Source organism: Symsagittifera roscoffensis, chromosome 7 (assembly GCF_963678635.1).
Source record: "Symsagittifera roscoffensis chromosome 7, txSymRosc1.1, whole genome shotgun sequence".
Lineage (NCBI taxonomy): Eukaryota > Metazoa > Xenacoelomorpha > Acoela > Convolutidae > Symsagittifera > Symsagittifera roscoffensis.
In genome coordinates, this window is record NC_087068.1 from 19,279,870 (window position 1) to 19,424,048 (window position 144,179).

The window sequence follows — 144,179 nt, forward strand, 5'->3', positions numbered from 1 at the left end:
TTCTAATTATTTTTAATGGTTTACCCTGAACCTCTCATCTATTCTCATAATTAAAAAGAAAATAAATAAATTAATTAATTACAGAAAACGAAGTCAATACCAAACAACATTTATTTACAAAAACGCTTAATCAAAGAGTTGTCGAGCAGCAGAAGAGTTCTGGAGGTTCTCTATAGAACGCAGAGCTGGACGAGGTTCCATTGCTGGTGGTTGTTGTGGAGCCGGATGTCTCATTGTTTCTGAGATACCCTCTTCTTCATCTATCTTGTTGGGGTTTTCGGCTGATCCTGCCTCCTCCCAAGGAAAGAGGAAGTCTTCGACTGGTTGAGCTACAAATCTTGAGTAAGCAATCTCAGGGAGTTCATTCCCACATGATCAGAAACTTCCTCTATCATTTGCATTTCTTCAAGTTGGTTCTCTGTCATGGGTACTTGTGTCATATGATGTTCGTTGAAATCCCTTCGCATCACATCCACCATGTGCCAGACTTGGATTGGGATGTCCATTCGTGTCAGAAAAACTCAAGAGACTGCTTCTCGCACTTGAATTTGTACTAGATCAGGCGAAAATTCCACATAGTACACGAGGTGGCTGTTTTGCACAGAGAAAATCATTTTGAGCATTAAGTTGAGTAAAAGAGTAAAAACAAGAAAGAACTGACAGGGGGGTAGCTGACGGAACATAAGTTGAATTTAAGGTATTTAGAGCTGAGAGAGGAGGTAGTTGACGGTAGTTAAGTTGAAAATAAAATGATTTTTTTTAGGAGTTAGGGATACCTTCAACTCGAATGTGTGGGTTTGGCCATTCGGAATTGGTTTTACTTATTTGGATTGTAGTCGTGTCCTATCAGATTTCAGCTTCCTTTTATGGCATTCTTGGATAAAAGTCGTGTCAAATCAGAAACAAAGCTCCATTTTGAATATTGTCGTTCTAGCTTCCACACAAACTATCGGTTTAGCTTTTCCAGAAAGAATTCGTGAAGTAGAAAACTCAAAATATGAACAACATTTGTTAAAAAGAAGTGACTGTTTTTTTGATGGTAATGCATTTGTAAATAGTGATCAAATTTTTTGATAATCCATCTAATTTCTCTCATTTGTTTACGAAATCACCAAAATTTTTAAGAAAGAAAAAACTCACCGTTACTAAGAAATTGAAAAAGTTTTTCAAACATGTAAGAAAGATGTAATATTTCTTTTGATTTTCAAGAAGTTGCAAAAATGTTTCAAATTTTTTAACAAGTTGCAAAAAGTGTTTCACTTTTTTTTGACAAGATGCAAAAAATGTTTCAACTTTTTCAACAAAATGCGAAAAGTGTTTCAATTTTTCGACAAAATGCGAAAAGTGTTTCACTTTTTTCCTCCAACTACCAAAAGTGTTTCAATTTTTTTGACAAAATGCGAGAAGTGTGTCACTTTTTCCTGCGAAAAGTGTTTTGTTTTTTTTCAGCAAGATGTGACAAGTGTTTCACTTTTTTCTTAAAAAATGTTTCGCTTTTTTGAACAAAATGTGAAAATTGCTTCACTTTTTTCGACAAAATCCGAAAAATGTTTCAGTTTTTTTGACAAAATGCGAAAATTGTTTCATTTTATTTGACAAGATGCGAAAAATATTTCTTAATTTTTTTTGACAAAACGCAAAAAGTGCTTCAATTTTTTTGACAAGTTGCGAAAATTTTTTCCGTTTTTTCGATAAAACAAAAAAAGTATTTCAATTTTTCTTCAAGGTGGCAAGATTGTGTGAGTTTTTTTGACGAGATGCAAAAATCATCAGCTGTTTTTTACTTGTGTACACATTTTCTAGTGTTTTTTTTAATGTATGCAAAAATTAATCCAGTTTCTTAACATGTGTGCGAGTTCGAAGCACTAAATTTATTTCTAATTGTTTTTCAATGATTTACCTTCAACCTCTCATCTATTCTCATAAATAAAGTGAAATTAAAGAAATAAATTAGTTTAAAAATCAAAGTCAATACCAAACAACAAATATTTACAAAAATATTTAATCAAAGAGCTGTCGAGCAGCAGAAGAGTTCTGGAGGTTCTCTATAGAACGCAGAGCTGGACGAGGCACCATCGCTGGTGGTTGTGGTGGAGGGGTGTTTTAAGTGGTCATTGTTTCTGAGAAACCTTCATCTTCATCTATTGTGATGGGGTTTTCGGCTGTTTCTGCTTCCTCCCATAGAAAGAGGAAATCGTCGAATGGTTGAGCCTTAAATGTTGAGTCAGGAATCTCGGGGTAGTTCATTCTCACATGCTCAGAAACTTCCTCCATCATTTCCAATTCTTCAAATTGGTTCTCTGTCATGGGTACTGGTGTCAGATGATGTTCGTTGAAATCCCTTCGCATCACTTCCACATGTGCCAGACTTGGATTGGGATGTCCATTCGTGTCAGAAAAACTCAAAAGACTGCTTCTCGCACTTGAATTTGTACTAGATCAGGCGAAAATTCCACAAAGTACATGAGGTGGCTGTTTTGCACTGAGAAAATCATTTTGAGCATTAAGTTGAGTAAAAGAGTAAAAACAAGAAAGAACTGACAGAGGGGGTAGCTGACGGAACATAAGTTGAATTTAAGGTATTTAGAGCTGAGAGAGGAGGTAGTTGACGGTAGTTTAGTTGAAAACAAAATGATTTTTAGTTAGGAGTTATGGGTATCTTCAACTCGAATGTGTGGGTTTGGCCAATCGGAATTGGTTTTCCTTATTTGGATTGTAGTCGTGTCCTATCAGATTTCAGCTTCCTTTAATGATATTCTTGGATAAAAGTCATGTCCAATCGGAAACAAAGCTCCATTTAGGGTATTGACGTTTCCAATCACAAAATGTTATTTTTTGTTCTAGTTGTCGTATCCAGTCAGAGAAATTTTTAAGGACTGAAATCTTCCAAATAAGTAAAAATATACACAAAAGCAATTGCAAAAATAAATGATCGAAAGTTGTTTGCCTTGAAAATAGGAAATTTTGCTGATATAAATAACAAAAGAATAGCAAACAGGTAGCATCTCTGCAATTTTTTTCTTCAAGATAATTGAATTTTTTGAAAGTAATCAATGTGAAATTGTTGATTTTTCCGTAGATAGTTAAGTTCTTTGATTTTGATGTGAATTTGGGAGGACTACTCAAACTTGATGATTTTTTCAAAGCAAATCTCAGGAAATCTGATTCCAAACCGAATCAAGCAGGATTTTGAACTTTGAAAATCCTCAAAGAAATGAAGGAATAAAGAACTTTGCAGGGAAGTTCTTACAAATTTGGGTATTGGGTAGGGAATAAAAAGACTTTTTGATATATTATCGTATGACTTTTTGATTAGTTTCAAGTTCTCGAGAATAAACAAAATTTCTTTCCTTGTGAGGTAAAATTCAGCTGTAAGTTTGAAGCTTTGACAGGCAATATGTGGACCAAAAATCACAAATAAACTCTGTGACTGAGTAAGTTTCTCTGAAGAGACCTTTACTTAGTCGGAGAACTCTATTTTGGACAACATAAACGTCCAAAAAATTGTGAAAAAAGTAAGATTCAACATCTATTTCATCAATAAGAAAATCAATTGGAATTTTATCTTTTTTCTTGTAAAGTAACTTGAGGAAATTCATATGTTTTTTGATAGACATTTTTCAAATGATGATTATGTTTTTTTTTAATAATAAACAGTTCACTTTTAGAAAATGATTGATTCTAACACGATGATTTCCAACAAACAGTGTTACTACAAAGTGTTCCATTCTGATCGTTTGATTTTGAAATTGTTGAAAAACCCATGAGAAGTAGAATTCAGTTTTGATTGGTTGACATAAACTTTATCGAAAATTCCATGAACATTGAAAGTCGATTTTGATTGGTGATATCAGAAAAGATAAAAATTTCCGTATAATTAATGCTCGATTCTGAATGGTTGATAGCAAAACTTTTGAAAACTCCATGGTTAGATTGGATAAATTTTATGTCAGCTAGGCTAAATAGTAAATCCATTCTGATTTTCTTTCACGTTAAAAGCAATTAGTTAAGAAATTTGCTTTTTTAATTCATTTTAATTCATTTTTTGAGGTTAATCAATTTTTCTTTTCTAAAAATTTGGGACATTCTAAATCTCCCATTTTTATTTTTTCTACTTATTGAGATGCCGTCACTGAATAAAAACGAAAGAATAAAAACGGAAGAGAATACACACGTTGTGGCGTTTTAATGTGTTTCAATTGTAACTTTTATACATATAGCAGCCAGGAACTTAATAATCATATCAAGAAGAAGCATTGTCAACACAATGTTAATTTTTCTGCTCAGCAGTCTCAAAAGACACTCCAAGAGAAGGTAAAATTGATATATTTTTAATAAAAACAAGTAGAAAATACTTTGAAAAATAATTTTTTAATGAATCTGAAAAAACTATACACTAAATTTGAAAACTAAACAGTTTTTTTCAACATTATTCTTGTTTTGTCATATTCAAAGGTTCTGATTGTTGATAAAACCAGCAACAATCGAGCTCAAACTGTCTTGAAACTTTCAATGGAAATCGATCCGAAAATCTTCCACCTACTGTAAGAACTCCATTGGTTGCCAGCTTTCGGGGATTTTGTTGCGATAAATTTGTAGTAAAAGTAAATCACATACGCTAATGAGTGCTTAAGTAATTGTTGAAGTACTACAAAAAACTGGATATTTGTAAAACATTGATTGGTTGAAAGGTTTTACCTAATAACCATTTTAAAGTTTTCCTTGCTTAGTGCTTGTGAAATTAATCATAGAGCAGTGCGTAGCAGATATTGGGGATTGTTTACTAAGAATTATGGTTTTCTTGTGCTTTTTTTCTACAATTCAGAAAAGAAATTCAGAGTTGAAACAGCAACATACAGTCATAGGTCCAGAAATTTTTTTGAAGTTTTCTTAAAAAGGATTTATGGTTATAATTCTGCTTCGGATTAATGGAGGTTCGTTGAAATGATACACTTTTCCCTCTAAAACTCAATTTTCAAATAGAACTTTGTTCAAATTTGATTAAGTTGGAAGATAGTAGATGAAGCAGAAACTGAGCAAAAATCAAATTGAGATAGAAAATCAATTTATTTCAGTAGAAGTTTAGAGATTTTTTTGATTAAAATTTAGCTTATATATTACATCTTGAGAAAAAATCCAACATAAAAAAGTAATGTTTGGAAATTTTTTTATCATTTGATATACTAGGTTAACTTATATGAAAATTCAGATTTTTTGAAAATAATTTTGTTGTGAAGTAAACCCAACTCCAACAACTTTTTGAAAGATGATACATGAAGCATAAATCAAAAAGTTGCTTTCAAGATCTACATTTCATTCTTTTGGATAAAAAAATATGATGTGGAAAGATTTTTAGAGAAAATAATATGGAGTCTGCTGAATAATTCTAAACAAATTAATACTTTAGAAGAACCAGATGTATGATCTCATAATTCTATGAATTTTAACAAGAAAGGTTTCAACTAGACACACAGGGAAAATTTAGTTCCGTTTAGCTTCAATTTTTTTTTCAATTAGAAAATTACGTTGACTTATAGAGTTTTTGCTTAATAAAGTTCGCAAAAATTTTCAAGTGCTACAGTTTGCACCATGATTTTTTTTCCTTAAAAGGCGTTTTTGAGAACAGATCTTTTAGATGTTATAAATGTTGCAGAAATATGGAACTAAATTCGCTTGGGTATTTCTACTTCAAAAGGTTTTGCAGATTATCAACAACAGAACTGCTCTTGATTTATTCTAAGAAATCAACGTAAAAATACACCTTAAAATTCTCAAACTATACATGTGCTTTTGAATGTTTAAAATAGCAGCGATTCTTTCTCACTTCGACATTTTTGAGAAAAATTCCGACAAAAATCAAGAACAAAAAGCAAATTACAACCTATTTTGCAAGAAAAGTTATATTTAATGATTTCAAAAGTTTGGTTTTTGATAAAACAGTTTGCTGTAGAAACAAAACAAGGGTACCTAAAGGAGAACATGTACAAATTAGATGGTAATAGTTAAACGTTATTATTTCTAGTTTTATCTCTGCCAACAAAGTGTTCGTTCAATTGATAATATTTTCTCCTAAATTCCTCAGTTCTGACTAAAATTTCTTGCAAAGTGAGTTCAAGAGCGAAAACATGCCATAAGCAGAAAGCAAGAATAAGCCTAACACGAAGAAAATTTCCACGGAAAAACCATGAAAACTATGTTGTAGAAGCAACAGTGAGATAATCATCAGTTTTGAAGGAGATTTTGTTGAATATCATACAATCTAATATACTGTTAAGAGAATTATACCCCAATTTTAGTCAATTTTAGCGGTAAAATGTTCGATTCTTATCAATGATCTGGAACTTATTTTTAAAAAAGGAAAACTTCGGACAGATTTGATTAACTTTTACTTTCTCGAAAATTACGATTATTTACCTTATTTTCCCGAGAAATTGCAAGTATCAATATTGATTCAGCAAATATGAACTTTATGTGTTCAGAGCATTATATAAACCACTTTTTAGCTTAAAGCAAGGTAAAATTTATCGTATTTGATTATTTGGAAAGAAAATTAAGGAAAAATCCATATTTCCATTCAAAGTTTTGTATCAGTGTCTCAACATGATGCCAATTGAAATACAATTTGAGCTCAATTTTAAACTCTAAACCTATCCATATTTTTTAAAAGTAGATCAGAAGCAACAAAAATTTTGCCAAAACCTTGAGATATCTGCAATTTTTTTCCAAAAACTTGAAACTTTTGCAAATTTTTCCAAAATCTTAAATTTTTTGCAATATTTTCCAAAAACTTGAAATTCTTTAAAAATTGCAGTATGTTTCAGCATAGTTTAAGCTAGATTGAGTACAGTTTCAAAAAAAGGATCATCTTATAAAATAGTTATTAATTCAAATTATATCAAATCTTATCGTGTTTTGAAGTTTTTTGAAAAAATATCATTTTTTTTATAAACATTTCCAAATTTTTGCGCATCTTACCATGGACTTACCATAAACCAGTAAACATAATCTCTTCATTGCAAATTCTACATATAATACTCAAAAATTACATAACGTATGCCGAGGTTTTTGCGAAAAAACTAGACATTTCTACGCAAAATCCAAAAAATACCGTTTTTCTTACCATTTTTTTACCATCACACTGAAACCTTACCATTCCCTATCTTAATACATTGGGAAACCTATTCCCTGTGTTATTACAATTAACTTCTAAACCTTGTAAATAGGGATATCTATAATGTATCCTAATACATGGGAAATCTGAACACTATCCTAAAACTTTTCTGAAACTTACCATCTGAAACCTTACCATCTTAATACATTGGGAAACCTATTCCTTATCTTAATACATAAGAAATCTATAGCCTATCTTAATACATAGGGTGTAGACCGGATACTCTAAAGACTATGTTAATACATGGGGTCTTCCCCCCCCCCCCCCCACTCTCCCTCACCCTTCTACTACTGGCATTGAAAGCGTTGATCTCGCACAATAAACTGAAACTGGGCGGAAAGAGTCTTCAGGTGTATCAATTGCTTGTGCAACATTTTGCTCGAGACAACTCGGGATTAGGCCTAGCGAGGAGAAAAGATGCCACCCGTTTCTTGAGGTGGACTATGTCAGTGATAACTGACACTACTGTACAAATGTGTCATCAAGAAGCGGAGGGAAGTAAAATCATGGAAAGGAGAGTCTTCACTGTTATCCTGAACGTATACCAGAGAACATGATTCAAAAAAAAGAGAGCTCGAGGCAGTCTCTATAGAGCCATGGGAAACTTGATGAAATACGGAGGTTCTACAACAAAAACTTCGAGGAGGGGCATGACGTACATCGTAACTTGGCCCGAGCAGAAGAATATGCGAAACACACAAAACGTGGAGAATATCAATATGTGTCTGGAGTAATGGGAATAGCTTAAAACCCATTCTTGGACTCGGAGGCCCGAAATGCCTACATCAATTTTGAGGTGGCAGTATTGTTGAAGTTCTGGACGCAAAAATTCATCGAGATCGATCCGACGGAGAGGGAAAGGCCAAGCCAAGGTCTGTTACTCGAGAAAATGCCAGAGGTGATCAGCGTGCCGCGCTCGAACAAGAGGTTGGAACTAAAGATGGGAAATGGAAACGACATGTTGGTCACGATTTTGGGGATTGTTTGGAAATTGCTGAGACCCTCTTGGTGCCCTCATCCACAAACGAGTTTGATTGAAGAAATCACGGAGCGAGTGAGACTGTCACCAGCAAAGGATGAAAATTTGGGGAATTTGAACGTGGTGCACAAACTAATCTTACCTCAGCGAAAGGAATCGGAGGAGACGATGGGCAATCAAGAGAAGCTAGTGAAGAAAGTGGAACCAGGTAGTTGTCTGGACCTAGTGTGAAAGTGGAACCAGGTAGTTGTCAGAATACAATCGTTTCAGAAGGAAGACCTAGCCACGTGGTTTAGTGACATCACGGAGAAGGAGAAAAGTGAGATGCAGATATTGGCTGAATGCTATACGAGCACCATGGTGAACATAGCGACGGCGTTGGGGTTCTTCTCGAATATGTGCAGCTTGCAAGCACTGGAGATGCTGGAATCTGAACACCCATTATGGACGGAGTTGAGCGTGGAGTCATGGCCTGGAGTGTTGCAGTTGGTCCAAAAGCATACCAGAGGATGAAAGATCGGTCTTGGGGCGGATTTGGGATTTCCCGTGAGTGAAGCTTACAGTTTGCCAACGAATGCAAAATCTGTAGTGGGATCGGTAATGGCCAATCTGTGTGGAAGCCACTATCCATTACATATGGCAATGGTGGAAGCATCCAGTCAGAGGGTGTTAATTCACAAAGCTTTCTCATTACCCAAGTGTGTACGCCTGGCTCGCATGTCGCATCACTCACACCGACTGCTGAGGAAAATTGGGAGCTGTGCCGGAGGACCAAAGAAAGATTTTGAGCAGGATCAGGGGGGAAGAACTCTTGAGCTTGGAAAACGAAAACACGAGTGATTTCGAGAGACAAAACACGATCGGGAAAGCGATGAGTAGTGCGCCAGTGATGGACGGGAATGACGTAACACATGAGAAGATGATGGAGTTTGAGCCTCTGTTGTAAGCTTCGGGAGAGCGCAACCTCCGGAGTATCAACCTGGCACATGAGGAATGCCCATGCTACCGCCTGGCGCAGACAGTGTGGTATCCAGAGCATTCGAACCTCTGCTTGATATGGGATGTGGAACAAATTCGGTCAGTCGGGTTACCTGACCATCAGCAGTAGGTCAGCCTTTTCGTGGTGAGTTCGATGCTGGCGTTGCGATGGATCGAGGAAAATGTGATAAAATATCGAGAGTCAAGAGCGCCTACAGCGGAATCAATACATGCCAATGACTACAACCGGAGGCTTGAGTTGTTTGAGACTGCGTGCAAAGTATTCTGTATACCTATGGAGGTGAGGCACGTGTAGAGTCGCATAAGATTATTCCCACGGTTTCGAGCGACTTTGACGTCTTGGTTATACACGGTGACGAAGGATCACATGAAGAAACATCAGAAGGAGTATCGACAGTTCCTGGCTGAAAGTGGACCGGAAGCTTTCAAGAGGCCCTCGTTAACCCATCGTAATGCAATAACCACGGGTTGGAAAAGAGTTGGTCGAGTGTTCGCGAGACAATACCAAAGCGAGGGAATCAGTATTGGAGGAAGACTTGGCGAAGAACGTGAGCCTGAATTTGCACAATTCCTTTTGCAGGAATAGGGAATCTAAAGTGAAGGGTCTACCGAATCAGGCGAGAAGACTACAAGAACAAAGGGAGTGGATGGGGTCCTACGAACAGCTTAAGCCATGGTAAGAGATCGTGATCAGTTCCGATAACAAAGAAGAACCAGCAAGGCAGATTACGATGTCGGATGTGTCAGGACCCAGTACCTTGAAGACAAGAAGCACGAACTGAAGAGGGTTTTCAGGGGTTGGTTCCTTCTTGAGTCGTGAGTAGTGCAAAGAAAAACGGACTTGAGTTTGATCTCAGATGAATTCTGAGGGCACGGAAAAGAAGTTTCAATAAAAAAACTATTGGTACTAGTATGTTATAACTACTATATAAATCAAAATGCTGCATGACAATGTTTCTGCATGGGTGAAACAAAAAAAATTTTAATCATAAGCTTACAAAGCGGAAATTCAGTGTGCAGGTGTATGCAGATTTTGATTGCTGTTTAGCGATAATGTGACAATTTTGGATGATTGTGAATTTTGGGGTGTGGATAAAGTTAAATCTGCTGCAAACTTCTGTAACTGACCACTGGCACTGTAACTTGAGACGCACTCAACATTCTGGGGGCTCACTGACAGACGACGACACGCGATGAGGACATCTGGAACTTGATCTAAACTACATTTTATAATTGGATAAATTGGATATTTTACCACTGTAAAATATTTAATATTAACCAATCATAATCCATCTAACTAACAATCCACTTATTTGTAAGTGCTGAAATTACTTGTAATTTCAGCACCAGAGAGATTTGAATTTAGCTTAGAAATTAGTTGCCTCTCCAAGAGAACTTCAGCAGCCGCAATAAACCAGTATACCCTAGATCTATTGAGCCTAGCAGAGACTAGTTAAACACCCTGAGACTAGAAAGTATAAGAGTAAGATTAGGATCGGTATTAGACTAAGAAGTTGCACGAATCTATCCGGCCGAAAACAAGATAGCGTGACGAGCAGACGGTGTACCCTATCCGAAATTACTCTATGAGTTAACCACATCAGTTCTAACTCACATCGATCATGAGTCCGGGGAGTAAGTGCCAGTCGGTCAGATTTGGAAGTTTGACCTCGAGAAAAACGTTTAGTCGTGATTTTGGGGTGAAATGCAATTTTTCAAAAACTCAAATTGAGCATGTCATGCTCAAGTTTCTCGCGACAACTGAAAATATCAGAATAAAAAGATCAGAAGAATCAAACTACAATCGCGAGAAATTAGTCAAAAACAGCAGCGGTAAAATTGCTATTCGCAATTTCAGATATATAAATCGAACGAGAGTAGAGCTGTCTTATTCGTGGCAGGAGACAAAAAACAATCGCGAGCGAAAGGAGAGTGAAATTCAAGTGGACCAAAAGCAAGCTTCGGTGGAAAGGTGGACAACCGATGTCTTCCATTGGTCCACGCCCAAAACTTATTTCTTGAGCTAAAACTAATTCATTACAAACTTCTCGAGTTAAACTTCTTAATTATTAATCAGCTCTAGAGTTGCTTTATAGTTTAGTTACTCAATTCTAGAGGTCGTGTTAGTATGTGAGTACCAAATTTAATTTTTTGAGTGTGTTTTATATTGTTATTCTGAGTTAGGGAGAGTTTTTAGGTTGAGCCATCTGAAATGGATCGAAGGTCCTCTGTCTAAAAAAAATTAACTATACGTAAGGTTCCGACCCTGTTTTTAAGGGCGTTCAAGTATTTTGGGTATTTCCAGACTAAAGTATGGGGGCGTTTTTAATTTTTAGAGTGAGATGGTATTTTGGTAGTGGACTTTAAGCTGTAACAAAGGTTTTAGTCTCATGTCGCAAGTGAACTGAATTGGCTCCAACCGCTTGAGGTGGAAAAACACAAGAGATGGTGTCCCTGACTCTAGAGCCAATGGTTATAGGGCCTATTTTTCTTTAACCTCATCTGTGACCTAAGAAGGCGACTGTTACGCCGAATTGGCTGCGACCGCTTGAAGTAGAAAAACACAAGAGATATTGTCCTTGACTCTTGACCCAATAGTTATAGGGCCTCTTTTTCGTTGTCCTCATATGTGACCTAAGTAGGCGACTTTTACATGGTGGCGACTTTTACATTGTTTTTGTTCAGTAGGCGACTGTTACATTGTTTTTGTTCAGTAGATAAAAATCATGATCTCCATCGAAGATGGATCAACTCTTTCCCTCAACTCCTAGCTTCCCATAATCTGGAAACGAATTGAGATGTTATTAATTCAATTCAGACAAGACCAGTAGCTAAAAGTTCATATAAACGGGAAAGTTACAGTTTCCTCCCGAGACGCCTCCGGATTCTGGAATTCAAAAAAAAAACAGTCTTATTTCTGTGACATTCGACCAGATGGACAAAAATGCAAATGCAGCAGTTTCGAGTTTTTAGCAGAGGACCTTCCGAATTGGCTGTTTTGAAGGAATAGGAGCGTTATTCGGACGATTGGACAAATAGTGAAGGCTGAAGGATTCGGAAATTCCTAAATTTTAAAAATTCGAATGGATGACGTAATAATTCTAAGAAACGTCAAAAACAGCCATTTTGGGAAAAAAACCAAAATATAGACACAACAACATTAGTTGCGACGACGACAACAACGGAACAACTGAGAATCGGAATCAAAGAAAAATAGAAGAAGCAGAGACCGCTCCGAGTTGCAACTTTTTTGCCGCTACAAAAGTTGCAAGGCCGTTGCGAACAACGGTGAAGGGTGTGAGACAGCCTTCCGGAAGGAAAATATAGGTCTTATTTCCCCGGATTCGAGAATCCGGAGGGGTCTCGGGATTTGGACTGAAACTGTTTTACATAAACTTTTAGCTTCCCTATTATGCCCTGAGTTGAATTTAACTAACATCTGAATAAATTTTGCAAGGATGAGAAGCTAGGAGTTGGGGGGAAGGGTTGATCCATCTTCGATGGAGATGATCATTTTTATCTACTGAACAAAAAACAATAGTAATATAATAAGTAGTAGTAACCCTGTTTTTAGGAAGGACCTCGTGGTCTGGGGATACTGAGACCCAGCCATGAGTTCACTATTTCTGCATGTAATTAAGTTATTTTGAGCGTTCTGGTCGAAGACGGAGAACAGTAACGTTTTTGTCGACCCGATGTTGAAAAGACCAACAAAAGAACTGGCTTGGTAGAGACGGTGAAAAGCATGTAGAGCTCTGTTTAGACGTTGGCCAGTCGTCTTAGAACCTAGCTTTATTTTCCGTCGATATGTATCTTCCGGGCGAATGTTACATAGATGTTTTTATGGCGCTCCTGGGTGGGCTTTTTTTAGCATCATGACCGGCAGAACCATTAACGAGCACTCCGCGCCGAGCGGATGCTCACATTAACGCCCTTAATAGGTCAAAACCGCCGGGGCGGAAGGGTAGTTCGGAACGCGGAAGCCTTCCGGATTACCGTGAATAGCTTTTTAACCTAGTTAATACCGAAAATTCACGAACCAGGAAGGGTGGGGGGATTCGCGGTCCTGTCATCTCCTGAGTGGTCCGTGAACAAAAACACTTAAAGATATTTATAAAACCAAACAAAAAGTAGTATAGTACCCAAGAAAAACAAAAAACACAAAAAATAACCGAAAAAACCAAAAACAATAAAAAAAAAGAAGTAAAAAATCAGTAGAAATTATCCCCCCAGACAAGATGTGATCCGACCCTCCCGTTTGCTGTTGATAGATATATTATTGTTACAGGCATTTATATCAATCAAAATTGTAACGATCATTTTTGTAGCCCGTTTGTGAGGCTTGTACTGTAGGGTTGTTTGAGTATTTAAGCACGTTAATGCTAATTTGCGCTCAATCCGGAAGGGTCTGCTGATTTGCGCTCAATCCGGAGGGGTCTTGGGAGAAGACTGATCCGGTAAGCAGTACAACGAGCAACAAGAAGGAGCTCAACGACAACAACAATCGACTGTTGGGTATCGTTAACAAGTTTTGTATCCCTTTTGGTACAAAAATTAAGATAGTAATCTGTGGGGGGCTCGACAGTGCTGCACTGTAGTGACCCTTCACCGAACTGCGAATATCTGAGTTAAGCACCTTAATTCGGATATTGAACAAACCCGGAGGGGTATGGTATACTAATATTATTACTTATTTAGCCCATATTATTACTCCTATATCGTTTTTCAGTGAAAAAACAAAGAAAACAGACCGGTTTTTAGGGTCAAAATAGCGATACTTTGATCCCCCCACAAATCGCGATTTTTGACATATCGATAATTTTTGAAACGGAAAAAAGCGCAAAATTAGTGCGTTACATCGTAATTGCACTACTATAGTTGGTACAACCGGTTAAGTTTAGTTTGGAAGTGGTTGGAACTATTTTGGTACCAAAAACCAAATTTTCGTGATTTTTGAGAAAACGGAACACTATATAATCAGAAAATTTTTTGAAATTTTTTAGTTAGGACAGTAAAAATAGTTGTTAGGACAACGTCCACTAGTGAATCTACAGATTCTAAAACCCGCTTCCCGAAAGCCTTCCGGGTTACAGAGAAATCGAACTTAACGTGTTTGATTAAGTGGATTCATCAATACGGAGGGGTCCAGGTAGCATAGTTTTTCGCAAATTTTTTCAACTGAAGCGTTTTAGATCGGGTCTTTTGCATTGAACTAGAAGAGTATAGGTCTTCTGAGCTCGGATCAATAATTTTTAGGTCGAAAAAAACAGAATTGCGGAAAAAGTTAGGCGGAACCTATAAGAGAGAAAGTTCTTGACTTTAGAAAAAAGACGTTTTGGTTAATAACTTTGGAACTACTGGACAAATCCAGTTGATTTTGGTCCCAATAGATCAGAAATTAGCTGAGCTTGCTAATAGGAACAAAAATTATTCGAAAAAGCAAGCGTGAAATTTTTTTTGAGATTGTTTTCAGCAAATTCACCAAATCGCGAGGGTAGATCCCGAAGGACCACATACCCTTCCTAGTTGATACAAACAGCATAATAGCATCGGAGAACGTATCCGGAGGGGTATAGGTTGAAAATCAAGGAAGTCTCAGAAAAGCTATTTTTACAAAACCGGAGGGGTCAAAATTTTTTTTTTCCTAATTCGGAGGGGTCCCAATCCGAGGGGTCTTGTTTTCACAAAACCGGAGGGGTCCTAATCCGGAGGGGTCCTACATTTGCTAACCAAGAGGGGTCCCAATACGGAGGGGTCTCAATTTTGCCAATCCGGAGGATTACTGTTTTTTTTGTCAACCCGTAGGGGTACTATTCTGTTTAAGGACTTGAGTAAACAGAAGAAAAGATAATAGTGAGGGGTGTTAGGTTATTAAGACACAGGCTAGGAGCCAGTGACTGCACTGGTAACTTGCCTTTTAAGAAAAAGACCAGACCAAGACAAAACAGGTCCAAACTCGGATATTCGCGACACTAAGTCTAAATTAAAAAAGAGTGTAAACTCATTGGTGTGGATTGAAATCCAAAACGTTTTTGAGAAAAGTGACTGCCCTGAGGATTTTAGTAGGTCTAGCTCGGGCAGTCCGAAGGCAAATAGGTAACACAATAATCGGTGGGTGCAATAGACGCCCACTTGAGAAAATTACAGCCTTCAAGTTTTGTCTGTTTGGTGCAGTACCAAGCAGGGAAAGCTCTTTCTTTATAAAACAAGTTCGACTATTGTACTGCGACTGACTAAAAGTACAATACACATACGTTTTTCATAAAATTATTCTTCTTTTGTTATATCTGATTTTAAATCAACAAGTTGTGCTTAATTGGATAGTGAATACACTATCTTTTAAATTGACTGATATCATCTTGCTGTGCTAGTTCTCAAATCTTACGACTATAATCGATTGTTGTGAATAAGTTGTGAATACGCTGTGCCGTGATAACATACATGAATTCGTGGTCACTATTTAATAGAAACTTTTGGAATTTATTGTGTTGTGTTATTATTATCGATAGTCAATCTTGAAGGTCACTAGCAATCGGATTGAGTGTATAAGCATTAAGAAGTGATAAACTGAAAAAGAGTCTAGAAAAGTCAAGAATACCTAAACGAGGTAATAGATCTAGGAAATTCATACCTAAAAAGCAAAGAAGAGCAATAACCAACCCTTTTGTGGAACGGATCACACGACAAAGGGGAAACAGCTTCAGGCAGAATGGTTGAAACTAGTTGTCAGAAGTCCTCAGAAGAGCAAAAAGCTATGCTAGAAATGGAGGTCCATCCGAACCAGGCCATGAATGAGAACCAGGAAATACATAGACCGGAGGGGAGAGACAGAAGGCTGGCGAGTGAATCTACTCCGGTGGAACAAGGCCATAATTTTGCCACTTCCACCGGGACACTGGACCGAGAGGAGATGTCGGAACTGTCCGACATCTCTACTGAAATTGTGGCAACTAGAAATCTCCCACAGATAACATCATGGTGGCAGGCGTGACGGAGAAACTGACAACGTCCTCATCTTTCTCAGAAAGGAAGAAGAACACTTTCGGAAATATCTTTCCATTCACCATGGGAGTGGGCACGGGAAATGAAGGTGAATCCCAGGAGGAAGAAGAGGACGAAGACGAGCGAGTGGACTTTGGATCTCAAGTCAGCCTCAATAGTTCGACCCAGGAGAATGAGGCATACGCCGAAAGAGAGACTGGAACCAAAGACAAATTTGATGTGGTGAGAACGATAAGCAAAGACACAAACACACCAGGCCAGTCAAGAGGCTTTGCGAGTATGACAAATTCAGAGACGCGAGCTGGGGAGAATAGAAATAAAGGGCTAGGCAACGCATCGGCGGATCCTGAGGTGGATAATGAAAAGACGTTGAGGCAGAGAATCAAAGGCCGAATCTCGACCAGCACGAAGCTACCTGGGATCGACAGGGTGACACCGCCACTAGTGACGCCACCAGTGGAAAACGGGGCAGCATTAGAAGAAGCCTTGAACAACATAGTGGGCAGTATAGGAGAACAAGATGAACAGATGTCCATAGGAACGAGTGAACTGGAAAGAGCAGTCCACATTGAAAGAGAAAGTATGCGGGAAGAAATAAACCGCAATAGACAAGAAGTTGGTAGGAGCGAAAAACGCTTGAAGGAAAGAACGGACGCGTTTATAGCGAAAAACTTGTCGCGAATGACAAGAGAAGCGGAACAAAGAGAGTTACGCTTAAGAGACGACATGGAGAAGTTAAGAATTCAGCAAGAGCAGTCTCTTGGGACTCTTGACACAAAGATAGATGCGATGATGGACAGGCGAACTCAGGCTATCATGGATAGGTTGGACGAGCTACTAGGCAGCAAGAGTGGACCAAAAGAAGGGGAACCTAAAGGACCATCAAAGGAGGAGGACATATGGATCCACTAGAGGTAGGGGCAGTTCATCAGGCGATGCCACAAGGGATAATAGAACATGGGGCCCAAACAGTGGAGCAAGTTCAACTGGGAATATACAGACCACAAACGAACGACCGACGCAAGGCACACATGCGAATGGGAGAGGTGATTCCGGTAACAGGAGACATGCGAGCCCAGGGAGGAGTCATGTGGGCCAAGGGGGAAACAGTCACGGCGATTCGGATTGCAGAGTTGCACCGAATACAGAGCCCTTAACAAGGTGCGATGATGCTCAGGCGGGGCACTCGAGAGATGCTACGGCAATGGCCACAGCCTTTGAACCCCTGAACAGTTCTTTGAAGACATTCCTGATGAGGTTATCCAGAACCAATGAACGCAGTGAGAAGTCCAGAAGAGTCTTTAAGAAACCAAGCTGCTATAAAGACGAATCTGATGGCTGTATTGATACCTGTATAGAGGTAATAAAACTGCATTTTGAGGAAGAGGACTTGTCGGAAAGACAAGAATGCAGTGCGCTCACCAGGGACAGCCCTGAACTGTGTCATGGCCAAGAAGCAATATCAGCGAGACACAGCTGAGAAAATTTTCGTAATCTTGTAAAATCGTTTTGGATCAGGGGTGCAGGGCCACCAGGCAATGATGCGTTTCGAGAAACGGAGGCAACGAGAAGATGAAACGATAGACAAGTTCCTAGACGATGTGGAAATGCTGAGAAGACGCAGCCAACCGGATGAGTCAAACAGAAAGATAACCTGGCAGTAGCCTCAAAATTCATCGATGGTGTGAAGAATGATGATTTTCGAACAATGCTAGCAATGCAATACACACCACTATCAACCAATGCGCATACATCAGAGGAGTTGAGGCTCAAGTCAAAAGAATATCTTTTATTGAAACCTCCTTCGAGATCTTGATATGATAAGAACAATTATGGCAATTATAACAACGGACCAGCAAACCAAGGGAACAACTGGTACAAACCGAGTGATGATATGGTCAAGAGACGCTCTTGTGCCAATTGCAGTTCAACGGACCATCATGTGTCAGCATGCCCAACTTACCAACAAGGCATGAAAGCAATAGGCTTTAGCCTCGAGGACGATCATGAAGATTTCATGAGGGGAGTAATCGCGAAATTCGGCCCGAGGTGTTTCTTTTGCAACTTGGAAGGTCATTTTAAATCGGATTGTCCACAATTCTGGGATGTTGTAGCAGACATCAAGCATCCAAGGCATGAGGAAGCTTTATCAGGAGTGAAAGCCAGCAAGGCTTGCCTATTAAGTGAAGCCGAGGCGCGCAGAAAAGACAAACCGGAAGAGCTGGCGACGAAGAAAATGCAAGCGGTAACTGAAGAGATATGCGAACCGGGAACAGTGACTGCGGCCGATGACTTCAAGGTTGATTATAGGGCAGCCGCGAGGGATGCTCTAAATAGAGTGCAGCAGGAACTGGTGACAAAAGAGATCGAACAGAAAGTGAAACTCGAACTGGAGATTGATAAACTACAGGAGAAACTGAATACATTCGAGGCGACAGAAGTCGAAGAGACAAAGGCACCAAGTAGTTTGAACATGAAACTTAATGTGATCTCCGGTCAGACGTTTGGCATGGTGCCGCAAGGAAGCAAAATACAGTCAATAATCTCGGTAAAAGGACACGGGGTAATCAGAAATATGAGTGAACCATGGGAGTTCACATTGATGCATTTGGACACATATGCAGATTATCTGAGGCAGGTGGAGCCACGAACTGAGTCAAGAGCTGTGCGAGCACTACTAACAACGGGTGGCCCTCGCATAAAGAAGCTTCATGGACGCTACGTGGAAGTCTATGGGCCGTATCAAGTGATGCTGAACGTGGATGGAATCAGTATATACACTAGGACTTGTGTAAGATAGTGACCAAATAGGGCAGATCTATTTGGATGAGAAGGAACTCAAAGTCCGCAGGATAGGCCATGACGCCATGATGGAACAAGACGCAGTACACATTGGGTACGAAGCAGATGTGACCGCACATCTGCTCGACACCAACGGAAAGAAAATCGGAGTCACAGGGCTTCTGGACACAGGAGCGGTAGTGAGTGTGGTGCCGATAAAAACTTGGGAAAGAATGGGCTTCACGAGGGAAGATCCAATTCCAACGAATCTCCGACTGGCCGCCGCCAATCGAGGAGCGATTTACGTAGCCAGAAGAACACCAATAACGGTTCTCCACATGGGGGACGGGATCTTTGGATGAGCTTCCTGGTGGTAGAGAATTTGGACGACATCGACCAATTCATCTTGGGCAGAGATTTCGTCAGGAATTTTAACGTGATGATCGACTTGAACAACGGTCTAATAAGGATTAGGAACCCGGATTGGAAGTATGTTAAGAAACCAATTAATAGGATAATAACAGACGAAAACAAGGTACCAATTTTTTTAGACAGAAAAGTAAAACTACAGCCAGGGCAGGCTGTGGTTGCAACTTTTAGAATGAGAAATTTAAATTTGTTAAGTGATATTAAACACGTTTGTTTGGTACCGAATCCTAATAGTCAAAGCTCAGTGATTTTAGGCCGGAGCTTCTCGGTAACGCGAAACGGACTGTGTGTCAGTGTGTTATCGAACACACTGGACACCACGGTTTCAATCCAGCGTGGAAAGAAGCTTGGTTACGCTTTACCGATGAGGACCGACTATGAAGAGCGACAAAACTTGAAGAAATTTAGTGTGAAAGACTGTCCTCATCATGCCAATAAAGAGAAAATTTTGAAAAGAATTAATGAATTAAAGTCTATTCATAAGTTGTTTTCAATGAAGTCCGACACGGACGACGGCTTATCGAGCTGCTCGAATTTTCCGGAACGCCCCTCGTCATATGAACTAGAGTCTGACAAACTGGTTTTGCCAGAGATAGAACACCTAAAGGGGAAAATAGGCGAGGGAGATTTCGAGCTACTACGGGAGGTTTTAAATCGGAACGCGGATGTATTTTCAAGACATAAGGCGGATATTGGTTGCTGTAATTTCGTCGAACACGAAATCGAACTTGAGGAAGGCGCCGTTCCCCATAGGGAAGGCGCAAGACGAATGACGCCACATAAATCGGAAGCGTGCCGAGCGGAAATAGAAATGTTGCTCGAATACGACATGATAGAACCCTCAAAATCACCACGGGCTCAAGGGGTAGTATTGGCGAAAAAGAAAGGAGGGCACCTTAGGTTTTGTTGCAACTTTCGCTACTTGAACGCGGTAACGATAAAAGATGCGTACCCGATACCGCGAATAGACGAGAGCCTCTCTAGACTGGGTGATGCCAAGTTCTTCACCACATTGGACTTGGGTTCTGCCTTCTGGCAGGTCCCGCTGTGGAAGAAGGATAGAGAACAGACCGGATTCGCGTGTGAGTTGGGGTCGTACCAGTGGAAGAGGATTCCTTTCGGCTTGTGCAACGCAACGGCCGCTTTTCAAAGACTGATGGCTCAGGCTTTGAACAGAGTGACAAAGAAGTACGGGAATCTCGTGATGTGTTAAGTGGATGAAGTAGTCATAGCAACACCGACCCTGAAAGACCACATTGATTGGCTCGATGAGGTCTTTGGATGCATGAAAAGAGCAGGCTTGAAGTGCAAACCATCGAAATGTGAAATCCTTAGGGATTCAATCAAGTACCTGGGAAGAATGGTGGACAGGCATGGTGTGAGGCCGGACCCGGAAGCAGTAGAAGCAGTGTTGACATTGAAGGCTCCCAGAACAGACACACAGCTCCTGAGCTTCCCAGGGTTTGCCAACTACTACCGTGAGTTCAGAAAGGGATATGCAGACAAAGTTTATCCGATGCAGAAGCTGATGCACAACAAAGGGAAAAAGTTCGAATGGAACGATGAAGCACAAGTTGCCTTCGAGAACATAAAGCGCGAACTGTGCGAAGCGCCAATGCTAGGCATGCCTACAGAAAAGGGCATGTATGTTCTTGACACAGATGCATCGGTTGTAGCCATCTCAGGAATATTGCATCAGGAGCAAGAATGGAATGGAAGAACGGTTCGCCGTCCCATTGCATGCGGCAGCAAGGTCTTGAGTGACACTGACATGAAATGTGGTGCACCAATAGCAGAAATGTTTGCAGTAGTCACATTTGTGGAAAAATACCGCGCATACTTGGGGAGCGCTCCCTTAGACAACAGAGCTTTATCCTGGTTGAAGACCTACTCGATGGATCAGAGTTATATTGGTAGATGGATAGTAAGATTGGATGGCTACCACATGCTAATCGAGCACAGGATGCGTGATAAACACCAGAATGCTGACAGCCTCAGCAAGAAAACTGAGTTCTATGAAAGATTGGAACAGAAGCAAGCCAATCAGGCAGAAATAAAGGAGGGATTCTCGTTTCTGGACAAAGAAACTTATGAAGCGCTTCCCTTAACGAGATGGTTGGACAAGTCTGGACATCCAATTCCAGGACATCCTGAGTTACCTGTCGAGAAAGCAGCCGAGATAAAGATCCTATCCAAGGAGGAACCGGTCCCCTTGATCTGTTGCTGCGCTCAAACCTGGTCCAGCAAGAACTCTCTCGCATGAACACAAACAGCCTCTCATTATTGGATAAAACGGTGCAAGTCACACCGCAAGTGATGGGGATGCTGGGTGGATTGTTAGAAAGAGAAGTGACCAGAGATGACCCCGAGTGGACAGCAGCAGTGGCATCACTAACAGTCAGGGAGAAGGTGAAGATCATGCCGTCCAGTCGACAACACGAAGAGAACGAGAGGGATTGTAGGACAATAGTTCAGCAACTAGTATCCCCAATACCACACGAGGTTTTAACCAGTACTTCTTACGGGCGGAAAGAACAGGGGAGCAATACGCGAAGGAAAACCGTTACCTTTGTGGATCAGGATAAAGAAGGTGAAAAGGTAGAACAAAACCTGGTGCAAGATTGTTTGTCCGGGGAGACGAACGATGAGAAGAGCCAGCGAGTTCAAAATCAACACCCGGGACAAGGAAATTTGTCCGGGGAGTCTGAGATGGATGAAAAAATTCCTGATGGGAAGCAGGACCTGGAGAACAAAGTTTTGTCCGGGGAGTTCAGATGGATGAGAAGAAAGTACAGAACTCACCCAGGAGATGGTGGAGACTCCGTCGCAGACTCTTCTACAGAGGACAACTCCCGAAACTCAGGAATTGACACCTACTCAGAGAGGAACTCGAGCTCAGGATCGGAACTGTCAGAATTAGCGATCCACACACTACTAGTGGAAACTCGTGCAAGGGATCTGGACAGAGAGGTGTACCAGGATACTGACAGTGATCGCTACCTCATACCAAGCGAAAGAGTCTTTGACAACGCAGCGGATGATTTGAAAACAATAGCGGTATCGAAACGTTCGATTAGTCTGTTGCCACAAAAAGAGTTAGTCAGGACTGATCTTCAGCCGTTCAAACAAGAAACACAGCCGTTGGCGAAGATTTGGTGCGTTAAGATGGAGGAAGACACACACCAGCTCAATGAGCTGAATAACCAGATGAGGGTCATGAAGACGTACTTGAAGGCGAGATACAGACTCTCGGATCTTCTAAGGGCGCAGACAAATGACCGCATGACAAGCAACCTGAAAAGGTGGATCGAGAATGGTTCTCCGGATAAAGGAGACCTCGAGGAAGACAGTTACCGTATCCTGAGACAGTATTTCATGCAGAAAGAGGGAAGGTTATACTTGAACAAGGACGGGATTGTGGTTTGCAAGAGAAGAGATGAGGACAAAGTCCTATACAAGTATAACGCGATAGTGTTGCCGCAACCCTATCAGACAGAACTCTTGTTCAGGTCGCATGATCAGATGGGCCATCAAGGGATCGACAAAGTGTATCAGAGGATCCTGAAGCGCTTTGAGTGGCCTGGAATGAAAAAAGCATGCGAGAAGTGGGTAACAGCATGTCTGCCATGCCAACAGGTCAAGGATCGAAGGAAATTGCGGTTTCCTTTGCAATCGATCGAGTCATCTGAATTCAACGAGGTAGTGCAGAAAAGATATGCATGACAGATAGTGGTTATAATCAGGTATTGGTCGTGATAGATCATTTCACGAAGTATGCAGAAGCCGTGCCCTGCATAACTGCCTCGGCGGAAGAGACGTGCGACCACCTGATCAATACGTGGATAGCGAGACACGGTTTTCCGATGACGTTTCAATCGGATAACGGAACAGCTTTGGTAGGAGAACTCACGAAAGAGCTAATGAGACGCTCGCAAGTTGCTCAAGCTCACTCCACGTCATACCGTCCACAGACAAATGGCTTAGTGGAAAGGCAGAATCAAATCTAGTGTCGATGCTGAGGGTATATTGTTCCAAGTTCATGACCGATTGGGAGAGATATCTTCCACAGGTAATGGGAGCTTACAACAGCACACAACATTCCACCACCGGAGTCAGCCCACATAGGATGGTGACAGGGCACGATAAGTCTTTGCCCTTGACTTTCTTCTACCCAGAGTATGAGGGGAAGAAGACGTCACCACAGGTTTATGTGAGGGATGTAATTTGACGTCAGCAAGAGTTGAATGACTTGTGTAGACAAAATACTCACCAAGCACAGGCAAGGCAGAGGAAAAGATTTGACAAGAAATCACCTGGTGCAAAAGCTTACTCGGTAGGAGATTACGTAAGGGTATTTCAGAACGTCATACCAACGAATGGAACAAAAAAGCTTTTAAAAAAGTGGAGGGGACCCTTCATGATTACGGAAGTGCACCAGGAGGGACGCTTTTTTAGATTGAGTACTGGCCGAGCCGCTCATTACGAAAACATTAAGCCACACAATCCATCGACAGAAGACTGGTGTATACCTGCAGACATGCAAGAAGGGGATTATTTAATGATGGACCCTGCTTGTGAGATCAAAGAGAAGGGCACCAGGGAAAAGAACGATGGAAATGAGGTCATAGAGGAAGGAACTAGTACACCACAGGACCTGGACCCAAATGACGTGATTGAAGCGGACGATGAAACTTTACCCTACGCAGAAGAGGACTGGCAAGACCCTGAACAAAGGGAGGTTCATAAGAACTTGGAACCGGATCTTCCGTTCACGATACAGACTCGTCAGAAGGACAGGACAAGATCCAAGAAGAAATGTAATCCTTACGGCGACGATTTTGTAGTGGACAGGATAGACCTAAAGAAGATAGGGGAAGAAATAATGGGTCTAGAAGAAAAAACTGTGTCACAGGACATTGACATAGTCAATGATCACGACAATGAGTGGGTCGATGACCGGTCGAAACACGAGGTAGAGTTCGAAGACGAGCAACAGCAGTCATATGAACAAGACTTGACGAATCTGCGTGTCTTGGAATGGCTGAACGAAATGACGTCGGACCCAAAGGAGACCAGTGTCACGATTCAAGATGTAGATCGTGAAAGCATAAAATACATGAAAACCGAACGAGAAGATTCTTCCTGGGCTGCCCAGGAGGGGCGACTACTCATTCCGGCTTCCAATCTCGATTTGATACCCGGTACGCGATCGACGGGGACATCGATGGATATTTTTGTCCGGAGAGTGGGGGTAGGACTTACCCACACTGAAAACTTGATAATAAAAAATTTAAGAATAGCAAGAGAGACAGGAGACTTAGAAGCAAAAACAGGCGAAGAACCTAAGAAACCTGACATAGGGAGGGTAGTTGAGTCATATTTTAACTTATCAAATGAATTTTCAAGTAGCATAATACTAACAGACAGTGATTTCATACTAACAAATAGAACATGTGCGATAGCAATCCCAGCAGACATGAGTTTTAGGACAGCGTTAGCGGAAGGTTTTAAGAGAGAATATAAAAACATAGAATTTCTTTGGAAGCAAAGACCTGGAGTAGGGGGTGTAGCGGCCTTACCTTCGGCGGCGTCACAGATACTGGGAAAATACCTATGTTTCCTAGTGACACGGGCGACGGAGAAACGGCACGTAGACCCGGAAAACCTAGTCTTGTCCTTGACGAGATTTAGAGGCTTCCTCGTGGAAAGGTAAGTGAAGGAAGTATAGGCTGAGTGACCTGTAAGAGGGCGTTAGACTAGATTATGTAGTGTGTGATATGTGTGTTATGTTATGTTATGGTTATGTTATTAAGATCTTGGGTAAGAAGGGGTTAGTGACCACGAACAACTGAATAACGATCTTAGGAATAGATCCAAAAGTTTGGACTGTCCAATCTTAGGTCGAGTTCCAAAATTTTAGAGACCGATTGATTTTAATAAATTTTAGGATAAAAATCTTTTTATCTGACTGTTTTTAAATAAATTTTAACAAAAAGTCAAGGTGAGACTGACAAGTGTGATATTCGTGACCTCTTTTCTAGATCTTAATTGATCGTTTAATTGCTCACTTGAGTCAAATCATAGAATCGAATCAAATCAAACCTGAGAAGAGAATGGACAACATCAATTTGGATGAATTGATGGACCTGGCAGAGGCATATGTAGGACCGATGATAGATGCGATCTATCGTCGGCTAATGGATCGAGACTTCGCTCTGGAGGACCCAGAGGTAGTCATGTTGCTGACCGCCCTGATAAATGTCTTGGGGCATCACAACCGTGGGGACCGCCCCACGGAAGTCCTATTGATGGCAGCATACGGAGAGAGGGGAGTACTAGACCGTCCGAACATGAGAGTGATGAGATGGAGAAACGGTGCTCTCTCAGGGAGTGACTTGGCGAATGAGCCTGGATTGGGAAGTTCTAGGACTTACCAACCAGGTGAAATGCCTATGCCCTCCAAGCCCAAGCCTGGGCTGACGAGAATGCATCGATCAATGAACAGCGAGGCTGCCTTGTCTGGTTCACCACTGAGAGCAGCTGTGCCACCAAAGAGGGCGAAAGTAGAACAAAAGGTTCAGATGAACCAAACCATGCAAGATCTGGATGGGATGAAGGATGAGCTGGAAAGGACCAGGAAGGAGCTGGATGAAGTGACTAAGACCATGCTTATTGAGGAGGACGACAGAAACATGTGGAAGAGATTGTTCGAAGACTGCAACAAAAAGCAGGGAGTTAGCGACGCAACGCCACCAATGGGAAGCTCTAAAGTCCCAGAGAGGAAGATACGAAAGATGCCGGCGAAGAAAGTGTCACGTGTAATAGATGTACAGAAGAACAATCAGTTGAAATATAACTTCACGGGAGTTCCGGAGGCGGATCCGAGAGCTTGCTTTAATCGAGCGACCTGGAACCCGGCAGTGAACCTGCAACAACCACCGCTAGGGACATCGCATCTGATACTGGGAGATAGCTTAGTCAGAGTGCTATCGAACTTGAGAACCCCTTGGGTCACCACGGTGATGGCCTTCGGAGGCGCGGCCATAGCCCAGTTATTTCGGATGGTGGAGTTGATGAACCCAGGGAGAATCCCTAATGTAATGACCCTAGTTGGGACAAATAACATCTCGAGAAGCTCGGATGAGGAGGAAGCACTATGGGAATCAATGATGGTGTACTTGTTCACTGCCCTCTGGCAGAAGTTCAACTGCGCGGTACTGACCGTTTGCACTGTACCAATGAATGCGAGGAGTTTGACTGCAACAGGAAGAAGGCACAACGAAGGAGTAGTCCGGTGGAATAACATTCTAAGGAATCTCGCAAGTCGGAATGCCGGAAGGATGATCCTCATGGACATCGAACATGAGTTGAGTGCTATGGATCAGGCCAGGCTGACTACGGACGGCATCCGCTTCGATAATATAGAAGGGCAGGCTTGGTTGAACAGAGTCTTCCAAGAGCGATTGGATGAGTTGGAAGTAGAACTCTTCGACACCGGAGTGCTAAAGGAGGAGGGAGCATTGAACGAACCTGTGATTACCACCTTTGTGCCTCCCCGCCTAGAAACACGCTTGGGGACGGTCCCGGCCGTGACGAACTATAGACAGCAGAGCTCTAGCGAACCAGGTCAAAGAAACGACGTTCAGGATTGGTTGGGAGAGGCGCCAATGAGGAGGACCATTAATCCTAGGAGAAGAATAGGGCCTGTCAATCCGAGGGAAGAGACAGCCAGCCACTCTAGATCGGACACAAGGTCGGAGACGACAAGGGACAGTCGAGAGGAAAGACGCCCTAAGAGGAGCTCTCTAATGTGGTCGAAGCCAATACCTTCTCCGTGGCACATATATAAAGATGACCTGATGAAACTGAACCTTCAGACGGTGAGCTTCGCAGCGGATGCCATGAGGATGCTGAACGGAGCAAGGTTATCAGTCAGTGGATTGTACTCGATAACAGGAGTGGACTGGTTGATAGCAGCTGGCATAAACTTCAGCTCTACGACTGCTTTGAGGTTTGCTGACCTAGAGGGACTGCCCTCTAATAACACAATGGGACCAGTGAACGCCCGACCGTTACAAGACGTAAAACTAAATCACGACGAAGGTAATCGAGAAGAGAGACCGGGAAGATTTCTGATAATGAGGGCGCCGATTGGACAACATGTGAAGATGTTCAGGCACTTGAGCACATCCCCTGGTCATGTGAAGGAAAGAGTGTACCCGAAGCAAGTAAGTCAGAAAGTTGATGCCCAAAGATACGGCAAATTGAAGGCGATAAAGAAAGATGAGATCATCTTCGCCGCGTACGACAAAGCAGAAACGATGAAGGCCAAGATTATGATAGTAGAGAATTCAGAGTTCGTACACACTTCCATGTCCCTGTTTTGGCCGGACGTCATTATGTTGGCAGCGGTCGATCTGGATCTACTGCAATCCGTGTCAATGGCTATCGGAGTACAAAGACAGACGGAGATAAACCCAATCACGATCGTGTTTGCTGGCATCAACGACCAGCTACACAGTAGAGGTTTCCTGAGCAGACTCAGAGAACCTACAACGGCAGAAAATGCCGTATGGCCAGCAATAAAGGACATCCTCGAGTCAATGGGTGAAGTGGTGGATGCGACGAAGGAGGGGTTCTTCACCAAGACGACACCGAGAGTAGTGTTCGCGCTATCTCCCGGGTATGCATATCTCCCGGATGGACTGAAATTCGTTTATGCGATCGTGGCCTTGCTTTCTGAAGGGAAATATGATGTAATCATATCGGCCCCAAATTGCATGATAGAGATGGAGAACCTGAGACCACTCAGGGCTGAGCTACCTGCGGTGTGGTCGGATATCTCAAATGCATTGAGAGGATTCAAGGACCATGCGCTACGCATGCTGGTGCTGGACGAGGTGCTGGGGTTGGAACTGTCCAACTTCAGTCGGCAGCTCAAACTGAAACCGGGAATAGGCGACGACCATCGAGTGATCATAGCGATGTCGAACGACTTCTGGTTCCGAGGGATGGAAGTATCAGGAGAAAGAGAGATGAGGGAAAATTCCCAGGAGACTAGAGCTCACTTGGAGGCAATGGTTTTGAGAACCAAACCAGAGGATAATAAGTGGTTACATCTAACTCCTCGAGTAGCGGCATTGGGTGCGGATGCTTTTGAGCAAGGCCCAGTAATGATCAAGAAGATCCATGCCTACTTGTTAAAAGAGGTGAACCTGGCGGAGAATGCTGGAGAAAAGACAGCCGACTTCGTAAATCGAGTGTGCCAAGTTACCCTGGAAACTTTCTGGACTGAGAAGGTGAAAGGAGAAGAAGGCTTCGAACGGACTGATAGCATGCTGGAAGGGCTGGGATCCGGATGGACCGCGTCCTTCCTGGCGAAAGTCTATCCAAAACTCTCTCGATACTTGATAAACGAATTCCTCCAAGCAAAAGTGGAAGTATCAATCGTTGAACTACTAGCCTTGTTAGTGACGTTTGGAGCAGAGAGCTTCGTGAAGGGGCCGGTGATGCTACTCACCGAAGGAATCCAGAACTTGCGGTTAGATGGGCTTCTAACATTGATTGCGATTACCCATGGAAACTTGGGAGGACTAATGAAACTGACACGTTACCCGGAACAGATGATAGGGGATGTGAAGAAATTTGATGTGAAGAAAGCCACAGATTCGTGGAATAAGATAAGAGATCTGAGACACACTTTTATCCAGTATCTCTTGCAGCAAAATCGCTTTGGAACGGGAGAGGATGAGACGATTGAGAGGGAGGAAGACGTGAGACGACATGTTAGGGGCATGCCCCTACTAACTGATCTAAGCTTGGCTATGAGGACCGATCCCTTAGCGTTGATCAGGGGAGCCACGGAGTTTTTGACAGTAATTTATGGACCAGCAGTCACGTTTGCGTTCCCTGATGTCAAGGATACAGGAGGTCGCTGAACTAGTGTGAGCAGCACGTATTGCGGGAGCTCATGAGCGAAGATCTGTTATTTGCGAAAATATCAGAGCCAGAAATGACAGTCATCAATTTTGACGATCACTTCCGTGATCGCATGGGAGAAGTAGAAAGAGGGCACATCGAGGTGTTTCCGAAGCCCTGGAATCTAAGAGCCTATGATAAGACGAATGGTGAAATGACCAGAGTTCCTCATCTCACTGCAGCATATCACAAGGGGAGAGAAGAGACGAAAGATTGGGGTGATTACGAGAAGCTGCCAGAAGAAATCCCTGAATTCCCTCTGATAAGAAGGAAGTTTCTCGGAGCAGTCTCCGTAGTACAAACTCCTATACTAAGAGCAATTGAAACCAATGAAAGGAGGATAGAGAAATTCGTGGGAACGATGGATCCATACTTTGTGGGGAGGAATGCCGCCGTGTTGCAATACACACGATTGTCCTACACGGATCAAGCGACGAGGAGACGAATAAGCAACGCCGCGACTCCCAAGCCTGGAGGGTTTGATAAGGAATGGGCGAGGTTAGACTTAGCGCCTATGAAGATGAGAGGCAGAACCGAATTACCTGAGGCCTCCTTGATCCTGACTAGTGTGAAACCGGAGTTGACGGTAGGAGGAACGCTGCAGACGAGAACCTTCCTGGCACCCTTCGGCTGTGAGGAAATCAAAGTGGTCCATGGAGAGGAGGAAGATGAATCGGCTGGCATACTGATCATACCAAAATTTCCGGAATGGGCCGAGAGTGAAAAGCAAGGACCCTCAAGCTCGAAAAAAGATGCATCAGAAGGAGATGATGGGCAGGGAGGAAGCCGTCGAACGGAGGAACCCATGCAACAAGGTAACGATCAAGCAGAAAGGGAAGACGACAAGGCATCGACAGGAGGGATATCCAGCCTGGATTTCAATTTCTTCAGTGACTTTGAGAATAATGCAGATACGTTGGAAGCGGCTGAACCAGCAGACGAAGGCACTTCGACAATGGAACCTCCGTCGGCTTTTATGGAAATGAAACGGAATTTGCCGGAGAGCAGCTCTCCGGGCAATTCAAAAAGTAACGAACAAAGACTCTTCATGGAATCACCGAGGAGAAAAAGATTAGAAGGCGCTGCCAGAGTACCTTTCATGGAAGGTTATCTGGAAACGATGTTGCAATGCACCACCCTCAAGCAGAAGGCGTACGGGACTCTAGCGTCGTCTGAGATGCAGGCGGAAACGATCGAGCAATTAGTGAGCCTTCCATGGAAAGCAGTGGTGTTGAGGTACTTTGAAGAGGAAATGAGGACTACGCCGAAAATACACGCTCTCATGGCAGTACCTTACGTGAGAACCGAATTACAACTAAGGTTCGCCTGGTGCATGATGGGATTAACTCGCGGGGAATATGACTCAGAAGAGAGGAAAAAGTCAAAAGTAAAAAAGGTATTCCTGATGACGAACCTGAGGGATCTGATAATCCAGGAGGGAATGGCAGTGGCGTGCGCGAAGCGGAGAGACGCTCTCTGTTTTATTCGATTCCTGATAGAGCAGATTTCAGTGGCAGCATTGAACACCTGTGTCAAGATGCTGCAGGAGGGCGATGAACGAGCAAAAGCCTTACTCTTGCTAGCACTGCTGGATGTGCATCAGAGCAAGCCGATGAGGGTGAACATGAAAGAACCCGAGGAGCTGGAACCCATGAGAAAAATAGATGAAATCAGGAGATTCTCAAACAAGGAACTGAGACTCACTAAAGAATCTATGGGGGCTTTGCCGAAGTCCAGTGAGTACTGTGGACCGATCAGAAAGAAGTCGTACAGTTACGTGTCCAAAGTCATAGGGATAGCGTACAACCCTTTTCTGAGTGAAGACATACGTGATTGCTTCTTTGATTACGAGCAAGCAGTGTTGCAAAGGTTCTGGACGTCGAGAATTGCAACGATTAAAAGCGCTACTAATCCGCAGACCAAATTGGGACTAGTCTTGGAAGAAAAAGTTGACTGCACCTTCCGTGCCAAAATCCGACAAACGAGTGGAGTTTGGATTGCGATTCTCAGATGAATTACTGAGAACAAGCTTGATGGTAGTGTGGGAACTAATGAGACCATCATGGTGTCCTAGACCCAATGCTGACTCGATACTACGAGCGACACAAGACGTGCAGAGGGAACTGAATGCAGACTGTAACCTGCGTGACCTGAACAACATACATAATATGATGACAACAGCCTCTAGGAGCAACGGGGAAGACAAAAGGGAGTTGCCTGGCTGGGGACCAGAAGACTGGGTCAAACCTGGTAGCTGTCTGACAGACGTCTGTGGACTGGAAGGTAACGTTTGTGGGAGTCTCGATTGCGTGAAAACCCTAGAGAGACAACACAGGCAGTTGACGATATTGTTTGGGAACGTTATGATGAAAACAAGGATGGAAACGGAACTGATCGCAGATTTCCATGGAGGAACCGAGGTGAATCTAGTGACTGCACTAGGATTCTACAGCATGTTTGGTTCTTTAGAGTCACTATTGAATCTAGAACAGAAACATGAGATGGTCACAGCCATCAGTGTAGAAGTATTCCGAGGAGTTTTGCAAACTGAGCAAAAGTACATAGGAAAATGGAGGGAAGCGATCGAGACGGAAATGAACATCCGACACAGTGAAACTTATCGTAGACCATCAGGAGCACGATATTTGGTGGTATCGACTTTAGCTCCAATGTGCAAGAGCAGATACCCGGTGCATTTTGTAGCTGTGGATGTAAAGAGTACGAGAACGATCGTGGATCAAGCCTTCTCAGTGCCAAAGTGTGTGAGACTAGCGAGAATGTCGGAAAAATCTTATGAGTTACTGTGTAAGATGTTCTCAGCAGTTCCAGAGAGAACAAAGGAAGAGTTGGAATCAATACTGGGAAAGAAGTTCATGGGATACGTGAGTGGGAACTTCAGTGACTTTGAGAGACAGAAACAGAGAGGATCAACCGTTACAGATTACAATACAGTGGACGAGAATGTCGGGAAAGCGTAATTGGAGGAGCATCATGTTGACACATGATGAGTTTCCCTGCCATCGCTTGCTGCAAACATGGTGGTATCCCGAGCGTAGTAATCTGGTGTTGATCTGGGACTCTGGAGAGCTGTTCTCCATGGGTTTACCAGACTCATCACGGCCCATAACAATAGTGATAGTGGGAGTTATGATGGCGATAAGATGGATGGAGGCTCATGTGAGAGAGAACATAGACAGGAAGCGCCAGCGAGAGAACAATTGCAGAAATTGGATTGTCTAAAAGACTTAGATCTTTTTGAGACAACGTGCAAGATTCTGAAAAAGATATGGGCAAGAATACGACTGACGCCATGGTTTAGAGCCAACATGACTGCATGGTTGTACGAGTATGCAAAAAAGCATATGTCGAAGCACAGCCGAGTGTATAGTGGGTATCAGTTGGACATTGGGGCAGGAGCTTTCAAGCGAGCTTTCGTGACTCATCGGAATGCAGTGAGCACCGCGGTGAAGAGAATTTCCAGGACAAGTGAACGTAGTGGAAAGGAAAAAGAAGAGATGTTGAAGGAAAATTTGGAGAGAAACGCGACGTTGTGTCTCCACAACAGCTTCTGCCGGAATAGAGAATCTAACGTGGATCCCCTACCTTGTTGTAAACAGAGGGTAGAAGAGCAGAAGTGTTGGAGGACTGCTTCCAACAGCGTCAGAATAGCTAACGATGTGTTGCAAGACACAAAAATTGAAAGTCCAGAGTCAATGTCACAGAAGGAGGAGATGGAGCATTGACAAATGGCCGAAAAACAAGACGCAAAAAGAGACGAAATTAGAAGAACAGTAACGTTTTTGTCGACCCGATGTTGAAAAGACCACCAAAAGAACTGGCTTGGTAGAGACGGTGAAAAGCATGTAGAGCTCTGTTTAGACGTTGGCCAGTCGTCTTAGAACTTAGCTTTATTTTCCGTCGATATGTATCTTCCGGGCGAATGTTACAATGATGTTTTTATGGCGCTCCTGGGTGGGCTTTTTTTTAGCATCATGACCGGCAGAACCGTTAACGAGCACTCCGCGCCGAGCGGATGCTCACATTAACGCCCTTAATAGGCCAAAACCGCCGGGGCGGAAGGGTAGTTTGGAACGCGGAAGCCTTCCGGATTACCATGAATAGCTTTTTAACCTAGTTAATACCAAAAATTCACGAACCAGGAAGGGTGGGGGGATTCGCGGTCCCGTCATCTTCTGAGTGGTCTGTGACCAAAAACACTTAAAGATATATATATAAAACCAAACAAAAAGTAGTATAGTACCCAAGAAAAACAAAAAACATGAAAAATAACCAAAAAAAAAACGAAAAACAGTAAAAAAAAAAAAGTAAAAAAATCAGTAGAAATCATCAACCCCAGACAAGATGTGATCCGACCCTCCCGTTTGTTTTTGATAGATATATTGTTGTTACAGGCATTTATCTCAATCAGGATTGTAACGATCATTTTTGCAGCCCGTTTGTGAGGCTTGTACTGTAGGGTTGTTTGAGTATTTAAGCACGTTAATGCTAATTTGCGCTCAATCCGGAAGGTTCTGCTGATTTGCGCTCAATCCGGAGGGGTCTTGGGAGAAGACTGATCCGGCCAGCAGTACAAGGAGCAACAAGAAGGGGCTCAACAACAACAACAATCGACTGTTGGGAATCGTTAACAAGTTTTGTATCCCTTTTGGTACAAGAATTAAGATAGTAATCTGTGGGGGGCTCGACAGTGCTGCACTGTAGTGACCCTTCACCGAACTGCGAATATCTGAGTTAAGCACCTTAATTCGGATATTGAACAAACCCGGAGGGGTATAGTATACTAACATTATTACTTTTATAGCCCATATTAATACTCCTATATCGTTTTTCAGTGAAAAAACAAAGAAAAAATACCGGTTTTTAGGGTCAAAATAGCGATACTTTGATCCCCCCACAAATAGCAATTTTTGACATATCGATAATTTTTGAAACGGAAAAAAGCGCTAAATTAGTGCGTTATATCGTAATTGCACTACTATAGTTGGTAGAACCGGTTAAGTTTAGTTTGGAAGTGGTTGGAACTATTTTGGTACCAAAAACCGAATTTTCGTGATTTTTGAGAAAACGGAAAACTATAAAATCAGAAATTTTTTTTGAAATTTTTGAGTTAGGACAGTAAAAATAGTTGTTCGGACAACGTCCAATAGTGAATCTACAGATTCTAAAACCCGCTTCCCGAAAGCCTTCCGGGTTACAGAGAAATCGAACTTAACGTGTTTGATTAAGTGGATTCATCAATACGGAGGGGTCCAGGTAGCATAGTTTTTCGCAAATTTTTTCCACTTAAGCGCTTTAGATCGGGTCTTTTGCATTGAACTAGAAGAGTATAGACCTTCTGAGCTCGGATCAAAAATTGTTAGGTCGAAAAGAACAAAATTGCAGAAAAAGTTAAGCGGAACCAATAAGAGAGAAATTTCTTGAATTGAGAAAAAAGACGTTTTGGTTAATAACTTTGGAACTACTGGACAGATCCTTTCAGAGGACCTTTCGAATTGGCTGTTTTGAACGAATAAGAGCGTTATTCGGACGATTGGACAAATAGTGAAGGCTGAAGGATTCGGAAATTCCTAAATTTTAAAAATTCGAATGGATGACGTAATAATTCTAAGAAAAACAGCCATTTTGGAAAAAAATATATATATAGACACAACAACATTAGTTGCGACGACGACAACAACGGAAAAACTGAGAATCAGAATCAAAGAAAAGTAGAAGAAGCAGAGACCGCTCCTAGTTGCAACTATTGTGCCGCTACAAAAGTTGCAAGGCCGTTGCGAACAACGGTGAAGGGTGTGAGACAGCCTTCTGGAATGAAAATAAAGGTCTTATTTCCCCGGATTCGAGAATCCGGAGGGGTCTCGGGATTTGGACTGAAACTGTTTTACATAAACTTTTAGCTTCCCTATTATGCCCTGAGTTGAATTTAACTAACATCTGAATAAATTTTGCAAGAATGAGAAGCTAGGAGTTGGGGGGGGGGGGGGGGAAGGGTTGATCCATCTTCGATGGAGATGATCATTTTTATCTACTGAACAAAAACAATAGTAATATAATAAGTAGTAGTAACCCTGTTTTTGGGAGTGACCTCGTGGTCTGGGGATACTGACACCCATCCATGAGTTCACTATTTCTGCATTTAATTAAGTTAATTTGAGCGTTCTGGTCGAAGCCGGAGAACAGTAACGTTTTTGTCGACCCGATGTTGAAAAGACCACCAAAAGAACTGGCTTGGTAGAGACGGTGAAAAGCATGTAGATTTCTTTTTAGACGTTGGCCAGTCGTATTAGAATCTAGCTTTTTTTCCGTCGTTATGTATCTTCCGGGCGAATGTTACATTCTTCCCGGAAGGCTGGACACGTCGTCCAATTACCCTTCCTGGTTCTCGGGATTCGTGTTGTAACGATTGTAGCTGCACAATCGTTACAACTCGGATTGGTTTTCTGATTGTTGTTTTCTACTTCAACCTCGATCTGTCTCGCACAGTTTCCGTTCACCTTTCTCTTCAACGAATTTTGCTGTTGTCTCTTTTGCCATTTTCTTTTTAGTTGTCGCGAAATTTCGAAGTCATAACTTGTCTTTCTTTTCAAACCAAATTTCAAAAACTAATATGTCACACAAAAATTGACCATTCCTAATTCGTCAAACTGAACGACTAACACCGCCAACTTTCTCGCTCAGCTGCTATAATAAAAGTTCGAATTCGAACTGCATTTTGATACATTCTGGTCGAATGTCACAAATTCCACCTATGTTGGCCAGACATTTCGATATTTATTCACGAGGGTCGATGAACACCGCAAAGAAGACTCCCCAGTAGGGAAACACTTGTTAGAATGTATTAAGAAGTTAGGCAGTACTTCCTTGCTGAAGTCGAGATTATAGACCAAACAGTCAACACTTAGAAGCAACTCATACTAGAGGCTTTGCATATTTGGAGGGAGAGGCCGAGAATCAACTCACGCAATGAATTCAGGAGCCGGGAACTAACACTAGATCTATAGTCCATGTATAACATGGCTGAAAGTCAAAAACTGACATGTCAGAAGAAATTTTTGCTAAAAAGTAAATTTCAAACGTTTTCGCAACTATGTGCATCGTCAGGATTTTTACAATAAACTACTCTAAATGACGATAAAACATCAATTTACAAATGTTATTTACAATAAATCACATACAATTTGGTTCTAAACCATCATGATAAAAAATTAGCCAATCACAGTTGACCTCTAAATTACTATTAAGATTAAAATACTTTTAACCTCTAAAATTAATTAAACATTTTAAAATTAATTTGTCTGGAAGTTTCTGAGTCATAATTTCGATTTAGACATGTACGTTTTGAATAAAAAACCAAAAATATTTTGGGACTAAATTTTCAGTGTTAACTCCCTGCTCCTAAACTCATCGCGCGTGTTCAAGCCCGGTTTCTCTTTCCTGATATGTATTGCCTCTAGTGTTAGCAATTTTGTTTGGTTGTTTGACCTATCTATAATTTCCCAACTAAGATCTGCGCTATTTCCCTCAAGTTGGCATTGCTGAAGGTGGAGGCCTACCGGTGAGTCTGCTTTCCTATGTTCCTCAATTCTAGTGGTCAAATGTCGAACAGTTTGTCCGACATAGGTGGAAGTGCATCCACTACATGACAGTTTATAAACCACTCTTGACTTGAGGTCATTAGAAAATGCTGACTTCAGTGATGGTAAACATGATTGTAGTTTTCTTGTGGTGAAAACCACTTGAACGTTCGTTAATTTTCGTAACCTGTTAGCAAAATATTGGCTCTGGTTACCTCTATATTGCACCATCAGCATTGGGGGCTTTTCATCCTTTGGTGATTGAACTGACAAACCCCTGTCACTATCCAGGGGCTTGCCTTTACCCTCGATGATCTTGCACAAGGCGTCTGAAGCCACCTTTGCGGACCAATTTTCAGGGTACTGATTTGTCAGCCATTGCGCCCTATTAGTTTCCATAGCCTTATCAAATTGCTCCCAGCTAGATGTACTCCTAAAAACCCTGTGTACAGTGCCTTGGATAACACTACGCTTATACTGAGTTGGGGCGCAGCTTCTATAGTTCAGTATAGTCCCTGTATCTGTTGGTTTTTGATACCAACTGCAAGTTACACGCCTATCCTGCGATATATTTATGTTCAAATCCAGGAACGGCAAATTCCCCTCCGAATTAGTTTTCTCTAGAGTGAACTGCAAATTTGGATGAAGAGAATTGGCGGCATCGAGAAGACAACTCGGCTCCCCTCTGACTGTTCTAACAATGTCATCCACATACCTGAGGAACAATTTCACCTGGGGAGTATCCTTCTCCTTGTTCTTAGCTCGGCAGCAGCTTTCACAGTACCAGACTATCTCGGTTATTGATGCGTATACGTCATCGGATTTTTTTCCGCATTTTAGATGATACCAGTTTCGGCAACACTCGCATTCAACCCCCTTTGATCTATATGTGACTTTCCTGCTGCAACATGGGCACAAGCCGTTTTTGTCATTAATTTGCTGTACCCCCGTTCCCACCGGTATTTGTTGTCGTAGAGCAAATTCGTATTCTTTCAGCCATAAGTTTGCCAGAATTACAGCGAGGGACGCTCCCATTGCTAAACCATCAACTTGTACATACCATGAATCATTACACTTGAAATACACTTTGCTGACCGCCATATTCAAAAGCCTTTTCATGGTTGCTCTTTGAATTTCAGGAGGAGACTCCTGGCTGTACAGCTTCTGTAAAGCAATTTCAATTGCCTCCTTCAGGGGAACGTTGGTGTACAAACTTTTCACATCAAGAGATATTATGGTTTCATCCGGATCTAGAGGAATGTTTTCTATTTTTTCTCTAGCCTCTTTAGTATTGGTTTCTATATTTGCTCCATCGATGTTGTCAAAAAACTTCGCAAGCATTTTGTTAAGATGCTTAGTTTTTTTGTACTTTCATTTTATAATGAAAGTACAAAAAAACTAAATATTCTCAGAAATTTACAGGAAAATGTTATTAAATATACAGAATTAAATATTATTTTCATTTTTTCAGATCTTGATCGTTTTGTAAAAATATTGTAAAATTTATTAAAATTGTAAAATTATTAAAATTGTATTAAAATTGTAAAATTTTAATCGTGATGATGCACAAAATGTGCGAAAACGTTTAAATTAACATTTTAAAGTTCTTATTTTTGCTAGGTTAAGAATAAGACCACTTCTCGAGTAAATGACAGATCGCTTTGTGGTGAAATGAGAAAAACTATATGAAAACAATTTAATTTTATTTGATTTAAATTTCTAACCATAACCATTGTTATTATATTGTTAATAAATCTATAACCAAGAAAAGTTGTGTGACTTACACTTGCTTAATAATGTTAGTTATCATTTTGCAATTAAAGTGTACATTTTTTTTCTTATTTGTTTCTAGGTTCAAATGTAATGCAACGGATTTGTTTGAAGAAAGGTCACGGGCTTTCTTTTCTTATTCAGGCTAGTAAAATATGTAGCAATTTTTTCACTATGTTATTATAATATCTAAGAAACTTCTAATGTTTTAGGATATGCTAAACACAGGAAAAGCAACAGAAGACAACCGATTGCAGGAAGATAATTTATCAGACAGAGGTGAAACTGTAATCACCGCTGTCTTTCTGGTTGCTTTTGATTGAATATAATGATTTCGGATATAATAATTATCTTCATTAAAATCAAACAATTGGTTATTTTAACGTGGATCGCACCTATTAACGTTTATTCCCTCAATGGAGTATAAACAACTTATACATTATGTAAAAAAAATTCTTATTCTAGTCTCATCTTAATTAAGACGTGATCTATAAAAGACCAAAACGAAGTTCATGTAACTATCTCACATTTGAAGAATATTTTTTGTTATTAGTTACACAAGTCTCTGTTTAGAATGCTCTTGCGAAAAATGTGAAGAACTGTGTGAACTTTTCGACATATTCGCCAGTCCAAGCACTGATGTGAGCACTAGCGATAAAGCGATTGCTTTAAATCTTTCTGGGCTGTGTCGAACATCAGGTAAGACTCAGCTTATTTCAATCGATTTTATAAAGCTTGGAAAGCATTCTACTTCCTTAAAAGAAACATTTCCTCTCTTGCCGCTAAAAACATTAAGCTCAATGCGTATGTAGTATATGAAATATCTGTAATAAGTTATCCATCACCAGCTTGGTTTGCGATTAAAATCGAAAGTAAAGAGCTAGAAAGTGCTCAAAGGAAAGCAGGCTCAAAGGAAAGTGCTCAAAGGAAAATAGTTTCAGATACTTGAAATGTTTACCGGGGTAGCAATGGTTGCCCCGCGATAAAAAGTCCGACAGAAGATATCACTTGCTCAAGACATCATCTTCAAAAAATCTCCTGATTGCGGATTCTCAAGCACGCCATCTTGATTTTCCAAATTTCAATATCTTGTCCCTACCTGGGGCCCGAATTGGTGCGGTCCAAAACTTCTTACCCGAGAAAGACAAATTCAACATCATCGCTCTGCTCATCGGCGGAAACGACGCCTTCAACGGAAAAGACCCCTCCAGTATACCTGCAGGCGACATTGCTCAAGAACTGTCGAAGCTAGCCGAGGAGCTGTGTGAACGAACCAAAAAAGTTTTCGTCATCGGAATCCCTCATCGTAGTGAGAACCGAGCTCGATCTGCAAAAATAAACGAATTCCTAAGAAAGATAAAAGGAACTTGGAAGTTTAGAGGAGTGAGTGAAAAAATCCACAGCTCATATCATTTGAAAACTGACGAAGTGCACCTCAGTGAAGAAGGTCTGAAGGGCATTAAAAGTATTCTCAAGAATAAAACATTCGAACATCTGCAATACAGAAGGACATCTGGTATATTACGAGTGTCGTTTCAAGAACTGTCAGTGCCCCTATTAACGTAAGTAGAAATAGTGAACCGCAGGCCTCCCCTTTTCGGGAACCACCAGGTTTGTCTATTTCTTCTTTTTCCCCTGAGTGAGCCACAGGCCTCCCCTTTTCGGGAACCACCAGGTTTAACTGTTTTTCTATCCATAGTATAAGCAAAAATGGGCAAAAACTGCAAAACATGTAAAAGAGGCTTTGCCGGCAACGAGAAAACATACACTTGTGTCGCATGCAACGCTCAAATGCATTTGGAACCAACTTGTGTTGGGTTGTCTCTAGTGGCCATAAATGGAATAAAAGAACTAGGGCCGAATGTCATGTTGCTTTGTAATACTTGTGTGCAAAATAATGAACGAGACAACTTTATAAGATGCAAAACCCTGGCCAACATAGACGAGAAGCTCTCAAACATTGATGTAACTGAAAGCCTTAAAAGCATGGAAAGAAGACTTACCGATTTAGTAGATCAAAAAATTGGAAATGCAATGAAAACGACATGCGATAAAGTGGAAAAAACTTATAGTGCCGTTGTAGCTGCTGAAACCACCACCCGGATAAATCAAGCTCAAACCACTCAACATGCTGCCAGATCTAACTCTGATCACAACATAAATCAAAGTTTTAGGATACAAGGGGTCAAAGAGGACCCTGAGAAAACAAAAGGAGAAAACCTTGTCACAACAAATGACGAAGTAAACGAAATACTAGACATAATTGGAGTGAAGCCGAAAATAATAGAACTAAAACGACTGGGAAAATTTGATCGTAATCGAATGAAGCCAAGAACACTGCTGGTAACTGTACCTAGCGAACATGAAGCACGACTAGTACTAGCAAAAAGCCGAGAAAAGCGAGAACAATTGGTCGAAAAAGAGGTCTACCTGCTACCAGCATTGACCAAAGAGAGTGCAATTAAAGAGAACGAAATCCTTAAGAAACGAAGACAACTACTAGATGAAGGCGTTCCTCGCGAAAAGCTGAAAATAAGGAATCTAGAATTGTTCAATGATGGTGTGAAAGTAACTATTGACACTGAAGTTCAGGAACCCCAGCATTGACTAGGATTCCTCAACATTCTGCAATTAAATACTAGAAGCCTAATCAACATAGAGAGAAGAACTAAGCTAGCAAATGCAATTGCAGTTGGAAATTTTAATGTCATATGCTTAAGCGAAACTTGGCTGAACGAGAATATTCAATCATCAGAGCTTTTTCTAAGTGAATATAACATCTATAGATCTGATAGAGCTATTGTGAGTGGTAAAAACTGTCACGGAGGCAGCCTAATAGCTGTCAAGAATAGTCTAATTACCGAGGACTTATCCACCAAACATGACATTCCTGATTCATGTGTGCTATGTAGTATAAAACTTCATCAAACTGAAATGATAATTGGCTCATTCTACAATCCGCCAAAAAACAGTAATTACAGATACAAAGTGCATGAATTTGAACAACTGATCAAAGCCATTCCTAAAAACAAACCGCTTCTCTTTATGTGGGGATTTAAATTTCCCAGAAACAAACTGGAACACCCTCACCAGTACTGACGAGGAAGAAAACCAAATACTGCAAATTTTTGAATATGGACTCTTTAGGCAGGCGATAGATTTCCCAACATGTGTGAAGAACATACTAGACGTAGCCTTTTATCGGAATTGCTATACAAGTGCCGAACAAGATTTTAACGTTTCCAAGATTTATGACTGCTCAGATCACAATGCCATAATGTTTTTTATTGAATGCACGGTATCAGAGCCGAAACCATACTTGGAAAATTTTGTGTCGGGCGATTTTAGTTGGAAGGTACACATTGAAACAAGATTAAAGAAGGCAAACCAAGTACTGTACCTCCTGAGAAGAAACCTATCAGCAAAGATAAATACGTTTGTAAAGTTAGGTCTATATAAGTCACTAATACTCCCAGTGTTATTATACGGACTCTCATGTACACATATATTGAGGGGGGATCAATTGCAGTTGGAGCGATTTCAAAAGAAAGTAATCCGTTGGATCACTGGAAATAAAACGGGAGTGTACATCAACGAATTACGCTTGCTAAACATTTTACCCCTGCCCATGTTCATCCAGCTAAATAACATCTTACTTCTTGCCAGTCTTGATTCTAATGAACGAAATGAAATAGTGTTAAACAGGCGAACCACACGGGCTAGAAATACAGAAATTTTTGAGATGCGAAAAGTGAGAACGGAAAAAGCGAGAAACGAATTGGTTTTCAGAACCAGTAGGATTGTAAATCGATTAGAACCATATATTCATTTTGATAAACGAATTGGCCTCAAGACGAGAATTTTAAACACGATGTGGAAATTTGTAAACGAGAGATTTTCAGAAATGACAACGTGCACGTGGCAATTATTCTGTGATTGTATCACGTGCAGAAACAAGTGGACATTGTTTTAGAGAAGACGCCGGGACCAAGAATCCCAACAGCAGTGCTGTGAATCCCCAACAACAACAACAACAACAATATGGATAATGGGCAACTGGGATAAGAGCTATAAACAAAGACTAACTGAACTGAGACTGCTTCCATTATCGTATTACTTTGAACTACATAATCTGTTCTTGCGTGCTCAATTTCTTGAAAATTCGAATAAATCCACTATAAGTTGGTTAGCAACTAGTTAAAGACCAATTCAGGTTGTAATTGTTTTTCAAAAAACCGGGATTGTTTTTCATCGGGTTCGTTTTTTTGTTCTAGTTTCTGTCGGTTCATTTTTTTATGAAACGCCAGTTTTTTATTGGCTTATTTTCTACAGTCTGTGTTCTGTTCCAATTTCAAACCTTTTTTTTTTCTATAACTAAAAGTTCCGTAATTTCTAAATTTACCAAGTCTGATTTTGGGCTATTTTTTTCTTTTCTTTTAATTATTTAAACAGTTTCATTTTGTTGTATCGGCGCAGTCATTTTTTATTGCATAATTTTAAGAGCAATTTTGTTCGCATGCGTTTGTTTCAGATAGGATGAGTCGTATTATTTTAAAAACTTCATGAAATTTTTTATGACAACAGTTTTGTTTTCGGCTCAAACAGGTTTCGAACTAAAATTTGATGCCACTCACTAATTAATTTTCAATTTTAAAAGGATATTTATGGACTTCTTTCTATAAACCATGTTGGGTTTTTTGCAGCATCTTCTCGAATTTTTCAAGTGTTTTTTCAACTTCATTTTTCAGTTTTTTTTTCAATTTTTGGTTCGAGTCTGACCAGGACCTGTTTTTTTTTCAACGGAAAATTCTGTTACAAAAAATTGTCGGCTGATTATTTGTCTACTTATCTTTTGTCGACTTAATAGTCACATCTTGGAATTTTTTTTCCAAGCACTTTTTTTATTGTTTGATTTACGCCTACATTTTGTAATTTTGCTTATGTTGACTTCATATTTCCTTTGTTTTTTTTGCAATAAAAAATTTCCCCGGCCAAAATTATTTCGGCCTATTTTTCGTTCTTGAAATTCCATTTTTATAGTTTTGGAATTTTTTTCTCTGTTTGCAAAAGTTTTAGTTCTTCTAGGAAACTTTCAAAAAAGTAATATCAATTGAAAACCCGTTTATTCCACTGTGTGCCTGCATACTCTTCTAGAGTCTTTTTCACTTGACCCTTCTGACTACAGCCTTCGAAAAAGTGTGGGGGAATATTTGAAACTCGAAAACTACCTCTCTCAAGTATGAGTTATTGGTTTCAACGGATAGAACTATTTTGAAAACCTCCACTGCATAATTGGCTACGACCAGTTTTTTTTGCACTAAAATTATGGCCCTCGCAGTAGTCAGTAGTCAACTTTTTGGCTTTTGACCGTTTTGTGGATTTTTGACGTTTCTGGAAAACTACTCTCCCAAATCTGACATTGGGGTTCAATAAGATAACGGGCAGTGGGAAGTTCCTCTTCATTAGCGCTACTAACAAAAAATTTTACACAAGAAGTTATTGCCCTCTGAAAAGTCAAATTTTTGGTTTTTTGACCGTTTTCTTGAACTTTTTGAATATTCTCGAAAAATACCCTGATTTACCTGAGATTTTGGGTACAATTTTTAGAATCGGTTTCGGGAAATTTAAAATTGTTCGCTTATGCGACTACGCAGAAATTTTTTGACTCCAAAAATTTTGCCCTTCGAAAAGGATAAATTTTGAAGGTTTTTACTTTTTCAAAAACTACCCTCCCTAATATGAGATTTTGTGTTCAAATGAAATTACAGATTGAGTAAATCCCTTCTGAATAACGTTTATGTATAATTTCTTTACACAAGATGCTGTTTCTCGGAATCGTCAAGTTTTTGATTTGTTGACCGTTTTTCTTACTGTTCTCATAGGACAGTAACTAACAATATAGGTTTAATCGAAAGAACAGGTTGTTAAAAGCCTTTCTTTCAAATTAGCTATGCCCAGTTTGTTTTAAAGAAATATGGCCTTCAAACTAGTCAAAGTTGTGAAACTTTGACAGTTTTTTGGAAACTAATTGACTTTACGCGAAAACTACCGGGCCAATTCTCAGGTTGTGTTCAATCGAGAAACCCGGCCTTGAAAATCTTTTCTGATTAAGTGGCCCTAACCTGCTTTTTGCAGAAAATCTTTCTGGATTTTGGAAAGTTTTTCAAAGTTATTTAAGAACTTTCGACAGTTTTATAGAAACTTTTTTGAAATTTAAAATTTACACAATTAAATCTGAGATGAAAAGTTCCATTGAAAGAATGAGTTGCAATAATTGATCCATCAGAAACATTGTTACCTTAATTTTCTGTAAGAGAAATTTTATCTCCTCGGGAAAATTGATTATCTCAAATTTTTTTTACTATTCTCAATTTTTTTTAGTAGAGAAACAATTAATGTTTTAGGCAGTCCAATTTTTGAAATCGTGCCGCATCAATATAGCAAACTCATTCAATATTAAACGCTTGTCATCAGCTTTAGCTGGGCGTGTAGCTGTTTTATCGAGATTTAAGAAAAGTTTCGTTCACCTAGTTTTTTTCAAAATCAAACATTTTTAAAAAATAATGTTTGTTTTTAGTTTGTATTGGATCGCAAGTTTCAAATGTTTCAAATTGAAAATGCTCTTTTTAAATGTTTTTGTTTGACTGATCATGTTCGGCGGATTTATTTTGTCGGCTTAGTTGTCACATCTGTTTTTTTGCCCTTCAAACAGTTTTCATAGAGTTTTAAAGTCTTTTTCAATTTATTTCTGTAATTTGAAAATTTACTATCCCTGCTTTTGTTGTTCTCGTTTTTTTAGTTTTGCTTAAAAGCTGCATTCGAGGAAACCGTTTTTGGCTTATTATTTATTGGTTTTTGACATATTTTGGCGTTATTTGATACTTTTAAAAGTTCTCTTACAAAATCTTTTTTTTTTCGGCTCAACTGGTGGTTCGGCTTCGTAAGTTTTGTTCAGTTGCAAAATTTGAATTTCAATTGTCGTGCTTGGCGTGTTTTCCTAGGTATTATGAAAGTTTATTGAATCTGGTTTTTTTTCAGACGCTTTGAAAAATTTTAAATATTTTTGCAAAAATTTTTCTCAACAACACTGCCGATTTTCAAACAAGGGTATCCATAGAAAGACAGCCTACAATCTTGTGTGCCTGCATAATTCCCTGGTCTCTTTATCCTTTCCCTCTTTATCTCTACAGCCTTCAAAAAGTCTGAAATTTTGACCGATGTTGACTTTTTCGTTTTCTCAACTAGCATACCGAAACAGATATTGGTTTCAATTAGTAGAACAGTTTTGAAAAGTGCCCCTCCATAACCGGCTACGTCCAAACTTTTTTACACGTAAATTGCTGGCCCTCGGAATAGTCAACTGTTTGATTTTCTTTAACCGTTTTTCGATTTTTTTTCCGAAAATTAACCTCTCAAACCTGAGATTGAGTGATCAAAGGAGTTAACGAGTAGTAAGAAGCTACCTGCATTAGCGGTTACTCACCTTTTTTCACACAAAAAGTTATTTTCCTCGAAAAAGACCTTTTTTTAGCGTTTTTAAAATTTTATGAATTTTACTGATAAATACCCTCCCATATATGTGAGTATGGGTTTATCAGAGAATCGGGTCGTTGGAAGTTCTTTTGCATACGCTTCTACGACCAAATTTTTTGACACAAAAAATTATAGCCCTCGGAAAAATCAAAGTTTTGATTTTTGACAGTTTTTGAAATTTTTTGACTGTTTTCGAGAACTACTCTACCAAACCTAGGTTTTTGGGCTCAATCGAAAATACAGGTTGCGTGAATTTCTTCTGCACAAGCAGCTACCTCCATTTTTTTTAAAAATAAAAAACTACGATTCTCGGGATTGTCAACTTACTGATTTGTTGACTTTTTTTGGTTTTTCTCAATAACTATCCAGCCAAATCTGATATCATATTTTACTCGACACAACAGATTGTTGGAAGCTTACCTTTTTATTTTGCTACGCCCAATTTATTTTACAAAAGTTATGGCCTTGAAACGAGTGAAAGTTTTGAAAAATGGACGGTTTGAAGTTTTTTTTACTATACTCGAAGATTACCGTTCCAATTCTCAGTTTAAGTGTTCAATCGAGAAACCCGGTTTTGCGAATCTTCTCATTTTTATCAGCCTCGGCAGCCCTTTTTTCATCCAAAAAAAATTAAGGATTTCGTTAAGTCAAGTTTTTGAACTTCGACCGTTTTCTAGAAACTTTTTGGATTTTCTTTAAAAAAAACTACCCTATCAAATCCCGATGAAAATTTCAATCGAAAGAAGCGGTTGCGCAAAGGTTATGTCTTGGGGAAAATTCCAAAATCTAAAAAAAATTTCATTCTGACTTACTTTAGTTGCGAAACATCTAATGTTTTGGGCAAATCCAATTTTTGAAATTACGCGTTTCGTCCCGCATCAGTAGAACAGATTCAAAAAATATCAAATACGTACCGGCAGCTTTAGCTGGGACCTCAACGACTTGTGCTTTTTTATGATTGGTTTGTATCGCCGCTGTGTGCAAAGCTCTGTTTCGCCTCTTAGCTTCAAGAAAGAGCAAGATTTGATAAATTGGAGAGTCACCCTGTCTTGTAAGGGTCTTGTTATCGGGAACTAGATTTTTTTCTTGTCAACAGCTTATCTTACATGTGAAGTTGAAGTTCAAGTTACTTTTCTAAGGAAACTCCTAGACTGCTTCCCACTTGGCTATAAATTGAAATGGACTTTTGTTTGTCTTCTTATGCTTTGTCGGCTTAGTAACCTCATTGCCGAATTTTCGTAGTTGATGCAAATGTTTTTGGTGTATTCCTATAAAATGTAAAAGTAATAGTCCGGACCAGTATTAAGTTTAAAAACCAGTCTTGAAACTTAATGAATGGCTCACAAATTTTATGCCAACAATTGCTTATGGCATTTTTTTGTTTTCGGCTCAAATAGCGGCTGTTTTTGACTCGTTGAACCCATTGTTGGCTTAGTGGCGACTTGTTAAAAAAATAATGACATATTTAATGCTGTTTGTTGTGTTTCTTGGTTATTAAACTGGTTTTTTTTCCCAAAAATGCTTTTTTAGATTTTGTTTTTTCCGTCCTATTTTCTATTCGCTAGCTTGCAATTCTATGCTTGCGTTGTATCAGCAAATGTGTTGCAAATTAACATGGTGGGAATCATCTGCGGTATTTCTACAGCAACGGACTGTTTTTCGTTTAGGTGTTTCCCCGGAAAGTATTCAAAGTTGCGCAAAAGATATAAGGCTGAACCAAAGTCAAGCTTTGTCCTCGGCTCACCATACACTTCTTTCAAAACGTCTACGAAAACTCACAAGCCATGTGGCTGCTTACTATTCGACATTGCGAAGCAAGGAGTCAAATAGCAGCTGTATCAGAAGTATACCTGCCGCAAGCTGCAGAAGAAGGTCTCAGATCTCTCAAGAACTGGGAAAACAGAGGAAAATCGGCAATGCGTCCGCGGCAAACGTCAATACAGAGTCGAGTTTGGAGGCGCATAATCCATTTAATGTCGCCCTTGGTAAAAGCGCATTGAGTTTTGCCTTCAATTTTCTCAAAAGGTGCTGGAGGTCCAACCATGTCGAAGATCATCACATGTGTGGTAGTCTGCTCCATGACTGTCTGGAAGCATTCGAGAGTATCCCGGTGGCTTCTTTGTTTGGTCGGCACAAGGTTCAAGAACCAGTGAATGGACCGCTTATTGAGATTGCCCATCGCTCAATTCAGTTTCTCGAATCTTGTCTACAAGGGTTAGCCTCGAGTTTTATTTTATTTTATGCACCTTAGAGTATGCGAAATTGAAATATGGACATGACCACAGTAATTCGAGTATTATGTTACTAATTGTATCAGGTGAATAAAAAATTGTTTATCTGGTTGAATTAGTGTATGAAACGTATAATGGTGTGGTTAGCAACTAATATGAAATAAATTTTATATGTACCGGGATTAAAACAGAATGAATTGATATGGAGTAAAAGTATAGGATCCGGGATATCGTACCAAACGAGGCTTGTAATTGGAGAACAGTGGACTGCACTCCTGAGTTGATCTGAAAAGTTGGCCTTTTTGTAAAACCTGAAAGCTTTTGTTACATAATTTGAGGTTTTATGTAAATTTTCATGACATATTTTTAAGATATACTGGAATTTATTGTTTTCTTTCCGATTTTTGGTTCACATCCAAAGGTCTGAACGAATAGATTATATATGTTTGATTGTGACGCAGGAAAAGTGATGCTGTGAATGGAACTGCAAGTGGGTGTGGGAGTGGACTGAAGGTTCCTCTCAGTGACAGATGCCTGTGTGTTGCTGTGAGGATGGAACTTGGTCTGCAGTTGGGATCACTAGCAGACACTCTGAGAGTGATTAAGTTCTTACTGCAACTGTGGAGTCAACGAGAGGAGAGAGAAGAGAGGTCAAATGAGAACATCATTAGAAGTCAAGTGCATACACAGCACACTAGTCCAGTTGGGAGTGCAACTGGCGAGGGAGATCAATGCCAGGGATCGGAAAGTGCTCAAAGAGAAAGTAAGAGATACAATAAGAAAAACCAAAAAGGAGTTTAGAAGAAAATGATGGTACTTCATTTCGTTGAATAATGATCGAAAACATTCCGCAGAAAATGATTAATACAGCTCAACCTTCAAAAGTAATTTTTAATAGTTTTCATGCCTTTGAAATCAAAAATGCCTGTGTAATCAGTAAGTTTTTTTAAAGGTCTGAACGAGCACACGACGACCAGAAGTCTTAAAGCTGCGCCACTTGCAAAACAGCTCAAGAGGTTCTCGAATTCTCTCAGCCTACAGAATCCGAAGTCACATGGCAGTTTGGACCAGTCAGAGGAGTTTGTAAGCGACATGTCATTCAATTATCGATAAAAGAATTTTGAACACTATGTAATTTACATTAAAAAAATGAACTCCATTGTAACGCAAGGTGAAAACTAGGCACCAAATAATGGAATTTAGTTAAGCTTTCATTCGAGAATATCGGTGTTGTATTCTAATCCACTGCCTTAACAGAGATTCTAAAGAAATGACAAAACTTATGAATTCTAATTTGACTGATATTAACCGCGATTAACTAAATTATCTTACTGACAGCTCGATTGGAAGCGTTATTGCTATGACAGTTTTTAAGTGTAAAAGGACGAGGTGATTTCACTTATGGTTTTTTTCATTTGTTTTTTTTTCCGGAAAGGTTGTTTTTTCGCGGTTAGACTATGATTTCTTTTTAAGTTCAGTTCATTTCCTTTGTTAAAAGGAAGGTAAACTCCATATCAAACACCAAAACTGAAAAGGTGACAAATATTATGAATAACTTATATTTTCAAAAATGGAGTTTAATTTTCTGAATTCCCAGCGGAATAAAAAAAATACATATTGATTCAATTTTCTTTAACACGAAAAAAGGCCCAATCAGAAACAGTATTTGAAATTCAAAGTGCTTCAACGTGATATAATTTTTTCGATTTTGGAATCCTCAAAACTGTCCAAAAATGTTCAATCTACGTTTTTGCGGTTTCTCTGTTCTTTTACACGTTTCCGACTGTGTTGGCTATGTTAGTTATGTTGGCCAGTTTGAATAAAAAGTATTCAGTTTTTTTGCTGTTCAGATTTATGGAGTTGAAGATATGACTGTGAGCGAAATGTTCCTTTGCAATTTCTCTCTGCCTGTCAATGAAAACAGTAATGACCTATCCAGCAGAAACCAGCTAGTTCCATTAAATGAAGCCGCTTCATACATAGCGTGTCATCTGGATATATCTGCCAATTATTCACTGCCAAAAAACGCAACAACTGCATCTGGTCATCACAATCCCGCAAATGATCTAAGGTATCTAAAATGACAAAGTGAATTTTCACCTAATTATATCTGTTTTTTTTTTCAGGAAAGTCCTCAAATTTTTTTACATTGAGAGTATTAATTTTGGCTACTTCAAGTTAAGTGCTAGCCATGCTTTTTTGGTAAATTTAATACTCTGTGTGGGTCTATGACGAGGAGTTTTTTTGACACGCCGTATTTGGTATTTATAGTTTCGATTACGAAGTGTTGAGCAGTGGCTCCTGCGAGGAAACTTCAGACGTAAGGGACTTCCTGCAAAGTGGCGAGAGAGTGTCTAGATGCTGTGAGACTAAAAGTTACTCATTCTTCCTCATGCAAGACGGATCTCTCTTCTGGCGTCGGAGGAACTCGCCATTCGCTCTTACAAAACAGGTGATTAGCGTTTAAAATTAGAAGCAATTTATACGATTCCAGTTTTCTGGTATCAATTTCTAATGCAGTCCGCATAAAAAAAACAAATGCTGAAGAACGCTCGTTCTACCATTAACTATTGTGTATTCTGAACTTCTGGAAAAATTTGCGGTTTAAGGTTAAAGCTGCTTGCCGGTCCTAAATAGTGAGACAGCGTGTTCAGGTGATGTAAAAGGGTTTTGCTTTAATCAAAAATATGGGAAGGAATCTGGAAATTGTTAAAGTTCAATATTAAAGCAAGAGAAATTTCTTGTAAGAAACGTTGTTTACGGAGAAAAGTCTAGTTCTCGATTATAAGACACATGCCTTCGCAAGTGTAATTACTTTAAACCAAACCCCCAATTGTTTTGAGCCCATAAACAATTCGTAACGAGGTTTTCAAAAATAAGGAGAAGCAATGAGATAAAGGCCCAAAAACAAGGTTTTCACTTTTTGCAAAAAATTTCGATTTTCAAAAAATAAGTGTCCATGGAACGACCGTTTACTCCCATGTGGGCGTGAAAAGTCTTCTAGTCTCTTCTTACTTAACTTCCACTGTGTACAGCTTTTGAAAAATCTGTGGGGGAACATTTGACCCATATTTTTGATTTTTTTTTTCGTTTTCTCGAAAACTACTTCTCTCAAATTTGAGTTTTGGTTTCAATGGACAAAATTTTTTTGAAAACCTGCATAAGTGGCCACGGCCAATTTTTTTGCATATTTTGTGGATCTTTTTGACTGTTTTGTGGATCTTTCGACTTTTCTCGAAAACTATTCTCTCAAATCTGATATTGTTAGTTCAATGAAATAAAAGGTATTGGAAGCTTCTCTAGTTTAGTGGACTATAACATAAGTTTTACACAAGAAGTTATCCCGCTCTGAAATGTCAAATTTTTGATTTTTTGACAGTTTTTTTTAAACTTTGAATATTCTCGGAAACTACACTGTCATACCTGAAATTTTGGCTTCAATTCTCAGAACGGGCCCTGGGAAGTTCATTTGCTTATGCTTCTACGCCCAAATTTTTTAACTCCAAAAGTTTTGGCCTTCGGTAAATTATAAAATATGATCTTGTGACCGTTTTTTTTTTAATTTTGGCTTTTCTCGAAAACTACTCTCCCAAATCTAATATTGTGGGTTCAATGAGATAAAGGGTATTGGGAAGCCACCGTGCATTAGTATACTTTAACAAAAAGTTTTACTCAAGAAATTATTGCCGTCTGAAAAGTCTAACTTTTGATTTTTCAACCGTTTTTTAAACTTTTTGAATATTCTCAGAAACTCCTTCTAAATCTCAGATTTTGGGTGCAATGTATAGAACGGGTTGTGGGAAGCTCCCTTGCATGCGCGGCTACGCCCAGTTCTTTCAATACAAAAGTTATGACCCTCGGAAAAGTCAATTTTTTGTTTTTTCCATTTTTTGAAATTATTTGACCTTTCTCGAAAACTACGCTATCAAATCTGCGAAGAAGGGCTTAACGCGAAATTTTTTCCTGCAGAACCGTTGGTTCATTGATTTCTTGTAAGTAAAATGAAATGTGCTCGGGAATTGTCAAAATTTACAAACTTATCTCAGAAGCAACTAAGGTTTTGGGCAAAGTCGAATTTTTGAAATTACCAATCTTATCCCGCAACAGTATAACACATTCAAAAATTATCCAACAGGTACTTCCAGCTGCAGCTGGGCCCCTTGTTGTCTTTCAGCGAGACATGCAAAAATTTTGGTTCTCCTTGTTTTTCAATATTTTTCTTTTTCGACTTACATTTTTTTAAATATATTTGTGTTGTATCACAAGTGGTGCGAAGCTCTGCACCGACTCTGTGTTTAAATACTCACCTCTTTTCTTGTTCAGCAGACAAGCAACTTACCCACACTGTTGGAGGGTGGATGTTGGAGTGAGTGTGAGGGGAGTGCAAAAGTGAGGACGGTGGGGGCGAATGCGATGAGTGAAGTGGAGGTCATTGTGGTGCAAGATGACGTCACTGGCACTCTCTACATTGCCTATCTGGCATCTCCCTTGTGAGTTTTTAGCAGCTTTTTGCCCATTATTATTCTTTCAAAACAAGCTATTGCCATGTGCCGTTAAAGGAACAGTTTTTTAATGGAAAATAGTGATCGAAACTGTACACGTGTTATTATTCTGCGTAAAAAATCTTTTTTGAAGATTTGATATTTTTTGTTTTCAGAAGTGAGGCAAATGAAATGCGCGGAAATAGAGTTGTGCAACAGCAGCAGCATTGCATCGAGGCAAGTTTTGTGTTGTACAGTGAAAGAGAGCAGGAAACACCACAAGGCCACGGCGCAGTGCAGAGCTTCTCTGTTGGGTGTGGTAAAGTGGTCGCATGCACAGACAGAGGCGAGGTCAGTGCATTTAAAAGAACAATCATGTGAACAAATTCCCCTCACTCAGTTGACGGGGAGATTGTTCTCTACTTATCTGGGTCGATAGTGTTATTTTCAACTAATCAGAATTCAGAATTTTGAAGTTGACATGCTGTTCGAGTCTAAAAGAGCGAAGTGATTTTCCCTTATATAGGTCTTGTTAATTTTTTGCCTGTTCAAGAGTAATGAACGTAGTGAAGACCCTTATGTAGGTCTTGGTGATTTTTTTCAGGAAAAAGTCATAAAATTCTCTAATGACTATTTATTTAGGTATATTTATGAATGCAATTAGGTATATATGCTTTTCTGAGTTCATTTGAAATTCATCTGCTGAAATTTACTTAAATCGCATTTTCCAAATACGAATATTGAAATGGCGCGAAAAAACGTGAACCATTTCTAGTTTCGAAAGTGTTATTGAATTTTTAGATTTTTCAGCGGAATAATTACTTTTCCTAATAAAACAGTTTTCTCGTATTCGGTTGATTTTATCAAAAAGCTGCTATATTTTTGTTGTATTTTGCCACATGTTTGTTTGAAATTCGGAAAATTTTCCCTAAAAGTCAATTCTTTTGTTTTTTTTTGTGTTCATTGACTTTTTTCCAACTCTGTGTATTATGAGCTGCTTTATTAAGAGTAATGAACGTAATGAGTACTCTTATATAGGTCTTGCTGATTTTTTTTCAGCAAAAGTCTTAAAAAATGTTCACGCTCAATTTTGATTTTTCGCGGTTTGACTGGTGATTTCTTTTTAAGTTCAATGCATTTCTTTTGTTAAAAGGAAGGCAAACTCCTTTGTCGAACCGCAAAATTGTAAAGGTCGCGAAAAACGTGATCGACTTCTAATTTCAAAAATGGAAATTAGTTATCAGATTTCCCAGCGAAATAAAAGTTTTACCTATTGATCCATCCAGTTTTCTCAGATTGGGTTAATTTCAGCAAAAAAGTGTCCATCGTAAATTGTTCTACAATTTCAAAAAAGGCCATCTATTTTTTTCTTGGAAATTCAAAAGTTGATAATTTATAATAAAAAAAAGATTTTTTTTTTGCAGTTTTCTTGCGTTCATTACTCTTTTCCAACTGTCAGTTAGCTTTATTTATTAAATTTAATTCAAGTTCGGTTGGTAAAAGGGAGGCAATTTACGCCCTACATTTTAAGGGAATTCGTACAAAGAAACGTGAAATGGTTGATCCAGTTTTCTCTGATGGGTGAGTTATATGCAAGAACGTTTCAATCATAAGAAGACTTGAAACTGAAAGAGCTTTAACGTGATATAATTTTTCTCCGAAATTCAAAGGTTGGCAATTTTCAAACAGGAATCTTTTCTTTTTCGGTCTTCCACTGTTTGTTGACACTTTTCCAACTGTATGTTGGATTTGTTATTAAATTTATCAAAAAAAATGAGTGGTTGTTTAGGTGTTACAGTGGGATTTGTTTTCTGGAAGAGTTGATTGGGGTCCTGGCAGACTGCAGAGACCCCCTCTGGAGCACATCAGCTTAGGTTTGAAGACAGGAGAGGGAGTAGTGGGTGTGTCTGTGTGGGATCACGCCTTGATACATCTCTCCAGTGGAACTGTGGTGTCAATTTTTGAACAGGGTCAGTACCTTACGTTGTTGCACGATAAAGTAATAATGTTAGATTTTCAAAAATTATCCGTTCCATTTGGGAAATCATGGTTAAGCCATCATCCCTCTAAGTTTGCCGCTCTTTTTTTACGAGTAGTATTAGCAGGGGCGGATCTAAGGTTTTCTGGAAGGGGGTGGATTTTCAAAAAAAAGTTGTCCCATTTTTTGTAGACCAAATTGATGTTCTTAGCACTCTAAAACACCTTTGAAACCCTATTTCTGAAAAATTTTCTGCGCCGTGGGCAAATTTTTGTAGAAGCAGGTTAAAGTTTTTTTTCTAAAGTTATGACAAGTCGCAATTTTTCGGTGCGCGCACCCTCTCAAAATCAGTATATTTTAGTGCCAAAGGCGCCTTACGAAAAGTTTCAGGGTCGGTCGAAAACGAATTTCGAATATACTACCAAAGAGGCGAGTCTTTGAGTCGCTTGGTTTTCGAATCCCTGAGAGAGACATAATTGTTTGAAAATATAGAGTTTTGTTCAATGATTTTCCGGAAACAGTCTTACTGACTAATTCGCATTATGTAATGATGAAAGAAATATGTTCTGTTTTCAGACAACGACTTTATCCAAAAGAGATTCATCCAATCTGACCACGAAGTTAAATCAGTCCACGCAGGTCCCGGAGTTTCTTTTTTCATCTCGAAGGCAGGAAAACTGTTTTCGTGGAGCGAGCAGAATTCAGTGCTGAGTCTGCAGGGGTCGTCTAATTCCCAGCCTAAACCAGTTGAATGTCTGGCTCATGTAAATGTTGAATCGATCCATATTTCTCCGAACAGCTGTGCGGTTGTGACAGAGGACCATGAATGCTTACTGTGGGGTAGTATTTCGTCGTATTCCGGTAGACAAGTAGGAAACAAATCACACTCTGCGAAACCTACCAACGTTAGGAGCATCATGACGAGCAAAGGCGACGAAAGAGGAACTCTTTCGGGAGTTCATCTGTTTCTAGACCAGCTGATAGTAGAATTTGTGACAGAAAGTGAAGCACTGAGTTTAAGAGAACCTTTTGTGATTCAAGTAGATGCGGAGACTATAGAACTGATTGAGTGTGTTCTGAGGAGTTTGTACCATAGTACCAGCGGAAGCAATGAAGACTTGGTTCCGAATGAGACAGAGGAAACTGTGACGGTAGCTCTGATCAATGTGCTCTCCTTGCAACTTTCCGTAACTTTGAGAAGCAAAAAAGAAAGTCAAGTTAAGACATCGGACTTCTGCAAGCAGGTAGAGAAAGTTAAAGACATGATATGCCATTTTTCTTGGTCGCCAGACGTGATTGAAAGTATTCAAGAAGCTGCTCAAAAATGCTTGCAAGAATGTTGGCCGCTTCTTCTGCCTTCGTCACACGAGAGAAGCGAACTTTTGCTGCAAATGCTGTTAGGACACAAAAAAGATATCAGTAACGCAGAGTTCTTAGTAGATCTGCTGATGGGAAGTCTGCTTGCAAATGGAGAACTGGAATCGGATGTGAGACAGACAGTGACGTCATTGCATGAGATGTTGAGGAAGAGAACTGTAACAGAGACGAAAACCACAGGTGTCGACATAATTCTTGAAACTGAGCTGGAATCAGAACTAGATGAGTTGTATGACAGGAGTGGGAGCGGGCTAAAGTGGTCCGAGAAGATAGTGAAAGAGACATTGGTGCTGTTGGATCCTCACATCGTCCGTCTGATGAGTCTCCTTGTAGACATGAGAAACGGAGTGGCTTGTGACAAAAGTCTCCAATTACTGAGCAGTTTTGTTCGTCTTTTGTTTCACATGCTGCTGGAGCACAGCTTTTCTGTAGAGCGAAAAACAAAAATGCACAGTGAAAATTTAAAAATGATATGCTGGTCACTGATTATGCACTTGGCAAATGAACTAATTGCAAGTAGTTATAATACTCTGAAAGCTTGCTTTGAGAAATGCAAGAGCGATGAAGATGCAATTGAAGGCAACTTGGCGAAAGATTTGCAAAAAGAGCCGAACCTGATTTTACTGCGAGAAGTTCTTCTGACTATCACGACAGTCCTGCGTCCTAGTGGAATGACCCTTTCGAATGAGTTCATGTCATTTGTTCAAGGCTTAGCTGAAGTGTTGGCTAAATTGAACCATAAGCTCTCATCTAGTCATGGATCTAATTGCAGCGGCTTGGAGTACAGTGAATTGTCTGAGTGCTTGGACATATTCGATGGTCAGAAAGATGCTCTCTCTCTTTTGCCGCTGAGTGAGCTTCCAAGAATAGCAGACAGCGATCTACACAACCATAATGTAATGGCTGGTGAAAATAATAAGTGGGTAGTGATTGGAAAGATTGTCTATGAAACGAGATGGCTCTCGGAGAGCGAGCGGGATCTTTTTAGAGACTTCATGGAATCACAAACACAATCTGAATCTGCTCAGAGTCACAGTGAAAAAGAAGTGCCCGAGAAAGTTCTGAAGATGCTACAACCTCATATTCGAGGAAAGCTGACTGACAAAGCGAGGAGTCAGTTTTCGCATGTTAAATCAGATCAATTGTCTCCATTTATCGACCTTGAGCAGTTGACTAACTTCTTAATAGGATACTCAAGTACCTTGAACAACTCTCACCCATCAGTTAACGATGATACCAAATCGGAGAACGCGGAGTGGGCGTTACGACTGGCTCACTTCGGACTCAGATGGAGAAAGCAAGAGCTAGCAAGTAGCCTTAAGGGACTGAAAAAGAGACAACCAGATGTTGTATCGGTGCTAGGTTTCGCCCAAAACGTATGCGAAAAAGTTGAGCAAAATGTAGACAGATTTGTTGAAATTATGCTAAGAAGTGACCGAATGAAAGACCAGAAGCATGCTGATGAATGTGAGACAAGAGTCTCGTTGTTCCTCGACAGGTTCTGGGAGGACTGCAAAAGACAGATGAACTGTATCAAGTTGGAATCGGGACATGCTCTTGAGGAGCTGTCATTGATTCTTCTGACACTGATATTGAAACATGAAGGACTCTTGCCAGGTCAGGACTTTTTTTGACTGATGGAGAAGAATTTGAATTCTACTAGTTAACAAAATTGCTAAGTTGGGAAAATCACGCTCATCAGTGGTAAAAGTTTGGCGTTAATGATTTATATCACCATTCTTGATGGCATTATTATGCTTGCGAATAGCAAGCGTTATTAAAAACCAGTAAACTTATATATTTAAAAGTTAAGTTATCAATGATTTTGAAGCTTTGCTTCGGAATTGATTAAAAATGATTTGTAGGTGTGCTGAGAGAAGAAAAACCTCTGTCAAACTTCAGACTGAAAGAAATTGCGAAAAAATTGACTGCATTCCGAGTAGCCGTGATCAAATTGCACCAGGAGAACCCCCAAGTATCTTATAAGGAACTATGTGCTCCATTTTTTACTAGATGTCTTTTTCTCTTGCGTACAATACGACCTGCATTTCTGGTCAAAGTACAAAAAGATGTCGTAGCTAACAACTCAGTTTCAAATATAAGTAACAAATGGCTGGTCGCGTTGCGGAAAATCAATGGTCAGAGGAGCTCTTCAGTTTTTGCAACTAAGCCAAAATTTCCGGCTATGAATTGCCTTCAAGGAAGTGCAGAAGTTTCTGCAGACATAAGCAAACTGATTCTGACCTTTGTCAATGAGGGTCCTGCAATTAGTGACCTGAGGACGCTGGAAGTGCAAATGGACTTATTGTGGGAAGAACATAATGATGAGTTAGTTACAGTTGGTATTGTTGATACGTCACTCTTTGGTTGACCCGGTCAAAGCCGGTTTTAAATCACCTGCCAAATAAAACAAGAATAATCGCTTGCTATGCTCTTCTCATTTATATATTTTGTTTTTCCTTTTTTTACACAAGGGCAATGCAGTGTCTTATTATGGTAATTAAGGCCATTTTGTTCTTTGAACTACGTTGAAGTTTTTCAAAAAACAGTCAGTTTTTTTTCTGTTTCCTTGCGTTAATTACTCTGTTCAAACTGAGTTGCCTATGTTTGAAATGTTGACCATTTTTTGAAATCTTCTTCATTTTCTCAAAATCTACCTTGCCACAATCTTAGGTTAAGGGTTCAACCGCAAAAACCAGTGTTAACTTCATTGCTTAAACGGCTATGCCAAGTTTTTGTTAAAAAAGTTTTGGTCATAGAAATCGTCCAATTTGGAAATTTTGAACGTTTTTCGGAAACTTTATGACTGTTCTCAGAAAATGCACTTCCAATTTTGAGGCTAAGGGTTTGTTTGAAAAAACTTGTTTTATGAATCTTCTCTGCACAAGTGGTGTCCTGTCAATTTTTTAATTATGCAATTTATCGCCTGAGAAAATGTAATTTTTTAAGTTTTGTCCTTTTTGGAAGCTTTTTGAATTTTCTCCAAAATTTTACTGCTAAATCTAAGACTAAGTGTACAATCAAAGGAACATGCGCTATGAGGTTTATCTTCTTAGTGGCTACGCCCTAATTGTTGTAGAAACGCAATGTTAGACAAACGTCCTTTTTTGAGTTTTTTGTTTTGGGAAAATATCTTTTGCAGCAGTACATTATTAAAAATATTATCAAACTGGTACCTCCAGCTTTTGCTGGGCCCCTAGTGTTTAACTATTGTGAAGCGGCAATGGCGCAGATGCTGGGATGTGTGACGTTGAATCTCGAGGTCGGGCTTTCGAGTCCGGTACATTAAAGATTAAGTTTTACCTTTTCATTTTTGACCCTTTTTTTGCTGATTCGTGAAGTGCAGCTTCGCCTCTTTGTAACCTTATTTTGTTTAAACAGATCTGTGAATTTTTAAAAGCGTATTGAGATATAGCTGTCAATAGTTTATTATTTTCAGACACAGACGGTTGGATTCACTTGTCAGCTACGTTGAGGACAATATCTGTGCTCTGACGAAAGATTATCCCTTTTTGTCGAGGGAAACCGCCTTGTACCTTGGCCTAGCTTGCGGCTTAAAGGGAACAGCTATTTGTTCGCGCGATATGGAAAAAACAGCACTCGGAGTGCGAGAGGAGATAATTATGTCGGCTCTGCATTCTGTTACAGGTATGCACGGGGAGGGAGGGAAGGAGCCACCCACTCAGGAACCATCATTTTACCACATCCATTTTTGGATAGCCAGCTTTAAAAACTTCTGAAGGAACCTATGGCGCCAATTCACTCAGTTTTGAGGTGATAGCACCGCTTTTGGAAAGTTTTGGTCAAAACTGTATTTTCAGTACGTTTCTGTAAAATTTGTCTGCGACTCAAAATATTGGAGATTGCGGAAAGTAATTTTGAACCGAATTTTACCCAAACCTCGATATGTCAAACCTCGAGAACGCGATATTTCTGCCGCTTGATCCGTGCTCTTCATGTTTTCCAAAAAATGTATGCTGTTTTCTTACGATTTCTTGTTTACGATAGGTGATGTGGTACTCAACAGAGTGAGTGATGTGCTTCTGAGACAGCTAAACTGTACTGTTGGACAGTTTGAGAGAGAATTGAAACAGAGACAGCTAATCAGTCCCAGCATCACTAGCATGCAAGGAGTGACCTCGCAACAGCAGATTTACGCTCTAGTTGCTAACAAATACGCCAGGTTGGTCGAACGCATTACGTCTTCAATTGGCAAGCTGTGCTTATGAGAATAGGTTTCGCGTCTTAGACAAATGTCAAAAAATTGGCCTTTTTGAATAATGTTGAAGGTTCTGGCTAATTTTTTCAGGGCTCGCTTCCATCTGAAATTTTGAAAAAACAAGCGGTGTCAAAAAAAGAACAAATTTCAAGATGTATAGTAAGATTTTGCACTTTCACATCTGGTATGATACACATGTGTAAATCACGAACAAAACATTTATTTTAATGAAATATTCGTAATTTTTTTTTATATTCGTGTTGCGTGATTGCACCAGTATTTCAAATTTTGCACTATTGTTTCAAATTTTGAACTAATTTTTCAAATATGGAAACTTACTGCACACGTGTTTCATATGATGCTTATACTGCATGTGCAAAAGTCAAAAAGCATACATTTCGTCTTTTTTGTTAGCAAGACAAAATTTATACAAGACGTAAACTGCTATTTCTTGATTTTCTTTTCGCTAATGCTTAAACACTAAAAAGAAGGATTATTAATTAATTTTTTTCTGCAAATGCAAAGGTTTATGAAATGTTGCGAGCAGTTAGTGTTTTAGTACGAACCGTCTTTTTTTTTCTAACCTAACTCGCTAATAAAAGTATTCATTAAAAGTGTTCACTTCTGTGCCTTTTTGCGATAATCACGATCTGTAGCCTAGGAAATTTCATAACATGTGTTCTCGGCTTTATTTAGGCTAGTGTTTGTGATGGACTAAGCGTCCGTGGCTGAGTGGTTAGTGCATGATTCTCATAATTTCTAGGTTGCAGTAGGTCTAGGTTCGTTTCCGAGACTCGCCGAATTTTTCTAATTCAAGGCTTACTTTTACTCTTTCTTTTTGTCCTTTTTAGAACTCTAGAGCTGCTTTTTGCCGTGTGCTCGCTACCAGTGTTTGCCTCCGTAATAATTATTTGTATCTGTGTCTTTTCATGTAAACGAATCTGAAGCCAAAAAGCTCTATGGAACAGAAGGTTTTTATGATCAATTGTTTCGTGAGGATAGTTTCATAGTTTTTTAATTGATTTCCGGTTTATTTTCATGTCCAAAGGTTGAGTGTTTACACAAGCATGGCTTGTGTTATATTATGAACTCATTTTCCAACCTAAGTCGCAAATATTGTTGCGATGCAATTGTTGCGACAAAATGTGTTCATTGTGATCCAGCTATTAAGTACAGCCAATTCTAAAGATATTAACACAGACTATTATTTTACAAATAGCTTTTTAGCTTCAAGGCTTCATAGATCTGTAGCGTAGATGTAGGAAAGGAGACCAGCAGCAAAATAAGAGGGTTCGAACCTGGGCAGGGTCGGATGTTTTTAATGAGCTTTTTCGTAAACTAGTTTAAATGCGTCCGCTCTATAAGTTTAGTCATGTTACTTGGTAAATTTCTTTTTTCAAATTGACTGCTAATGCGTCTTAATTGGCTTGCGTCACTTAGCAATTTTGTAGACTCTCAATTGGCGTGCATCACTTATGAAATTTTGTAGACTCAAATTTTTACGTATTCAGTTTTTCCCAGTAGCGTTATCGGTCATATTTTTGCTTGTGTATGCGTATTGCAACTTCGCCTCTGTGTAAGAATTTGATTTTCATGTTCTACTTTGCACATCTTTTTTAATTTAATAGCAAAAAAGCTACCCTTGGATACTTTGACCCACGTGTTTTGTTGTATAAATTGATTTATTTAGAAACGATGAACGTAGCTCAGACTCTTTTATAGGTCGTGATGATTTTTTTGGTAGGAAAAGTCTGGACAATTGTTCAGGCTCAAATTTACCTTTTAGTGGTTTGGGTTTTGATTTCTTTTCAACTTCAATTCGTTCCTTTTGTTGAGAGATTCCCCTGCAACTTGAAAATTTTATTTATTGATTCAGTTTTTCTCAAATCGGGTTAATTTTATCTGAAAAGTGTCAATCAGAAATTGCTCTAGAATTTCAAGAGCTGAAGGGCAACTATTTTTTCTTGGAAAATTGAAAGTCAGTCTTCCTTTACACTTGCGAAGCTAATGTATTAGTACGAACCTTCTTTTTTTCAACCTAAGTCTCAAATATTGCTGCCACTTTTAGGGCACTCTTACAGCTTTTACATAGCATGTGCGTTGACATTCGAATAGTATTAAGTTAACACAGTCGATGGATTTTTAATTCATCAAATGAACCAAAAAAAAGTGATTTGTTTTGAAAAACAGCAGGAATGAAAACTTGAATTCAGAGATTTTCTAACACAATATATCTCGCAATTTTTTGAAATACTTAATTTATACTTAATGTGGCTTTATGGTTTGCAGTTTGTTTCATGCAAAAGTAGTGTGAATGCCTTCATTTTGCTATATTCCAACTTATTACACGCAAAATTGAGTCTATTTCTATTTGGTGCCTTTTTTGCTAAATTGCATTGGCAAGTTATTAGCATATGTAGCTGCTTTTCGTAACTAGTGCTCGTCTGTTGTTTAGCTTGCATGGTTGAGTGGATGAAGCGTGAGACTCAAAATATTTTGTGTGCACTATGTCGCAGATTTGAATCCTACACGTAGCTGAGTTTTTGCTAATTCGCTTATTTCTTTTTTGCTAATTAGGCTTATTTCTATTTTTTCTTATTTAATTGATACAGCTGATATATGGTCGTATTCTCACAAGTGTTTGCAAAGCGCAGCTTCGCCTCTCTGTTTTCTGTTTACTTGCGTTCATTGACTTCTTTTCATCTGTCATTACAATCGGGTACTAGGTTTTTTGCCGTAAACAACTTTGTCCACAGGATGACCAAAATTTGGTCATTTCCAAATAAATCCCTCTTTTCTTTGTTTCTACTCAAGATGCACGTCTAAATGCTGTAATTCAAAAGCTGGTTTCAAAAGTGATAATTGTTTTACAGCTGAAAAAGATTTTAGATGTAAGTTGATTTTTTTATCGGCTTTATTGATTTCGACCCCGTTTTTTGTCGGCTTACATGCCGGGTAATTTATTTTTTATTTTTATGGCAGACTTTTTGATACTTTTTTTAAATTTTTTTTCAGATGAATTAAAATTTATGTTTTCTTGTTTTTATAGGCGCCAAAAGTTTCCCTTAAAATAAAATTTTTTTGAGTTTTTCTGCTAGAATTTTTTTTGCAAATAATATTTGCTTTTTTTCGGATACATGGTTTCTGATTTTTCAATGCTGAAAGTGCGTGAAACTAGTTTAAGTTTTACTTAGATTGAAGTATTTTAGGCTTGAGCAAGTTTATTTGAAATTGATTCAATTTGCTGGTTTAACGTATTGTTTCAAAGGAATGTGCCGGCAAGTTCTGCTCGAGACTTAGGCGTGTGGTTCTTTGTGGCCGGTTTTTTTTTCCATTTTAGGTTTTATTAATGTTTTCTTTTCTGATCTAGCTCTTTTACCGTTGCGTATAAATTTCATAACTGATAACTCTTGATATAAATGCGTTGTTTTCATAGACTTTAGGAGTTTTTTTAAGTTTTTTGCAGCCATTGTTTGTAATTTTTGCTTTCTTGTGTTTGAAATTTTGTTTGTTTTATTTTTTCATTTTGATCTTTTACTATAGCGGATAGGCCCTTTATCCCCGATTGTTCTGATCGGATATGCAGATTCTTTGGCTGCAAGGTTTAATGAACAGTTTTTGAGTACATTTAGAGATTATCGTATCTCAGTTTTTTTGAACGAAATATTTTCTTATCTTTTTCGTCTATTGGTTATCAGAAAGTATTGAATGGAGTTAAACCCAAATCCTTTTTTTGCTTTGAAGTTAATTGACTTCTATATCAATTGCAAAAAAAAGTGTTAACTGTTTTTTTAGCCTACAAATTCTTCAAAATTCATTCATTTTTTTTTTCAATTTTTGTTGCAGACACTTGATCTTTTTATTTTTGGAGCTTTATTGCGTATCGCAAGTGGCGCGAAGCTCAGCTTCACCTCTTTGTAAAATTTTTTGGCGGTTTGAATTTTTTTCGCGGTTTGACTTTTGATTTTATTCAAGTTCTGTTCATTTCCTATGTTAAGTGGAATGCTATCTCCTCTAAAACAGCAAAAGTGAAAAAGTCCCAAAAAACGTCTTCGGCTTTTAATTTCGAAAGTAGATTTGGATTAAGAGCAATGAACGTATTGAGTACTTTTATATAGGCCTTGCTGGTTTTTTTGTTTTGTTTTCAGGGAAAAGTCTTAAAATTTGTTCACGCTCAATTTTTCGCGGCGTGACTTGTGATTTCTTTTTAAATTTAGTGCATTTCTATTGTTAAAGGAAAAGCAAACTCCACTATCGAACAGCAAAAGATGTGATTGACTCCTAATTTCGAAAATGGAAATTAATTATGAGAACTCCCAGCGAAATAAAAGTTTTTCCTATTGATCCAGTTTTTTCAGGTTGTGTCCACTTTAACAAATAAGTGTCCATCATAAATTGTTCTACAAATTCAAAAGTTGAAGATTTTTGTTAAGTTTCCTTGCGTTCATCACTCTTTTCCAAGTTTCAGTTTGCTATGTTTTCCAGATTTCCAATAAGATCGAAAAGTTACCTAGCAATCTAGCTTTCTCAAATTGGATTAATTTTATCAAAAAAGTGTCAAACATAATTTTTTCTAGAAATTCGAAGAGCTATAAGGCTATCTTTTTTTTTCTTTGAAACTCGAAAGTTTTCAGAAAACAAGTCAGTTTTTTCGAGTATCTTGCGTTCATTGACTCTTTAAGATTAAAAGAAAGTAGTGAGTACTCTTACATAAGTCTTGCTGATTTATTTTTTCAGGAAAAAGTCTTAGAAGTTGTTCACGCTCAATTTTGATTTTTCGCGGTTTGACTTGTGATTTCGTTTTAATTTTAGTGCATTTCTGTTGTAAAAAGGAAGGCAAACTCCACTATGGAAGAAAAAGTCTTGAAATTTGTTCAGGCTCAAATTTACTTTTTCGCAATTTGAATTTGATTTCTTTTTAAATTCAGTTCATTTCCTTTGTTGAAAGGAAGGCAAACTCCACTATCGAACAGCAGAAGTGTAAAGGTCACGATTAACATAATCGACTTCGTTTTGAATGTGGATTTTAGTTTTCAAATTTCCCATCGAAATGAAAAAGTTATCTATTGATTTTCAAATGGGCTGGGTTTAACAAAAACGCAGCATTCATAAAAGATTCGTGAAATTCAAAGAGCTGCAAGGTGATTTATTTTTTTCTTACTTAAAATCGCAAGCTGAAAAGTTTTGGTCTCATGGAGTTCATTGAGAGCTCTGCTGCACCTCTGTGTCATTCTCAGAATTAGTGAGGTTGAACATGTTTGAATCTTCCTTATTTTGTTGTTTTTAGGCCCATCAGCCAGCTACTGCATGTGATCTGCAGCCTCCCGCTCAGTGGGTGGTCCGGGAAACATCCCGGAGAACCTCAACTCAATTCGATTGGATCCAATCTTAGTCTCGTAGACTGTGGTGCTGTGAGTTCTCTCATACGCCTTAAACATCTTTTTGGGCCCCTGTGTCCGTCAGAAGCCCTTGATAGCGGCTGTGAACTGGGGGCAGATAAAGCAGCAGCAGTTATGGACTCGAACTGTGTTTATTTCGAAGAAGACAACGAAGAGCAAACAAAGAGCGAAAGTGGCCACAGCAGTGCAAGAAGGAGAAAGACAACAATAGCTGCTTACGAGAAAGATCAAAAGGAAATGCCAACTGGCAAAGACATGCTCAAGTTAGTCATTATGGCATTAAAGTCATCCGAGTACCGTGCAGAAGTTACGCCATGAAATATGTTTTTTTTTGGTTTTGTTATGACCATCAGTTTATCAAAACTTTTCGTTCTCAAAAATATTTTTGTTTCTCAGAACCATGTTTCTCAGAACCATGTAATTCTCATCATGCACTATTTAATATTTTTTCTGCTTTGAAATTCACACATTTTTCGCAGCCCTCTTACGTTGTTTTTGTAGGCTAAGGGTTTCGATGTCATCATATAATAATTCTCGTTTATTTTAAGAAGCTTATAAAAATTTCCGTTCATTTTGTAGGTACATGAAACCAGGCACTCGAGTTGTGCGAGGTCCAGACTGGAAGTGGGAGGAACAGGATCAGCCGTTCGGGGAAGGAACTGTGGTAGAGGGAGTGAGTTCAAACGGATGGCTCAAAGTCAGATGGGGACCACCTCCAGCAGCTTCGCGATCTTCAGGACCAACATCAGCTCAATCGTTTTCATTCCCAGACGATGCAATGACGACGCAGCAACTAATGGAGCCAGTGATGCTGTTGGAAAGGGTAGGAGGAGGTTCTGGAAATGGAACTGCACTCCTGGCCGCGGAAAAGAAAGTGAACTCATACAGGATGGGAAAAGACAATATGTATGACTTGATGATCTCGCCATCATACTGGCGTAACTTATGCGGACTGAACGCCTCTGATAGGACAGGAGCTTCAAAAGCTGAAGTATCCTCTAAGTTGAAAGCGAATGAATTTGACTCGAAATGTGTTGGCAGGAATCCAGCGGAGAAGATAGTGTCCGCTTTTGAGACTTGTATAGCGGCCTGGACATTGGACTTATGTGCATCTAGAGCACCATCAAAATCTGGCGCCATCAGCGAGTGTTGTTCGAGGAATATAGTAAATTTGCTCATTTATGCTCTGCGACAAATTGTCTGCGAGAAAGATGATGTCGCGAATTCAACTGAAAAAGTGAACGACAAAACAAATCATGAAATGAACCGAACCGACCCTTTGAATTTGCTACACATTCTGTTCTCATTCAACACGCGCATTAGCAGAAAATTCGGAGGCAGAGTCATCCCTGTTCTGCTCCAACTTATTTCCACTGATGCAGAAAAATTCTCAACGGGGTATAAAATACGTGCAATCAAAACGTTGAAAACTATTTGCATAGATAACCATACCTCTGAGAACGCTTCTTGTGACTCAAAATTGATCGACGAAATTGTATCAATGATCAAATCATATGTCGGAAAAGTATCTGAGCAGCAAGCCGAAATGGGAGCTAAAGTTTCCTCGACCGACTCGAAAATCAAACCCAGTGATTCGGCAACTCCTGCAAGTGCCGTGTGTGATCAGCTCATAGAACTCCTGATCTCGATTCAGAATTGCAACGAAACAAGCAGGCAAGTCATCAATGAGCTCGTTCTGAACAGTCTTCAGAAAATACTAGCCTTCTTTTCACTCCCTCAGGAAAGCGAAGGAAACTTGGACGAAGAGGGAAGTCTGAGAAGGAGTTCCACTGTGAGTTTTAGATCCAGTTTTGACGATCCGGCAGAAGAGTCGCAGTTCCTCGAAATGGTAGCATTTCTGTCCCTCATTCTGGGCCAAAGTGACCCTAGACCTCAACTGGGTTCCCAAGTTACTGATGCTGAATTGGGTCAATGTGAGGTGACTGCCGTTACGCAATCGGGATACCTGATCAGCCGTTCCAGCGATGGCGTTATGAGCACGTGTAAAAGTGGAGATATTCAGAAGACACCTCCTCTATTTAATCTGCCCAGTCTCTGTTCATCTCAAAATGCGCTGTTGCTCTTGAACAACCTGTTTGCGCTCTCTGTTTTCCAAGGACGCAATGTGTCCGAAGCGCCTAACAATGACGGAAAAGTAAACAGATATGATGTCCTAGCCACGCAAGTGGAATCGATGCTAATCAATATGTTGCGCCTTGTTTCAAAAGACAAAGAAGTACTGAAGTCTATTCTACTTTTAAATGGTGGTGAAAGCTCAGGCGAGACAACTTGTGGGATTGATTTTAAGCGAATGTTGCAAACAGCAACCAAACCATCTCCGTTAAAGCAAATTTTCGACATCGATCAAGTGCAAAATGCCATCGGACTGACTACCCATTTTCTGTTGAATCCAGTTGAGATTCCTCTCAAATCAGAAAGGGAACCGTATGGGTCATCTGAAGCTGACTCAGCTGGGCCGTCAGATCCGCATCTAGACGCGATGGAGGAGTTCCTCCAAGAGTTAGAGACCGAAACCCCCTCATCTGGAATAGGAACTATGGCACCTTCCACTTCAAACCTGAGAGATAGCAGATCATCTCATCCCTGGTTGCCCTCTATGTCTAGCGAGGGTTTCGGAGTGGAACAGCTGATGCCGAGAGCTAAATTGAGTAACAGGAGAGTTGAGACTGCAGTATCGCCACCATCTCCAGTACATGAAATAGAAACGCTAGTCGCACAGGGAATAGAAATGGGATTCGAACGATCGCACGTGGAATTGGCTGTTCATTCGCTGACTCAAGCAAGTAGTATTGAGGGATATCGACCGCGTATTGAAGCAGTGGTTAGTTGGCTGGTGGAAAATCCTAGAGAGCCAGGAAATCAGGCGAATGACGAGGTAGAAGTGAGCTCAGATGCTTCCACCATGCAGATTGGCGACGTCGATAGATTGAACTCTACTGAAGAGGAGATAGACAGCTTGGTAGAGAGAATGAGCGAGACACTGCAAAGGACTACCAATTTGACAGAAATATTCACAGAACTGAGAGAGACCTTAAGGAACCAGTCGCTGGGTTCTACTGACGCAGTAGCTGGTACCGACTGGAATAGCGATGACGATTCGTCTGTCAATTCGTCTGACGAAGCAAGTGTATCTTTAGAGGCAAATGCAACAGAACAAGACCAAACAGCAAGCCTGGAAACAGAAAGAGAAACTGAGAGATCTGTTTGTTCTCCTCTTGTGTGCACTCCAAACAGTGAATCAATAGCTTCAGCAGATCCAAGTCAGATATCTCCTCCACAACAAGGAAGCTCACACGAGAACAGTGCTGGATTCAAGACGAGACAGGACTTCGTGACTAATGGAGACTACGCTATTTATGTTAGGGAGCATATACAAGTAGGCATGCAGGTCAAATGCTGTAAGACTTTCGAAGAAGTATATGAAGGCGATGTTGGCACTGCTGTTAAACTGGACAGAGACGGACTTCATGAGTTGAACGTAAATGTGGACTGGAAACAAAAAGGTGGAAATTATTGGGTACGATACATACACGTTGAACTGCTGGGATTTCCACCATCAGAACAAGAACCACAGTCGGAATCGATTCAGTCATTGGGAAGAGGTCTTCGAAAGGGGAATGCTAGTGTCCCATCTGTTTCCCCTATGAGTGGTGGAGCGCAAGCAGCTTCCATTGTTATGGACTCCTGTGGTGAGAGGGCGGTTCATTCCGAGATAGTTTCCTCCGAAGTGGCTTTCAAGATCGGCCAACTCGTGAGAGTAAAACCGACAGTGGACAGACCTAGATATAAATGGGGTAATGTAAAACGGGGCTCTGTAGGGGTTGTAGCAGGTATCAAGAAGGGAGATGTCATTGTTGATTTCCCCGAACAGCCCAGATGGCATGGTCTAATGAAAGAATTGGAACCTGTGTCTAATGATGAGAACGGTTTGAATGGGAGTGATAACGTCAGAAGCAGGCCTTCAAACTCATGCTTGTGTTGTGCGTCTTCTGGAAGTAATACGACAGCTGGAGGTGGAAACGAAACAGCTCTCATTGATGCCTTGAGGTTGCCATGTTCACAATGTCCTTGCCATAAAGATACTGGAAGTTCAAACAGCGATGGAAGTACAAGTGTGGTGGACCCGCTGGGTTCTCTTCGCAAATTCCTTGCTCCAACAGCTTCGAGTGCATGTGCAGAAAAGGCTTCGAAAGAAACAGTTGGCTCTCAAAATGACAGAAGAAAGACAACTAATGGAGGTCTGATTAGTGATTGGAAGCAGTGCATACGCTGCGTAAAGGTAGTTTATATGCCTTAAAGTAACCTCAAAATGAAATATTCCCTTTCATTCTAGTTTGAGTTAGAATTTTAAACTTCTTTTGAAGGTGAGCAGCAAACCAGACATGGCCATGAACATGTTCTCATCAGATAGAAAACAGTTTTGGCAGAGTAGTGGTCAACAAGGAAACCATTGGATTCTACTGGAGATGAAACCAGACATTTTGCTGCATAGGTTGAGCATCGAGTGTGACTTTGAGGCATCTTCCAGTTACAGACCAAAAGTTGTGGTGGTAAGAAAACGAATTCATGAAGACATTTATACATGAGCAGAGGGATATTAATACATCCTAATTTATTACATGGAAAGTTAGTATGGTTGCCTTCAGCTTATTAAAATCCAAATTATTACATGCAAAAATGAGTTTTTGTGCATTTAAAGGCTGCCGTATCTTTGCTGCTTTCTTGCTCGTTTGCTAAGCTGCAGCTTTGCCTCTGTGTAAATGTTTTTGAAGCTGTCAAGCTGATCGCGGTTCCATTGCGTTCGTTCCAGAGAATTTAAAAAGGGAAAAATCAAGCAGAAAACGAACGTGAGTTTTATTAGGTGCTCAATGAGCGAAATGAAACAAAAATTGGTTTTTTCTTTGCTGAAAGGAAAAATTCGCGGTTGACTTCAGATTTTTTTTTTCAATTCAGTTCAAATGAATTTGCTAAAAAGTAGGCAAATTATGCTGTGCGATAACGAAAGAAAAGTGGTGCCAAGAAACGAGATTCACTAGTTTTGAAAGTGAATTTGAATTCAGAAAAAAATCTGTTTGTCCAGTGTTCTGAAAGTGAGTTGGGTTTTCTCAAAAAGGAGTATATCTTGAAAGATGCTTGAAGTTGAACAAGCTGTAAGGTGATTTGTGTTTTTCTTTGAATCAAATCGGAATATTGACTTTTTCGGGCTTAACAAATTTTACAACATCACTGAATAGTTTGCTGATTTTACTTTATTAGCATATGAAGTTCGTGGTATCAATTTGCCCCGTTTAGCGTGGAGATAACGTTCGTGCTATAGATAAAAAAAAATCATTGGTTCGAATTCGACCAGGACCTGTTTTTTTGCAATCGAAAAATTTTCCGTGTGATAAACTGTTCACCTGACTTTTGTTTGTGTCTGTTTTCGCCTTTGTTACCACAACCCGGAATTTGCTTGTGACTTAAGCTTTTTTCACTGTCATTCGAAAAAAAAAATTTCTATTCAATTTATTCCGAGTTGCAAGAAGTTTTGCTAAAGTTGTTGTGATTTTTAGCTTTTCTTTTGATTTCGGATTTTAGGAAGCTATTTTTGAAATTGTTTGTTTTTTCGGTTGATTCTTTGTTTTCAAGATGGTAATGATTGTGTTAACTTTTTGAAATTATGATTGTTTTTAATTTAAAAATTAAGTGAATGCCGGTGTTACGGCATGAAATGTTTTACCGTTTTACGTCCTCTTTGGCATATATTTCATTGGGCCCGTTTAATTTTGTCAAGTGAGCTTTTATGAATCATAAGTGTCAGAAATTGGCTTGACTAGATATTACTTTTTCTGAAATTATTTTGAAGTTCTCTGATGTTTTCTACTGTCTGATGTTTCTAACGCTCTATTTCCAGTTTGTTTTTGCAAGTGGTGGTAAGCTCTACTTTTCCTTAAGTAATTTTGAAATCAAGTTATTTGAAATTACTAAAACGCACTCTAGAAATGTTTTTGTTTGATTTGAATTTTTCTTCAAATAAAATTTAAGAAGAATTTATTGTGAGTCATTCATACTGAGCATTTTAAGTTCTTTTTGTAAGATATTAATAAGCTCGGTAGATTTTCCTTTAATCAGATCATGTATCATCGCCTTAATTCTTCGATGTCAATGAACAAAATGAAGACCTTTATTTACCTGGTGTGGTTTTTGTTTTAGCCGAAAAAGTCGTATAAATATATTTTTTTCTCGCTTAAGTACGATCTCTCGCGGTTTGGCTTTCAAAGTAAAAAGAAAGCAGTTTCTAAGTTGATTTACTTATGCGGTTTCTCCAACTTTCTGCTGGCTCTGTTTATATATGTGCAGTTTGTTTTCTTATTTATTTCCAAGTTCGAAATCAATCTCTGCAAAATGGGTTATTGTCATCAAACTGTCCTTCATGATAGATTCTTGATATCAGAAGAGGTTAAAAGTTTTTTATTTGAAAGTTTTATAGACACTTTTCCTATTGAATTTTTCTTTGTCATATTATTTAGCTAAGTTGGCTTTATCTTATTAATAATTGTAAAAGAACGAAGTGATTTTTTCATATGGGTCTTGATGATTTTTTTTTCGTTTGCGTTTCAAGAAAAAGTCTTAAATTGCTTCATAACTACACAAGTATATTCTTACATTTGAATGCAGTTAGGTATATATGCATTTCTGAGTTCAATTCGAAATATATGTTTTTAACTTTAAAATTATAAAGATTTTTATCCAGTCAGTGTTTTTTTTCTTCGTTTTCTTGCATTCATTGGCTCTCTTCCAACTGTATCTTGGCTTTGTTAATTTAATGCCAATAATGAACTTGGTGAATACCCTCAAGTTTAATTTAAAAAGTTCAAGTTCAAATAAATTAAGATACATGTTTTTTTCTAATTCTTTTTTTTATGAAATTTCGACTTTCGATGAATGTGCACAGAATTATTACGCATGTGGTTATGATGCTCGCAATTAGCATGTGTAATCAAATCGTCACATACCTTCTCTTATAAGATCAAATCGGCACATATCAAATAGGCGTATACTTTCTCTTTCAAATAAGTTAAAATAGGCACATACTTTCTCTTTCAAAAAAATTACGATATTTTTTTTCTAGTTTTATTTTTTTTGTTAAATTTAAACTTTCGGTTAATAAACACAGAATTATTACGCATGTGATTATGATGCTCGGAATTGGCATGTGTTATGAAATCGGCACAATACTTTCTCTTGTAAGATCAAATCGGCACATATCAATTAGGCACATACTTTCTCTTTCAAATAAATTACGATTTTTTTTTCTAATTCTAAGTATATAAAATTTCATCTTTCGGTTAATATGCACAGAATTATTCCGCATTGGATTATGATGCTCGCAATTAGCATGTGTTACCAAATCGGTACATACATTCCCTTGTAAAGAGCTTGTCTAACAAAATCGTTGAATCAATTTTTCAAATCTGCACTTACTTCAACCACTAGACATATTTTGATCATATCTGGTTATCAGATACCCGTTTTATTCAAATATTGTTTTTTACACAAGCCAAGCTTGTGTTATAGTTTGAACTCTTTTTTTCCAACCTAAGTCGCAAATATTGTTGCGACATAATGTGTTCATTTTGATCAATAAGCAGCAATTAAGTACAGCCAATGCTAAGGACATTAACACAGACTCTTCTATCACAAATAGCACTTTAGCTTCAAGGTATCATAAATCTGTAGCGTAGATGTAGGGAGGGAGACCAGCAGCAAAATAGGAGGGTTCGAACGTGGGCAGGGCCGGATGTTTTTAATGAACTTTTTCTCATACTCGCTAAAATGCGTCCGCTCTGTAAATTAAGGCATGTTGGTTGGTAAATTTCTTTTTTTTAAAAGACAGGTGCTGCCAATGCGTCATAATTGGCTTGCGTCACTTAAGACATTTTGTAGGCTCAAACTTTTACTCATTCAATTTTCCCCAGTAGCGTTATCGGTCATATTTTGCTTGTGAATGCGAAGTGCAACTTCGCCTGTGTTTATGTTGGTTTTATTTTCACCAACCTCGTTTTTGAATAGTTTCGGTTTTAAAACTTGATGAGCATAGTTCAAACTCTTTTTTTTTCATTTTTTGAGGAAACGTTTAAATTTGTTCAGGTTCATTTTTACGCGGTTTGACTTTTGATTTCTTTTCAAGTTCAGTTGATTTCTTTTGTTAAAGGAAGGCAATCGATCAGCTAAGTGTAAAAGTCGCGAGAAACGTGATCGAGTTCTAGTTTCGTACTGGAAATTCATGCTCAGATTTCTCAGCGAAATAGACTTTTTTCTTATTGATCTCTAGTTTTTGTTAATTTTATCAAAAAAATTGCAATTATTAATTGTTGAAGAACTTCAAAAAGTTTTAAGGACATGTATTTTTTCTTTGAAATTGGAGCTTTTCACAAAAATTAAGTCTTTAGTTTTCTGTTTATTTGCGTTCATTCACTCTTCTCCAACTGTCTTTTGGCTATGTTTTCCATTTTCTTTGATTTTTTCTTTGAATCGTGGTGAAAAGTTTGATTGACTATTTATATCGAAAAATGATTTTGTTTATCAGATTTCCCAGCGAAAGAAAAATGCCTTATTGAACCAGTTTGCTCAAATTAGGTTAATTTTATCAAAAAAGTGTCAATCATAAATTGTTTAGAAGCTTTATGGGCATCTATTATTTTTAATGTCAAAAATTACAACGTTTTTTTTTTCAAGTCATGGCTTTTTGTTCATTTCTGAAGTTTTTTAACCATTCCAAAATTATATTGAATTCTTTTGCGCGATTTGGCAGTGTAGATTGGCTACTCAAAATATTGGCAAAAAAGTTTGTTTTTATAGTCGACTGTTTGTGAACGATGCAGTGATAAATGTGGTAATTTGAGTAATTTGCGCATGTAATCTTATCTATAGGTGAGTGTGGGTAACGAGTCTTCGAGTGCAGAAAGAATGCAGGTTGCGAGACAGGTCAATCTGAACGACAGTGACAGCAGAGAGGTTCTCCTGCTAGCCGATGTAGCCAGCTATTATCGCTATGTCCGAGTGGCCATCACTGAATGCGCGAGCAGTGGCATGGACTGCAGAGTACACGGTCTGCGATTCATCGGCAGGATCAGAAACAGTCGAGGTAGTGACAGAGAAGATAACGGAGCATGCTACCCTTTCTTGGCCGCGGACACTTCGATCACTGAAGATGATGACGAGGATCATTGTCCTAGCAGTGCGTCGGAGGACCCGACTGCCGATGTTATTGGTGACTCGGTCGACAAATTCAAGTGCACTGTGTATACATGGGGCTTAAACGACAAGGGGCAATTGGGAATGCCGGGCGAACTGAAAGTGAAGTACCCAGCATTTAACCCGTCGTTGAGCAGGCTGGACGTCATGCAAATAGTGGGAGGATCAAAGAGTCTTTTTGTTGTAACTCGTGATGGAAAACTGTATGCAAGTGGAGACTCTTCTAATGGAAGACTTGGGTTGGGAGACATCCTCGAAGGTCAATTGGTGACCTCCCCGACTCTTGTGAGCTCAGTCACTAATCACGTGATTAAAAAGGTTGCAGTGAGCTGTGGAGGTAAACACAGTCTAGCTTTGACAAGCGAGGGCAACGTGTTTTCATGGGGAGACAATACAGATGGCAAATTGGGCCATAATAATCGAGTGAGTTGCTACACCCCCAAATTAATCGAGGCGTTCTGGGGCGAGAGGATCAAGGATATATGTTGTGGCAGTGGACACAGTGCGGCCATCAATGTGCAGGGAGCCCTGTACACCTGGGGTCTGGGTGAATACGGGAGATTGGGACATGGAGCAACCACTCAGTCAATTCTGAAGCCAAAGAAAGTACAGTTCCTACAACATTGCAGAGTCGCACAGGTTGGAGCTGGCCCTTATGTTTTGGCTACGAAAAATTGCGCCAATTTTTTAAAAAAAAAACGTGGATTATTCTCAAAACTTTGTATTTTTCTTTTGAGGTATTAAAATTTTTTTCAGAGTCAATGAACGCAGTGAACACTTATATAGGCCGTGATGATCTTTTAAAGTTTTTTACAGGAAAAAGTTTTGAATTTTGTTCGCGATTTGATTCTTGTGCTTTTAGTTCTGATCTATTTTCATGTTCAGTTTATTTCTTTTTTTTTATTAAAAGAAAGGCACACTCCCCTATCGAACAGCAGAAGTGTTAAGTTCTCAAAAAATGTGATTGACTTCTTGTTTCGAAAGTCGATTTTTTTTAGATTTCCAGCGGAATAAAAAAATTACCTATTGACCCAGTTTTCTCAATTTATCCAAAATATGTCAATCATGAGTTTTTCTTGAAATTCAAGAGCTTGAAAGCCATAGTTTTTCTCTGAAATTCGACGTTTTTCAAAAAAAAATCAAGTCAGTATTTTTTTCTGTTTCTTTGCTTTCTTTTCTAATTGTATATTGGTTATGTTCTCATTTAATGAAGGAAAAGAATTCCTCTCATGTAGATTGTGAGGTTTTTGTCAGAAAGAAAAACACTTAAATTTGCTCAATCTGTATTTTTTTCGGGTTTGACTTCGATTCCTTTTAGTGAGCTTATAATACTGTAACGGCTGGTGCATATTTCAGTTTTTTAGGGACTTTTTATACCCCTTGAAGATATTGACACCATGAGGTCAAATTTAATCAGATATTTAACTTGCGGTCATTTTTTGTAAAAGCTTGAAAGTTAGAACTTCGTGAATTTGCTGGATAAACATATGCGGAATTTGGTATACTTTATATGATGCTCATCTGGTAAGTGCAATGTATTTGAGTGCAGCGACAATTGAAATTTCACAGCGCTGAAAATATTTCAAAACGAATGAAAGCAAGCTAGTTGGTCCCAGAGTTTCCGTTCTAAAACGCAAATTTTTTTTCACTTGCGAGCGCAGTGTAATAATACGACTATAACTTTTTTCCAACCTAAGTCGCAAGTTTTGTTACCAGTTTCATTGGTATTTGACGTCCTAGCCATCCTAATCCCCCCTTAAGTCCTTTTTACAACAGTGATTTTGGTCGAGCTGTTCTTAATCTTTGTAAAGGCGCCTTTGGCGTCAATGACTAATTTTGAAGTCGTAGAGCGCGCCATAAAGTTCTTTCAAAGTTTTGTGGTTAAAATACCTGTACAAAACGGCTGTACCTTTTTTTCTCAAAAACTCACCTGCAGCACAGAAAAAATGCTTCTGTGCTGCTCTTATCAATCTCTCATTTTTTCAAAAATGCAAACTCTGACAAAGTAAGTGAACACAGTTGATGCATTTTTGAATCATCAAATGAACAGAAAAATACTATCTAATTCAAACAGCAAATCAATGATGAAAATTCAATTTCAGAAGTTTTCCTATTCAATATATCTGGCCTTTTTTGTAATGCATAGTTTATTCATAATTTGGCTTCATCTTTTCCAATTTTTTACATGCAAAGTTTGTGTGGATGTCTCGTTTAGTATATTTCAAGTTATTACATGTATTAAATTTGTGTTTATATGTATCTGTTGCCACTTTTGTTGCATAGCATTGGATATTTTTAGAGCATATGTAGATTTTTTATTTGTATCTAGTGTTTCAAATTGTCAAGGGACCGTGGCGCAGATGAGGAAAGGGCACTCTAAATCTCCGGGTTGTAGAATCGAATCCGCCACAGCAGAAGATTAAATTATCAAAGCTGATTTTTACTTTTTCTTTTTTTCGCTTTGTAAAGTTACTTTTTGTCGTTTTTTCGCTATTGTTTGCGAAGTGCAGCTTTGTCTCTGTGTTAAATTTGCGAGAGCAAGTGTCTGATAATCGAGTACTGGATTTTTTCAATAAGAAAAAGTTTTTCTTACAGATGTATAACGAGTAGTCTATTCGGTGAGGATGACCTCACTGACATTATATGAGTATCTCTTAATTCAACTTCTGCTCTATTAGAACCTTGTGGTTATGAAGATTGTATACAACCCCCTACTTTTTATAATTGTTCCGACTATTTGAAAAATGGAGAGGAACTTTGTATTTGGGTGTGTCTTAGTTTTTTGTTTTCCACGCAGAATCAGGTACCATAAATAATCATCGGAATGTGTCGAGTTTTATATCATATTGAAGCCCTTTCAGTCGTTATTCGAGCGACATTGAAAAATTTCTCAGTGTAAAAAATAAACAGTTAAATTTTCAAATTTCGGTTTAATTTCGAGCTAATAAGGTTTGCAGGTTTACAAATGCTTATCTAAACTTAATTTAAGCTGTGAACACTTAGTTTTACTCTAGTAAATTTAGTGTTTGAAATTTCTCAGTGCCATTTTGGGAATTGAAATTTTTCGAGTCATTTTTCTACAAAACAGTTTTCGATTTGGCCAATTCGACTACGACTATCGATTTTTTTTTTTTCTTCCGTTCAGATTTTTTCACACCACACAAAAAAAAACACAGAATGTGTTATTTTTTGAAGACTGGTGGGAACATTTTGTACTGTTTGCACAATAACTAGCTATCCTTGTTTACCTTTTGTTATTAGTTTTTTTGGCCATAAAGCTTAGTTTATAGGTCGCGATGATTTGATTTTTTTCGTTTTTCAGGAAATTTTGTTCAGGCTCAAATTTAGTTTTTGCGGTTCGACTTTTGATTTTTTTATGTTAGTTCGTTTTGTTTTTCGTTACAAGGAAAGCAAACTCCTTCATCGAACAGCAAAAGTTTAATCGACTTTTGATTTTTTTTATGTTAGTTCGTTTTGTTTTTCGTTACAAGGAAAGCAAACTCCTTCATCGAACAGCAAAAGTTTAAAAGTCACAAAAAACCTGATCGACTTCTAGTTCCGAAAATGGAGTTTAATGTTCATATTTTCCAGCGAAATGTAAATTTAATAATTGATCCAGTTTACTCAAATTAGCTTTATTTTAGTGAAAAATTTCCAGTTGTAAATTGTTTAAGAATTTCAAAGAGCTTTGAATTTTTTTTTTCAGGAAAGTCTTAAAATTTGTTCACGCTCCATTTTGATTTTTCGCGGCTTGACTTGTGATTTTTTAAGTTCAGTGCACTTCCATTGTTAAAAAGAAGGTAAAATCTACTATCGAACTGCAAAAATATAAAGGTTACTAAAAACGTGATCGACTTCTAATTTCGAAAATGGAAATTAATTATCAGATATCTCAGTGAAATAAAAGTTTTGCCTATTGATCCAGTTTTCTCAAATTGGGTTAATATTAACAAAAAACTGTTCATCATAAATTGCTCTGCAAATTCAAAGAGCTTAAAGGGCATCTAATTTTTTCTTTGAAGTTTGAAATTTGAGTTTTTTTAACAAAGTGTTTACTTGCTTTCGTTACTCTTTTCCAATCTTCGATTGGCTATGTTTCTGTTTTTAGCTTATTTTTTTTATTTTGAAGCTTATGAGGTACTCTTTATAAGATACTAGCTTTGTTTTTCTTAGTTATGGAAAATTTTTGAAATGTTGAAACTCTCTGAACAATGTGTCTATAAACTCTCTGATCAATAACAACGTGTCTATTTATTTATGGGGATTCTTTTTTAGGTTGCGTGTGGCAGTAGAGACGCGCAGATGATGGCCTTGACTGAAGACGGAAGAGTTTTCACGTGGGGTGACGGAGACTACGGCAAACTAGGACACGGAGACTCGACTGCTTACTCCACCCCACAATTACTTGTCAATTCGCCCCTGGTTAACACGACGAACCAGCGGATAGTGCAGATAGCTTGTGGGGCTCAGTTCTCACTCGCGCTAGATGACAAGGGATTTGTGTGGACTTGGTAAGTAATGTAAATTAGGGCGGATGGCTTCTGGAAATTTATTGCTTTGCTGTAAGAAGTTTTCGTGCGTTTTTGTAAAAAGTTTTTGGGGCTTTCTCAGAGTGGGAAAAAATGAAAGCCTAGGGTGGTTTTTCTCACGCGAAATCAAGTGTGCCAAAGAACACTCGCAAAGCATGATATGATATCATATCAAAGCCATAGTGATCTTAATCCGGCTTCCTAAAAAATTTCAACAAATTTGTCTGTGTCAAGAAAAACTGTTCTGAATATTTCCAATCTTGATGTTAGTGATTAAGTTATTGTTATCTGTATTTTGATCGACATAGTTGTGTACTTTGAATCGCCGTTGAATTTTTTGGCTTAGTTTTTATGGTTATATGATTTTTTATTTTTCATCTTTGCTTCAAAGTTTTCGCTTCCAATTTCTTTTTTTCTTTTGCAACACTCGATCGATTGGGACACTGTTTCTAAGGTTTTCCATTGAATAGTTTTATCCCCAGGGTTTGACCAAAATTCCTATGTAAATCCACCTTAAGTTTTATCATATAGTTCCGTTATGCTTGCAGCTGATTAGTTGGCTCAATTGTTGTATAATGCCTCGTTTCAACGTTAAATTCTTTTGTGCGTGCATGTGCTTTGGTGGGAGAGGACTTCAAAATTTCAAACAAATTTTAATCAAAACCATTTTTTGAAAAAAAAAGCGTCGAATTAAGTTTTGTTCGCCTAGTCACCGCTTCATAAATTAGAGCATAATGCTTTTTTTAACCTTTGGAATTTGTGGTTCTTTAATGTTTTCTCCAAAAATAACTTTGTTTGATACGAAGATGAAAAATTTATTAGACTTTTTTTTACTCTTTCCATTTACTGTCGTCTAGCTTGCCATGCTATTATTGTTATGTATCGCAAGTTGTGCGTAGCTCCGCTTAAGATCATTATCGAAAAGTGTCAATCACAAAATGTTCTGGAATTTCAAAAGATTTTCGTCTCTTTGAGTTTGTTGACACTTCTCTATTTGTCTGTTGGCTTTGTTTTAAATAGATTTTAAATATAAAACTACAATTTAATCTCTTATTATCTTATAATAAGTTTAATTGTTTGTTGCGTTTTCTTTTCTTCTATAAGATGAGATCGAAGGAGAGTGTGTCTTTTTTGGCGTTGAGAGTGAGGACTACTGGTGTCGTGGGGGGGTAGTAGTGATGATGGGGTTCCAGTTTGGCACGGAGGGTCTCCCTGCGCACATTATAGCATCGTCTGCCTCTGAGTATCACTCTGAGGTGATTCAATAGCCAAGGCAAATTGCATTGGACTGAGTAATTTGATGAGCATCGCGTGCATAGAAGTATACACCCCGAGATCAGAAATTGAGTGACAGTAATGACTAAATAAGAAAAGATAACAGACTCTAGGCCAACAGAGGAATGCATTGTGGGCTCAAGAATAGGCGCGGCAGCCCAGAGCAGAAGTGTCAATGATGTTGAGGTATCGGGACAAGTTATTTGCAGCAGATAACTTTTCAGTTGAGTAATTGGTGAGCTGAAATTTAGAGTCCTCAGAAGGATTGGTTGTACGATTAAGAGCAGCATGTAACATCCCGTGTGTTTCCACTGAGTCGAATGAACAAATGAGCGGAACATGATAGACCAATTAGAAATTGAATCTTGAGGATCTGCGGATATTTGAGTGAATGCACAAAACAGAACGCATACAATGAGTATCAATATCGCATTTAGTGTACGCGCAAGGTTCCCGGCTGCGTTTTGCATGCTAGGAGACAGTTTGCCAAGTACGAATCCAATCATACGTAGAAGAAATAATGAGATGAGAAATGAGTTCAGGTACAGTTGGTCGATCCCTAACTCCGAAGTATTTGCATTTGGAAGTTGTTCATGTTGTTGGGTGTGCGTAGTTCCAGAGGAGTAATTAATGATACTCGAAGACTCCTCATCTTGAGAGATCAGATCGGGTCTGGAGTTGGACATCAGTTTATCAGGCTGTATGTAGAGGTAAACAAAATAAATGTTCGCTAATGCGATCGTGAGAATTGGACTAAATATGCCTTCAAGCAGCACAGACAATGCAAAATTTTCATAACTAGAACTGCTTTTTGTTTTGTCGACCGTGGTCGAGATCGAGGTTGCAAAGATGCGGTAGAGCATTCCAGGATGTAACAGAGAAGTAATTGCGAGAAAGAGGTTACTTGGCATGAAATAGACGCAGAAAATTGTTCGTGACAGTCGCATTAAAACACAGAAGATATATGGCATAGCAGAGGGAGACGTTAGATGTTTCTCAGCTGAAGCTTCAGCTCGGCTTCTGGGATTGTTTTCCCTCATTCGATCTATCATCCTGTTTTCTATATCTGTCTGCTGGTGCGCCAAAAGGTTCTTTGTTGGGGTAGTTCTAGCGTGGTTGCTGTTAGGTCTATCGTATATATGTTGGATTTGCAATTGACAGTATGAATTTGCAGATATGATGATTCCGTGAATCACTTCAGAAAGAGAAAGTAGAAAGGCGAGAAGTATCAGTAAAAGGGAGTCCATTTCTCGTCCAGGTCCTTCTCTGATTCCAATTAGAAAGCGTAATGGGTCTATTAGATTAGAACTAGTTTTTGGGTTTGAAAAGTTTTCCGATAGATTCGTCGTGTAAATGAAAGTATTAACAGATACGTTGATTAGTGTTGGTAGTTCAAAGCTCATTGGTTGAATGAAACTCTGTCAATTATGGACAGAGAAGAGAGTACGATAAAAATGGATTACTATTCCTGTGAAATTATAATATCAAAACGGATCTAAGATCAATCATATCAAAACTGGTCTTAGGTTAAGTTAGGAATCGAACCTCAAACATCGAATTGTATAATTGGGAAAAACGAGCCAGCTAAATAAGACCAGTGGCGGTAAATCAACAAAGTTATGCAAGTTTTTTGACGTTAAGTAGATTTGTTTGACATAACTGCAGATGAAATTTTGGTTTTGAACAGCAACGCAGCAAAATGTTGACTGATATACAGATATACCCAGATATACACGCGTCTGCTCGTGCAGGGCCAATTTAGATAGGATTAGCAGTAGAGATGTAATTACAGTCAAAGAAAGCAGCGTCCCTACTTTTCCCCATTTTATCTTTCCTTTTCCTCAGTTGCATCAAAAATGAATACAAATTAGACATTATGCTAGTTCATTGGATTGCAAGCACGAGAAGATGAGGTAATCAGTCGCGTGACGTTGGAGTCTTAGGAGAATCGCAAATTGCAAGGAGTAGCAGTAACAGCTAATAAGAAAGAAAAAAGTGTTCCTAATCTTATGCAATATGTGTAATTACAGTCGTAATTACTGGATATGCTGGCTGGTGCTTGCGTGCTTCCATTTTTTCGGCTCGTCGAGCGAGGATGGTGTTGATTTCAAACGAACCGGTAATCACGCGAGGGAAGATCAACGGAAAAATTAAGATATATGTTGCAGATAAATCGAATGCGTAATCAGAGTTTTTCTTCTAAATTATACATTGAAGGTATGGATATACCGATATACGACACATGCTGTAATAAACAATCCTATTTGACCGTAGAACAACTCTTTCTTTGTTCCTTTTCTTAAAATCAACGACTGAGGCAATAAGATTACGAGTTTATGAACTAATTTTACTGGAATTGCGGCTCAAATAGCCTCAAAAGGGTCTGAAAAAACGTATTAAAAGCCGCAGATGCACACAAGCATGCAAGCATGCTAATTTTGTCGTTTATTTTCATGTCAGTACCTCATTCATACTCTGGCAGGGCACTGATAAAACACCCATGTATATAAATAATCTGGCTTTCAGGCAGCATTAATAGTAGAGCTCCACAATTATGATTAAAAACCTGCATTTCGTTGATTTCCTTGCCAAGAGTATTTAATTTAATGATATTTGGTCCTATATAAAACATGTGTGTTGAGATGTTATTTCGGAATGCTCACTTTTTAGGGTTGAACAGATCATAGCCTTGCATAAGAATTGCCAATATGTAGAGTTGTATGTAATGTTGCAGGGGTAAGGGAGACTACCACAGACTGGGTCATGGGGAGGACACACACGAGAGGAGTCCCCGCAAAGTGGCCTCTCTGGGGAGCAACACGAGTGGAGGCAGAGTGGTGAAAGTGGCAGTGGGTGCCTTGCACTGTCTGGCCTTAACCCAATCTGGCCAGCTGTTCGCCTGGGGAGACAACGACCATTACCAACAGGGAAACTCAACTCACTCCTCAAATGCACTGCCTACTAAGGTAACACTCTCTGAGTAGTTTTTTTTTAAGATGACCGTCTTTACCTGGCGATTAGAAAGGGTGCTGCAACCGAATACTAGACTTTTTTCCACAGGATGAATCAAAAAAGTAACTTTGTTCACAGGATGAATCAAATCGGTGTTCATCTCCAATTCTGTAATTTGTCATCTAACGTTCAAAGTTAGAGCTTGTCTGTTCTATTTGAAATTTGTTTGTTTTTTAAATCTTGGTTGCAATTTAACCAACTCCGATTTCAGTATATAGTTTTTTTGTTTTTGTTTATCTTTTTTCGGCTTATTTTATATCGGCTTAGCGGCATCATTAAAATTTTCTTTGGCTCAACGTGTGTCAGCTCAGGAATAGTCAGTTTCGTTACTATTTTAGCATTCAATGTCATAATCGGCATGTTTTTCTTAGAAGTGATTTTTTAATATTGACAAAATCAAGACAAAGATCTGAAAATATTGATAGATCAATTTTTTTTTCACATTTTTCAAAAAAAAAAATTTTTTGTCTGTGGATTTTGTCTCATTTTCTGTCGGTTAGTTTGCCATGCTATATTTTGGTCAATATGTAGTGGAAGGCCAATGATCCATTCTAAATCCAATCGAGATAGATGTTGATTTTTTTTAACTAGGTGTTCGGCATGACAGACGACGTGAGAGTGACTGACATAGCATGTGGATCCTCGCACAGTATCGCCTGGGCCCTGGACAACAGACCTGCATTCCCCGCACTCCTCCAACCAGTCCCATTCCCACTGGAAAAAGACCCACTAGGAGTATCTGCTCTAGGTAGGGTAGCATAAGACGATCCTCAAAATCGTTAAGCTAATGTAGCGTAGCTGTCGCGTTTTAAGACAATGATTGAAAATGCCATTGGTTAATTATTACATTTGCGATCAGTTTAGTGTATTATTGCGAACCGTCTGTTTTCCTAACCTAAGTCGCAAATAAAAGTGTTCACTTATTTGGAAATTCACTGTAGCATTGGAAATTGCATAGCATCTGTTCTCTGCTTTATTTGGGGCTAGTCTTTGTGCCTATTGAGATTCCGTGACTGAGAGGTTAGTGTGTGAGACTCTTAATCTCTAAGTCGCAGATTCGAATGTCACAGGTAGGCGAGTTTTTACTAATTCGAGGCTTATTTCTAGATGTTTTATTATTGCACTGCATTGAGCTACTTTTTGTCGCCTTTGTGTTAAAGTAGTAAAAGCTTCGCCTCTGTGTTAAAGTAGTAAAATAAAATTCATTATTAAATGTTAATATATGAAGTGATTTATCACTCATTTTACTAGTAGACAAAATTAAACTCAAAAATAGGTAGTTACTCATTATATAGCCCATTTTCAAAACGTTCGCTTCAAGCATAAACAATTAATTTACATCGACCAACAGCGAATGATCTCAGCTAAGCTGGATGAAAGCATCAGCGTTTAGTTTCAAGGACTTGCCAGTTTTCACGATCTGCAGTCAATTTTCGCAACGGCGTGAATTCGTTCGCTTTTCTTAATCATAACATTCCATTTGTCTGTTCATCATCATCATCAGCATCGCAGTTGTTTTGTGCACCTTTTCTTGCATGCAGAAGTGCTGGATCATCATGGCAGTCATATCGTTCACAATCGTCATCGTTTATCACATCGTTAAAATTCGTTGAATTTCCGGAGCTCTAACAGTGAGCTTAGATTTTCCCGATTAGTAAAATATAGTTCCTCAGTTATCAAAACATACTTGAATTAGCCCATCGCAAAAGAAGTTTTCATGTCCTAGCTTTAAAGGTGATATTCATTGGCTATGTTAAATCTCTATTTTTCAAAAAAGCAAGCTTTCAGATGAAATTTTAATGGTTTTTCAAAACATACACATCTATCTTTTTTAAAATCTAACTCATGCAGTTCTGAACACAGACAAACACATAAGAAGCTTTTTCCACATTAAATATTTACAACTTCGTGCGACAAAATAATAACAAATGGCAGTTCTGGAAAATTGGCCATAGATGTAAACCAGATTAAACCAAAATGCTTTTTCTACAAAATATAAGCTCTCTTGGAGCAAATTAGGATTAATTTGATGTTCTGCTTCAGCAAAAAAAGTTTGAAGCCTATTTTTGATGTTCTAACAGAAACTTGGCTTAGGGACATATCTAATCTCAACATTTTTTGCCAAAATGATTTTAAGCACATAGCTTCATATAACAAAACCAAAGGTAGGGTGGAGGAGTAGCAATTCTTCCTAGGGAATAAAACGTTTTAAAGATCTTGAAACGTACGGCGAAAAAGAAAACCAAATTCTTACATAGATTTATCTGTTGTGACACAAGATAGCACGCAACTCCTTCAAAAAATAGAACTGCTTGATTTTAATTTGATATCTGGGCCAAATGACAGCAGGCGTGTTACACAGAATTCTCAAACAACCATAGATTTGGCCTTTGCAAGTTTTCCATGCACCAGTACAATTATTGAACACGCAATCACTGATCGTTATGGTGTTGAAGTTGACTTCAACATTGGACGCATAAAAAATTATGAAAAGGAAGATTTTTACGGTAGAAATCATGGAAAGCTGCAAAAGCAGGAATTCAGATTTGAGTTCAACTGGTTTTTACATAAAAAACTAATCGAAGTTGAGTTTGAAGATAGTGCAATTGGTACTGATGAAAAATTGATTTCCTGCAACAGCAAGTTCACAATACTCTGGATGCAATGTTGCCGCTGTCAAAAAGAAAGACAAAATCGAAAAAGCTGGATAACGAATGATATCAAAAATGCGAGTGTTAAAAAACACAAATTACTAAAAGCGTATCAAAATCAGGGTACATTAGAGGCAAAGCAAAAACTGAGACAGCAAACTGTCAAAGTTAAAAAAAATGGTAGCAGAAAAGAAAAAAGATTTTTACACTGGCCTATTCTTTGAAAACACTGGACAACCCAATGAAAACTTTTTTGATCATGTGGAAGAAGTTAAAGGTGATAAAAAGAAAAAAAGTTCAAATAACGAAGAAAATCTTATAACTGCACGACAATTGAACGACCATTTCGTCACAATCGGTCCAGAGTTGTCATATGGATTTCCAAATCAGAATGATTTTTTCAAAACTACAGCAAATACAAATTCTTTCTTCCTGTCACAAATTGATAAACAGGAAGTTTATGACACGATAAAGCAACTGCCCAACAAAAAGTCTGAAGATGACATGGGACCAGCTCATTTGACCATTATTTTCAACCAGATGATTAGCGAAGCAGTTTTTCCCAGTTGTCTTAAAAGGGCAAAAGTAGTTCCAATATTCAAAGGAGATAAGTCACTTCCATGCAATTATAAACCTATATCTTTAATTCCTGTTACAGGAATAGTTTTTGAAAAACTTATCGAAACGAATAATTAATTTTTTCAATAAGTTTGACGGGTTAAGCAATCAAAAGTTTGGTTTTCGCAACAAACGGTCTAGAATTGATGCTATTGTGGAAACTTTAGAGGTTCTTTTTGAAAGCAAAAATACTGATAAATTAACGCACTGCACACTCTTAGATATATCTAAAGCTTTCGATACTGTTGATCATAACACCCTCATTCATAACTGTCACCTTTACGGACTGAGAAGCGTTCCTCTTAATTTACTGAAATCCTACCTCAGCAATAGAAACCAGTATGTCTTTCATTCGAACAATTGTTCAACATCAGAGAAGCTTCATTGTGGTATACCTCAATGTTCTGTTTTGGGTCCCCTCCTTTTTCTTATTTATATCAATGATCTTCCCAATATACCACATTACAGTGAATGTTTTCTTTATGCGGATGACACTAAAATTTTGGAACACCCAACGAAACTAAAGAGCTTAAAGCAGACTTGGAATTCAGCTCATCTTTTCTCATTAGAATTTACAAGAAGTTTATACAACCAATATATCAATATGGTGTATTAGTATATGGAGTTGCCAATAAAAACCGCTTTAAAAAATTTTCAAGTACAACAAAAGTTTTAAATTCGAATTGCGTTTCGTCTCAAAAAAACACAAGAAGTAAGGACTAAAAGAAAAACGCAGGAAATTTGCTCAATCAATGAATTACACGTATACGAACTGCTGAAATTACTCTCTAAAGTAATAAGACGAGAACCTGAAAATGACAACATGAACAATTTTTAATCAAAACAAGAATTAGACAAATCACTCGAAACCATAAGAAGAATAAAATCACTAACAACAAATAAAATTGACTCGAAATAACAAAAAAATTAAAATCTGTGCGAATACGGGTACTATATAATTCTCTAATTAATTTCAATATGACTATCATTTAAGAAATTTTAATCGAGTCTAACTAGTCTATAGACTACCTTATGCATAAAATCAAAGATACTTATTTACTTGATTGCGACTACTTCAACAAATTGTTTTGGTAAAAATGTTTTGAGTAGTTTCTTTTTTTTTAATAACTGAACTATAAAGCGAAAACCCAAAAAAAACATCGTACTAATTGAAATAAAGCAAATAATATAAAATATAATTGTAGTTTTGAAAGTTGTTTTTTTTGAAAATTGTTTTTTTTGCTACTTTTCTTTGCTTGCAAATTTTACTGTAAAAATATATCAATTAGATGCAAAGTAAAAGGAACTGTAAGATTTTGAAATTTATTTTTTTTCTCTAAATCTATTATATATTTTTTTTCATTAAACATGTTACTTAGATTAAACAATCAGGTCCATATAAGACAGTGCTTAATAGAAAGTTCTCAGCGGCGCTTCAACAGATTGAATTACCTTCTGCGCTTGCTCAAGTTGGTGCTCTATCAATGATAAGTTCTCTTTATTGTTGGATTTTTGCACTACTTGAAACAAATTTTTTTCCTTATATATCAGCGAGCATCAAGTAATTGATACACAAAGAGATGCTCACATGCTAAATGCCCACTCAAGGTGTTCGCTTAGAAAAAGAAACTATTGCATCTAAATTCTTTTAGTTTAATGAACAAAAATTACCCTTTCCGAGAAATAAGATGCGAATTGCCCAAAAACTGGAGATTGAGTTTTAGTTTCAAAATGGATTTTAATGATTCAGTTTGTTCAGATGAAGTAATTTTGATCAAAAAGTCTCAATCAGAAACGATTGTTCAAATTAAAATAAGGTTTTTTTTTTCAACTATGAAGCTCGATAGTAGTAACGGTATGTTTTTTTTTGGTTTCCTTGAGTGTTAACACATGCGCGGAATCATAAGAAGCAATGTGCAGTTGTTGATATATAGCAATTTAACGAAACTTTTCGAAATCTTAAAAATTTGTTTGAAAAAATAATTTCTTAAATTCTTTCATAATAAGGTTGCAAACAAAGGCCGCGTCATTTTAGAAGAAATAGCTATCGCATATCGTTTTTTTCTCGTGCTTTCTAGTTTTATCGTTATAGTTGACAAAGTAGACTAATTGTGAAGCGCTTGCTTTGATCAATGAGTTTGGTTTACTTCCAGGAAGTAGTTTGTGGGCCCTTGGACTAGAGGAAGAAACCGCACGACAAAATGGAACCTCTTCTGGAACTCCCACTATCCCAGCCTACTCTTCATCTTCTTCTGTGACGTCATTTGTGAAGAGAGGAGTGATGCAACCACCTAGCCTTTCAAAGATACTTCTATCTATACGATCTGATCAGGACAGAATGCGAGCCGTAAGACAAGTCATGCAAGCTCTAAAGATTCTCTTTTGCAGGGAGGCTGTACTCAGTGCACTTCAGACCTCTAACAGTCCAGAGCATCACCATGAGATCTCGGTATCAAATACTAATGAGAATAATGGAAGTAAATCTGTGGAAGTTGATGTAGTAGAAGATGCGGTAATTGAGGTGGAACCCACAGATCAGGCTGGAGTGAAAGAGGAAGAAAAGAAATTGAAAATGTTGGAAACGATCGCAGATATGCAACCAGAAACTATAACGAGTGTGGATCAACTTGGAGTGTCGTCACCGACTTCGGCATCAGTGGGGCTTCTAACATCCAATTCGAGTAGAGTGCGTCTCATGTCATCTATGTCAGGAACTAATGACTTTATGATGGACAACTTTGCACAACTGGTGTCCAGGGAAAGTCAGGGTCTGATGAATTTATTGCGCATGGCGATTCCCTCGCCCGCTTGTTGTTCCTCAAGAGGCATTCTGACCCGTTTCTTATCCATGCTGGCAAAGAAAAACATGACTGTGGCGGACTCAGTTGTAGACGTCTGTGTATCTATACTTGATGAAATAGTCGCCAATTCGCCTGAGATATCGAGTGATGTTCGTAACAGTGGCAGTGTCTTAATGCAACCGGTGCTCCAAGAGTCTGACCATCCGTACCGCTCAAATAGCCAGGCCGTGGGTGCTGTTACTATTCCAGGAGCCAGATTTCTCCGAATTCAGTTTGACACCAAGTGTCGTACAGAACCGAACTTGGACGTGCTGACGTTGATGGACGGCGAGAATAACGTGATTGAACAACTGTCTGGCAGGAACTACAAAGATTGGAATGAGGAGATTTGTATTATCGGGGATACTGTTAAGTGGAGATTTTCAGCATCTAGTACCAATACCTCTCTGCACAAAAGCCATGGTGCATGTAATATTACGGAGGGTTCGACTTCAGACGAAATCAGTAGATGGGGGTGGTGTTTTATGGTTTTTCCATCCGGTGCCACCTGTGAATCAGCAAATGCAACTGGCGCTGATGGAAAAAATGGGGCTGGTGTGTTAATGGGGAACCCAAATGACCTTCTTTTGAGTGACAAGCAGGCGCTGAGGCAGCCTTGCTTCGAAGTTGTGCGTGAGATGCTAGACCGGGGATGTCTAAATGTTCAACTGGTTGACTCGAATCTCGTGGCGAAACTGGCCCTTGCTCTGGCTTCTTGTGCCCAATTGTCATGTCTAGGTAAGATACTAAATTAGTCAAGGAAAATCATTGCATTTCCAAAATCTTTGCATTGCTATACTGGCTCATAGAGCCAGTACAGGAGCGTGTGAAAATATCAATGTTTTTTAAATCATTTTGACTTCAGCAATTTTCGCATATTTGTCGAAAATTGGGTTTTGAAGTAGGTGTTTTCTGCGATGGTCAATTCCTGCTTTGGTTAATTCTTTTTAGAATTTTATTGTGTTTTTTTCTGCAGGTTCCTCACATCGTTTGTGGGCACTCAGGAATCTCAGACGGCTCATAAATCAAAGCGAGGAGCTCAGAAGAGCAGTGCAACTAATTGTACATGGGGACAAAACAGAAACTGATTCGGGGGTAATGTTAACATTGAATAGCGAAGTTGGAGAAACCGATGTTCTGAGCAACGTGGGTGCGGCTATGAATGTGTTGTCACATGCCAATTGTTCATCCTTACAGGCCCTGGTTAAAGCACTTCCAAATGCCTTGTTGCGACAATATGAATACGAGGATCCAAAGATAAAAGACGGAAAACATCTCATGCACAGCGCCTATTTTAAGGTACTAATATACATTCCCATAGATTTCTTTCGGATGCTATTCGGTGCGTAAAAAATTTTGTTCGAAATCAGTAGAACTCATGTCTTTTCATTATATTCAAGAATTACGAGGCTAAAACAGAAATGAGCAAAGTTCCAGACGTATCGCTAGGTTTTAATCTACTGTGTATCGAGGGTTATGTAGCAGTCTATAGCAATGAGTCTGGGAAAATCATTACTAGCTATATGAGATAGAACAACCATGGAAATCTAGGTTGCTACGTTGTAAAAACAGATGGATTGGTCGATTCCTTAAATAGATTGATGGTTTAAAGGTTGACGCTAAAAACAGTGATTAATACTCTTCGGATTTGTAGTTGTGCAGAAAATATTGAAAGAAAGATAAACCAATTTTTCAATAAACTTAGAAGATTAAATTGAATAAAAAGATGATCTTTGTGATGCAGGAGCTGTTGTCCTTGGCGGCTGAAATAGAGTTAGACAACTCTGCCCTATGTGTTCACAAATGGGTGTGGCTGAAGAGGTTTGCCACCGCCCACAGGGCAGCACACACTCTCTGCGGTGAGAGGGACAAGAATCCACCCTTTTCTTCCCAGTTCTTGGCAGACGTCAGAAGAAAGGTTAGATTCTGATCTTCTTCGGAAACTTGTTTTTGTCAATGAAGGTAGTGAAGGCTCTTCTGTAGGTCGTGATGGTTTTTTTAAGAGTCGATGAACGTAGTTCAGACTCATATATAGGTCGTGATGATTATTTCGTTTTTTTTCAGGATCAAATTTACTTTTTCGCGGTTTTACTTTTGATTTCTTTTTCTATTCAGTTCACTTCATTTGTTAAAAGCACGGCTAAATCCACTAGCAAACAACGAAAGTGAAAAGGTCACGACTTCTAATGTGGACTTCTAATTTCGAAATTGGAATTTGGAATTTTATTATTACACCGAAGACTTTAGTCAAGGTGTTATGGTATCGTGTAACGGGTTTTTTTTTTAATGTTGTCTGTTGTCAAGTGTCGACAAATAACGTCCACAGTTATCAATTATCATGTGGGCTGGACTATATCGCGCTATGTCACGTGATTGCGTATGTTTGTTTCTTTATTTGTTCATCTTTATTTATTTAATTATCTGTTCTTCTATTTATTTAATTATGTTTAGTTTGCTTATATTTATTTATAATTTATGTATGTACATATTTATTTTTGTTTATTTTTATCACGTGTTTTGTTTATTTATTTAATTATTCTTTCTTTCATTTAGTTTTGCTTTTATTATTTCTGCGTGTGTATTTATTTAATTTATTTATTTTCATTTATTTATATTATGGGTCTGTTTGTTTGGTTATTTGTTCATATATATTTTTTCATGTCTATTTAATTATTTGTACATTTCACTTTTGCTTTTATTTATTTATTTATTTATTTATGTATTTATTTATTTATTTATGTATTGATTTATTTTTTTATTGCTTATTTATTTATCAGGTGTGTTTTGTTTATTTGTTGATATTTATTTCTATATTTATTTAAATATTCTTTCTTTCATTTAGTTTTGCTTTTATTATTTATGTATTTGTATTTATTTCATTTATTTATTTTCATTTATTCATATTATGGGTCTGTTTGTTTGGTTATTTGTTCATATATATTTTTTCATGTCTATTTAATTATTTGTACATTTCACTTTTGCTTTTATTTATTTATATATTTATTTATTTATGTATTCATTTATGTATTTATTTTTTTATTTATGTATTGATTTATTTTTTTATTGCTTATTTATTTATCAGGTGTGTTTTGTTTATTTGTTGATATTTATTTCTATATTTATTTAATTATTCTTTCTTTCATTTTGGTGTATACATGTGTTAGTACGATTTTTAGCTCTAGAACTGTTATTCCATGATCTTTGTCAATATAGCAAAAGTTTGACGTATGCATGTGTTAGTACGATTTTTAGCTCTCGAACTGTTATTTCATGATCTTTGCCAATATAGCAAAATTTTGGTGTATACATGTGTTCGTACGATTTTTAGCTCACGAACTGTTATTTCAGGCCCTTTGTCAATATAGTAAAATTTTGGTGTATACATGTGTTAGTACGATTTTTAGTTCTAGAAGTGTTATTTTATGATCTTCGTTGATATATCAAAAATTTAACCTATACATGTGTTAGTACGATTTTTAGTTCTAGAACTGTTATTTCAGGCTCTTTCTCGATATAGCAAAATTTTGGTGTATACATGTATTGGTACAATTTTTTGTTCTAGAACTGTTATTCTTCAATTATTAGTTGTTCAAGTTGTTTGGTTTTTGCTTCAGTTTCTATGCCTTCGGTGTATTGCGCGTAGCGCCTATGTTTGGATTTCTCAGCGAAACAAAAACTTAATCTATTGATCCAGTTTTCTCAAATTTGGTATTTTTTTATCGAAAGTATCAATCATAATTTGTTCCACAAAATCAAATAGCTTTAAGTTCATCTATTTTTTCTTGGATTTTTGAAAGTGAGATTTTTCAAAAAAAAAGTTTTTGTTTTTACTTCGTTCATTGACTGTTTTAATTCTATTTTTCTGGTGTCCCAGCTTTCAGCAAAGATTCCAAGCTTTCAGATGTCCCAAAAACAACATATTTTGCTCCAGTTTTTTTAAATTGGGCTAGTTGTATCAAAAAAGTGTCAATCAATGATTGTTCTTGAATTTCAAAGACCTTTAAGTCCATAGGTTCATTGAAATTCGTTGAAGTTTTTTTTTCAAAAAAAAAGTCAGTTTTTTTTCTGTTTTTTTTTCGTTCATGACTCTTTTCCAACTGTCTGTTGGCCTTGTTTATTGTTCATAATTTGACTCTCTTCCAACTGTCCGCCGGTGGAAGGGTTAAAGAGCAATTTCTAGTTAGTGATTGTCAATGAAAGAAATGAATGTACTTATTTCAGTGTGCGGTTTTTGTTAAATGTTCTTATAGTATCTTTCGCGGTTTGACTTAACAGATTAAGAGTAGTGAAGACTCTTATATAGGTGATTTTCTTTTGCAATTTTTTTCACGAAAAAAGTTTTAAAATGCTCTAATAACCACAGATGTTCATTCATATATATTAATGCATTTATGAATGCACTTAGGTTTAAATGCACTTTGGAGTTCAATTGAAATCCATCTGCTGAAACTTACGCAAATAGCACTCTCCAAATAGAAACGTAGAAACGGCGCTAAAAAATAGAACAATTTTTAGTTTAGAAAAAATTTTAGGTTTTCAGCGGAATAAAAACTTTACTGATTAACTTATATTGATCAACTTTTCTCAATTTGGCTTGATATTATCTAAAAAGTGCCAATCATAAACTGCTCTAGAAATTTAAAGAGCTTAAAAGGCATCTGTTTTTTTCTTTGAAATTCGAAAATCGAGATTTTTTCATCAAAGTCAATTTTTTTCTGTTTACTTGCGTTCATTACTCTTTTCCAACTGTCAGTTGGCTGTTGTATTTTTTGTTAGATCAATGAAAATGCATATGCTATAATGCTTAAAGGAAGGCAACTTACGCTCCGCAATTACAAATGTGCAAATGGCGCGGAAATTATAAATGACTTTAGCTTCGAAAATGGATTTTGTTTTTTGGAGTAGTTTAACGTAAATCAGGCTCTTATACAGCTCGTGATGATTTTTTTTGTTTTTTTTTCAGGAAAAGTCTTGAAATGCTCTAATAACAAAAGAAGTGCATTCATAATTATCCATGCACATGAATGGACTTAGGTATATATGCACTTTTTCAGTTTAATTGAAGTTCATTTGGTGAAGATAAGGCTAAATGCACTCTCAAATATAAAAGCTGAAATGGTGCAAAAAAACGGGATTGATTTCTAGTTTCGAGAGTGGAATTTGATTTATAGGTTTCACAGCGGAGTGAAAGCTTTTCCTATTAATCTAGTTTACTCATAAACTGCTCTTGAAGTTCTAAGTGCCATATATTTTTTTGTTTGAAATTGTATTTTATCTTCTAAAAACAAATCAGTTTTTTTTTAATTTCTTTGCGTTCATTGACTCTTTTACAACTCTCTGTTGGTTATGTTTAGACTTTCTAGCGAAATAGAAAAGTTATTCAATAGCCCTGTTTCCTTTTATTGGATTACTTTTATGAAAAAAGGGTTCAATTGAAAAAGAATCTTGAAATTGCAACTGTTTTCACTCATTTTTTTGCTTTCCTTGAGTTCATAAACAATTTTTCGTCTCTGTCGATCATGATCAGATAATTAGTCGCCTTTGTTTCCGGTCCATTTTCTTTTGAATTGCTCACGAGAAGTCATTTTTTTAGTAGCCATATGGAACAGATATTTGAAATTTTTTTTGTCACTGAACGTTTTTCTTATTTCATTCGTTTTTTTCAAAATTATCTTTGATACTGAATCGATTTTTAACCTCACTTGTACGCCGGAAGGTTTCGAAGAATCAGCAAATTATTTTAGAGGGCAGTTTAAACGATTTTGATGAATCAACAAATTATTTCTGTAGGAAGTTTAAAAAGTAACGAAAAATTATGATTTTGCAGACTCAAAGTTTTTCTCATTAGCGTTATCGGTCATATTTTTGCTTGTGTATGCGAAGTGCAACTTCACCTCTGTGTAAGAGTTAGAGTGTTTTATTTGAATTTATCTAGCATCATTTTGTAAGTTTATTAAGTTGAAATTTTGCTTTAAAATGGAATCAATTCAAAGGAAATTTTTTTTTAGTAAGTTGTTTCTTTTCTAAAATCAATATGATATTAGGTTGAGGAGTTGAACGTGTGGGACTCTGAAGAGGAAGATGATGACGATGAATCGGAAAGGAAGAAGCATTTAGACTATGAAGACAACTCAAACTTCTCGCTCAAGCACGACGAACTGCTAGTCCACTGGGCAAACAGGTGTTTACTCTTGCATTTATTTAGATATTAATACTCTACTCTAATAAAATAAACTTTTTTTGCGATCGTGAACTAATAATTTAGGTGGATATTACCAAATACCAACCAAGTTGGGAATACAGAACAGTCGGGCGGCTGAGTATTGTTTTTTTTATTGTTTCAAGACGACCAGAGGACTGGCGTTCACTCTCCTCTGGCGTACAGGGCGGAATAGGCACTGTGTTCGGGTGGGGTCATAACCACAGAGGTCAACTGGGAGGAGTGGAGGGGTCAAAGGTGAAGGAACCAACAGTGTGTGAGGCCGTTTCTGCACTCAGACCTGTTCAGATTCAAGGCGGAGAACAGACTCTGTTTTGTGTCACAGGCGACGGAAAGGTAAAACATTTTCAACATGTTTGGCGATGGTAAACACAATAACGAAAAGATGAAGACTTGTTGCGAATCGACGATGAGAAGAAACAATATCAGAACAAGGATAGCCGGTTACTGTGCAATTAGCACAGAATGTTCCGACCATAGTATTTAAAAAACTACAAGAAAAGGGCTTTTTTCAAATTAGTGAATTTTTTTTCTGCGTGGGATGATAAAAGAATCTGTGGTAAAGCTATATTTTAGACATATTTGACATTCATAGTAATATAGACAAATTGGACAAAAACATTTGAAAAATAAAATTGACTAGAACAACAAAACATCGATTAAAATTTTTTTTTTTTTTGAAATTTTTGGTTCCTAAAATGAAGCTACAAAACTCCAAAAGCTAATTTACTTACTTACAGACATACTTTTGGGCTTAAATTAGGTATAACTAAGCTGTTCTATGCCTGATCGCTCGCTTTAAATTTTCAAACCGGTTTTTCTCGACACAAGAAAAAATTTAGGGGAATTTTGTAAGTGATTTGAATCACGACTGAAAGGGCTTTAATGATATATCACTCAAACCAGTCCGATGATTATTTGTGGTACCTGATTTTGCGTGGAAAAAATTACAACACACCCGAATACAAAGGTCTTCCCCATTTTCAATGTTCGGAACAATAAAGCTTTCATATCATTTGAACAATTACATAATGAATCAGTGAATGCGATAAAAATAACCATGTTTAAGTGAATTCAAAAGAAGAACAGATAATTTTTTTGCGGTGATTAAATGAAACTTTGAATAGTTCTAATATTTTTACTAGATGATTAGATTATGGTTCAGTAAGAGTCGATGCCCGTAGCTTAGACTCTTATATAGGCCGGATGATTTGTTTTTTTTTCAGGAAAAGTCTTAAAATTTGTTCAGGCTTGAAATCACTTTTTTGCGGTTTGATTTTTGATTTCTTTTTAAGTTCAGTTCGTTTCCTTTGTTAAAAGGAAGACATACTCCACTATCCAACAGCAAAACTGTAAAGGTCACGAAAAATGTGATCGACTTCTAGTTTCGAAAGTGGAATTTAAATATCGAATTTCCCAGTGAAATAAAAATTTTGCCTGTTGATCCAGTTTTCTCAAATTGGGTTAATTTTATCAAAAAAAAATTCAATCATAAATTGTTTTAGAAATTCAAAGAGATTTACTGCCATCTGTTGGTTTCTTTGAAATTCGAAAAATGAGAATTTTTTTTTAAAAGACCGTTTTTTTCTGTTTACTTGTTTTATTGACTCTTTCCCAGGCTGGGCAGATTTCGTTTCATGACAGATCTCGTACCATCTTAATTTCAACAGATATCGTCCCATTTCAAAGCATACACAGAATTCGTCCAACAAATTTGGGAGTACACAGATTTCGTCCTACTTTTTTTAAAGTGTGCGCTTTTAAAAGCAAGTAGTTTTACTACTTAATCCGCTATTACAGTAATTTTCCTAAAATAGAACGAAATCTGTTGGCTATGTTTTTTGTAGGTGTACGTTAGTGGCTTCGGAGCCAACGGACGTCTGGGCCTGGGCCAGAGTGAGTCAGTAGGAGTGCCAACTTTACTGGACTCTATCCAACACACCCACATCACAAAGGTGGCAGTGAACTCTGGAGGTAGACACACCCTCGCTCTCTCGTCCGACGGGGAGTTGTTCTCATGGGGGGAGCCAGATGATGGGAAGTTGGGACATGGCAATGCGATTGCTGCATGCGATAAACCACGCATCATCGAAAAACTCAGAGGTTCCTAATCATCATATGTAGATCCTTTAGAACCCTGCTTTAAATATTGGAATATCGAGTTTTAACCTCAATAGTGGCCTTGTTCTCGGGATGTTCAGAGTTATGTGTTATGCACAAAAAGTATAACCATTCAGTTCTTTGAGATTTTTCCAACTCTAGACTGCTTGGATCGGGAAAATTGAATCTGCTCAAACGAATTTATTGAAGGATACTTTGTCATAAATAATTTAAAAAGACTTGTAGCTATACAAAAATCCATGCTCCTAGAAGGTTTTACATTATTGTTACACACTTGCGATTTTTAATTCATGAAATGAACCGAAAAAAGTGATTTCTTTCAAACAACTCAAAAATAATGAAAACTCGATTTCAGAAACTTTCTAACTCAATCTCGCAATTTTTTGAAATGCATAATTTATACATAATGTGGCTTTATGCTTTGCAGTTTGTTACATGCAAAAGTAATGTAGACAGGGCAGGTCAAAAATTAATTGTCATTTTAATTAATTGCAATTAATCGAAATTTTTCTGTGCAATTAATTGATTTTCATTCGTGAGCAATTATAATTAATCTACCCGCACATTTCTCTGATGATAATTTTTTAACTCATCGGACAGCAATTTTGTTTAAAAGATTTTCAGTACTGCAGATTTTGCATATTCTGATATATGGCAAATTTCGCTGCCGCAAAACTTAGAAAAACAGTTATTTCGGAAAATCAACAAAAAAAACTGACAGAGTGAACTCGTGTCAAAAGTTGTTAACCAAGCGTGATGCTTCTTGCTTGCAATTAGTTCTACAATTAATTGCAAGTTAATTTTGTGGTGTTCCAATTGATCGATAATTGATTTTTAACATTCCAATTTAATGGCAATTTAATTTTCAGTTATCCAATTAATTTTTAACCTGCCCTGAGTGTGGATGCCTTCAGTTTGTTATATTCCGAATTATTTCATGCAAAATTGAGTCTATTTGTATTTGGTGCCACTTTTGCTGAATTGCATTGGCAAGTTATTAGCATATGTAGCTGCTTTATTCGTGACTAGTCTTTCGCGGTTGTTAAGTTTGCGTAACTGAGTAGATGAATAACTGGAAGCATGTTATGTTAGGAGTGGTTGTTGTGGACATTGCGTGCGGTGGTTCACACAGCGGTTGCATAGATGAGCACGGCCAACTCTACACCTGGGGCAAAGGAAGGTACGGCAGGCTGGGTCACGGAGACAGCGACGACCAATACAGACCGAAACAGGTGAAAATCACTTGTAGTTTAAATACATTATATTTCATGCCCCTACTCCGGAAAGTTATCCGGAGAGTTTGTCTACTTCTACGAAGTCAAATTTTTGCCGACCAACCTTACTTATATTTGAAGGATCCTGGAGCGGTAATAAGAATTAAAATTAAGGGAGGCGTGTGAGCAAAAAGGGGTGATTGTGCCTGATTACATCTCCCAAAAATCAGCTCTCACCGCAAAAATCTTATATCCGTTATCCGTTCCATTTTCTTGCCATCTTATTGTATCTTCTGCTTTTAGGTGGAAGCTTTGAATGGCTTCAAAGTAGTTCAAGTGGCGTGTGGCAGTGGAGATGCACAGACCATCTGCATCACAGATGACGACTCAGTCTGGTCATGGGGCGATGGGGACTACGGCAAACTGGGCAGAGGCGGCTCAGATGGGTGCAAGACTCCGCAGAAGATAGACTCACTTAGTGGAGCTGGAATCATCAAGGTCGAATGTGGCTCTCAGTTTTCGGTTGCACTCTCAAGCTACGGATCAGTATACACATGGTGAGCAGGATAAGGTATAGCGTCATAATAATGTACTTTTCTTTTGGATGCCTATTAGCTGTTGTAGTACAAGTCATGTTTCGTGATATTTTTTGTATTGATTGAAGGAAAAATTTTAAACAATTTTGACGATTTATGACTTAGAATTATGACCGTTAACAACAGTTTTGTACTGAACAGTTTGTCCCTAAAGTTGATTTTTCAAATTTATTTTCATAATGTATGCACTTCGTTACGTTATTTTTAGATCTATGTAGTGATAATAAGGAAGGCATTTATATAGTTAAGCGTCTGTTCAACAGGGGCAAAGGCGATTACCACAGACTGGGCCATGGAACAGACGAGCACGTGCGCAAACCAAAAAAAGTGGCCGCACTTGGAGGCAAGAAGATCATAGATGTGGCCACTGGGTCTCTACATTGTATTGCAGTGAGCAGCTGTGGTCAAGTGTTCACGTGGGGAGACAATGACGAAGGACAGCAGGGGGATGGCACTACAAATGCAGTCCAGAGACCCAGACCAGTCACGTTCCTACAAGGTAGAGTTGAATTATTTTTCGTCTTACTCGTTAGAGCATAGTGTTATTTGATCAGTCACATTTTTTCCAACCGAAGTCCCGCATTTTAGTGCGAAACTTATGCGGGCATTCTTTGCTACCTGATATTGAAGTGTAAATTATGCGTGAACGTACCCTAGATCAATCCGCCATGGCTGAGTGGTTAAGGCTCGAGACTCAAGTCGAAGATCTCGAGTCTCGTGGGTATCTTAAAATCGCCTAGGTTATCTATGTACACAAGTGAGCGTAGTGTTACGTCCTGGGGATTTTATCCTGGGGGATTTAGTCAGCGAGCGAATTTAATAGCATGTGTTCAATACGCTTTATTGGTGGCCAGTGTTTTCCTAATCCAAGCGCACACGGAGCTCCAGCAATCTCCAGCTTAGACTTGCAATCTCCAGGTCGACGGTTCGACTCCGGCAGATGGTGTTTTTTTAGCTCCCAGTCATTTTCCGCCCTAAAAGCAGTCAGTTCCGAAACTGACTGCTATTGGGGCGGAAATTATTGGCTTTTTGGGGTGGACATGACCGGTCACGTTCTTCCTGAAAGCTTCTTTTTACGTTTTTTGCTGATTTCTTTTACCTTTTTAGAGCTTCTTCTTGCTGTTTTCTCGCTTCTGTTTGCGATGTACAGCTTTACTTCTATGTAAAAGTTTATTTTCTTTGAATTTTTTTTTGCATTTTTAGAGCCTTGATAAAGATAATATTAGCCATCAACTTAGAGACATCGCTTCTTTGCCACTGAAAATGGGTGGTCTAAATATCAAGCTTCCCTCTGACTATGAGAATTTTTTAGAGTGGTCACTTAAAAATCGTCAGTCTTACACACATACGACCCATTAACAGCCATATCTGAGCAAGAAAAAATCTATACAAATTAAAACACTTAAAACTGAAAGAACAAACCAAAAGAGAACTAACATTTTGAACAACTTGAGTGACAGTGAAAAATACGCACTTGAGCTGGCCTGCGAAAAGAGAGCCTCAAACTGGTTAAACGCACTGCCAGTTAGCAGATATAATTTCAACCTAAATAAATCCGAATTCCGGGATGGAATTTATCTCAGATATGGATGGGAACCAATCAACATTCCTCTCACATGTGCATGTGGTCAATCTTTCGACCTTACCCACGCCGTTCACTGTGAGAAGGGCGGATACATCCACATGAGGCATGACGAAATCAGAGATACCTTCGCCAACCTCATGAGCGAGGTTTGCTATGATGTTGAAATCGAGCCGAAACTTCAGTCGTTGCAAGGCGAGAGCTTTGTCAACAATTCAACCACAACTGATGAAGACGCTCGACTAGATTAAAAGCAAACGGATTATGGGGCTCTAGGTTTAGCTGAACTTTCTTTGATGTCAAAGTCTTCAACCCACACGCAAGAACTTCACAGAGACTAATGAAAGACGCCTATAAGTGCCACGAATCACTAAAAATACCAACAGAAAGTGCTACAAGTTGAACAGAACGCTCGTTTTTGGCTGCATTGGTGGTGCTGCACCAGCAGCTACACGGACAATGCAGCGCATAGCTGAAAAACTTAGTGAAAAAAGGCATGAAAGCTACTCAGAAACAATAAACTATATAAGAACTAAGATAAGCTGCGACCTGCTCAGGTGCGCTATCCTTTGTATACGGGGGTGCAGATAACTGCGTAAAACGCAATTCATAGGCAATTCATTTAGTGCTATGATAGAGGAGGGACAGTTGAAGTAAATACCTTTATTGACAACGCATTAAATGGTGACTTGACTTAATTCCTGCAATATTATTCATTGATGTAGTTAAATAATGCTGGTATGGGCCCTATCCAGCTTGTGCACGACCGTACCTAAACGGAAGGGCCCCTTTTATATTTTATCCTTTTTTTCCTAGAGACTTTTTGCATTTTTTTTTCGTGTAAGTTAGCGAAGTGCACTGATAATCAAGAATTTGATTGGTAGCAAATGCATTTTGTGGCTTGAGGGTCCTACATGGATATTTGAGTCATAGCTTGCAATGAACCCTTTTTTTACACGAGCGAACTTGTGATAGTATTGTTATGTTGTCAGTCGTTTTCTCCAACGCAAGCTTCGCCTCTGTGTATTAGATATGTGTCCGTTTGTAGGAAAGAACATGAACAAGATCTCAAGTGGATCTGCACATTCTCTGGCTTGGTCCACGGGTAAGACGAGCAAGGAGAGACAGGTGGAGATGCCACAGGAGATCCCACTGGAGTACAGTCTCCTGCAGGTGAGACAATCCTTACGATAAAGTGCAGTCCAGAGTTCGATCCATGATTGCTGTAATGACGTTTTTTTTTTCTCTGTGTAATTGACGGGGGGTTTATATTGGTGTTGTTGCTTTATATTGGTGTTGGTATTGATGCCGTTTAACAGTGAACGGTATGCCAAGTTTTGTTAGGCAGCATCTAGAAGCGTGTGAAACTTTCTTGAAATGTATAGCTGAAGATCACAGGAGTTCAAAGGTAGGATCTTGTCCAAATTTTTCAGCTTTTCAAATCCATCTAAGGTAAATATTTACTTTTGCTAAAATTAACGCGCCTTAGATGTAGTCAAATTAGCAGAAAAATTGTTTGCTTAAGAGTGTGCGCGGTGGCATGGCTGCTCTCTGTGGCCGACTGATTCTATTGCACCATCTCAGTGACCTCTTCTGTGGATGTCTCCACATGCTAGACCTCACTCCCCCATCTCCCCTCGGATCCCTCAGAGGGGTACTTCTGAGTTCGGGAAAAGAGATGGCATTTAAGAAGGTGGTCCAGAGTACAATGGTCAGAGATAAGCATCATGGGCCAGTGCTGGAACTGAACAGGATGTTGCTGAAGAATAAAAAGTTCTCAGAGTCCACAGCAGCAGAATTGAACTTTTCCTCGTCATCTGGGTACGTTCATCTGAGTTGTCATTTTATGAAAAAGAAAACTTGTTTTTAGTTTTATGCGAAAAAAAAATCGTTAGGATTTGGATCAATGTTGATAGTAAAGGAGCATCGAAATGCATAATATAATGAATTTTGAATAAGTTTTCCATTTTACTTCCGCATAAAAAGCTTGAAATTATATTTCTCTCATTCCTCGGATTTATAGCAAGCTTAACCTAGTTTTGCTGTAGAAGTCTCCATGGAACTTCAGGGAGTGTGCTGGATGTACTGGCCTCGAAAACTGTGTTCGCACAGGCATCTCAAAGTGTAGTGCATTATGGCCAAGCGGACTCACTGTTTCTGCCGCATAGAGCGTGGAAGGTATGCTTTTATTGTACCATTTTTTTTACACTCGCAAGTTTTCGAGCGTTAGTGGATTGGTACGAACCTTCTTTTTTTCTAACATAACTTGCAAATTAAAATGTTCTTTGAAAGTGTTCACTTATTTGGTGGCACTTTTGCTATAATTATGATCTGTAGCATTGGACATATCATAGCATCTGTCCTATGCTTTATTGGTGGCTAGTGTTTGTGATTAATTAAGCGTCCATGGCTGAGTGGTTAGTGTGTGGGACTCATAATCTCTGTAAATTAAGCTTTTAGTTTTTTTCTAATTTTTGACCGTTTTTCATTTATAGCGTTTCGGTGCCAACAGCGTCTTTCCTAACATGAGATAAATCAAATTTCTTAATGTCTCTTGTAACGAAATGACGCCCATAGAGAAGCTTAGAATGTCAAATATTACGAATTTAAGCGTTACGAACTATTTATCAGTTCGCGCTCTTGTTAATTACTCTTGACTTTCAAAAACCGGTAATGGTGAAATTAGTCGTACTTCAGGTGAAATTTGTGGGCGAAAGTGTAGATGACTGTGGGGGAGGGTACAGCGAATCAATTGCTGAGATGTGCGAAGAACTCACGGAGGGAGAGAGACGTCTGTTCCTACCCCTGTTCATAGACACACCCAATGCTAGACATCAAGCATTGGGAATGGGCATTGATGCCGGCTCCAGTCAGGACGACTGTCTGTTGCTTAACCCCTCACCTTTGCTCAAAGTACATTTACGGGATGATATATTACTCCAATGATAAAATTAAATTGTCAAAAAAATCACTAAGACGGAGGAGAAAACAGTGGAAATTAAGCATTAAAAAGACAAAAAAGTGGCGAATTCGGTTAGAAATGGAGCTCAAATGACTGTATCAAAATAAGAAGAAATTTTCCTTGATTTTTTTTTTGATAATTTGACATCAGAATACATCTAAATTTGACCGTAGAAAACTTCTCAATCATTCTACTACGTGTTTAGAAGAGGACCCAGTACCTGCGTTTTCTGGGCATCCTGATGGGAATTGCCATCCGAACTGGAAGCCCTCTTTCTCTCTCTTTGGCTGAGCCCATGTGGAAGCTACTTGCAGGCATGCCGTTACAACTGGCAGACCTCACGGAGGTAAAGTTATACGCATTGAACTAATGCACTTGACCGAAATGATCTGAGTTTGTTGTTAAACATTGTAATTCATGGATTTTTAAGAGTCGTTGAACGTAGTTCAGACTCTTATATAGGTCGGATGATTTTTCTTTTCAGGAAAAGTCTAAAATTTGTTCAGGCTCAAATTACCTTTTCGCGGTTTATCTTTTGATTTCGAAAGAGTAATGAACGTAGTGAAGACTCTTATACAGGTCTTGCTGATTTTTTTTGAGGAAATAGTCTTAAATTATTGACGCTTTTAAGTATATATGCACTTTTTGAGTTCAATTGAAATTCATCTGCTGAAAGTGATGTAAGTAGCACTCTCCAAATGCGAACGTGGAAATGGCACAAAAACAGGTGAATGATTTCCAGTTTTGAAAGTGGAATTCAATTTTTAGATTTCCAGCGGAATAAAAACTTTACCTGTTGATCCAGTTTTCTGAAGTTGGTTTAATGTTATCAAAAAAGCTCCAATCATAAATCGTTCTATAAGTTCAAAGAGCTTAAAGGGCATCTATTTTTTCTTTGAAATTCGAAAGTTCTTCGATCGGCTATGTTTTAACAAAGTCATTCTTTTTTCTGTTAACTTGCGTTCATTGACTCTTTTCCAACTGGTTGTTTGCTAAGTTTTTTCTTTTAATCAAAATTAAATCAGCTGTTCTGTGTTATGGTGATTTGAGTTCAAGGATCTGTCTATCGCCATGTGTGTTCATTGGCGTGTTAAATGAAAAACTTTACTAATATAGAGGGTGTTCTTGTGGTAGGATAGGAAATGAATACGCCGTTTTTCGTTTCCGTTTCAGTCATACAATAATTTTTAAATCTGTTAGGTTCCTTGGATTTCCATGCGTAACCATTAAGTTAGATGTTAATTATTTTTTCTTTTAAAACTTTGTCTGCTCTCCAGATGGATAAGAGCTTCCTGCCCAGTCTTATGTACCTGCGGAATCTAGCTGAGGCGGAAGAAAAAGAGAGTCACCAAGGTTGGTCAGGTGACTCATCTGGAGTGAGTGAGTTGGATAGCCTGGAGATGGCCTTCACAGTGGACAGCTGCACTGGCCAATCACACAGACTCCAGTCCCCATCCAGTCATGATAGAGTGACGAAGGATAATCTGCCACAGTACATAGCACAGGCCATACACTACAGGTAGCAAACCAGAGACAAATATATTCGTAATTGCTATCGGTAGGAATGTAGTGCGCTGGCTTGTGAAATATTTCAGACCAATTTTCATAAGTTCAAAAATATTGTTTTCAACTTCCTGGTTAACATGTTCTGCTCGTAGAAAGTTGAATTGAGGTTGAAATAATATTTGAAACAGGAGTGCGCTTTGCTGTTCAGGTTGCATGAGTTCGACGAATGTGTGGGAGTCGTGAGAGAGGGAATGGCTCGGGTCATCCCAGTCTCCCTACTCTCCCTCTTCACCCCACAGGAAATGGAGACACAAGTATGTGGTCGCCCGGAGATATCAGTGTCACTGCTACGCTCAGTCGCATCGTACAAAGGAGTGTCCGCAAATGCGCCTTTGGTGAAGTGGTTCTGGGAATTAATGGAGGAAGAGTTTTCAGACAGGGAGAGATCTCTATTTCTGCGATTTGTATGGGGAAGGACTAGGCTCCCACGGACAATTGCCGACTTCAGGGGCAGAGACTTCGTCATACAGGCAAGCTTCCTCGCTGTGTTTTACGGTGAAACCATGAAAGAAAACAACGGCAAGAAATAATATCTAGAAACCAAGTTAGGAATGAATGCAAATCGAGACTGATTCAAAGGCTGTGGTGTCAATTCAGGGTGACCACTGGGTCGCTATTCTAGCGACTGGTCGCTAGTGGTCGTTACATGTTCGCTGATTTTCAAATGTTCGCTACTTTTCGCTTCTCTCCGTCAGTTGCGCCTTTTTTCAGAATCTTAAGCTGGCACAGCAGTTGTTCCAGAAGTTTTCTTTTCTAATGGTTTCTAACGAGTGAGCGATACTGTTGCAAAGTGTATTCACGACGGACACAGTATTCGTCATTAATAAGCTATTTCTTTCAAAAACAAAAGCTATTTTGAAAGCGATTTAAGCAATTTCTTTCGAAAACAGCGTTTGGTTTAAAACAGTAGTTTGAAACAATCCATACGACAATGCAGTGATGTTTTTTTCTCTTCTGTGCCATATGAACCAGTTCAGGTTCAAAGTAAAGTGTAAATTATAGGTCTTGGACAAATTCCAACCTGCGGACTACTATCTGCCAGAGTCCTACACATGTTTCTTCCTGCTGAAACTACCAGAATACTCCTGCAAGCCAGTGTTGGCAGAGAAACTGAAGTACGCCATCCACTTCTGCAAGTCCATTGACTCGGACGAATACGCAAGAATAGCCATGCCACCTGAACAGCACCACAATGAGTCACCGCAGGTCAGTAATCTGCATTTTGAAGATCACTTTATTTTTTTGGAAAACCTTTTGTTCAAGATTGCCAGTGGGTTTATTCTACGAAAAAAGTCAATGATAACAGTTTTAGAGAATTCAATTTAAGGTGTGGCAAAGTAATGGCTGTTTTTTGTAATGTTCAGGAACACTTCCAGCTGCTGGTCGGCTGTTTTTTTAATTAAGTAAGTTTTTGAAATTGTTTAAAAAGGCTGCTATTTGGCAGTACAAATGGGCTTACAATTTTCCGTTTTTTGAGGCACATCAATTTTTCAGGTTCAATCACAAGGGACAGGAGCTGTCAGGTCAACGACTCAGTGGAGGCAGCAGTGGCCAGAGAGAGCTACTCTGGTGTCAGTCGAAGGAGTCAGCACCAGAGGTGATCATTGTGGTAGAAAACGAAGAACTAATTAAGTTCTGGGTTGTTGCTAAATTGTGATTTTGCGAATTCGTGATTTCAAATGTGTGGTGCTTTATTTTTTGGTCGTTTTTTTTCAAACCAAATGTAGAATTTCAATGCAAGGTTGTCTGAGCATTTCGTAGTTTCAAAACTCTAAGTCCAGCACACTTAAATTTAATATTTTAGTCGTGTTTTTATTCGTCGGCAAACGTGTTGTTCTATTATCAGGCCAATACCATTACTCAGCTAGCAGAAGAACAGACAACACTGCTAATACACCTCCCTCTTCCTTTACGCCGCCTTCTCATTCGTCTTCCAGTGCAACTGGAATGTCTGCACGAGGAATGATATCATCCACATCTCCAGGTACACAGGGGTTGCTAGACGTCTTTATCTTATGAGGTTTTTTATATTACCAAAGGGAGTTTTCATTACACTAGCGAACTTTAGAGAGCGTTAGTGTTATACTACGACTATTCTTTTTTGCTAACCTAATACGCAAATATTGGTGGCACTTTTGGGGCACCTGTACGGCTTTTTGATAGCATGTGCTTTGACATTCGAATAGTAATAAGTTAACTCAGTTGATGCATTTTAAATTCATCAAATGAAATGAAAAAAGCTAGTTGTTTCAAACAACATAACAATGATAAAAACTCTATTTCAGACTTTTTCTAACTGGATATATTTCGCAATTTTTGGCAATGCATATTTTATACACAATGTGGCTTTATGCTTCCCAATTTATTACATGCAAAATTAGTTGTGAACACATTCATTATTGTTACATTCCAAACTATTACTTGCAAAATTGTCTGTTTGTATTTGGTGCCACTTTTGCTGCATCGGATTGGCAATTTAGCATATTTAGCTGCTTTATAAGTGATTAATGTTTGCCGGTTGTTGCGCGTTCGTGGCCGAGAGGGCAGGGCGTGAGACTCCAATTGTCGAGGTTGCAGGTTCGAAACCCATAGGTAGAAAAGTTTAACTAATTCGAGGCTTATTTCTATCTTTTCTGATTTCACATTATACACCTGCTTTTTTTGTGTTCTCGCCAGTGTTTGCGAAGCTCAGCTTCGCCTCTCTGTTAATATTGGCGATGTGCTTTTTTTCGAAAAGTTTGCTAATGCTCAATTGTTTTTGTTAGATAGTTTCCAAAAATAGTTGCAAAATTCGTTTTCTCACTCAAATGTTCATAATTTTTTCACTAGCGTCAGCTTATTGTATTATTGAGAACTTCTTTTTTAACCTGGATTTTCAACTTTGGTTCGACTTTTGGGGCACCGTTATAGTTTTTTGATAGCATGTGCTTTGACGTTCGACTTGTAATAACGTCTGCACGAGGAATGATATCATCCACATCTGCAGGTACACAGGGTTGCTAGACGTCTTTATCTTATGAGGTTTTTGTATTACCTTCAGTTATATACTACGATATTCTTTTTTTTTCTAACCTAATTCGCAAAATTTGGTGCCACCTTTGGGGAACACTTACGGCTTTTTGATAGCATTTGCTTTGACATTCGAAAAGTGATAAGTTAACTCAGTTTAATTCAAATGAACCGAAAAAAGCTATTTGTTTCAAACAACATAGCAATCAACATTAACACATGCGCGGAATCATAAAAAGCAATTTGCAGTTTTTGATATATAGCAATTTAATGAAACTTTCCGATATTTCTTTCATAAAAAGGTTGCAAAGCCCGCGGTAGCCAGAAGAAACAGCTATCTCATAGCGTTTTCCCCGTACTTTCTAGTTTTATCTTTATAATTGAAAAAGTAGATTAATTGCACAGTGGAATTGTGAAGCTGTGGCTCAATTCTTGACTGAAAGGGTTCAGTATGGTATATTACGGAGTTTCTTTGGGATGCCTAACATCATTAAAAAAAACTTTTGAATCCAAAGTTTTTTCCATATGGTACTAGAACAAAATATGATGCGAAGAGTTCAAATGCTTAGGTGGAGGAGCAGTGTCTATATCCCTCGAGGAACATCAACAGATGAGTGAAGAATTTGAATTCCGCAGACCAGTGACTGGGGCTACATTCGAGAGTCTGCTAAGAGGCAGGGTTCACCTGCCAGACCCGCCCTCGAATCATCGACAACATCACCAGGCGCAACAAGAAGAGGAAGAGGAGTAGAAATTTAGAAAGCAAAACTAAATTAACTCTTGGTTCACCAGCTACTGAAACTCACAACTGAATTCGAACCAAACCAGCTGTACTCATTATTCAAAATTTCCAGGAATTTATCATTCTTATGAAAAGTGCATTGGACAGAGTCACGCACCGCAAAGCGACAGGTTACTTTTCGGAACTGAAGATAATTTTTGAGAGCTATACGCTGCGTATGTCCATTGCTTTCTATTTTGTACAATAGATATAGTTAATAAAACAAAAATTATGAATTTAGATTTATTAACGTCATTTGATTTTCAAGTGTATAGGCCGTGATAGTATTTTTTGTTTGTTTTTCAGGAAAAATCATCTAAATTTATTCACACTCAAATTTGATTATTCGCGGTTGACGTTTGATTTCTTAAGTTCAGTTTCAGAAAATGACCTCGGCTAGTTATTTTAAACTTGCGGTTTGCAAGCGTTAAGAAATCGGAATATACTTTTTCGGCCTAACAACTAATTTAACAGAATGACTTGAATCGTTTTACTCTTGATCCATAAATATACAAAAACTAGGCGTTACTTCGGGCATGTGGAATGGAAAAGTCAATGGTTTGAATCGACCAGGACCCGTTTCTTTGTAAACGGAAAACTTAACGGGATTCAAAAAAATTTTGGACTTCGATTTGCTTGTTTTTTGTTGGCTTTGTTGCCGCAGCACCAGTTTTGCCTAACACTTAGGCATCTATAAACTAAAATTTAAAGTGCTTTCTATATATTCCGGTGAAGTTATTAGAATCCATGACATTTTTTTTTTTTTCATTTTAAAAAATTTTTTTGGAAGTTAGTTTTGAAATTCTTAATTTTGTTTTTACATTAAACTTCCATGCCAGAAAAAAATCTATTGCCAATTTAAGTAACTTTTTACGCTGTATTCCACAGGCTTAAATTTTTGTATCGCAAATGGTGAGAAACTCTGCTTCGCATTGTGTCTAAATAGTATAAATTTCAGTAAAGAAGGCCACTCATAAGTAAATCTTGAAATTCAAAGAACCTTAACTTATTAGTGTTTACCCGTTCGATAAGCTAGGGTGTTGCAACCGCGTTAGACATTCAAAACTAATCTACCACCCAGTGCATCTGGTGTAGAGTAACACACTTGCTTGAGGCGACAACAGCGTGTGGTTCAAATCGGGTCGGAAACTTTTTTCAAATTTGAAAATTTCTGCTTTTTTAGTATCATCCGTCGGTTTATTTTCGTGGACGTAGTTCTTTTAGCATGGACTCTTTTTGCTCAGCTTTATTTTATTTCCCTGAACGAAATTTCTGAAGCTATTGATTTTTTGCAGAGTTTGAGTTTTATTAGTTTGTTGAAACGTTTTTCACAAAAAATTATTGAAAAAAAACTTTAATTTTGCACTGAATTGTTACGTATGCGTCACTGTTCGAAGTTAGCTTAATGTTTATTGGGTCGATGACTTAAGTTCAGAATCTTATATGTCAGGCTCAAATTTACTTTTTTGTGGTTTGATGTTTTTCATGTTCAGTTTATTATCTTTGTTAAATACGAAAGTGTAAAGGTGAGAAAAAAAGCGGAGAACATTCTCTACATTGTGTCACAGGCAGTTTTCAATGTTTGCTTATGTTATTCGCAAGTACGTGCTTGTTGTGAAGAAAATACACATCGAGAAAAGCTTAAAACGGCACATCGAGACGCTCTGCCGTTTTGGATCTTTAAGGACAATGCTCACAATTTGGCCGAAATCTATTGTCATATGTTCAACTTGTGCTTGGAACAAGGTATTTTCCCGGAGTTTTGCTTGCAAAAATATCTCCCTTGCCAAAAGTTTCGTCTCCAAAGCAGCCAAAGGATTTGAGGCCTGTCTCTGTTACTTCTGTTATGTCCAGAGTGTTTGAAAGGTTAATTTACCAGAACTATCTGCAAGGCCCTTATAACAGATGGCTTACACGTAACCAGTATGGTTTTGGTAAACATTCTTCTACTTCCTGTATGCTCATTAGGCTGCAACATCATCTCTGGAATTTCCGTGAAAACTATGATTATGTTCGCTTCTTTTCTCTAGATATGTCAAAAGCTTTTGATACTATTTCCCACAAGAGTGTTATAGAAGGAGTAATGAATATTGTCCCAGTAGTCGATCCTGCGGTTGTCAACGTAATCATTAACTTCTTGCAAAATAGAGCCCATTATACATCTCTCAATGGCTTGGATTCAACTGTTTTGTATACTAATCAGGGTGTCCCTCAGGGCACTGTCCTTGGTCCGCCTCCTTACAATTGCTCTACCCATGCTATTGATGTTTCAGATAATTCCACCACGTTATCAACTTATGCTGACGATAACAATCCTCTTGTAGCTGGCTGCAATAGCGCTGACAATGCTCGGGAAGTTATTAGTTCGCTCTGTCACCAATTTGACGCAAGAAACTTGTTTCTCAATGTTCAAAAATCTTCCAAGGAAATGCGTATCATTTTCAACCATAGTGGCATTAATGCCATACATATGGTTGAGGGCATTGAGGTTGTTGATGACCTCAAAGTGCTGGGGTTTACGATTGACTCCAAATTTCGTTTTTCTAAGCATATTGTTAAAGCTGTTAAACAATCGAATTCTATATTTTTTTCAATCTGGCGCCTTGGTAAAATCGGTTATTCGAAGGACGAACTTGCTATTTTGTATCGTGCTTTTATTATCCCAAAGCTTTACTATGGCATTAATGTTAGGGGTGGTTCAAATGTTAAAGATCTAGAGAAGATAAATTTGTTTCAAAGACGTGCAATAAGGCTCGGCGTTACTGATACTTATGAACCAATATCTGCAACTATTAGAAGAGCTGACCAAAAACTCTACGATGCAATCCTCCAAACGGGTGCTGATCATCTGTTGTTTGATTTAGTTCCGACACGTTCTACCTACTCAGCAAACAACCTGCGCTGTCGTGATCCACCTATTGCTCGCTGTAAGATGGAGAGGCAAATGAAAATATTTCCTTATCGCCTGCTGCGCAGACTTCATGACATATAGTTTAATTTGATATGTCTTATTACGATTTATAGATGTAATTCTATAACTAATTTAAGTATCTATCTATCTATCTATCTTAAAAATCATTTTAAACTAACAGGCAAAATCTGAATTCAAACAAATCTTCATATGAATGCGAAAGAAAGACAGATCGAAAGGAGGTCTTTTTATAATTAAGTGTGCCTTATGTGATCAAATTAAGCACTGAATGGCTAGAACAAATAAGCTAGCTGATTTATTTGCAGGATATTTGAGGAAAGCAGTGAAGCTTTTTAGAAAGGCCGAGATGAATTTTGTTTTAAATTTTTTTTTCAGTAAAAATACTGCAATTTAATAGCACTCAAAAATTATTTTTTCAGTATTAATGAAAGCAGGAAGTTGAAGACGAATAATCAGTTTTTGCAAAAAACTTTTTTTTTAGCTTGTTTCAAGTGTGTGTCACACAAAAGGGCAGTTTCGTGAAGAAGTGTTCTGAAAAATCTTTGCGGAAAGAAATTGATCTTTTTAAGTTCAGTTCATTTCTTTTGTTTGAAGGAGGGCAAATTCCACTCCACTGTCAAAAAGCACAACTGTTAAAGTCGCCAAAAGTGTGATTGACTTCTAATTTCGAAAAAAAAAATTAATTATCAAATTTCACAGCAAAAAAAGTTTCACCTACTGATATAGTTTTCTCGCATTGGGTTTTTTTTATCAAGAGTTGCGATCATAAATTGTTCAAAAATTTAAAAGAATTCTAAGTTTATCTATTTTTTTTGAAACTCATATGCTTAGATTTTATAAAAAAAAACTAAGTCAATTTAATTCGAAGCTGTTTTAAAACCCCGCACCTTGTATCTCTTGTGAGTGAACCTAATGAAATGAACTGATAACGCCCATTACTTATTCACGATCCAGATAGAATAAAGATGTTTTGTGATTGGCTCAGGAATCAAAGTGGAAAACACGATAACAAATGACCACTTGAATGGAAAACTTGACGAATCAAAAAAATTTCCTTTGAGGAGACTCAATTGTACAAGTGAAAACTGTCAATGATGCATACATACGACCCGTAAGAGAGCTGCAAAAACAGGAGTACAATTTGCTGTGCAGACTGGAATATAACGTCCTAATTTTTATTTGAAAAAGTGGAAAAGTTCCCTGAAACATGGCTTTTTGCTGCGAACAAGCTTGTATCCCCAAGTCCCAGGTCTTAAAAGTGACCTTAATAAGCCTCTATACCACGCAGTTTATAGTATATCAGCCTGTACAGGTTGTCTGACGCCTCACACTCAAATTCGTTACATACAGGAGGCTAAAAAAGACCAAGAACTTGTCAGATTTCCATGAAATTTTTTCTTGCAAACGTAACACAAAGTTGCACCCCGATGCCGCTGATGCCCAAAACCGCCGATGCACCCCGATGCCGCTTATGCTCACCAATAGCTTCTTCAAGCTTTTTGTTTTGCTTAACACCATTGAAGAGGCCTTGAACCTTTTACATTAAGTCCAAATTACCTTTTTTGCTTAAAAATCACTCATATTCAGTATGGAATCATTTAGAAAAACCTTGCTCGCACTGGTTTGCTCTTTTCGTACAAGCCTTATACTTCACTTTACCAATTTTTTGAATACGCTAATTGACATTAACTCAGCTTAAAATGCAGTTTTTGCTAATTAATGATTGTAAATAATCATCGGCTTAACTTACTCATTCGGTGATAGCTGGCGCATTCTGTCTCCTGCACTTGTCAGCCTTGCTGTTAAGCCGACATATCTTAAAAGCAAGGGATTGGTGGAAAGTGGAGGAAACTGAAACCTTTGCCACAGAGAGTCAAAATTGCATGGGACCAAGCATAAGGGAGATACAAACTCTTACACTCCAAGATCCTAAAGAAGGAAAGCTTCTTCCGCTGAAAACCTTAGAAGTTGTTGCCGCTCTAAATTAGTTTTCCGCCGTCTGATTTTTTTTAGGTTCAATTCAAAATAATTTGATAAATTGAAGGCAAACTACGCGAAACTAAGTGATTAATTTTGCTTAAAAGTTTTCAAATTTGCGAATTATGAATGAATTTGTTGAAGAATATTAAAATACTTTCAAAATTCTCAGCCAAATTTCTCAGATAAATTTTAAATTCGCTAAGAATCGGAATTTTTCGGTAATAGTCAGCAAAAGTTCTATTTTTTTTACTGTGTATTATATAGCTATCAAGTAACTGCGCTGAGGTTTGGGTATTGATTTTTCTACGATGAAAATGATTTTTTTTCTCCTCGAAAAACTCAGGGAAATAAAACTAAGAATTTCAGCTTTCTAGAAAAGCTCATTAATAGGGCGCCATAGACATGCAGTTTGTGATCCTATGGTTTCGCAATTGATGCAAAGCTGAGCTTCGTCGCTGATTCAATGCGTGGAATGAGCTGTTTCAAGCCGTTTCTCTCGTTGTGAAAAATGAAAAACATCCAGGAAAATAACGAAAAAAAAACTCAAGCATAGCAATCAGCGAATGTTGTGATCTACGCCAAAAACTTAATTAATTGAATATTTCCAACTTTGTAAGAGCGACAGAGGCACATACTTGAGGCACAAACACCTATTCAGATTTGTTTTATTTTAGGAAAATCGTTGTTCCCGGATAGAAGAATTTTTTTAGATGACCGAAAAATATTTTGTTCCCGGATAGTCGAAAAACAAATTTTTCCCGTATAGTCCAAAACAAATTTGGCGTATCAAAGTAGTCGCACTTTCATTGCTTCGTAACTCCATGAAATCAAAATTTATACGCATAAAAATGTTTTGAGTCAATGGAATTTTTGTTAGCTAAGTTCCGAAACAAATAAGATAGATTTACTGCTTGAATGAAAGTAGTCCAAGTTTGGGACCAAGTTAACATCCTCCCCCCTAAACTCGATGTTAGTTTGATGCCAAGTTTGTGACGAATTCGCCTTTTACGTCAAATTTTGTTTTGTTGCTAATCACTTTAACAAGAAACTTTTCAAGTTTTTTCGGCTATCCGGGAATGGGCTGGAAATTCACTTTTTAGAAAAAATAGTGTCGTGTCCCAAAAATACTGCTTCACTAGCATTAGCAAAAAGTAACTTTTTTAAATATTAACTAGACTTCGTTTTTTTGGTTTTTCTTTTCATCTACAGTATTTCTGATTTCTCCCTAGCCACGTAAAAAATTTGAAAATTGAATTCGCATAAACTTTTCATTTCAAACAAACAGCACAGAATATACTGCTTGAGAAAGTTTTTCAAAAGGAATGCGTATTATATACTGTTGATTAACCAAATTTAATTCATAGCTATTTTTGATTTTACCTTTTTGGTTAATTATATCAATTGAGTTTGCCCTCAAAAATGATTTATAAAAATCAGTATTTTATCCCCCATGATGATTAGGGGGTGAAGTTGTATACGGTTGATCCCATAGAATACTAATCAGGTCTAGATAAAATAGTACTTAAAAGAAATATCTCAGCGCCGATTGTGGAACCTGATGCAAACTATATATTATTATTGGTTATAAATTAGATATTTTATCCCTATAAAATATTAAAGACTAATCAATCACACTCCATCTAACTAACAACCCACTTATTTGTAAGTGCTGAAATTACTTGTAATTTCAGCACCAGAGCAGATTGAATTTAACTTACAACTTAGTTGCATTTTTCAAGAGACCGACTCGTAACAAAACCAGTATACTCTCGATCTATTGAGACTAAGAGATATAAGAGTAAGGTTAAGATCGGTATTAGACTAAGAAATTGCACGAACATATTCGGCCGAAAATAAGCTAGCGTGACGAGCAGACGGTGTACCCTATCTGAAATTACTCTATGAGTTGACCTCCCATCCTAACTCATCTGATGCGACCATAAGTCTCGAATAAGACCTTAACGAACAAAATAGCTTAGAACTAACCAAAATAGATTAGACTTAGACGAAAAACATTCTCAAAAATATTACACGACAATAAATTAATTGAAATGTCTCTACGACTCAATAGATCAGAGCCATTATTCCGAACGATACGAGAACTACACGGTATTGTAAAAAAATCCTCGGACAAGAGACGATATACGACTACAACGGAACTTACCCATAAGGTTCATGGTCTTACGGCAAAAGCCAACACAAATTTTTATATTTAGAGTTTTATAAGCAATGAATTTAGATTTTCAATTGCAAACATAGTATCTCGAAGAAAAATCTTCACCGATAGTTGCAGGCGCAAAACCTATTATTGTACAATAACGACTGATAAAAACATCCCTAGTCGTTCCCTTTATTCTCCAGTAAATTTAAAAAGATATCTAGAAAAAATGTTTATTCAAAATAAAAAATAAAATTTAGTTACTAAACACACAAATTGTTAGTAATATGTAAATCATCTCTTCATCTCAGCTTCTTCACCTAAAACATAACAGCAAATCATAAAACACTAACAACATCAAAAACTAAACTTTTCTATCATTAAACCTTTAAATTACTTTAAGAAGATCTATTCTAATTTTTACTTTTACTTAAATTAAACCTTTTAAACTAAATAGATCATCAAGGTTTTCCTTGGATCTCCATTTCATTTTTATACAATTTAAATTTTATCCCATTAATTTATATCTCGATCATCAAGGCTTATCCTTGGATCAAACAGAACAATTTTGTCCTCCCCCACACATTTAGCATAGTGTCTAACGACCTCAAACGTCGATTCACTATCCAACCTTTTCTCAAGACCCAAGACTAATAGAAATTTTTTAATCACACTAACGATTCTAAATAGAATAAACAGTGAAGAACTTAATTAATTGAAGATTTCCAACTTTGTAAGAGCGACAGAGGCACATACTAGAAAAAAAATTTCCAGTCAATTGAGATTTTTGAACACTTTTCTCGGCGATTGCTCCCCGCGTCCATGTAATGACACCTATTCAGATTTGTTTTAATTTAGGAAATTAGTTGTTCCCGGATAGTAGAAATTGTTTTTTAGATGACCAAAAAATATTTTGTTCCCGGATAGTCGAAAAACAAATTGTTTCCGTATAGTTCAAAACAAATTTGGCGTATCAAAGTAGTCGCACTTTCATTGCTTCGTATCTCCATGAAATCAAAATTTATACGCATAAAAATGTTTTGGGTCAATTAAATTTTTGTTAGCTAAGTTCCGAAACAATTAAGTTAGATTTACTGCTTGAATGAAAGTAGTCCAAGCTTGGGACCAAGTTAACATCCTCCCCCCTAAACACGCTTAGGGGGGAGGATGTTAACTTGGTTCTAAGTTGGCACTTTTCAGCCAATAAGAATTGAGCTTTTTACAGGCAGCGCTTATCAAATTTAATTTAAATTCAGCGATGGGGTGGAGGATCTTAACTTGGTCTGTTTGGGGGGGGGGGGGAGAGGATATTAGCTTGATCCCAAGTTTGTGACGAATTCGCCTTTCACGTCAAATTTTGTTTTTGTGCTAGTTACTTTAACAAGAAAATTTTCAAGTTTTTTTGGCCATCCGAGAATGGGCTGGGAATTCACTGTTTAGAAAAAATAGTGTCGTGTCCCAAAAATAATGCTTCACTAGCATTAGCAATAAGTAACCTTTTTAAATATTTTAAAAGCGTTAATAAGGTGCGCGAGAAGTTAACTAGACTTCGTTTTTTTTGGTTTTTCTTTTCATCTACAGTATTTCTGATTTCCCCCTAGCCACGTAATAAATTTGAAAATTGAAATTGCATAAATTATTCATTTCAAACAAACAGCGCAGAATATACTGCTTGAGAAAACTTTTCAAAAGGAATGCGTATTATATACTGTTGATTAACCAAATTTAATTCATAGCTAATTTTGGTTTTACCTTTTTGGTTAATTATATCAATTGAGTTTGCCCTCCAAATTGATTTATGAAAAGCCAGTATTTTATCCCCCATGATAATTAGGGGGTGAAGTTGTATACGGTTGATCCCATAGAATACTAATCAGGTCTAGATAAAACAGTATTTGAAAGAAATTTCTCTGCGGCGATTGTGGAACCTGATCCAAACTATATATTTTTATTGGTTATAAATTAGATATTTTATCCATATAAATTATTAGAGACTAACCAATCACACTCCATCTAACTAACAACCCACTTATTTGTAAGTGCTGAAATTACTGGTAACTTCAGCACCAGAGTAGATTGAATTTAACTTACAACTTAGTTGCTTTTTCCAAGAGACCGACTCGTAACAAAACCAGTATACTCTCAATCTATTGAGACTAAGAGATACAAGAGTAAGATTAAGATCGGTATGAAACTAAGAAATTGCACGAATCTATCCGGCAGAAAATAAGATAGCGTGACGAGCAGACGGTGTACCCTATCTGAAATTACTCTATGAGTTGACCTCCCATCTTAACTCGTCTGATGCAACCATAAGTCTCAAATAAGACCTTAAGGAACAAAATAGCTTAAAACTAACCAAAAATAGAGTAGACTTAGACGAAAAACATTCTCAAAAAGGTTACATGACAATTATTTAAATGAAATATCTCTACGTTTCAATAGATCAGAGCCATTATTTTGAAAGATAAAAAAGAACGATCCTTGGATCAAAAAGAACAATTTTGTTCTCCCCAACCCAATTATTCAGTGTCTAACGACCTCAAACGTCGATTCGCTATCCAACCTTTTCTCATGACCCAAGACTAATAGAAATTTTTCAATCACACCAACCATTCTAATTAGGATAATTAGTGAAGAACTTCGGTATTTCATCCTTCACTTGACCCCCCCCCCTCTTACCTGACCCAGGTTAATAATTAAACTTAGTAAATTTAAAATAGTATCTAATGAACTACTTGTGTTCTAATTACACTTGAACCATGTGGATCGATTTATTATTCTCCAACCCTTGAACACAATCACTATCCTTAAGTAAGAAAAAGTAAGTTAACACCTTAACATAGACTAGCCACGAGAAAGTAACAATCATTCTCAGGAATCGATATATACTTTTCTCTCCAACCTTGAAATACATGACCCAAGTTAGGCTAACCAAAAAATCGTAAGAACTAACAGTTTAAGAATCCAAATGTTGCATCCGTCATCGTAAAATTTATGTCACAAGACAATTTAGGAAATAAACAAACAATCATACTACACAATTGTGAAATAAACAACGAAAAATATGAACTCGTAATCACTCCACACACACAGCCAACAGGATACATAAGAACAAAACGACAAAAAATCACAAGAAAAATTTTAAGCAAACAAAGACAGATTACACGAAGAAGATTTTCAAAATGAAGAAACGCAGTTTCCGAATCAGAAACAAGTCAGTTAGAAGAACTTTACAGACTAAAAGACTCCGTAAAAAAAACTACCAAGTTAATGATACACTTTATTTTCCTGACTCAGAAACCACATCACAATCATCAAAACAAGGAAAACGAAGAATAAAAAAAACATACAAAAACAAACCAGTACGTCTATACAATTGGATCCAACCAAAAAAACACAATGAAAACTACAAATTGACAGTTATAAAGCACAAAAATGAGTCAAAATGAAGAAAGCGAAGATGAAAATTCCATCTTCCCATTTTTAATGAAGTCAATCACTGATGATAGAGGACAAACACAATTTTGTCAAAACCTAATCGCAAATTTATTTGAAAGCGGAGTTGGTCCATGCACAGCAAATTTTCGAGAAATAAAGATCAAAAGACAAATTATCGATCACTACCTCAAAGGAATATGTAACCTAACACAACAGTACGGAATCTATACCATAGAAATATAGACACCAAGTTAATTTCATGATAGGTATCTACTTCAAACAGACGACGTAGATATAGAATTTTCAAAAGTATTCACAGAATACATAAAAAATAAAAACCACCAAAATTCAGAAAGAGCAAATTCAATATTGAGTAACGAAGTATTTCAAGTAATTTATAGCTATCTATCTATACTAGAAAAACCAGAATCCCAAGGAACTTACCAGTTTCAACATCAAAACATACAACTGAAGACATGAAACCGCAATATTTTCCGAACATTTAAACATAATCCGTGAAAATTTAACTAGTAACGACGTTTCACAAAATGTTAAACTCGATTTACAAAAAATCTTGGCATGGTTTATTATTTATTATTTCACACATAAAATTGATTTAATCTCACAAGCAAGAAAAAAATTCAGATTCCAAAATTCAGCTGATGACACTGTATTAGCAGAACAATCAGATTATGTTTGGGACCCTGAATGGTCTCATCCACTATTCTTCAACATACCAACAGATATTTCAAGTCAAGCAATTAGCACAATTTCCATTGACAAAGAGTATATTAAGGTATGTCCACTCACATCTGACGAAACACCTTTAAACTATAATTCATTTCTACCCGATAGAACAGGAAATAATAGTTTAAACTCAACTCTCAAACAACAAGAAAATTTAAACGGAACTGGGAACCTTACATAACAAGATAATCAAACACCATCACATTTCGCAAATGAAGAAGTAGTTACAACAATAACAACAACAACACAACAAAGTGTTTCACCAATACATCCAAATCTTACAACTCCAAGACCTCAAAATCCAACCTTACCACAGGTAACATTTTAATCAACGGTCAAACCCACCGCTGTCCCAAAGTATTCACATATGGATCATTAAACGTTTAGACCAATGACGAAACCAACACAAAAACAAAGGATATTCACTACAAACAATTTTGCAAAACACAATCATAACTATGTAAATAGACCAAAAACATCTAAACTTCCTCGTACAAATACACAAAATCATTTATTTTCACAAAGACACAACTTTCAACATCCAACAACAAATTCAGTAAATTTTATTGATTACCAAGAATTTCACAAAACCAAAGTGATAATTATCCATTTTTTCAACAAAATAAGAACAATATACAACAAAACCAAAATAAACAAAAAACACTTAATTACACACCTAACTATCTTTCATCAGATGATGAAGATTTTTATAACCAAAATCTTCATCATCTTATACATCCAAATCTTACAACTCCAAGACCTCAAAATCCAACCTTACCACAGGTAACATTACAATCAACGGTCAAACCCACCGCTGTCCCAAAGTATTCACATATGGATCATAAAACGTTTAGACCAATGACGAAACCAACACAAAAACAAAGGATATTCACTACAAACAATTTTGCAAAACACAATCATAACTATGTAAATAGACCAAAAACATCTAAACTTCCTCGTACAAATACACAAAATCATTTATTTTCACAAAGACACAACTTTCAACATCCAACAACAAAGTCAGTAAATTTTATTGATTACCAAGAATTTCACAAAACCAAAGTGATAATTATCCATTTTTTCAACAAAATAAGAACAATATACAACAAAACCAAAATAAACAAAAAACACTTAATTACACACCTAACTATCTTTCATCAGATGATGAAGATTTTTATAACCAAAATCATCAACATATTTTTAAAAACCAAAGACCCCATTCTTATCACGTACATCAACCAGATATTTTTGAACCATATACACAAGAACAACATACGCAACAATCTAGACCAAATCACGCATCTCAAATTAAAAAATTTTATTCACAAAATCCAGTTAATACAGATTATTATCAACCAACACAAATGCAAAATGAAATCCTACTACCTTTTTACTTACAACAACATGAAATTACAAAAAGTCAACTTACAAATTTTTTCACAAATGCCAAATGCCGCAGAATCACTTCAAATGACTATGATCCATACCTAATGGGTGGATCATCAATAACATCATACAAACCATTGATGGTATTCACCGGTACAGACCCTGAATATTCTGTAGAAAGTTATTTAAATGCAGTCACAGCAAATTTAATTTGGAATATAGGACCTGAACCCATAAATACATCACTTCATCAAAATTGGATACATAGACGCACAGCGTTAATACAAACCACACTTGATGGCGCAGCTCAAAAATGGTTTCAGATACAGAATTATCCGAAAAAATCACTGAAATTTTGAAGATATATGAGAAAAATCCAAATTTTAAAGGTAAACTATCTTTCCAAAAATGGTGTAACTATTGACGAAGATATGGACATAGCATTGCTGAATGCAGAAAAAACAGCAAGACAATCAAAATAAGCCACAAAATTACAAAGAACTAAACAAATCATTTTATCAATACATGAAGAAAGATCAAAATTTACCAAACAAAATTATTCATAGTAACAACTGCTCTGGAAAACCACTACCAAATAGCTCAAATCATTCAAGAAATCAATCACCTTATAACTCTAACTACAGAGGTAGATCACCAGATCAAAGAAACTCACGAAATTCCTCACAAAACAGATATAGTCGATCACACAGTCGAAATACTCAATATCGAAATAATTATTCACGATCAAACTCAAATAGACCGAACTAATTTTTGATAACAGTTCCCATTCACATTCAAGGAATAGACACTATTCAAATGAAAGATCAAGAAACTCATCGTACAATATGCATAGAAATTTCTCAAACAAATGAAACAGAAGCTATTCAAAAAATCGAAATCACCGATATTAAAATCGACCGCGAGATTATTCAAACAACAGATCAAATCAACAAGGATCTAATTATAACAATTATCAAAATAGATCACGAGAAAATTCACAAAAAAAGGAATTCAAACTATAACAATAGACAAAAAAACTACTCCCAATCAACTATTAGAAATAATACCCGTTATCCAGATTCTCAAAAAAATATATAGAAGCAATACACCAAAACATCAGAGACAAATAAATCAAGTACAAACAACTGAAGAAACAAATTCAGACCCCCTGGTATTGATAACACAGATACTACTGAATTACAATTAAATCACATTAATTGTGAATCTACAGACAGTGAAAGTGGTAACACAATGACAGTGAAAACACAATTTTAAACATGATAAAAGGTGAAAATGATTATGAAACCGTTACTTACGAACAACCTTTTCATTCACATATTTACGAAAATCAATTGGAATTACTTTTAGACTATCACACTAGACCTAGAAGTAGTAACATACCAATCAAGCAAAAAGTAAATGATGTAACGACATTACACGAACCTGAAAAAGAACAAGTACCATGTTCTAGTACAAATCACATTTACAAAAATATACCAAAAAAACTACCAAAAGAAAAATTTTGGACAATCCCCTTTCTTTTAGAAAGTCCAGAAAATAAAGAATTTCAACCACCAGACCATGAAATAGATTTTTTAATAGACTCTGGAGCAGAAGCAAATAAAACAAATATTCTAACTTGGAATGAAATCAAAACTATTCACCCGAAACTAACACCTGTAAAAACAGCCAGTAGACTAGCAACAGCACAAGGCTCAACCTTAACAAATTATGGAAAAATTCAATTTTTCCTTGTTCCCACTACAACAATGGAGCAAAACAATCTCCTAAATAAACCATTTAAACAAACATTCTATATCACAGATATTAAACACAATATTATTGGAATCCCATTGATCACAAAATACATACCAACTATTAATATAGTAGACAGCAAAATTAATATAAAAGATAAATATACAAGAATGCAAAACACCGCTTTAACATTCTTCCAGAGAATGAGCAAACAACCACCATCCTTTTCAAAGTTTCACGCCATCTATAATAAAGAAAGAAAACATCTTAAACCACTCTCAGGATACATTAACGAATTTCCGATTAAACAAGTTCACCAATACGACAAAAATCAAAACAGAAAACATCTCTATATGTCTGACGTTGAATTTAGACCAATTCACAAATTTCTTAGGGTAACAAATTTATCCATAAAATACATGAAAAACTCAAACTCCGATATTTTTTCCCTACAATAATATAAAAATTCACCATACAAAATCACCTTACCCTTAGGACTCCTAGGATATTGTGAAACCAATGCAACAACTTCCCCCACAAAAGAAGTAGCATACAGAGTAAATAATATAATACAACTACTAGATATATGTCAATCAACAATTCTCGATGAAGAATTATCGATAAATAATATAATAAGCAATGAAAAAAGGAACAGAGATTATTTTACAAAAACTCCTTATTTTAAACCAACATTCAAAAAATCACACTATACAGACAATGTTCAGTTTTCAACACTCTAAAATAACACAACATGAATTCGAAAAATTAGCCGATTTACTGTTAAGATATCCAACAGTTTATGCGACATCTAAATTTGACGTTGGAAAACTAAATTCACCACTACATTTACCCTTGAAACCTGACGCAGTTTTCAAAAAACAATGAGCAAGCAAGGTACCAATTCACTTACATGACAAAGTTAAAAGAATACTTGACATTCTAGAACAATACCAAATCATATCTCCAGTAAATAAAGCAGAACAACTAAAAAGATACACCTTTTTTAACCCTGTTATTATTCTCGCCAAAGGCGAATCACTAAAACTAATTCTAAACGCTAGATATCTGAATTCACTCATTGATGAATCTAAAGGTAATTGGCCAATAGAACCAATTCAAGTAATTTTAACAAAGATAAACGGTAAGTACTTCACAAGCGCAGACATGAATAGTGCATATAACCAAATGCCACTAGATGAACAATCACAATTATTAACACAATTCGTTATTGGAAATCAACAATATGAATTTAAGAGATTATTCTATGGCATATCCATATGACCAGCAGCTTTCTCAGCATTCATCGGCAAAATTTTTAGACCACTCATACTCAATAAAAAAGTAATCACATACTTAGACGATGTCTTTATGCAATCACAAACAAAAGATGAAATGTTCATAGTTCTGTAAAAATATCATCAAATTTTACAGAACAAAAACATGAAAGCAGCCCCAGACAAATCCCATTTTTTCTTAACACGCGTAAATTTTCTTGGACACATCATAAGAAAAGACATTATAATCCAACTGAAATCACGAATTGATGCAATTCAGAAACTCCAACCACCAATAAACAAAAAGAAAATCCAAGAATTTCTTGGAATGTTAAGTTTCTTAAGTAAATACGTCTATAAAATTCAATTATATTTAAGACCAATCTATAACATTCTTAGACATCAAAACAATTTTGAATAGACAACAGAACATCAAACACGATTTGAAGAAATCAGAAAATTTCTCTCCAAACAAATTTCAAACACAATCCCAGATCCTAATCAACTATTTTATGCAATGTGCGATGCTTCAAATTTCGGCATCGATGCAGCATTATTACAATCCCAAATGGAACAAAAAAAATGAATCTTATATCATCAAATTCTCGCTTATTTACACAAGCTGAATTACGACTCTCTACCCTACAAAAAATCAAATCCAAACCATAGAGTTTAAAGATTTCAACTTACACATAGTATGGACAGCAGGAAAAAACCTTGCACTACCTGACACTCTTAGTAAAAACACACCACCTGAACTACTAACAAGAAAAACAACAGTTGAAATACCACAAAATATAAAATTCTATCTCGCTAAAGATGAAATTTCACCACGATTAGAATGTAAATATGCAGTGAAAACTGACAAAGAACAATCAAAAATAAACAACCTACAACATTTTCCACTCTATTTAGAATGTCAAAAGAACCATTATGAAGTTGATTTATTAGGTACATCTACATTCAAGCCGATTCCATATTCACGTTGGATCAAAAATAATACTCAACAAAAACGAATTAAACAACAACCACATAAAAAGGACCCATTTCCTTTAATAGAAAAAGAAAACCTAACGGAACCAATAATTATATCAGGACCGTTACCAAGCGAATAAAAATACACGATAAATGAAGCTTTCAATCTACACGACCCACTTGACACCATACCCCTATCAAAAAGAGAAGTAGAAAATATTTTCCTACCAACAACAGAAAAAATCACACTAGAATTATTACAGAATTATCAAAACCTTGATCCCGTCATCAGACAGCTAAAATCATGGCACAAATACAAAACTAAGCCAACCAAAGCTGATACCACAATCTTAGGAAACAAAACACTCATTTATAACGGTAATTATTGATGCATTTACACACTATGTAGCCCTTAACCCAGTACCCCATTGTAATGCATACTATGCATATACAACACTCTACGAACACTGGATATCTAAATTTGGATTACCCGAAATACTAGTTACAGACAATGGCACTGAATTTAATAATAATGAAATTATCAAATTATGCCACTTATATAATATTAAACACAAACCACGTACGTCTCATGCACCTTGAACAAATGGATTAGTCGAAGGTATGAACCTTTCACTACAAGAATACCTCAGATGTATCATTAATGGAAATGATACACGATACATTGAATGGTCAACAGATGTAAAATTATTTCCATTATCATATAATTCACAAATTACAACAACACTAGGAATGTCACCATACGAAAAGTTATTTAACCAAAAACCACGTAAACCAATAATGTTTACAGCAAACGCCCATAAAAATGCACAATGTTAATGTCAGCCAAACAAAGATTCAATTTTTTATAATTTACCACTACATACCCATTTATAATTAGCTTCCGGTACACACACCGAATTGATTTTAAATACAGATAAAAAACACAACAAAATTTATCAAAAAAAAATAACAAAAAAGATGTTACAAAGACAAAATAAAAATAATCAAATCAGTTCACGCTTTAAGCCAGCAACAGGTTTGAAAATCGGAACATTTGTTTTAAATCCCAACTTTACGACACAAAAAGGAATATCTAAAAAACTACAACCACTCCGAAAAGGACCATATCACATAATTGACAAACCTACTGATGTCACATACAAATTAACTGACACAAATAAAAAAGAAATTGTTCAACATCGAAACAACCTATTACCCTATTACCCAAAAGAATATGCACTCCGTGAATTAACACAATTATATTCTTTTACAAGTTTAAAAATTGTTCAAAAAAATTCAAAAACTAAATTGAATCACCACACTGATAAAACAACAAGCTCAAAATTAGATCAACAAAAGGAAATTGTTAAACAAATATCCCCTAAGCAAAAAACACGAACATATCAAAAAGAAAGAAAAAATAGAAAAATGACAGAAAAAAGTATACCACAATATCAAAAAGAAAAATCTGAACATAGAGAATTATAACGACTTAGAAGTCAGCCAAGAAAAACACTATAAAACCTTCTTTCCACATTCTAAAATATTGAAGAAAGTTAAGTTCAAAAATAACCTTCATTTTCTTTTTCATCATCTTCTTTTAAATTATTTTGAACATACACATTTTCAAAATAACATGCTGAAAAACACTCACTCGAATAGATCTAGTTCAAAATCAGCCAATATAAATCATTCCGAATCACCACTTTATTTATAGTGACACGAATTTATTAGCCGAAACATATACACCTCTAAGCATAGCTATAACTATAACTTCAAGACCTCCAGGTCAAAAATAAACAAACCGCTACAAAATGACAACTAAAATAAAAATTACAACCCTCTTCTATCATTATTAAAACCCTCCCCTATCAAGTAGTACAAATTACAACCCTCCCCTATTACAACCCTCAATATTACAACCCTCCCCTATCAAGTAGTACAAAGATCAACAATATTTTCCCAACTTAGAACTCAAAAACTCTCCAAGCAAAAATAATAAATTAGCCTAAAGAACAAAAAGCACATGATCATTTAGCCTAAAGTACAATTACTTGTTGGACACCCCCAATTATTCCATCAATAAAAAAAATTAAGGAGATCTCCCCAACACCTGAAAAAAACCCCTCAACAACATTTGACAAAATCCAACCCACTTGTCAAAAAACCAATAAATAATCGAACTTAGCCCCAAAAAATTAAAAAAAGATTCGACAACCCAAAACATTTCTTAGATGCTTCTTTCAACAACAGTCAATAAATTTAAAGAAAGTTTTTCATACCTCTTTCATACCTCTTCAAATTTTTTATAATATTTTTTAACTGATATCATAGAAACTCAAATAATTCTTTTCATAATTTTTTGCAACCTTTTTTAATTTTCTACTCACTCTTTAAAGTATATTTATCCCTCTTCACAATTCTTGATAACCTCCTCAGGTACTATAATTTAATAACTTTTTAAAGGTTTCGCAATCTATTTAGTAGAACCAATGTTTTTCTACTATTCGTAATTTTTCTCACATTTTTAACATCACTCATAATGACATTATGTAAATGTATAAAAAAAGGCAACAATTACATTCGCATTAGCCACCATTCTTTTGTTTCTTTTTATTGAAGAATATTGGAATAAACATAAACTTTCATCATAAAAAATTCCACTCCTAGAAATTTTTCAAAATTGCTAATCAACAACACCCCCACTAGTCCCCACCAACAACAACCCAAGAAAATCCATTAACACCCACAAGTACTCAAAATCCCCAGTCATCTATACGCATTTCTTTCCAGGACAATCCGTATACTTTTGAAAAAAAGCACGCAGGATTATCTGAAACATTAGAACCAGTTGTTCGCCAAGCACCTTCAAGCAAACCGCAATACAAACCAACTTATAACATATACCCACATCTACAACAAGATCTTAATAGCGTAAGATACATCATTATACATCCTAGACGAAACAGAAGTTTTCAAACTACCAGAGTTCAATTTATTATACCTCAACGGCCAACATCAAATCCCTTAGACCTTTCTAATAGCACACTACAAGATACTCCTCCAATTGCTTCACAACAAAGCACTTCAAATATTCCATCTGAATACTTAGGTTCAACACCCACATCAGAACAAATTAGAGAAAACCCTTTTAATCCCCCAGCAACTACAGAACGTCTTCCATATTGGGTAACACACAAATACACTCACGGTGAACCAAATTTAGTAAACAACCCAATTGACGTTTCATTCGATACAACACTGTCCACAATACCAGAAACATTTTCCCTTCCCTCGACACCTTCATTAAGTCAAATATCACCATCAACTTTTCCTCTAAATTTTCGACACGATATCCACAAAGATATACAAGAACTTAACATCCAAATACTACAACATCAGTCATGTACCTGGAACAATATACCCTCAGCATCGGCACCAGCGTCCGATTTTGCCTCTCCACCAAGCCACTCGTCTCACACTAAAATTCGAACTTACAGTAAGACTAAATAACATTGTTCAACACCCATTTCCATTAGACCCCACTAATATAACAGCTCAATTTTTACCTCCTCTATTTATAACAACAAAAATAATCTATAAATACAATAGATTTATAAAAAAGACAATCGGATATATAACTTTTTATAACCCATACTCAGGATTATCTTACACATGTATATTCTAAAAATATTTACATTTCAACACCTTCTTTTTCTCACTTCCGAACCAAAACAAAATCCTTCTCCTCGCACAGGACCTCAGTATTTATTAGTAACACACTACGATTGTGAAGAAAACGAACAAAAAAATTACACAATAATTTATAAATGAAGTAACACAATGTGAATCCGAACCACAAGCTATAGAAACCACAAATGTAATAGCTACATTATACTCAAAAACCCGAGCATCAACACTAACAGGATACAAATTTATAGCAACATTTTCCGAAAAGAAAGTATATTGTTCACAAGTTTCGAACGGAAATAAAAACAGACTACACCACGAATCTTTCTAACAAAGTAACATCGAAAGATTATTACATCTCGGCCCTCAAGACTAAAAAAACGAATTCAAGCGACTAAACCTTACACCAAACATAGGCGCAAACAGAAAACTTGTAAATTTTCAAGTTTTCCCAGACTTAGCACATCAAGCCGACAAAGAAAAACACCAAGGTCACATACGACTAGATACAAAATTTCCTTTCCATGGAGCACACGGAAAAATAACATACGATCTTCATGATAAATTTTGTATACCACTCATTGGAATAAATAATCCCTCAAATTGCAAAGCAGACACCATAAATAAAGGATACCATGAAATAATGTTTTTCGATTAGAAAATACAACTTGAAAAAGTACAACTTACACGCGACTGAAAAGACGATACAATTCTTTATCAAGGAATTAGACTCCCTTGCAAAATTGACCGAGGACATTGCGATCCTACAACACGCACACAAGCAACCATTGTATGGTTCCCCGAAGAAACCTGTACTGTTTTTCAAGTAGCAAAGGTAAACGCAAGAATGATTAAATTTCACCAAAAATATTTTTTTAAATCAATCCTATATGAAGATGTAAACTCTGACCAGATCAGACATACAAAACATAAATTTAGAAACATCTACAACATAGAAAATAAATTAACACGATTTCAAATATACCCAGAAACAGAACTTGCATGCAAATACAACAAGCCAATTTATAAAACCCAATATTCAGAAACTCTTGTCGAATAAGAAAAGGGTTTCGACATGAATACAGGTAACTTAATCGTACACCCTATGGCCACAACTCGCTCATTCACTGATGAAAACTCATACGTTTCAGTAAAATTTCAGAAAAGCACAGGACGAATCGATGAAAAATTAAAACCACAAGACACAGAAAGCACACGATTACAAGAACTATCACTTATGAACAGCACGTATATTGGCTCAATTCATTATGATAAACATTTAGATATGAAACTAGACTACACAATAGGAAAATTAAAACCACAAGACACAGAAAGTACACGATTACAAGAACTATCATTATGAACAGCACACATTTTGGCGCAATTCACTATGACATAGATTTAGAAATGGATTTAGATTACACAATAAGCAGAATTTGTCAAGAAATGACACTATCAGAACTAGAAACACTACACCAATTATGTGAACTTGAAAAAACACAAATTCTACAGTCACGAACACTAGCAGTTCTGAAAATACCATATGCAGGATATTTACAATCCGGAAACAGATCAAACTTCATTGATTATGAAGGAATCATTTTATGGTATTACACTTGTACCAAAAAAGTATCACCCATATGTTTTTGAAGATAAACGATGTTAAAAAAGAATCCCAATATTCTACAAAAATAAAGTATGTTTTGTTGATCCAGAAGAACTTATTTTTGGGATACAGCAGACTCATGTGGATCAAAAAATAGCCACAATAATGTACAATTAAACCCTGACGAAGACAAAAACTACCTACTCACACCATATCCAACACTTATGCCACCACTAAAAAAAAATTCACCTGGAAGTATTAGAGCTATTGGCCGAAACCCAAATATCGATTTACAATCGATTAGCATCTACTCAAAATCAGACATACAACACCACATGCGTAGACAACAATTTCATGAACTACTTACAAAAATGGACACTATACAACGACAATCAATAGATCAAAATTTACGTAAACTTGCAGAAACAGTTGGACTTTCAGATATTTAAACACAAGATTACAGCGGATATTTTAAAAATATTAAAGATTATATTTATTTAAACGGCGAAAAATATCGACCACAAGATATATCACCAATCAATATTTTTAGTTTTGTAAATCTAAAAAACGAACTTTTATCCTTTCTAGGATGGATCTATTACATCTTAGAAAGATTGACTATATTATACGCAATGTTTAATTTTATTGGATTTTTTTCTCTCTATTAAAAGGAATATATAACACATGCGCCATACACACACAAGTAAATAGACAAGCAAGCGTAGCACGCATACTTTTTGCAGGGTTTTTTGGAATACTTTTGAATGCACAAATAAAAAAATTTAACAAAAAAATATCAACTACACCAAACACATATGACGAATCACATTAACATACAAATACATTACCCACAGCACCACAATTACCAACTCTAAATCTCAATCATCCATTAATACTAGTACCACGAAATTTGAGAAATTTAGCACTCGTAAATATTGCAAATTCAAGACCAAATCATATACAAAGCCCAATTCACCACATTGTAACACAACAATCTCAAAATGACAATACATATGAACAAATAATCGAACAACCACATACAGCAAATTTTCAATCTCAAAACAATCATTTTGTTAGCCCAAGATGAGCCGACAAATTGGATCCCTTCACCGTTCAATTTACCATCCAGCCAATCTCCAAAACCCATCCCATCATCCCATTTTTTGCTTTCCCGCCACCTGAATTACCCCTTATTAATACATCATCCGGCATAGATTCTGACGCTAACTCGGATATCACAGTTTTTCATACAGTTTCCCAATTTAATAATTCAGATATAGAAACCCAGACGAATTCACAAACTCCAAACCCAGCCCATCAACATTTTCCCAACCCCCCTTCCGACCCATCCACTCCCAATCCCAAAATGATTCCCCCTCTACCATCTCTCATATTTCCCAAGTAACCCCGACATACTCCCTCTTTACCAATGAACGTTCCAACAACAAATTCCCAGAAACCAGGCAAATCTCATATGAACTACATAACCTAATAACACTACAACAACAAATACAACACCCTCACACCCTAACCATTAATCAACTATCGTCAAATATAACATCATCAAACCCACCAACTCCTACACCCTCTTCAGATTATACCACTTCTTTATTTCAATCGTCAACATCAACCCAATCATCATCAACTACTAACCGTGCATATAGAACATTCAAAAGAAAATTTCCTAACCACCCGTTTCCCTCCAAACCCGGAACAGCCCGCGATTATGTAAATCACCCTAATCATACTAATACTACCGAATTTCTCCAAATTTCCTTACCCCTCTTCCCCAATATACCATTAGTCACTCCAAACCTCACACTGAACAACCCCACTATGTCGATGAGCATGTACTAATCCCCACACTCCACTGGACATCATTTTATCATTTCTCAAATCCACTTTGTCTACCACTCATTAACACACCTCACGAAGTAGAAAAAAGCAAAAATGACCTTTTTAGACTAACTACAGCACTAACACCTAGACAATTTATGCATTTAGGATATAAAAAAAAACTATTAATGATTTTCACCGCACCCCGAGCTAATGAATATTCCATCGAATACTATGACTACAATATCATCAGACCTAACCAAGATCAATTCCTCGTAAAAGATAAGTTCGCTAACCCGCAACTAATCGAAAAATTCTTTATCCGAACACCCTACATCTTTACACTAACTCAATGGATAAGAAATACGATCACATCATTTCCGAAGCACTAATCGACATCCAAGCTTATGAATCATTTTACGACAAACTTGAAACTTTTTCACTAACCTTCCACTTCCTCACTCCAAAAGAACGAGTTCTGCGCTTTTCACACGACATCATCTTGAAAACTAAACAAACGCATACTTACACGTACTATAGATTCATTCAAAATCACTTAAACCTACACACACCATCACGACAACCCCCACCATCGATTTCAATTTAATAATTCTAAGTACACATTACATTTTTCCTAAATTTCACATACTGCATAAAAAATACTACTTTCCAAGGCATCCTTCGAAGTTACGACCCAATAACCCAAATGTATATATTTTGTCCACTTACCAAGACTTTCAAGGTAGAAGAATCCAGACCCCTCATTTTCCCCCATGAATAAATTCCACCTGTAGAAGTCCCAATATTAGAATTTTTTCACAATACTAAATATAATCACAAGCATTTTAACCTCATCCATCACACCAATTATGAGTTTTCCATTGGCACTGAAGAATTAAAGACCATAAAAGCACTTCAATTGCTTTGGCCACTGCTTGAAACTAAAAATATCATTCGCTTATTAGCAAAATTAATAACCACATCAGATTCAATACACAATATCTTCCCTCATGGCTTCTTCCCCGATGACTAGGTAAGTATGAATTAAATAATTTAACACTAATTATTTCAAAACAAACTAACCATTTCTTATAAAAAGTTTTTCCTTTAGTCCTTAGATCACCATCATCTACAAACAGAAAACAAAAATAAAAAAATGCAAACTCTTTAAAAGTATAAACTCTTATTAACAAACCGCAATAAATGATGCAGTAAAATTTCTTCTTCACAGTAGTAAATTCATCTATAATTTTTTTCCCCAATGTAGTAAATCTAGGTACAATGAAAATAATTTAATAATATCAATCCCCACAAAGCAGTAAATTTAAATTTTCCAGCAGTAAATCTATACAAATGCCAGCAGTACTAACCTTTTCAAGAATCATTTCACTCGCACAAAAATTCTCGCACAGCTCGCCCACGACAAATTGTTTAAAATAATGATTTCAAGTTTTAACTTTCACTAATAACAACTCACACTAGTAATAACAAGTTTTAAACTTTTTTAACCCGGTTGGAAAGGAATTATATCATAATCCCAATTAACCAACACAGCTTACTAAACACCATAAACCACAAACTAACAGCAAGACTAAGAAAAGAAAACCCACGGTACCCAAACCGAATTAAACCAGCTTAAATAACCCGATAATTTATTCTTTTGAAGACTATTGATAAGTCTAACAAAGAAAACATAAAACACCAAAAAAATCGGAAGACAAATCCAAACCAAACAATTTAATTTTTGAGAAAAGGACACAACCAAAACAACAAAAGGAAAAAAACCAGTAAAAAATAGGACACAAAAAGTTAACACGAAACAGGACCCCATAAAAAACCAGCATGAAATCATACCTTCACTCCTGGCCTAACCCACCAGAAGAGGACGACGTCCTGAGCATGCTTAATAGCCGGCCTAACCCACCGTGCTAGAACACACGCTTTGTGACAAACTCCTTATTTTTGATAAGAGGTACTCAAGTGGGAGTAATTTTTTTTAAAAATAACTGAACTAAAATAAAATCTTTTGCGATAAAAACTAATAAAAAATCATAACTAAAAAGAAGAATTAACTAAACATTTATTTATGTAAATTATATAATGCATTAATATAGACCATACACAATCAAGAAGACGAGCATCAAGCAGCTAAGACGACCTCGCCACACTCAACCCACAGAATGGCTGAACACAACCGATATGCAGCTCACAACCACAACTCAAAGGATTTGAAGTACGACTTGACTCCGAAGCAAAGAACTTCATTGAAACAGACCAATGACCACCTCGATGTTCAAGTATACGTACAGATCCGAGTTACAGGGCATTCCCTCCAAACTCGAGCTTCACGCCATTCCCAATCCAGATCGAAACACAGTTCTCCACACCGATCAAGAACAGACGATCAAAACAAACCAATTGGAAATCAGATTGATTTTGTTGACGGTCTCAGTCATCGTTGAATGACAAAACAGCCTCGATGGTTCCAGCTTCCTGGAGCTCACACCTCCAAGGTCGGAATAGAAATGGTGCTCGCAAAATACAAACGATCATCATCCATCCTCCATTACAGAAAGAAGTCAAAAGAACAAAAAATCTGTAAGCCCCGGATGGGTGGAACCTGATCCAAAATATATATTATTATTGGTTATAAATTAGATATTTTATCCCTATAAAATATTATAGACTAACCAATTACACTCCATCTAACTAACAACCCACTCATTTGTAAGTGCTGAAATTACTTGTAATTTCAGCACCAGAGCAGATTGAATTTAACTTACAACTTAGTTGCCTTTTCCAAGAGACCGACTCGTAACAAAATCAGTTTACTCTAGATCTATTGAGACTAAAAGATATAAGAGGAAGATTAAGATCGGTATTAGACTAAGAAGTTGCACGAATCTATCCGGCCGAAAATAAGATAGCGTGACGAGCAGACGTTGTACCTTATCTGAAATTACTCTATGAGTTAGAAATCCATCACAACTCAATTGAGCAGGTTAAAACTACGTACTGCGCTTGCTCAAATTGGTGCTCTTTCAGGGAAAAGTTTTCATAATTATTGGATTTATTGCACCACTTGGAAAACAAACTTTTTATTATTGCTGTCCATAGAAATGATCCTCTCTATGGGACCCCTGTTTCTGATTTGAAAAGGGTGATAATTTTACCTTCGATGGGGATAAAATCAAATCGCAATCCTATATCGAAAGGCGGCATATCTAAAAGAAAAAGGAATTGCTTGTTTCCTTCATTATTTCCATTCAAGTATTCTACAATGACGAGTGCGAGTGAACTCATATTCAGCCACGTGAACAATACTGTTTCCCTGTTTTATTTTGTAGGACTGCGTCTGTGGTGCGTGTGTTGCTGAACTAAATTTTCCATATACTTCATTCATGCTGCGGCCATATTCTCCCTTACTCCAATTTATAGAGTCACTTAATAAAACAACACGGCTCTTTTTATCAGCTCGCAATTTTATGAAATCGAATATTATACGGTAAAAGACGCGGTTGAGTGCGCGGTTTTCATTTGTACAAATTCTCTACAAGTCATTTTATCAACGATAAATTATTTTTAAATACACACGTCTTTTTTGCACACGAAAATTTTAAATGTACGCTGCGCGTTCATTTTCTTAGTAAAAAATGCTATACCGTGATTGACTGAAAAAGCTAATCTAACTATCAAAAAATGGGGTCAAGGGCAAACATTCGCTATGTCAAACATCCGAACTTTTACATTAATTAAGTAATAATTTGTCGTTAAAATTTCAAAAACAAGTTGGTCTGTCATCAGTTATCCAATTTAGTCCAACTTTGTCGAATCTCTGTTTAAGGTCGCCGGTCGGTTTAAGACCGCTATCTTACAGATTGATATGAGTTTGATTTCAACCTAACCTTGGTTGAGCAGTGTTTTCTAAGGTACCTTGAGGCTTCAAAAAAAAGAAAAGGTCTTCAAAAGAAAAGTTTTAATCTAAGGAATTACACGAACTTGTTCAGCCGAAAAAAGATAGCATGAAAAACACAAATTGAAGTTATGATAGAAAACTATTCTGTAAATCTATGGCATCCTCAGTTTTGGCTAAACTTTCGACGCATTTGAGCAAAGCACCCTCCACAAAATCGACCAAATTAACTAAATTTTGTCCCAAAACTATAATTCAAAAATTACAGTCTAGAAAAATACTACTTTTTATTCAAAATTTGGCTGAGTGAAAAACAAATTGAACGATTTCAAGTTTGCAAAAATTGCTATTTTTATTAAAATCAATTGTGTTCAAAAGTATTCAATATTTTTGTAATAACACTGATACGCAATAAAAGTTTTTTTTTGAGGCAAATAATAGTTTTTTTGAGGCAAGTAGGAAAAAGTTCATTTCGTTTCAAAAGCTTTGTGAAACTACTCGTTTCTTAGTTTGGCACAGTTTGGCCTCGTAATGTGGTTGGCTCAAAAATAAAAGTTTGTTCCGTCAACTAAAACAACTTTATCACCTCTATACCGTGTGGGGGCTCTCGATCATTGACTCGTTCCAAGTTTCTTAAGGTGTTATATTTTATGCCAAGAACAAATTGGTGTTGCATTGCCTTAAAAATTGATAGTAACGCAAATTTCGTGAATAGAAACTGATAACTTTTGTTTTCTATTTTGACAATAACCGATATCTATGCCAAGAAGGAAAAAAAACATAGACAAAACGATAACACTGATTGTCAAGAAAACCCACGGTACCCAAACCGAATTAAACCAGCTTAAATAACCCGATAATTTATTCTTTTGAAGACTATTGATAAGTCTAACAAAGAAAACATAAAACACCAAAAAAATCGGAAGACAAATCCAAACCAAACAATTTAATTTTTGAGAAAAGGACACAACCAAAACAACAAAAGGAAAAAAACCAGTAAAAAATAGGACACAAAAAGTTAACACGAAACAGGACCCCATAAAAAACCAGCATGAAATCATACCTTCACTCCTGGCCTAACCCACCAGAAGAGGACGACGTCCTGAGCATGCTTAATAGCCGGCCTAACCCACCGTGCTAGAACACACGCTTTGTGACAAACTCCTTATTTTTGATAAGAGGTACTCAAGTGGGAGTAATTTTTTTTAAAAATAACTGAACTAAAATAAAAGCTTTTGCGATAAAAACTAATAAAAAATCATAACTAAAAAGAAGAATTAACTAAACATTTATTTATGTAAATTATATAATGCATTAATATAGACCATACACAATCAAGAAGACGAGCATCAAGCAGCTAAGACGACCTCGCCACACTCAACCCACAGAATGGCTGAACACAACCGATATGCAGCTCACAACCACAACTCAAAGGATTTGAAGTACGACTTGACTCCGAAGCAAAGAACTTCATTGAAACAGACCAATGACCACCTCGATGTTCAAGTATACGTACAGATCCGAGTTACAGGGCATTCCCTCCAAACTCGAGCTTCACGCCATTCCCAATCCAGATCGAAACACAGTTCTCCACACCGATCAAGAACAGACGATCAAAACAAACCAATTGGAAATCAGATTGATTTTGTTGACGGTCTCAGTCATCGTTGAATGACAAAACAGCCTCGATGGTTCCAGCTTCCTGGAGCTCACACCTCCAAGGTCGGAATAGAAATGGTGCTCGCAAAATACAAACGATCATCATCCATCCTCCATTACAGAAAGAAGTCAAAAGAACAAAAAATCTGTAAGCCCCGGATGGGTGGAACCTGATCCAAAATATATATTATTATTGGTTATAAATTAGATATTTTATCCCTATAAAATATTATAGACTAACCAATTACACTCCATCTAACTAACAACCCACTCATTTGTAAGTGCTGAAATTACTTGTAATTTCAGCACCAGAGCAGATTGAATTTAACTTACAACTTAGTTGCCTTTTCCAAGAGACCGACTCGTAACAAAATCAGTTTACTCTAGATCTATTGAGACTAAAAGATATAAGAGGAAGATTAAGATCGGTATTAGACTAAGAAGTTGCACGAATCTATCCGGCCGAAAATAAGATAGCGTGACGAGCAGACGTTGTACCTTATCTGAAATTACTCTATGAGTTAGAAATCCATCACAACTCAATTGAGCAGGTTAAAACTACGTACTGCGCTTGCTCAAATTGGTGCTCTTTCAGGGAAAAGTTTTCATAATTATTGGATTTATTGCACCACTTGGAAAACAAACTTTTTATTATTGCTGTCCATAGAAATGATCCTCTCTATGGGACCCCTGTTTCTGATTTGAAAAGGGTGATAATTTTACCTTCGATGGGGATAAAATCAAATCGCAATCCTATATCGAAAGGCGGCATATCTAAAAGAAAAAGGAATTGCTTGTTTCCTTCATTATTTCCATTCAAGTATTCTACAATGACGAGTGCGAGTGAACTCATATTCAGCCACGTGAACAATACTGTTTCCCTGTTTTATTTTGTAGGACTGCGTCTGTGGTGCGTGTGTTGCTGAACTAAATTTTCCATATACTTTATTCATGCTGCGGCCATATTCTCCCTTACTCCAATTTATAGAGTCACTTAATAAAACAACACGGCTCTTTTTATCAGCTCGCAATTTTATGAAATCGAATATTATACGGTAAAAGACGCGGTTGAGTGCGCGGTTTTCATTTGTACAAATTCTCTACAAGTCATTTTATCAACGATAAATTATTTTTAAATACACACGTCTTTTTTGCACACGAAAATTTTAAATGTACGCTGCGCGTTCATTTTCTTAGTAAAAAATGCTATACCGTGATTGACTGAAAAAGCTAATCTAACTATCAAAAAATGGGGTCAAGGGCAAACATTCGCTATGTCAAACATCCGAACTTTTACATTAATTAAGTAATAATTTGTCGTTAAAATTTCAAAAACAAGTTGGTCTGTCATCAGTTATCCAATTTAGTCCAACTTTGTCGAATCTCTGTTTAAGGTCGCCGGTCGGTTTAAGACCGCTATCTTACAGATTGATATGAGTTTGATTTCAACCTAACCTTGGTTGAGCAGTGTTTTCTAAGGTACCTTGAGGCTTCAAAAAAAAGAAAAGGTCTTCAAAAGAAAAGTTTTAATCTAAGGAATTACACGAACTTGTTCAGCCGAAAAAAGATAGCATGAAAAACACAAATTGAAGTTATGATAGAAAACTATTCTGTAAATCTATGGCATCCTCAGTTTTGGCTAAACTTTCGACGCATTTGAGCAAAGCACCCTCCACAAAATCGACCAAATTAACTAAATTTTGTCCCAAAACTATAATTCAAAAATTACAGTCTAGAAAAATACTACTTTTTATTCAAAATTTGGCTGAGTGAAAAACAAATTGAACGATTTCAAGTTTGCAAAAATTGCTATTTTTATTAAAATCAATTGTGTTCAAAAGTATTCAATATTTTTGTAATAACACTGATACGCAATAAAAGTTTTTTTTTGAGGCAAATAATAGTTTTTTTGAGGCAAGTAGGAAAAAGTTCATTTCGTTTCAAAAGCTTTGTGAAACTACTCGTTTCTTAGTTTGGCACAGTTTGGCCTCGTAATGTGGTTGGCTCAAAAATAAAAGTTTGTTCCGTCAACTAAAACAACTTTATCACCTCTATACCGTGTGGGGGCTCTCGATCATTGACTCGTTCCAAGTTTCTTAAGGTGTTATATTTTATGCCAAGAACAAATTGGTGTTGCATTGCCTTAAAAATTGATAGTAACGCAAATTTCGTGAATAGAAACTGATAACTTTTGTTTTCTATTTTGACAATAACCGATATCTATGCCAAGAAGGAAAAAAAACATAGACAAAACGATAACACTGATTTGCAAAACTGTATGAATCTTGCATTTTTAAGTGTATAGAATTTTATGGCAAGCATTATAGTTCTATGGAGGTCAACCCGTGTAGTAAGACTCAGCTTTGCGTTGCACAGTCTTAGAATTTCATCAATGAGCTTATTTTTTGTTGACAGTTTTACAATATAGACTACTTATCACTCATTGCGGTCTTCTCTACATACCAAATTATACTTCAAATTGACAAAATTTACTCAATAATTTACACCTATTGATTATTTGAAATATTCCTGCTTTCGAAATATTCTTTCGAAATATTCCTGCTCGTTGATTTTGTTAGTGTGGGAACCTCAATACAATATGCAATATTATGTCGTCGGGAGTTACAGCAACGACGATTCCTGCAATATATGGCGAGCAGCATCGGTGAGCTTTTTCAACAATATTTTTCCTTAAGATTGCGATCGATATCTAGTTTGGTTGAACAAAAAATTCAAATAGTTTTCATATATGAAAAAGGCTATAGCGAAACCATAGGCATAATATTTTATTCATTTGAAAAGGTAAAAAAATTGCTAAAAAATCTATGATTAACCGTTTACCATTTAGAAGAATCCCTAAAACTGATATTATCTCGTTTTTTTTTCACTGGCGTTTCTAGAATTTCCTCGAATACGGGGATTCGAATTATTATTATTTTTTTAATCTATGCTCATTTTGAACGCCAAAAAGGCCCATTTAGGCATAAATTATATGGCGCAAGCGTACATTTTTAAAAATGAGCCAAAATTACCGTTTTTGAGCCAAAAATTCTGTTTTTGAGTCAATGAAGGTTTTAATTTGAAACTACCAGCAAATATTTTGGTAAATTTGGCTAACAGTGGTGAGAACATTATTGTTCCGACTTTCGATACGAAAGTAACGGAATACTTGTGCTCGGGGTGGGTTTTTTTCAGACAAATTTCGACTTTTTAACTAGCCATTTTTGACGGTAATTTTTACATCATTCAAACGGTATTGTTGTTTTGAGCTCAAATTTTAAAACATATTTTACCAATCATCATTTTTCGTAAAGTTACGGGGGTTTAAAGATTGCCATTTTGGCCAATTTGGGACAATTAACGCGCGATATATTTCGCGCTATTAACGCGTAAGTGGAGAGTTAATCCGTCTTAGAAATCGTTCCAAATTGGTTGAAGGACGCCTATTTGTCATAATTGGTTTGCTACAAGGAGCAAATTAGATTCTTTTGTACTGTATATGGGGTGTGGGAGGATGGTTTTCATAAAAAGTTTTAGAAAATTTTTTTTTCATTTTTTTTAAAATTTCATTTAATTTTTTAATTTTATTTTTGCTCCATAAACCTTAAAAGGCAGTCGGAACAATCAGGGCTTCGCCCTGATACAAGCAGTCTTGTTAGGAGGCAATGAACAAACAAAAGTGAAATTAAACGCAAATTCAGAGTTTTTCTTTTAAAAATCTCTCTTAAATTGTCCATACATCAACTCCTTTGAGTTTTAGCTATTTTTTTTCATAGACCAAGAGCAAGGCATCAGAGCTACCCTCTATGAAACTATCAATTTTTAGTTTCAATTACTTACCAATGTAATCCGGGCCTGAAAATGCCAAATTTTTCAGCTGCACTAACTTGCATCGTAGTGAACACTTTCTTTAACAAGCGGTGTAAAATAATCTTGTATACAACATTAAACATTCTCAGCGAACAAGTTGCATTAATCAGTGCGAAACGTTTATTGATCGTGGCAGTTTTACAATTTATCACGCGGATTGAAACATTTAGCGCATATGAAGAAACTTGACTGTTTCAGACTCGTTTTACGTTGGCAAGTCTTTGAAATCAAATTTGATGGTTTATAGATGCTAGCTCTGATGTTTTGCTCTTGTTCTAAGTAGAAATTTTCCTGAAATTTGAAGGTCATGAAAACAGTATCGACTTCTATGAATTATCAAAGTTTTTTTCAAAATAAAAATTTTACCTAATGAGCTAGTTTTTTTTAAAATTGGAATAATTTTATTAGAAGAATTGTCAATTATAAGTTTTTTAGAAATTCAAAGAGTTTTCAGTGCATTTTTTTATTCGAATTTTTTTTTCAAAAAATAAGTCTATTTACTTGTTTTGTATTTTTTTTGTTTATTTGCGTTCATTGACTTTTTTTTCAATTTTGTATGTTTCATCAAAACTAATCATTCATTTGGCACAGTTCCTTTCTCAAGCCCGAGCTATGTCGCATAAACGTGTTAAATAGGTTCGTGAAGATCATTTGTTGAACTCTCTAGTTGAAAGCAAAATGTTGTTATAAAATTGAACTTTGTTTCTTTTTAAGGCACCAAAATGGATCCGACGCAGCAGCAGATGGTCCGATAGAGGGTACGAAGAGAGACAATGAGAGAAAGTGCGAGAGAAGATCGGA

At 37.3% G+C, this 144,179-nt stretch overlaps 2 protein-coding genes across 11 annotated transcripts in view; both read left to right on the forward strand.

Moving 5' to 3' along the window:
- Window positions 1-38,789: 38,789 nt before the first annotated feature.
- LOC134851003 (E3 ubiquitin-protein ligase HERC2-like) lies at window positions 38,790-110,411 on the forward strand. Its single transcript, XM_063866873.1, has 42 exons — window positions 38,790-38,848; window positions 38,917-38,983; window positions 39,278-39,403; window positions 47,905-48,451; window positions 48,930-49,231; window positions 49,421-49,551; window positions 50,319-50,539; window positions 50,740-50,920; window positions 52,792-52,958; window positions 53,126-53,300; window positions 54,739-54,919; window positions 55,504-57,921; window positions 58,170-58,632; window positions 59,744-59,952; window positions 60,313-60,487; window positions 65,811-66,185; window positions 66,502-70,222; window positions 70,308-70,493; window positions 74,857-75,819; window positions 79,456-79,691; window positions 83,719-83,950; window positions 84,588-84,744; window positions 89,419-90,843; window positions 91,082-91,404; window positions 91,850-92,023; window positions 96,150-96,286; window positions 96,451-96,661; window positions 98,173-98,428; window positions 99,539-99,678; window positions 99,964-100,217; window positions 100,520-100,755; window positions 102,887-103,011; window positions 103,364-103,659; window positions 103,887-104,016; window positions 104,536-104,751; window positions 105,006-105,146; window positions 106,078-106,319; window positions 106,515-106,836; window positions 107,369-107,572; window positions 107,861-107,963; window positions 108,213-108,350; window positions 109,945-110,411. Exons 1-42 carry the CDS (start codon window positions 38,798-38,800, stop codon window positions 110,124-110,126), a joined length of 16,539 nt encoding a protein of 5,512 aa, XP_063722943.1. The 5' UTR covers window positions 38,790-38,797; the 3' UTR covers window positions 110,127-110,411.
- A 30,062-nt stretch (window positions 110,412-140,473) lies between these two features.
- LOC134851480 (MFS-type transporter SLC18B1-like) overlaps window positions 140,474-144,179 on the forward strand; it is a 5,628-nt gene continuing 1,922 nt past the window's right edge. Inside the window, exons 1-3 of one of the 10 annotated variants that reach the window (XM_063867587.1) lie at window positions 140,474-141,638; window positions 141,836-142,173; window positions 144,093-144,179. The exon at window positions 144,093-144,179 is cut by the window's right edge and continues 1,222 nt beyond it. Coding sequence is in view for 1 of the 10 variants with exons in the window: in XM_063867597.1 (XP_063723667.1) it covers window positions 142,118-142,173; window positions 144,093-144,179 (143 nt within the window). In the remaining 9 variants the exon portion in view is untranslated. Of the gene's footprint in view, window positions 142,174-144,092 lie in introns of all 10 variants that reach the window. The other 9 variants (XM_063867588.1, XM_063867589.1, XM_063867590.1 and 6 more) reach the window with 9 other exon arrangements.

Excerpts from the sequence above, each read along its gene's own strand:
- LOC134851003 (XM_063866873.1), top strand. The coding sequence starts at position 38,798 with ATGCAACGGATTTGTTTGAAGAAAGGTCACGGGCTTTCTTTTCTTATT. Across the intron at positions 70,223-70,307 it reads AGTGCATACGCTGCGTAAAG|GTGAGCAGCAAACCAGACAT; the intron begins GTAGTTTATATG and ends CTTCTTTTGAAG. Across the intron at positions 98,429-99,538 it reads CATCATCGAAAAACTCAGAG|GAGTGGTTGTTGTGGACATT; the intron begins GTTCCTAATCAT and ends ATGTTATGTTAG.